General features: G+C 41.2%; 1 protein-coding gene across 1 annotated transcript; it reads left to right on the top strand.

The window, feature by feature from the left end:
- Nucleotides 1–53315: 53315 nt before the first annotated feature.
- Nucleotides 53316–119503, top strand: MAMDC2 (MAM domain containing 2; the record flags this gene model as incomplete). The annotated part of the gene is made up of 14 exons (XM_080637467.1): nt 53316–53346; nt 53460–53573; nt 86145–86410; nt 87140–87224; nt 88172–88309; nt 90504–90760; nt 93389–93482; nt 96013–96159; nt 97004–97269; nt 110042–110135; nt 111840–111992; nt 117673–117932; nt 119032–119116; nt 119442–119503. 14 exons carry the CDS (start codon nt 53316–53318, stop codon nt 119501–119503), a joined length of 2052 nt encoding a protein of 683 aa, XP_080493593.1.
- Nucleotides 119504–120280: the final 777 nt, after the last annotated feature.

The raw sequence follows: 120280 nt of genomic DNA, 5'->3' as shown, positions 1-120280 counted from the left end.
GCTATTTGTTACAATTGGAAGTAGATACCGATAGACCTGTAAATGCTTATATAAGTGTGTAGTGATAACTGTGCGATCAGCTTGGAAATGTGTGTGTGTGTGTGTGTGTTCTGAGTTAAGTGTAATCCACAGTAGCTCTGAAAGCATGTATGTTGAAGGAGTTTTAGACTGTTTCAGACAAATTGCATAAACTTACATACATTTACAAGTCATAAAAGTAAATGTAAAACCTTGTTAGCTAGTAGAAAAATGAAATAAATTTTCATTCAGTAAAGGCTGAACCTTATCTTAGTCTTGTGTAAAATATTTCCTAAGATACCTTTTCTGTCTTTTACATTAAACAAAGTGAATATGAAAGATGGGTTAGCCCTTCATATATTAACATGATTATGTTAATGTAGCATATTAACATATTAATGCAGTATTTAATTATAAATCGAGAAAAATAAAATAATGTAAGGAATCCTGTAATTGCTTGTACAGAGACTGCATGACTGCATGTCTCTTTTTGCTGCACTGAGAATGGCAAAAGTTAGTATCCTCACTCAGGTGACAGATTTTTCAGTTAGTTGCATTCAGTTTAAGTTCCATTTTAATAGAGTGAAAAATTAAATTATTTTGGGAAAAAAAGAAGCTGACATATTTTTCAATGGTATGTAGTCTGTTATTTTCTCAGTAAATATTAACTGTGTTTTTACTAAAGCCAGTTTGGCACTTGATGTAATTGTGAAGATGCATAATTGGGCAGCTGGATTCAGCAGTCTGTAAAGGCTGATGGATGTGCTGAAACAACACAACAGGCTAAACCTCTCCTCTTGGCAGCTGTAAGTGAGGCAAACTGTATATTGACATAGTTAAAATATGTCCCTGTGTTCTTAAAGCAGCATTCAATTCTGAAAAGTGAGCTTTCAATGACAAACGGTAGCATTCTCTCTAGAAATCTCATCATGGAGTGTATTTGTAGATTTAGCCCAGCAGTTTTAAAGGGAAAGTAAATTTTTGCTACTTTTAATGCAAATTATCACTGCAGTGGGTGGTGTATACTGTGCTGAGAGGTGTAGTCCAGGCAGGAGCTTCCTCCTTGTGATCCTCACTGCACTTTATTAGAGGGACTTGGTGCATCTGGGGACTTAAGTTGAATTGGTTAAATGTCACTGGTCTTGCCCAAGAACTTCCTTTCTATACAGGATACAGTGAGGTCCAGGTGTTTGCAGCTTTAGATCGATGTGATTTTTTTTTGTTTTTTTGGGGCTTGTGGTTTGTTTTTTTAATTTTTTCACTAGTCTCCCTGCTACTCTGCTGGGTTTTCTTTACGCTCTTTTTCTTTAGCTCTTTGCTTTGAACTGACTCCCAGACCAAACCCCATTTATGGGCCTTCCACTTAGCTCTGCTTTTGCAACAACCTGCCACACCACATTTAAGTTTAGCTTCATGCACTGTTTACAGAGGTACTTGCTACATGGCAATGCCTTCTGAATTCTTTTGCGTTATCCTTCACTCGTGTTGCAGCTGGAACTGAAAAAGCCTATTTCTCAGTCTTGTTTTAGATCAGCCGATAATTCAGATTGGAACTGATCTTTCTCTGAGCCAGTATGACTACCCCCTTCACATAAGCCAAAGAGTAGTTATAGTCTTAACCTGCAAATGTACTTCAACTAACTGCAAATGTACCTGCAAGTATCGGTTTACCTGACCAGCTTTTTACCATTATTTGTCTACTTGAGATGATTGCATCTTACATCTCTTAATTAACCATAAATTGTCATAGCCCAGTGAATGATGGTAACAGCTACAATTAATTTAACAGGTCCTCTTCTCATGAATTTATGTTAACTATTTCTAGTCTGAATCTTCGCTATACCCATCAAGCCTAATCCTAGCCTATCCCAGTGCTACTAAATGTGTTCTCTTAGTCCAAACTGGTACTGGCAGTCCACCTATTTACTTTCTCAATTTCTTCCTCACCCAAGTTTTTTTTTTTTGTTTTGTTTTTGTTTTTCGTTTTTTTTTTTTGTTTTGTTTTGGGTTTTTTTTGTTTTGTTTTTTTTTTTTTTTTCCAGTCTCTGTCCTGCTCAGTGGTAAACAGATGGGAGGAAGTAAGCATTCAGAGAAATAGATAGATGGGAGGGGTCTCATATTTCTAAAGAAACATCTTTTTATTCAATCTCCCAAATTCAGATATTTTGCCCTGCTTAATCTAACCCTTAAATCTCATATCTTAAAACTTTTCTTGGCTCATTCTAGTACTTGTGGTTTCTTACAGTTGTTGCGTTGAGAGAATTCAATGCTCAAAACTCTCTAGATAATGGGAGTCATATTGAGCATCCACCAAAATTACAAGTAACAATGCTATTTAGAGTATAAGCAATCTCATTTCAAATATTCCCGTGAAACACAGTTCACAATGAAAATCCAGGGTTGTGTGCTAGAAGAATGTAAGCTGTCGTTTTCTCTTCACTAAGAGAATAGCAGTGCTTGGAATGGTAGGCTCCAAAAAATGGAAAGATCTGAAATTGCTGGCAAACCTTCTGTAAATGTGTGCACAAATGAGCTGCCACTTCCAATATGAATCTCACAATTTGCTTTGTATGCATGTAAAACAAGGTAATTGAATGTGAGGAGCTACATACATAAAATGTACATTCTTTTGGTAGCTCTGTGTGTTTTTAAAGTTTTCAACCTGTAGTTACTTAGGCAATGAGTAAAATATTAAGAAAACAAACTTGTTTCCAGTTTGTTCACACCATATATAAACTAATTTTCAAGTTCTTGTTTAGCTATTAGAGTGGAGAACAACTAGCACATAAATTTTTTTGCAAAGTAAACCAACCTTATTAGTTCATCAATCTCTAAACAGGTAAGAAGTCCACCCTGCTGCCAAGTTAAATAAAGAGCACTAATTCTAAAAATAATGTTACTGGGGTTTGGTGGGATTTTGGGGGTTTGTTTTGTGGTTTTGGTTTTGGGTGGGGTCTTTTTTCAGAGAGAAAGCATCTTGCTTCAAAACATTGTACTTCTTTTACATAGTGTTTAAAATGGTCCTGTACTTTGAGTCCAAACTTCCATGACGCCACAGATATGTATGATTGGTTTCTTTAATACATGGTTAAAATGCTGCCAGAAGCAAACGTAGTTAAAAAACCCTGGCTGACTAAGGACACCTCTGTTCAGTTTTCATATATACAAAATCTGTACATCCTTGGGAAAGTGGCCTAGTGTATTATCCTGAAATGTTTCAGAGAAGAGTGATTAAGTATACAGCATAGCTTTCATCTTTCTGTTTCTTAATATTGGCTGTCATTATATTCTGGCCTTGAATCCTTGCTCAAACAACAGTATTTCATGTTATCCTGTACTCTGACTATATGTAAAATTCATTTGTTACTGCTTTTTAATAACAATTGGCCAAATAGAATGTAGGCAAGTTCTATTAAGTTAAAATGTCATGGTTTCACTACATGATAAAATTGCTTGTTACAACATTTGTCAAATCTTAGATATTACAAGTGAGAACTTTGTTACGTTTCTGAACATAAATGCCCTGCTTTATTTTTGTCCAACATTTTTTTTTTCATCCAATGATTTTCTTACCGTATCCTAATTTTAATGTTTAAATGCTCTTAGAGTTACTTAGGGAGGTCTGCTGCTAACAAGAAGGCAAACTCTGTGCTTCTTGATGAAAATAGCTCATGTAGATGAGTTCTGCTCAATTAATGTTGGCAGAGACCAGAATAGTTTTCCAGAAACCCTTGCCTATGCCCAAGGCTTGCATATGCTGAAAGCAATGATAAGCCTGTGTTTTCTGGCTTTAGTAAAATGAAAATTCTGTGAAGAGATTTGTAATAATTTCATTACAGATATAAAGACTCGAGATGTGGAAAGACTAAGTAGTATCACAAAACCTAATGCAGACTCATGCTTTAGAGATCCAGATTGTGATTAAAAACTAAAGCTGTTATACATTAGGACACTTGGAATATACCTGTCAGTTTCCTTTCTCTCTCTCTCTTCTTTTTTTTTTTTTTGTGTTGTGCTTAAAAAAAGAAAGAACACATGCTACAGCCCTATCCCTTAAACATGACAAGGTGATTGCACTGGTCTGTTGACGGAGGTCATGCTGCTGATTAAGCTGGGATTCTGCAGATGATTAATGTCTCTGGAGCATGTGCTGAGAAGCTGTGGTGCTATTTTTATCTTAGAAATACTGTTCATGATTCAGTACCCTCCTTCTGCGGTTAAAGTATAGCCATGATGAGACCAGCTCTTCTCTGAAATTGTTTACCAGCTCTACCTCTTCCATGGAGCTGGAGCTGTTGTTATGGGTAGTTGTTGTTATGGGTAGTTGTTATTATGGGTAGTAATCATGAAGCTGAGTTACTTATATCTCCCCAAAGATAAGACATTCAGGTTTTTGCCTACATAGCTAAAAATCAAGACATAGGACTAAACTACTGGTTCAGATCAAGTGACTATCTGGCTCCAAGAGTCTGTCATCTATCAGAGGCCAAAGATGAAGACACAGGGAAGACTTAAGCAGCTTGTGCATATGACACTCTCCTTTGCCTTCTTCCCCTGCTTAGCTTCTAACAACTAAGGCTATCCCATTGAGCTTAGATTGTGTCAGATACTGGATTCTGGCAGTGTTCAGCTGCACAAATATTCAGAAATGTGCAATTTTGCATCATACTCTATTCCTGGCTTTTTCACACTTTTTGCTAAATCAATGTGTGTACCTATGTGTATATATTTTGATTGACAAACAAACAGTCCTTCTTTGCCCCAGGGATTAAGAAAGTTGTCTTACATCTTTCGCACTGCGAACAGCTCTTGCAGTGTTTTGTGGTTTTTTATTAAAGCCTTTTAAAAAAGAAAAAAGCAAAAGCATAACTAGGCATGGATCATTAGTTAGCAGTTTGATAATTTTACCTGTTTACCTATCTAGGGATAGAAGGAGTGAAATTTAATTAATGTTATTAATATTTGCTAGATCAGTTGCCATGTCATAAAATGCACAGAATTAAAGATGGGGTTCCTCATGCAGCTGAGTTCCCCACTCCTACTTTTGTTAAATACACTTTTTGAAAATAAAACAGCTGTGCTTTTATTTTCATAAGAACGTTGTATAAGAGAAGTTCAGGTTCTCTTCTGTACAGAAGAGATATATGAATTAGCTAAAATGTGAAGAGTAAGTTGACTTTCGCTGTGATTTTTGATGCTAGTGTTCTGGAGTTTCTGAATTACAAATGTCATTACGCTAAAAGTAACTGATTCATTGTGACATATCAATCAGCAGGAGTTTTGATAGTCCTGGCGATCAGCCATACCTGCATACATCTCAAGTATTTATTTTTTGGTTTTTGGTGTTTAGTTTAGTCATCAGGAAACAGATTTAACCTTTTCTCTTCTTCATGCATGAAATCTTGTCAATAGATGTTTTGTTTATTCTGAAGGTTAGGCATAAATCTTGTTTGTCATCTCACAAGTGCAATGAGATGCAACTGCAAACATCATTTGACCTAAAGGTGGTAGCAGAGAAAGAGTAGAGCAGTAGCATTAAAAATAATAATAGTTTTTAGCCTTGATCCTGAAACTGGAAAATGTTTCATACTGGCTTCCAAAAATGTGAGTTGTACTTTTTTTTTTCCTTCTTGCCTTGCCTTGGCACCAAAGGCTGATTCCAGAGACTAGGACATAAATGAGATTTCTTTGGATTCAAGGAATTTATGCAGGTCTTAAGTGATAGAGAGGGGGTAAGTAATTGTGCCTTCTCCTTTGTTATAGTTTAGAAATTTAAGTGCACACAATCTTTGGGGCCTGCTTGTAACTTTGATTAATGAAACACGCATCTTCATGGCCTTTAAGTTTAGTCTATTCAGCAGACATAACATTTAAACATGCACTTTCCATTGAGAAGATAAAAGGTAAATTAAATTCTGTTAAAATAAATAGCTTTTGGGTTTTATATAAAAGACTAAAGATATATTAATTCTGTGAATAATCATGTGATGTGTTCATAAAACAAGCTGTTTCAAACACAGCAGACACAGATGTATATTTTCTAGGTCAGAACTGCTGGCATATAGGAAAGCAATAAAGGCGAAATAAGGAATAGGTCTACATCACTCTATGGGGGCTAAACAGACCTCTCTACTCATAGGATATAGTATGGAGAGAAACACAATGCAGTTATACTAAACAATCAGTTGAACAAAAGTATTTGTATTAGAAATCTTTCTCCAAGCACATTCGGCTGTGCTGCAGTTTCCAAGAAAACAACCCCCTGAGAGTATCTTCTGGGGTATTTTTTTTGTTCTGAGTTACTCTGTGGATCTCCTAAACTGAGTGAATTGAGGGTCAAAACTTGGTACAGTTCTATTAGACACCTTTTTAATAATGAAACCAGACTACTTCAGTAGACTAAGTCTAAAGTAAAACATTCTATATCAACTATGTTTTACACTTCTTGCTAAGCATCTTTAAATAAACTAGCTATCATTTTTATTCAGTTACCTGCAAAGGTATGTGATGATGTTTTTATTTTTTTCTTATATCTGAAACATGTTAACACAAGAATTGTCGGAGTTGGGCAATTTCTGAGGCTTTTTTGGCAACAACAGCAACAAAGAAGAAACTAAAAAGCACTTTTTAGAATAGAATCAAGAATAGATTGTAGTTTTATATCAGCTCTGCATGGGGTTTTATAACCCTTCCTCCAATTTGTCTTTAGAAACCCAGTTCCATTTACACTCCCATGGGTGTAAACTTAAATTCAGGTACATATGAGAATAGGGCCTGACGTGTCTCTTACTTTGTAGCAGTATGGCTTAATGTGTTTGGGGTTGATTATGTTACTCTAAATGTTATAGTTGTCACATAGATCAGTAATACTGTAGATAGGAAGAACATCAGTTAACCTGCAGTAGGTGCAAGAGCTTTTGGAAACATCAGATTCCATGTTGCACGAATCTGTGCCACATGAATGTAAAAAAACCTGTGTAACATGAATATAAACCACAAGACACTGCTATCCGATGTGAAAAGTTTTCACACGTAAAAAGGTGATGTAAATGACTGCTGGAGGTACTGGACAATAGGAGCTTAAACCCACTCTCTGCTGATGTAGCAGCCTATCATTCTTTACTGAAGACAAGTGTTTAAACCACATGATTATGGAATTATGTTATTCTTATTTAACCTTATTAATCTGAAATATTTACTATGACTTGATTAAATTCTTCATGTCATTGTTCTTCATGTTCTTCATGTCATTGTTCTTCATGACAAAATTTCTTACCAAACATCTTACTGCTCCTGGAAAATACCTTTTAATATATGAGTGGTGGTGAGGTGTAATGGAGGAGCTCTTTATTTTGTTTCATTGACAACTGAAATGCTGGCACATGTGTTTTGACTTTAGTTCTCAGGTAGGACTGACAAAGCCCCATTTCATACTGAATCATATGACTCATAAAAAGACCATTTAATACTTATTGCAGAAGGGAGAGATTAAGTTTCTCAAGTACAGGGCAAACAAAGATAGCACATTTGTCGTGGTTTAAGCTCAGCCAGTAACTCAGAATCATGCAGCCACTCACTGACTCACCGATTTCTTCCCTCCGAGACTGGGGGAGAATTGAAAGAATGTAGCTCCCACGGGTTGAGATAAGAACAGTCCAGTAACTAAGGTATAACACAAATCACTACTGCTGCCACCAATAATAATAATGATAAGGGAAATAACAAGGGAAGAGAATACAACCGCTCACCACCCACTGACCAATACCTAACCAGACCCGAGCAGCTATCTGCCCTTCCGGGTACTGCCCCCAGTTTATATACTGGGCATGACGTGCTGTGGTATGGAATACCCCTTTGGCTAGTTTGGGTCAGGTGTCCTGTCTCTGCTTCTCGGCTTCCCCTCCTCCCTGGCAGAGCATGAGACTCAGAAAGTCCTTGATCAGAGTAAACATTACTGAGCAGCAATTTAAAAACATTGGTTTATCAACGCTGTTCCCAGGCCGAAAGTCAAAACCACAGCGCTGCACCAGCTACTAAGAAGGAGAAAAACTGACTGCTGCTGCTGAACCCAGGACAGTATCCAGCCCTTATTCCATACCTTTCACATTCATGCTCACATCCCACATTTTTCAATATAGAGATATCATTCCTTAGTGCATGGACCAGTCCCTATAAAGCTGCTGAGTCCATCCGGTCCATAATGTCGGGCTCCATCTCTTGTAACAGTCTTTCAGAGGAGGAGAGACTGTGTGCAGTGCTGGATTGTTGCCTGCCGATGACACTGTGGAACTCATCTGGTCACTGCTGAGCTCATTTGGTTTCATCAAAGTTCATTCTCTGTTGGGATGATGGTTGGAGGGAAGTCAGGGCCAGTCACTGGTCACCTGAAGACATCTAGTTGGTGGGCTATAAAAGTGCTACATAGCAGGCAACAGCATATAATTGAGTTCATTGGCTGTTTTCCCCTAAAATCTATTCTCCTGGAGGTACACGTTGGACTTTCCCATCTTCCTGCATTACTCATCAAGTATATCCGGGTCTCTGAGCAAAAGCAATCCCACAAGTGGGTTTTCCTTTACCTGAAGCAGGAATAACCCAGACTGTCTTCCCCAGCAAATTCTTTATGTGCATCACAGGAACTTTATCCCCTTCTACACAATGTAAAAGTTCTGATTGGCCTGGGCCAGCCCTGTTGGCAGATTCTCTGGTGTTGACCAACCAGGTGGCTTTTGGTGAATGTGTATCCCAATGTTTGAAAGTCCCACCACCCATTGCTCTCAGTGTGGTTTTTAATAGCCCATTGTACCATTCAATTTTCCCAGACGCTGGTGCATAGTAGGGGATGTGATATACCCACTAAGCCACTCAATGCCATGCTCTTTGGCCCAAGTGTCTATAGGGTTGTTCTGCAATTGCATCCCATTGTCTGACTCAAAGCTTATTTTCAGAAGCAGCCACTCAAAGATCTGGTCTTGCAGTGAAAGTACTAAATCCTATTTTAATGCTGTCTGGAAAAAAAAAAAAAAAAAAAAAAAAAAAAGTGAAAAATGGAAAGGCTTTAATGGTAAAAAGCATTTTGCATTTAATATATTTTATTATAATGTCCTGAGTTTGGCTGTGGCTGCTAGAAAATAATTTGAAAGACAAGAACCATTATAAGATTATCATTTTTAAACATACAGAAGCCTGTCCTCAGGCACTAGGGGGTGCAATAAAACCTTGTTGATGCCTTTAGAGACTTGACCTACCTTGACTTGAAGCTGTGTCTGTAGGTAGACGGATTTCCTCTATGTGAGTGTGCTACGAAAATGCCATAGATGAAATATACTCCTTTTAATGAAAACGTTCTCTAGTATACTACCTGATGTTTTACAATATGGAATGATGTTTGAATCCTAGTCTTAAACAAAACAAAGAGACAATATAATATGCAGTACTTTGCACATTGCCATGGGCCTCTTCTGGATTCAAGTAATTTATTGCATATTTTTTCTGCACCAGTTTGATTGTAGGCTTATTTATTCATGGATTTAATGGTGATGAAGATACTTTCCCCATGTATTTAGCAACTGTATGTATGTTAGACTCACCAGTCTGTAACACGGAGTTTTTAGTTAATGGATCTCATACTGAGTAGAACTGAGCCTGTCACTGTTCCCTGGTGATTTACACTTGAAATAAAACTTAATTTGGTGTGTAATATTGAGCTGAGTCTTCCAGAAGGAGCAGCATCATGGATTAAAAGCCAAGCATTGATAGGGAGGAGTGGCCCAGAAACAGTGAGCTCAGTGCAGCCACACTAGTGTGAAAAGGTGAAAAGGGTGCAATGAATGACAAAGGGGTGGGCTATAGCATGCATTTTAGGGGCTGTTGTGGTACTGTTGCATGATTTACAACTCTCTGCTGGAAAACTGAGTTTAGACCATTGGATAAACAGCATTGTCACTATTGACCTATGGCTAAAATAAATTCCTCATGCTTATATTTGGAACTCATGGTCTGATCATCAGCTGCTCGCTGGTATTCAGAGTCACAGACTGGCTAATGTTGGAAGGGGCCTCTGGAGGTCACCTGTTCCAACACCCCTGCTTGATCAAGGACATCTACAGCCAGAACTGCGCTCAGATGGCTTTTGTATATCTCCAAGAATGGAGACCCCACACCTCCCTGGACAACCTGTGCCAGTGCTCAGTCACTCCCACAGTGAAAAAGTGTTTCCTGACCAACAGAGGGAACCTCCTGTGTCCTAATTTATGCTCATTGTCTGTGGTCCTGTCACTGGACACCACTGGAAAGAGCCTGTCTCCATCCTCTTGGTACCCTCCCTTCAGGTATTTGTACCCATGGATCAGATCCCCCATGAGCTTTTTGTCCTCTCCAGGCTGAGCAGTCCCAGCTCTTTCAGCCGTTCCTCACGGAAGAGGTGCCCCAGTCTCTTCATCATCTCTGTGGCCCTTCCCTAAGCTCTCTCCAGTGTGTCCGTGTCTCTCTGGTGCTGGAGAGCGCAGCACTGGTCCCAGCACTCCTGGTGTGGCCTCGCCAATGCTGAGGGCAGGGGAAGGATCACCTCCCTCAGCCTGCTGGCCACACTCCTGCTCATGCAGCCCAAGATGCTGTTGGCTGTTTGGGTTGGGTTTTTTTTCCCATCAGGGCACATTGCTTGCATATGTTCAACTTGGTGTCCACCAGGAGCCAAGGTCCTTTTCTGTCAAGCTGCTTTTGACCTGGGTGGCCCCCAGCATGTACTGATGCATGGGGTTGTGGGGTCTCAGGTATAGGACTGTGCACTTTTTGTTGAACTTCATGAGGTTCCTGCCTGCCCATTTCTCCAATATATTTTTGTAAAGAAGCATAGATCATCTTTTTCAGTAAAGGTGATAAAATTACAACATAGGCATAGAGATAAATAAACCAACATTTTCCATGAATACTCCACCAAATTTTGGATCACGTCACCAGAAGATTAAGTACATGAATTTTCTTGTGCTTTCTTGCAGACTGGGATCGCCATATATTGAACTCATCTTTCTCAGCCCTCTATCATTATGGAATATATGAAGTTATATTGAAGAGTTCCAGAAGCCCATGCTAAATGAAGAAAACTTCCACTGTGGTATTTTGGTAGCATAATGAGCAGTTATCTGTATGTGTGTTATAGAACTTTGAACTGCAATAGAACTCAGAAATTGCAATTTGAAGCATGGTGAACTGAAACAGACCCTTTGATTCAATATTTGAAGGACTTCATGTTTAGAATTTTCCCTTTATGATCCCGACCTTTAACCCCCGATCCAAAGCCATGCTGACAGAAGGGACCTCATGTAGATGAGAATGGTTATATGGCCTGGAAATATGCATTATATGACACAAATATGGTTAAAATTTAATCTGTGTGTTTGAAGGTAAAAGTTTTTTATATATTTGAATTGAGAAGATTGGTGAAAAACAAAGAAATAAATAATGAGATAATGCATGCTGAAGATGATACTTATTAATTAGTTTTGCTGATTTTTGTACCATATTTAGCTGCGGCAGAAGATAAATATTACTAAGTCTTCAGCAACAGCTGTCCCTGATCGCAGGAAATAATGTGCACCTCTAACAGATTCCTGTAAGTCTATTTCATTCAGATTAATTTTCTGTCATTAACTGTTTACTACTTAAATATTTCTTCATACCAGATGGAATGCAGTGGGTCTGGAAACTCAAACTAATAGTGATTGATTTTCAGGAAACTGACTGATTTTCAGGAATGTCTTTCAGGCTCTGGCGCATATTCTCAGAATGTCATCCAGATAATTTTAGAATATTAATGATTTTCATTTTTATTCTTTCATGTAAAGAACATTATAGATCTGTGTGGTGGAAGACTCCCAGCACAGAAATTTGGAAAGGTTGTAACAAAGTTTGGCACAGTGTAGTTCAGAACTGCTTTTTAATCTGCTCTTGGTTGTCAGTATGTGTAAGCTTCTTTTCCAAGATTGGAAAAAGTGGTAAAAGGATGTTTACTTCCAAACTGATTCCCTCTGATACTTACGCTAGAAAAGCATAAGTGAACTATAGAAAGTCAGTTTAAATGAAAAATTAGATGTTAGAGCACAGGATGTAACTTGCAGGGAGGAGGACGGTGTATACATTTTACTCCTTTGTTTTGTCCTTCTTTGGTGCAGATAGACACTTCATAACTGGGTGTCAGCAATCAGAAGTTCTGGTGCAAGTCTGACCAGAGATGACTTAGTAGCTTATACTGCATTTTACAAATAAAGGCAGTGTTTATTTTCCTTCTTTGCCTCAAAGAGCTGTCAGTGTGTTATTTGTTGATCTATTGGGTGCGCAATACAATACTTAAGTTTCCTCTGATAAAACAGATGGTGATAAATATGTGCTAGTGTCACCAGAAGCAGAGTCTGACAATAATTAGGAAGATCAGATATTGATCTTGTCCTCAGCAATATCCCAGAGGAACTTTTCATCTAACTACACTTTTTCTCTGGCCCATATGAGCATTAGGGTCATTCAGATTTCCTCATCCGGTGGTAAGCTACCTGTCAAAACTAAAAATGGAATAGCAATACTAAATCTAGTGCAGTTAAGCTGGGACAAAATCGAGTTTTCCATGACTCATGAGAGAACATGCAAGAGGAAAACTAATCCAACAAACAACTTTGAGAGCTTTGTCTGATTTTTTTTTTGGGGGGGGGAGGGGGGAGGAAGGTTTCCTCTGCACTGCACTGCATTCTGATTTAATACAAACGTCAACTACCCATATGATATGTTTTATGTCCAAATGACTGTACTCCAAATAGTGAGCTGAAGGCTACTAAATAACATTTTTGTATCTATTTGAAAGTCTAAGCAACAGACATTTTGGGTTATCTTGGCCTAGCTTTTCAGGCATATTAATATTTAGTTTAGGTGTCAAAGAGCAAGTATCCCTGTGCAGTCTTATGAAGCAAATGATGTAGAACCATAGAATCATAGAATCAGCTGGCTAGGGAAAGGCCTTTAAGATCATCAAGTCCAAGCATTATCCCAGGACTGCCAAGACCACCACTAAACCATGTCACTAAGGGCCTCATCTACATGGTTTTCAAACATTTCCGGGGATGGTGAAAACATGTACATATTTTCAAAAAGCAGTAACAGAAAACAGAAATCTCTTTCTGATTTGATTGATACAGGTGGCCTTTTATGAATTCATAGATGCAAAATAAAGCTTACTTACAGATTATTATGAACCATAGTACCTGTGCTGGCCTACGGAAGAGCTGAGAGCTGGGCTACTGACAGCTTTAGATAATTCTTCAGCTTTCTTTCTCAATTGTAACGACTGTTAAAATGACAGAAAGGGAGAGTCCCATGATCGCTGAGGGGCATTTGATCAACTCAACTTAAGGTATATTGTCTCTTATATTGTCTCTCCTCTAGAGTCTGTGAGACAACTGCATTCAGTTTTGAGCCCCCAGCATAACATAATGTCCTGGGCTCAGCTATAACAGTTATTTTTCTCCTTCCTAGCAGCTGGTGCAGTGCTGTGTTTCAGCTTTAATCTGAGAACAATGCTGAAAACTCACCAATGTTTCAGTTGTTGCTAAGTGATGTTTACTCCAATCAAGGACTTTTCAGTCTCTCATGCTCTGCCAGTAAAGCAGTAGTAAGGAAGCTGAGAGGGAGAAGAGACAGGACACCTGATCCAAACTAGCCAAAGGGATAGTCCGTACCACAGCACTTCATGCCTGGTATATAAACTGGGGGGAGTTACCCAGAAGGGACTGATCAATGCTCAGGTCGGGGTGGATATCAGTCGGCAGGTGGTGAGCAACTGTATTGTACATTACTTGTGTTTATTGGGTTTTTTTCCCTTCCCTTTTTAGTTTTCTATTTTCTCCCCTTGTTATTTCCTTTTTCATTTGTATTACTACTAGTAGTAGTTTTGTATTATATCTTAGTTACTGGACTGTTTCTATGTCAACCCATGGGGTTTACATTCTTTTGATTGTCCTCCCCGTCCCACCAGGAGCAGGTGGGAAAAAGCAGGGGAGTGAGTGAGTGGCTGTGTGGCTCTGAGTTGCCAGCTGGGCTTAAACCACGACACGTAACAAAGATGTTGATGAACTGAATACTTCAAGGGTCACCAAGATGGTCAGGGACTGGAGCACAGATTCTGGGAGGAGGGAATGAAGGAAATGGGTTTGTTCAGCTTGGAAAAGAGGTGGCTTTTGGGGACCAGATGGCAACTTTCCAATACTGAGGAAGAGGTTCCTGAGAAGACAGTGCCATACTCTTTGCTGAAATGCATGGCAGGAGACAGTGATTGTAAACAAATACAGGGAGCATTCTAACTGGACATAAGGAAAAAAGGTCACTGTGGGGGATAATGAAGTAGTAGAATAGGTTTCCTGGAAAGGTTGTGATATCTTCACCTCAGGAGGTCTTAAAAACCTAGCTCCACAAAGCCTGGAACAATCTGATCTGAATTCAGCATTGACTCTGCCTTGAGCAGGAGGCTGACATCCTTTCCAACCTGAAGGATTGTGTGTTCTCTGTGGTGAGAGAAGAAAGATTTACGAAGACAGAAATATTTCACCTTCTCATACTCTTCTCCCTGTAGGCAAAAACTGGAGTGGTTAAAGAAGGTGTTATGAAAGTTTTAAAAGGCTTTAAAAGTTTGATGCATAATTCTGTGTACTGGATTCCTCTGTATCTAACAAACTTTCAGTTTGACGTGAAAGCTGTATCTGATTTTTAAAGGAGCTGTCAGAAGGTTGAAGATCTGTCAGAAATTGGTTTGGGTGACTGGTATAACTGGCATAGCTTTACTTTTTGCTTTTGTTAGTACTCTGTGTTTGCTTCCTTTACTATTGCAGTAGAATTGAATTTTCAGCCTCTCTTGTAAATCTCCTTTCAAAATTTACAGGATAGGAGCTGAAATGAGGAGTTGAATCAGTTCATATCACATTTAAACACAAATCAGTTTAAGATTCCTTTGACAATTATATTTAGACAACCGTGGTAAATTTGAGGGAGGTATACCTGATGACAATATTGATGGCTATGTCGTGAAACTGTTATGACTTATCAATAGAGTGTTTTCAAATGCCATAGAAGCAATTTTACTGATGTCAACAGAGATACAATGATTTATTGTATCTGGAGATCTGCATACAAAAGTAAAATTTGTTCTCATTTATCTGCTGTCAAAATTTCGTGTTTGTGTTAATCAAAGAGGTAGTCAATCTTGAATGTCTTGGTCATTACAAAACTTCAGAGAACTGTAGAAAATATTACAAACCCCATGAATGGTTCTTGTGTTTACCTAAATGGATACCCTTGAGCCTCAACTCTGCATGGCCCCATCTGTCTGTAAAAGCCAGCAAGAACATGTCTCATTAGGTTTCTCCAGCTGCAGGCAGCCACAGTTCTTGGCTTATTAGGAAAGAATTTTCCCTCTTTGTTGTTGTTGTTGTTGTTGTTGTTGTTGTTGTTGTTGTTTTGTTTTTTTTTTTTTTTTTTTTTTTTTAGTGATGTAATCATTATAACATGAAGCCAGATTTGTAACAAAAACCAGCTAAGTTTGCTTTTCTTTCATTCTCTGTCTCATCTCAGAACCAAATGGAGATACCTAAGTGCTGAGTCAAGGTGACAAACAGTAAAATCTTTCTAGTCTTGCACCCAGCAGATGAAATCTTTTCAGGGCTTTATAGTTATGTTTGGGGTAGTTTTTCAGTCTTTCAGTGTTTTCAGTGTTCAGGTGGCTTAAGCTGAATTCTATATACACTGGCTGCTCTGAGTTACGAATTGTAGGCTTTATTTGAGGTTTTTCATATGAACATTTTATTGTGAAAAGGGGAGAACAGGAGAAAACAGAAGTGATGTGGGACCTGGAAACAAGATTTTAGATTTGTTAATGACTGTTTTGGGGTCTTATGTAATAGACTGTCTGATTTTACTAGATAGATCCTGTTGGGTTTCATTTGCATTAGACTGATATCATGGCAAAGACAGTATTTTCAGGGCTTTATCCTGTTTTTTGGATAATTTTGTTAAGTTCTAACCTGATTAAAATCTGCTTTGGGAACAGTATAGAAAAAGAGAAAGCATCACTTGAAGTATTGTGTACAGTTCTGGTGTCCTCAACATAAAAAGGACATGGAACTGTTGGAACAAGTCCAAAGGAGGGCCATGAGGATGATCAGGGGACTGGAACACCTCCTGTATGAAGACAGGCTGAGAAAGTTGGGGCTGTTCATCCTGGAGAAGAGAAGGCTGCGTGGAGACCTCCTAGCAGCCTTCCAGTATCTGAAGGGGGCCTACAAGGATGCTGGGGAGGGACTCTTCATCAGGAACTGTAGTGACAGGACAAGGGGTAACGGATTCAAACTTAAACAGGGCAAGTTTAGATTGGATCTAAGGAAGAAATTCTTTACTGTTAGGGTGGTGAGGCACTGGAATGGGTTGCCCAGGGAGGTCGTGAGTGCACCATCTTTGGCGGTGTTCAAGGCCAGGTTGGATGAGGCCTTGGGTGACATGGTTTAGTGTGAGGTGTCCCTGCCCATGGCAGGGGGTTGGAACTGGATGATCTCAAGGTCCTTTCCAACCCTAACTATTCTATGATTCTATGATTCTATGTAAGTATGAGTCTGCATAGTGCATATCATGTATGTCAGGTACCAGGAGTAGGGAAGTCAAGTACCAGAAAGAAGAGTACCAGTGTGCATTTCACATTTTCCTACTCTTCTTTCTCCTCCTTCACAAACACAGATGCAATGTCCTAATCTTGTTTGAGCATCCTAGTAGCAGAACTACCATTTTTAATTCATAGTGTCGAATTAAATAAACCAAGTGAGACAGCTGATATCTCTGTTCTTGTACTATATCCTTACAAAGAGAGATAAATGCCTGCTTGAGAGAGAGATCTGTCAGGGTCGGATTGGAGAAAACCCCAGTGCCAGACCCTGTTTCAGTTTGTGATCCCGAGGGTGAAATTACAATGCAAACTAGGACTAGTGCCATAATTGATTAGTTGGTTTATCACAAATTTCAAAAAGACAGTTTTTATTATAAAAAAGGGAAATTATTGTAATAAAGGTGATAATGATAGGGCAGATTGGAAAAAAGATAGAAAATGAAACAGGAATTCAGGGTGCAGGTGGAAAGAGAGAGAGAGAGTCACCACCGTGGATCCAGTGATGTCCCAGGGATCTGTCATCGTTGGTCGTGGGTGTTCTTCAGGGTTTGTAGTCAGTATCAGAGCAGAGCATCCCCCAAGAGTCCATCAGAAGTGGGTTTCCTTGTGGAGGCATCTTTCTGGAGTCATCCCCTTGAAGGTATCCTGTGGAGTGTGTCTTGTGGAGTTGACCTCATGGCGATGTCTTGTGGAGGGTGTCCCTCAGGGTCCGTAGCAGTCGTCGGTGTAGTGTCCTCACGGAGGTGTCCTTCTGGAGTCATCCTCATGGCAATGGCTCCCTGGCGATGTGCGTCTTGGTGATCACCTTTTCCCACTTTATAATGGAAGTTGGGGGAATGGACTATAATGGTAGCTGGGGGAAGGACCTCTATTCTTCATGTCACATATTACACGTTTCTGGTGGACCAGTTTCCCTGGTCTTGCAGCCAGCTCTTCAATTGCACATGTGTCTGCACACTCACAGGTGTCTGCAGCAACTCTTGGGATAATGGGTAGCTCTTCCTCACAACAGTTCTCGAGGTAATGGACAGAAGAGTCTTATCTCAGCTCTTTCCCACTCATCGTTCAGGTAATGGATGGTGGAAGAGTCTTATCTCAACTCCTCCCACCCGTCTCTGAGACAAAAGATAGGTGGAATCCCCTCTCAGCTTCACATACCAATCTTGAAGACAATGGACAACGGAGTCTGATTTCAAATCAGTCTCTCACAAAATCTTACATACCCTTTGTTCAGCAGTGACATAGAGCACCAGGCAGAAAGATCATAACTAATCAGGTAGCAGAAAGTTGCTATGTGCCTCTTACCTATGCATTTGGTTTCAAATAGTATATTTAAAAGAATTATTGCTCTTTTAATAATAACTGTGGTAATCTAAGGTAATCTAAGGACAGACAGGAGACAAAGTATATGTATATAACTCATATCTCTCATTATACCAGGTAATTTAGCAGGGGAAATACACAACTTTTAATCATGTAAGCACTTTCTTGAGATAATTTTAATAATAGAAGGTTAAGAAGAGTAGATATTAACTGTTAGAGGATTATATAATACATTCAGTTGTCTGACACATGAGGTCTGACAAAGAATTAGCAAATTCTTGGCTAAAATAACTTAGAAAAGCACATGGTATGCGTTTTCATCATCTGATTAATCCTACTGACAACTGTGCTACCTCTGGGGCAGGTATTCCTTTTTTGTGTGACTGTGATTTAGATAGTCTTTGTTTTATCATGAAGATCTTGAAATTATATTACTAATTGCATTAGTAAACTAGACAGATTTCAGTGAAAAAGTTACAAGAAAATAAAATTTCTGGAACATGGAGTGCCCTGAGGGAAGCTGTTATCCCTCTTGGAGCAAAAGAAATTTATAGTTAGCATCTGTGAAACAGGGAAGTCAGCAGGGCTTTGGGAAAGACTGCGAAAGATCATAAAATAAATGTGTCATGACTGAACTGGTGTGTTTGGTTTCAGCAGAACTGTGAATTTTGTTTAACAGGCTTATCTTTTTTGTATGTCTTCCTTGAAAAGCAGGTTGAGAGGTAAAAATAGAGCACTACTTTTGAGAGAATACTGCATAGGAATAGGATATAATTATCTGTGTCTTCCTCTAGATAACCAGTGAAGAGTCAGTTGCTAGAGGTACTGTAGTTGCAGATTTTCTGCCATGTCACATCAGAGGTTTAATTTCTTTTATGCATTTTGAACTTAATCATATTAGCATATTCTTGCCAGAAATCAATTTATTGATCTTTCAGTTACTGTTTCATTAATGACAGACAATGAAATAACATACGGTTCAAGCTGGTATGATAAATGAGCATATAATAGCTATAAAAATTAAGGTATGGTAAGGTCGATGAATTATAGTAGCTATTATTCAGATTTTTTCACTCTCATTTTGAATTTCCTGAAATATCTCATATTTTAGTCTAGTGCAAACAGTAAATTATTTAGTTTCATAATTCTGTTCTGGTCAACTATGCTGCTATAAGTGTGCTTACTATTGCCATGAGAATAAATTTATTTATTGTAGTCACAAACTCTGTGTGTTCCTTGTTGCCACACTCAATTTAGTAAATCAGGTATTTTCATTATACCAAAGAAGCTAGATAACCCCTGTCTCACAATTTCTTTAGTGTTTGATGGCTGCAGCCTAGCCTAAAAAGCACAGAGCTGGAGCAGGGGTGAAGAACAAAGTTCAAAGGATTACAATGAATGAGGCTGGATCTGGCTGGTGACTGGCCACCAGCAGTGTTCCTCAGGGATCAATTCTTGGCCAGTTCTGTTCAATATATTTATCAACAATCTGGATGCAGAAGTTGAATGCACTATTAGCAAGTTTGCTGATGATACCCAGTTTGGTATCGTCACTGACCTAGATAGATTGGAGCATTGGGCTATGACTAACAGTATGAAATTTAACAAATCCAAATGTCTAATTCTGCACCTAGGACAGAGTAATGCCAGGCACAAGTACAGACTGATAGAGGAGTGGCTGGAGAGCTGCCCTGCAGAAAAGGCTCTGGGTGTGCTAGTTGATACTGAGCTCAGTGTGAGTCAGTGGTGTGCCCTGGTAGGCAATAAGGCAACACACACCCTGGGGTGCATCAAACACAGCATCACCAGATGGTCAAAGTAGTGACTATCCTGCTGTATTCAGCCATGTTGCGGCCTCACCTTGAGCGCTGTGTCCACAAGGATGTGAAAATCCTTGAATGTGTCCAGAGGAAGGCAACAAAGCTGGTGACAGGGCTGGAATGCATGTCCTGTGATGAGTGGCTGAGGGCTCTGGAATTGTCTGGTTTGTAGGGAAGGAGGCTGAGGGGTGAGCTCAGTGCTCTCTGCAGCTTCCTGAGGAGGGGAAGTGGAGAGGGGTGTGTTGATCTCCCTGGGATTCAGCAACATGATGTGTGGGAATGGATCAAAACTGCACTAGAGGTGATTAGGACTGGAGATAAGGAAGCTTTTTTTCTATTCAGAAGGTGGTCAAACACTGGAAGAAGCTTCTTGGAGAGGCGGTTGATGCCCCAAGTCTGTCAACTTAAGAGGCATTTGGACAATGCCCTTAATAATATGCTTTAGCTTTCGGTCAGCCCTGAAGTGGTCAGACAGTTGGACTAGATGGTTGTTGTAAGTCCCTTCCAACTGAAATATCCTATCCTATCCTATCCTATCCTATCCTATCCTATCCTATCCTATCCTATCCTATCCTACCCTACCCTACCCCACCCCACCCCACTTTACCCTACCCTAGCCTATGCTATTCTGAAAGACTATTCAGCTGTCACTCACTTAGTTTAATAGTCACAAAATTATAAAAATTCTTAAGGAAATCAAGGCAATTAATTTAACGAATGCACTGTATTTTATGGTGCACTCTAGGACCTTGTTATCTGTCCAGGAAATCTGTGAGAGGGTCTTTAGCTCTCCAGCTACTTGAAATAAGGCTTATAGTATCTAAGGGTCTAATAAAATTGAGCAGGTAAGTAGAAAATGTTACCCTGCCCACTTCTTGTAGACTTGAAAGGTTTATTTTGCTGGTTAATGCAGGATCAGCCACTAGGCTGTGTCGTGTTTTGGGTTCTCACTGCCTAGCTGGGTTTTATTCTTCCATCTCACCTCCTCAGGACTTTGTATGTCCTAGCTTTTAGCCTGGGATCTCTCATTTCACCCTTTAGATGTTGCATTTCCTTCCTCAATGTAACTGTGATGTCAGGCTTTTCTCATTGTCCTTGCTTGTCTCTGAACACAAGGAACTCCAGTTGTCTGTGCCTCAGTTTCAGATCTGACATTTGAGGACTGCAGGGTGATGTTTTTCACAGAGATAGTCAATTCTGTCACTTCAACACATGTTTGAAACTGTCATGTCTAATTTTACAGCAATAAAAATAATTCTAAGCTGCAAAAAGAAGCCCCCAAAAATATTTTCCCGGTGAATTCCAAGGAATAGACCTTTGCCAAGACTACAGGAAAACAATATCAGAATAATATAAACTGTCCGTTCTGATCATGATTCATGTTATGCTGATATTGTTTTTACTCAAGTGCTCCTAATCTCATTGTAATTTCAGTGTTTTGACTGTATTCGTTGGCCAGCTGGCGAAATAGAGTCAGCCCATAATGGTAATGTCCTAACTCTCCACAGCAAATGCTAACACAGTTTTAATATGAGTATGTTTCTGTCAGTCCACCTTACTCTAAGTCTTGGTATATCTTTTTTCCCAATAAACAGCCTTGGAGAACATGAATTTCTCCTACTTTAGGTTTAAATTGAACTTAATCCCATTGCCACTTGACAGCCACATTAAAGTGGTAATCTAGCCTTCTATTAGTTATGTTTTGCAACTTCTCTGTTCATGAATGACCTAACAGGAGCACCGTCTCCACATCTACAGGGAGATGATTAAAGAAATGGAGACAGGCTCTTTATGGCTCTGCATAGTGGAAGGATGAGAGGAAGTGTGCAGAAATTGAAATAAAAAAGGCTCTTTCCACTTAACTTTCTTCCTGTGGGGACAGCACAGCAATGGATCCAGGACACAGAGAGGCTTTGCTATCTCCATCATTGAAGGCTTTCAAGCTCCAGCTGGATAAAGCCTTGAGCAAACTGATCTGTGCTAAGAAGTGGTGTTGCTCTGTGAAGGAGGTTGGTTGGGCTAGAGATCTCCTGTGACTCCTTCCAAACTGAATTTCCTATGATCTTGTAACTGCTATGAAATCTCTGTGGTAACAGAGCATTTCTCCTGTGATGCCTTAGGCTTCAGTCACTAGCAAAATCCTGGAGTGTCTGCGTAAGGACCTATCTGAATCTGTAGCTACCTTTGTACCTACTCTTAGGTAAGAAAATCTTACTTTTCATTTGGGAAAAGGGACAGAATAGGGTGGCATAGAGGACTGAAGACTTGCTAGGCTTCCCATAATTTCTCTCGCATTTCATTCTGATTAGTGGAATTCTAGCTGCAGTATTTTCTCTTAAAACTTTGGGGTGGTTGATTCACTTGTTGCTACATTGCCAGAAAGCCTTAAGCCAGTCTTTTTTCTCCTTCTTTCTTACAAACAAGAGCTGGCAAATAGGTTTTCACTCAGTCCTGTGAATTCATGGCTGGCTAGTGAGGAATCTTCTTGTCTACAGCAGTTTGTCTTGGGGCTCTTTGCGCCTTTCTTCTTCTCCTGTCCTGGGATGGGGATGAAGGCCCAACTTGATCTTTGAATCTTTCTGAAGCCAAAATGGAGTTTTGAGAATTTCTATGAGCTGTTTCCCCACTAACTGGGGAAATAATGTGGCTGTGGACTGGTACTGGGAAATAGAGAATTAGGGGTCTTTTTGCTCTTTCCTCTTTACCTAAGAAAATTTGTGGTCTTTGGCTCTTGCTCTCGAGCATTACCAAATCTGCTGTTATTTGCATCATCCACTAAGTTTTACAGTTAATGCTTTGCTACAGTCCCAGAGAGTAGTATGTGGCATTATAATTTATATTAAAGCTAGGCAAATGCTAAGTGAAAGGCTGGAAAAGCACAAGTAGCTTGACAATTTTGTCCAAACTGGAATATTACAATCGCATCAACATGTTGGAAAAATACTGCTGCATTTGAAATCCATTTAGGAGTGAAATAAGAGGGAGGACACAGGATAACCTGCTATATGGCAGTGACACTCAGTTCCTGCATCATAGTCACCTGAAGATAAATTCTGATATATATTCTCATCTGCAAGGAAACTGCCCAGTCTCCTTTCTTTGAGTTGTCTCTTAAAAAGGACAAATGATACCCATACATTTTGCTTCTGTGGGTTAGCTGTTATAAATACATCTTTATCTAAACTCTTTTTATCCAGTTGATTACAGAGTTTTTTAGAGTGTCTTGAGGCAAAGATTTTTTTTTTTCTGTAGTAGCAATTAACTTCTCAACGTCTCATCCAAAGGCATTAGGAGGTAGCCACATATTCTTAGCTCTGCAACTCTTGTGATCTCATGTTTTTGTGAACTATTTCAGTTCTCATAGGGCACATCTTTCTAAGGCTTAGTCATGTACTGTGCAGTCCTGTCCTCTGTAATTTGACCAACAAGGCACAAAATTATTATGATGAGTCAATGATTTTAAAGGCCTTTTCCAACCTAAATAATTCTATGATTTTAAAATGGCAACTGATAGCTGAAGTAACTTCCTTCTATCATATATGTTGGGATATGCTTAAGCTTAGCAACATGGTAGTGATGAATAGAGAATGAAAATCTGGTCATAGGATACTTACAAATGTGAAAGAAACCCCTACATATCTTGTTCAGATCTATGTCGTCTACTCTACCTGTCCAGAAGTTAAGATCTGTCACTGGCACTGATTAGTAGAAATAGAATTAGTAGAATTCTGTGTCAGCCAGCATATGCCATAAGAATGTGAGGGATAAAACCAGGGACACAGCAGCTCATTTTTAGATTATGCCTCTTGCTTCACTGGTGAGCATGCTGAAAGGTGTGTGTATACGTATATTCCTAAGGAATGAACAGTACAAGTTTTTGCAGTTGTTGCAAAACCAACTTATTTTTCAGTACAACCCTAAGTTAGGATTTCTTCAGTGTGTTATGGTACATCCTGTTCTGTTCTACCTTGTGCATGTACAAGCCCAAGCATCTGATGATAGCCATGTTGAGCCTCACACAGTCTAAAAAACCCCAAACCCATCTTTCACGTATGTATCCAGGTGATTTGCTGTACCAAATAAACCAGCGTTTGCAGGGGTGATTTCTCATATGCATTGGCACTGATGCGGTCCTCACAGACCTTGAGGCATTTCATAATAGGTACACAATGCTCTAACTATGCTTGCTTCTTTCTCCAATATGTTGCTTAACAGTACACCTCAGAAAACTGTGGTGGTGTTGATTTTTGCTTTTTCCATGAGATAATAATGATTGTGACTCGATCTTTTGTTTGGGTGATTGAGAGATTTAAAAAGAAAATTTAATTTCAACTATTATTTGGACACATAATTTTTTTTTAATTTTTAAATGTAAAATTTTACTTAATTAATAAAATTTACCATTCTCACTATTTTAAATTTTCAGTACTTTTGCTCACTTCACTGAACTCTTTTTACTTTTCTCCATTTTCCCTAAAAGAAAAATCTTGCAGAGGTTTAAAAGGAAAAACATAGGAGAAAGCTTACTGTTGTCTGCAAATTTTCATTGGTTGGAAGGGCTTAAAAGGAGAATTTTTAAACAGGACCACAAAAGTGCAAAAAGGAAGTTTATTGCTAAAATTATAAGCTTTCTTTAATTAAAATTAATCTCTGTGTCTTCTTATATGCGAGTGATGACACTTTTAAGAAATACTGGTTTTTATCCAAGCTATTTGTATATGGAGGACAAGGTTTACATTTGGATAAAGAAGCAGGGCCAAAGTCTCATTTTGGGTCTTTTTGTTACTTATTTTGTTATAGTATTTTTGAAGTTATAAGAGTGAAAAAAATGTTACAAGTAAATACTCATCCTAGCTGTAGTTTTCACTAAACACTGACAATAAGACAGGTTATTTATTTAAACTAGGAGCAAGTGCTCTTGTTTAACATTTATGTTATATTCTAAACATGAGCAGTTGGAACAACTATTAAACTGGGAAATACTAATGACAGTTTACCCATTCAAAACATAGCCAACAGGACACAAAACATGTTTCAAACTAGAACTGTTGCTGTGTCTCCTACTCTGTTATTTACTCTTTGTAACTGACAGGGAAGGACTTTTATCCCTAGACATCCCCAACTCCTGGTTACACTGACAGCCCATGCAGGAACAGCTCTTCCAGAAGACAGGTGGGTGGAGAGAAGGTCTCACAGATATCTTTGTCTCCATTCCTTCCACTCTGTTCTGTTCCACAGGGCCTGTTACATTTCATCAGCAATTGCATTGAAATGAAAAATCTGGGCATCTTGGGCACAGCAATTCCCAATCCTACTGTTAGTTACATTTTACTCTAGAAAGAATAGAGCTCTAAAAATGAAAGCTTTCCTCTCAAAAGGGTCTGCTAGAGTTATTAAGGCATATTTGTGTTGCCCTGTGTGAAAGGTGCTGACCTAGCCAAATCAATAGTGTCAATAGTGATTTACCCCTTCTTTGTTTTTCCCTGTTGCTTTGCCCCCTAATTTGAGAGAAGCTGAAGAAAAGTGGTTGTTACTTCAGTAACCTATTTTTAACTGAAGAATAGTTTTTAATTTGCTGGGAAAACTATAACAAAGAGGCATGCTTTAAAAATGTTTCTTCAGTTTGACCTGTGGTATATCATTGTTCTGATGGCTTACTGGGTCACGCCTGACCTTTTCAAGATCTTGTAAATACTTTTTCTGGAGCTCCAAGTACAATTAGAAACAAATAAACACTTACTAATGTACAAATTATCTGTTAATACGACTCATCTGAAGTCCCAGATCACAGGAATGTGAGCTGAGACTTTTTATGTGAGTCACCATAACCTCACTGCAGGCATCTCAGATACCACTAGCATCTAACGTTCATAATTACTTCAACATCTGACAATAGTGACAAATAAAACTTTCAAAATACTGATATCTGATATTCTTAACAGCTGCATCAATTAGTATGATAGGGCTGGAATATCTCTCCTTGTGATTCTGCGTCTGTTGGCTCCCCAGGGCCCTAGCGTTCTCTTGAGGTGCTGGCTGAGGAGACATCTTTTCTTGCTGCTCCACGCACAAAGAGCTTTGTGGGAGTGGAGGCCTGCACCACATCCTCTGCCTAGATGAGGCTGAAGTGCTGGCAGCTCCACACTCCCAGGTCCTCAGTGGATCACATGGGGGTGTTTGGTAGAGAAGACTACAACTGCAGCGAAGTAGTACTTTATTAAGCTGTGTCTTCTGGGATGCTTCGCTGATTTGGACTGTAGGAGCCTGGATCTCCATTTCCTGCCTAGACCAAAGTTCATGTATGAAAATGCTAGAATTTAATCCCTCTTTCTTCCTTGGTTCATCTGTGTACTTTTTTTGACTGATGCTTAAATGTTATATTCAGATGTTACAAAAGATTTTCATATAGATTGCCCTAAGATTTCAGAGGGTTTCTCATGACCTAGTAATAAGTTTATAATGACACATTTTTGTCACATTAGGGACTACTATATGTAGGAAGAATTATTTCCAAGAAATCCTATATGCTAAACCTTCTCCTATTTCTTTTGCAAGAATTTCTTTCCTGTTTGGGATGGACTAATCTGTATTGCCTCATGCACTGGCGCAAGAGGCAAAGTAAACCATGAGAAGTGGCTGGGTTTTGTAGGAAATAAATCCATAATTGATCCTGATTATAGTATTCAGCTGTGGAAGCTGAATACTACACATGGCTCCCATCCCTGGAGATAACAGCTTAGTGGCCACGAATTCTAGGTTTTGAGTGGAAACATGAGCATCAAGAAGGAGCGAAACCTCTTGGGGACCTAGTTACAAAGTGGACCTGCATAGAAAAAGCCAAGCACATAGATGAACTTCGACATAATTTCCTTTACCATTGGAGAGTGTATGGCAGCAAATATTCTGACAGTTTATCGTAATGTCTGCTTTGCTGAAAGCACCTTATCCTGTGGTTCATCATTTGGGATGTACATGTGCTAGTTTGCTCAGAGATGGGGCAAGGGAAATTTGGGTAAAGCTGACAGGGCATTTCAATCCCAAGATCTTCACAAACAGGCAGCACAAACACACATTGCACTGCGTGTGGCTCCTCTCCCACAAGGTCAGCTTATGCCTTTATGCCCCGTGCTACAGCAGGAAAAACACATAATTAGTATGATGTTTCAGTAATACTGCAATGGCAGGGTGTGCATTATGCCTTTCAGTTTTGTTCATAATTTGCCACTAAAAAATAGCAACTGTCATTGGGACCACAAGAACAGTGCAGAGCAGGCTCAGTCATGCCATTCCATAGGCTGCTGGCCCAGCACAGGCTGGAGAAAAGCCAGTCCTCACCAGGCTGACCTCCAGGCTGTTCTCTGTCCCTGAAGCAGGTGCTAGGGACTGCAGATGCAATCACTGCTGTGTCAGAGGTCTTACTAAGTTTAGGCGTAGGTCTTGTGTAGCTCAACCTTGGTGCAACCTTGAGTAAGTGTATGGGGTCACATCCTTGATCAGTCTCCAGCCTGCTGGAGAGAACAGCATTCCTATTTTTGTATCACAATTGCAGGAGACAGTCAGGTCTATAGCTGAATCCTCCTCTTTGTTCTCTTCACTTTTTGTTGGAGTACTAAAATAGGCCTTTTACTATTACCTCCCCAGAAATAGTCTGTGACAAAAGAGCCCACCAGTTCCTCTTAATACTACAACAGCTGTTATAGTTACTGCCTGGACCCCTTCATTCCTTTTGTTGTGCACCTCTATTGAAATTACACAGGAACAGATCATCCATACACTCTGATAAAAGGTTAATGCCTAAAAATACTCTGCATCCAAAAAATTATCAAAGATAGAAAACAAGAGTTACCTGTGTTGTTAGTGGATGAAAAGAAAGAGTACTTAGTTAAAAAGGAGTAGTCTCTGAAATAGTGTAGTATCTCCTCCTATCCCTACTTGTCCTGTCAGTATGGGAGGCAAAGCTGATGGTGCTGACAGGTCACCTGCGGAAAACAAGGAGACTAAGTGTTTGAACAGTTAATTGAAGAAATATTATGAGCTTTCTTCACTTGTTTGTTGATAACTGCTGTTAAGGAAAAAGAAAATCACAAATCTGGATGCCCTTTCGGTTAATATTAACCATCTGTCTGATTCGGTTTACTTCTTTTCTGGCAGGACTTTTCTGTGGTTCTTTTTCTTTTCTTTCTGATTATGAAGCAATCCCCAGTGGCATGTTAGAAATCACCACTATAAATGCTGACAATTGTTCTGGGCTAAGCTTCAAAGGCTTGTAAAACCCACAAAGTTAAATCTACATCTGAAGCCAGAGTAGTTGAAGGTTCCAAATGATGAGTTTGAGTGCAAGTTGCCCTTAGTTGTGAACACCCTGCACATTCTTTTAACATAGGAATGCTGTTAAACGCAACTCAAAACTCAGTCTTTGGGACACCCCTCCTAAGGGGAAGGGGAGTTTGCCAAGGGCCCATATGAATACGGTGAGATGGCTGGAGATCCACAATTGCAGCTGGTGAACATAGAGGAGAGCGGAGGTTCTTCATACTAATAAATGTTTGCCCTGAAGATAAGCAGTGGCAAAAGTGGTAAATGGTTGTCATAGCTGTACACCAACTGATTGGAACACAAAGAAAAAAACGTGCAAGTCTATTTTGCCAATGGATTAGTGCTCCTGCCTGAAAGACTTGGCTTCTTTTTCATGTTATTCTGCCTGCCTTGATTTTATGAGGGTTTTCTGTCTTTTATGTCTGAATTGATGAGACTAGGATTTGGCCCATTGCCTCTTCTGTGCACCTTTCAGTCACAAAGAAAACTTAAACAGTGTGTATAGGAACAAGAACTGGGTTTAATTTTGCATCCCAGTGAACTAGTGGCTGTTATGTCTACAGCTGAAATGATACTCTGAATGTGAATCTATATATTGTTGAAAGAGAAAGGAGGAGAATTTTTTAATTTAGTATTACAGGTCTCTTTAAGGTATACTAGAAAATTTTAATTTCAAACCTATTTAGGAAAAAATGCACACTGAGGTAAAGAAAATACCCTATTCACACAATAATAACCTTAAAAACACTGCTTTATTTCTGTTCTGAAACTAGAAATTTTTAGCCTTTGCTGTGATGTTGGGAATGAGCTAAGGTAAGATATGTTTCATAACCACTATGAATTTATTCTCTATTTTTCCTTTGCATCTTTCTTGGAGACAATTCCCATCCATGCTGCCCGGAAAATGCTTTTTAAGTGGAGGCTGTCTGTGTCAGGACTTCTGTTGGGTTTTGCTGCCTTTTCAGTCTCACCTCCACTGGATGCCAGAGAAAAAATTAATAAGCATCTTTATTGCTGTGTTTGGATGTTCTAGTGGATGACTGAATCCTGATGCTATTGAGACTACCTTTCTATTTCTAGTGTCAAATAGTAATGGACAAAGTAGAGTAAAACGTAACATTCTCTTAGTTTCCCACAGTGTTCAAGTATACACATTTCTTCAGGTTGCAGAATCTTTTGCTGACTGAAGCCGTTTGCCTGTTCCCATTAATATCAAGAGAAAGTCTGTTTCTTCCTTCAGTGCAAGCATAGCTGTCATTAAGGGCAGTTTTCCTAAACCAATGCATGATCGTATTTTGCTTTGTCTTTTACTTTCTCCTCTTTATATCTATTATAAAAATTAACTGGGTGATAATATTACATTATTCTCTGTGCTTTCATTTAGTTGATTTTCTATTTACAAAATTCAATGTGTTGTTTTGGCACACTGGAACCATCAGTGGAAAGACTTACTTAACAGTATTCAGAGAATATTGCGAGCAAAACCAGGGAAATACATCACTACGAAACAGCGTGAAATAGGCTGACTACTTAATTCTGCCTGTGCCAGCATTTTCAGAAGTGTGTTTGTTGCAGCACTGATGTTTTTCTCATCTATTTTCATCGGAAGTTTTTGAATCTTCAATGAACTCTATGTACATAGAAAGCCATGAAAGTCTAATATGTTTTTTGAAAACAGGAGACTGTGTAAAATGTTAGTACCGGACACAGTGTATCAGCATAGCAAAGTCAAAGATGACTGACTCTCTGGAGCTTGCCATGGTGTAATAGGGTTTCTGTTACTTAGGCATGTCAAACTTACGTTTCCAATTCTAACAAACTCATGCAGTTCTAGTCCTGCTTTGAGTTAGCAAAAATCAGAGCTTTCCATTCTACTCTCATTTGGTAATAGCACTAGCAATTAAGGAATAAGACATCAACCACATACAAAGAAGCAGTTCCAGCCTTAATGAGTTTGCGGTCTGAATTCAACAGGCCTGATGGTCACCAGCTGTTTTACAGCATTGTATTATTATTTTCTTCTTAAATAGAACTTCCTCATGAAATATAGTCCCACTGGCTTGGAGAGGCTTTTTCCTATTTTTTGTGAGTATACTGGAGATCAGAATTAGGATTTATATGTGATTTATATTAATTCAAATTTGTGAAGACTCATTTACTATATGGCTGTCTTTAAAACCAGATGCTTTCATTTCTGCCCACGAAAGTCTCCACTACTGGTTTGTTTGGAAATTCATCTATTTGAAGAAAACTAGTACAGGTAGTCCTTGAGCACAATTATTTCAATGAAGAATTTTGTTATGTCTTTCAAACAAAAATTATACCATTTTCTGATTGGTACCATGTTTCCCCACATATCTGAAGAAAGGAAGAACGGCTGCTTTCATACGCATGTTTTGAGTGAAACTGTCTGCAGCAATAATGAAAGGCTTCTGGCAGGACTAAATTGAAAGACTCCAAGCAGGACTTTGTTGACCGTGGCATACCTTTTAGGGGTAGATTTGCACATGTCCTTTCCATCAAATTTCTGGCTTCTTCAAAATGATACAGCTCGTGTCAGTAAAATTGCCCTCACTTTACATATGCACTGTAGCTTTTAATGACTCATTTTACTTCATTGTTGCCACATCCATGCCAAGTACTAAACTGGCCATGACCTTTTTAGTTCAGCTTACACTTGTCAGCAACTTTGCATGGTATTATACCTTTAAACATGGTTGTCATGGTTTAAGCCCAGGCCGTAAATTAGAACCACGTAGCTTACTCCCACCCCCCCCAACCCTTTCTTCCCATTGCTCCTGGAGGGACGGGGAGGAGAATCAACAGAATGCAACTGCCACAAGTTGAGGTAAGAACAGTTTAGTAACTAAGGTATAACACAAATCACTACTGCTACCACCAATAAGAATAATGATAAAGAAATAACAAGGGAAGAGAATACAACACCTCACCAACCGATACCTCGCCCCCACCCCGCAATGATCCAGCCCTTCCGGGAACTCTCAGTTCTACATCCTGGGCATGACGTGCTGTGGTATGGAATACCTCTTTGGCTAGTTTGGGTCAGGTGCCCTGTCTCTGCTTCCTCCTGGCTTCCCCTCCTTCCTGGCGGATCATGAGACTCACAAAGTCCTTGGTCAGAGTAAACATTCTGACCAGCAACTGAAAACATCGGTTTTATCAGTACTGTCCCTAGGCCGAAGGTCAAAAACACAGCTCTGCACCAGCTACTAAGAAGTAGAAAAACTGACTGCTACTGCTGAACCCAGGACAATGGTTCACTTTTATTTTTACTCACTCCTTACTTTGGGATACAGGACATTTTATCTCTGATTCAACAGACTCTGAACATCTTCTGACCAAAGCTTGCAAGTGTTTGCAGTCCCTATTACCACAGTGGTAGTATGGGATTTGAATATGGTGAATAACTACCATGGTGTCTCCATTAATATACTTACACATAACCTAATAGGAAATCACAACATGTAGTCCATCCATGAGTAGAAAATGTCCCATTTTAGGGAAGGAAAAGCCAGTGTCTTCAGAGCCTGATAAAAACTCAGGCCCTGAGTCACATTATCTACCCCTATATTTAAAGAAGGAGTGTGCTATATGTTTCCTGTTGAGTTGAGCAGATAGATAATCTTTAACAGGGATACAAGGGTACATGGAAGCACTCTGACATGTAGAAGCACAAGGAGTTAATCTATATACATATATCTATACATAAGCCTTATATTTTTAAAAGAAATCTGTTCCTTTGGGAATTGGGTCACACTGAAACCATTCTTTTGCTTTTTTTTGTGCTCTCACTTGCACTACTACTCTGCCATTTCTGGACTCTTCATATTGAACAGGAACCTATGAGGACTGCTCTTCAATGCCAGTACCCTGTACCTTTGAGCCCCATGCCACCCTGTGCCATCAGGGCCCCACAACTAGTGTAAGTGTTAAGCGTTTTCAGTTTCACAGATATACCTGCAATAACAATAATAATGCTGTGTCTGCCTCTGAAACTACTTTGAGATAACTGGTATCTTTTCCAGGTCACAAGAATTTAACAACTGTATTAAAGGTCCTAATGTATAAAGAACTTCCTATAAAAAATAGCCACAGTTTGCTCCTCTGATTATGAGTTCTGTTCACTAGTGAACAGAGTAAAATACTGTTTGCTGTGGGAGTTTTTACTAAAAATTGCAGTGTTAACGAGGTTTGAGGGATATTCTTTTCTAACCATCATATATGTGATCTGGAGGCAGTTCAGATCTTGAATCCCAGATGAAACTTGTCAATCCATTATAGTCAAAGCCAAAGACAATATCAGTAGGAATCTCTGAAATGTGAAAGTGCCAAATTTAGCTCTTGCACTAATGGCCGTTCCAAGGCTGTAGCCAAAAGATGATCTAGAGAAAAAGAAATGGTGCTGTAGCTATGGTGGTTTTTGGACGCAGGCTGGACAATTAAATTAATTGGGTTTTTTTTCAACTGTACCTGTTGGCTGTAGTAGAAAGAAGAATCTCTGCTTGCACATCTTGTACCCACAGAACTGCAGGCTACAAAGTCCTAAAAAATTATGAGATTCTTATGGTTTTAACTTCAGCCACAGAAACACCAGCTGCATTTAAAAATAGAGAGTCTTAGCTTAGAACTTGCTAGTTACTGTTAAATATATGGGAAGTTGAAAAATTAAAATACAATTGTTGCAAATAATAAACATGTTTATTTAAGCCCTCAGCTGTACAAGTGAAAAATAAAGCAGAAAAATTAATTCTTTAGAATCCTTCCTAGCTTCTGTATTGGGAGCTTCACTGAACAGGAATTAACAAAATATAGTTTGTTTCATGCTGTATTTTGTAGTGTTTAACCTCATGAAGTTCAACAAGGAGAAGTACAAGGTCTTGCACTGGGGGAGATACAACCCCATGCACCAGTACTCCTGGGAGGTGCTCAGCTGAAAAGGAGCGTGGCAGAAAAGGACCTGTAGCTCCTGGTGGACACCAAGTTGAACACAGGCAAGCAATGTGCCCTTATGGGAAAAAAGAAATCAAACCAAACCAAATCCAGTCAATAGCATCTTGGGCTGCATGAGCAGGAATGTGGCCAGCAGGCTGAGGGAGGTGATCCTTCCCCTGCCCTCAGCATTGGCGAGGCCACACCAGGAGTGCTGGGACCAGTGCTGGGCTCCCCAGCACAAGAGAGACACGGACATACTGGAGAGAGCTTAGGGAAGGGCCACAGAGATGATGAAGAGACTGGGGCACCTCTTCCGTGAGGAACGGCTGAAAGAGCTGGGACTGCTCAGCCTGGAGAGGACAAAGCTCATGGGGGATCTGATCCATGGGTACAAATACCTGAAGGGAGGGTACCAAGAGGATGGAGACAGGCTCTTTCCAGTGGTGTCCAGTGACAGGACCACAGACAATGAGCATAAATTAGGACACAGGAGGTTCCCTCTGTTGGTCAGGAAACACTTCTTCACCGTGGGAGTGACTGAGCACTGGCACAGGTTGTCCAGGGAGGTGTGGGGTCTCCATTCTTGGAGATATACAAAAGCCATCTGAGCGCAGTTCTGGCTGTAGATGTCCTTGATCAAGCAGGGGTGTTGGAACAGGTGACCTACAGAGATCCCTTCTAACATCAGCCAGTCTGTGGTTTTGTGATTCTGTGTATGCCTCTTTTCTGGGGTCTTCAATTAAATAAAGCCCAAATCAAACACATTTTGTTTTATAGACTGATTTTTATGTTATAGATATGTATGTAACCGCTATTTAGAAATTTGACATGGTATTGTAATAAATCATGAAATATATAAGGCAAGTTTTCAAGTGAAAAGCATAGAGATATGAAATTTGAAATTATCAGAGGAGCAATCAATTGGCAGGTGAGGTTGATTGCAAAATCTTGCATGGATTAAGTGTCTGTAAACATGAAGTTATTGAAGTACAGAAATAAAAGAAGTCTGATGATTTTTAAAACTTGGCCTCGTTAAATGCCCCCTGTGGTTGTCTAAGATAGTTTAATTTCTATCAGTTGTATGTAGGAAACATGCTGATCGGTATTATTCTCCATCTGCTTTTGTTCACAGTTGCTACTGTTGTGGCACAAGTTCCTTTTGCAATCTGCATCTTTTCCATCAGGGCAGAATTATCTTAATTTTCGTATTTGTTCAAAAGCTAGTCTGTTTCTTTGCAAATGTCACAGTGAGCCAATCAATATAACAAGGGAAAGTGAAACTGTGACATGTGATTCTACCTTATGAAAAATAGCTGCAGTACTTGCTTGGATTTCTTTGCTCCTGCACCCAGTCTCATCTTCCTTTTCTGTCCCTCATGCTGTCCTGCACAGGTTAGACCTCCCTGTCCATCCTTCTGCTTTATATTCCTACCTTTTCCTAACAGTTTTCCTTCAGTCTGGCTGTTCCTTACAATCTTATAACGTCGTAAATATGCCTGGTGAACACAGATGTTCTATTTCCTCCACCTCCCAAGAGCAATGCAGCGTATTCCTTTACCCAAAGTGACTAGCTCTTTTCTGCGTGGGAGAGGGTCTGGGAAGACTCATGCCTGCTTTCACTTTCTGAATTATGATGCTGTGCAATGTCTCTATGCATGACCCCTTTGGGGCACCTCAGCCCACAGCATTGGGGTAGGTTCTCGAGGCACTTCCTGGGCTTATGGCTGTCTCATAAGCAATGATGGAGTTTCCTTTCTCCCTAACTTTTTCTCACAGTCACCAAAACAAAAGTCAGGCATGATGTATTCTTTTCAGGTAACTTATAACTGACATGCAATGATTTTCCCGAAAGAGATTAGTAGACAGAATTAAGCAAATATTTGATTGCGGTGCTCTGTTATCCCCTTGCATTCTTTGCTGTTTCTATCCAGTGCCTAGTACTTTCACAGGTCTTTGGATTAAGCTGGAGGAAAAATCACAGCTGTTTGTTTATCAGTTATGGCACTTTTATTCCTAAAGGACTGTAAATAAGAAGGATGAAATAGAGGTTAAAATGAGATTTTTTCTTTTCACCCTGTCTTTCGGAATTCATAATACAAGGTGCAAGCACCCATTATAATTTAATTATCCACTACAGCATGGGGAGCAAACAGGAGGAATTAGGCGTCTGTGTGTAGTTGCAGGACTATGGTCTCACTGCCATTGCAGTGATGTACTGGGATAGCTCACATATTTGTGGGTTTCTTCGACCCAGTCTGGAGTACTGAGTCCCGCTCTGGAGCCCTCAATACAGGAAAGACATGGACCTGTTGGAAAAGGTCCAGAGGAAGGCACAAAAAGATGATCAGAGGGGTGGAGCACCTCTCCTGTAAGGAAAGGCTGAGAGAGTTGGGGTTGTTCAGCCTAAAGAAGAGAAGACTCCAGGGAGACCTTATTGTGGCATTTCAGCTCTTAAAAGGGGCCTACAGGAAAGATAAGGAGAGACTTTTTAGCAGAGCCTGCTGCAATAGGATGAGGGGTGATGGTTTTAAGCTAAAAGAAGGGAGATTCAGGCTGGATGTGAGGAAAAATTCTTTACGATGAGGGTGGTAAAACACTGGTGCGGGTTGCTTAGAAACGTGGCAGATGCCCCATCCCTGGAGACACTCAAAGCCAGGCTGGATATGGTTCTGGGCAACCTGATCTAGTGGAAGATGTCCCTGCTCTTTGCAGGTGATTGGTCTAGATGACCTTAGAAGGTCTCTTCCAATCCAAACTATTCTATGATTCTGTGACATGACTGGAGTACTGTGATGGGTGGATACAGGCTCATTAGGAAGGACAGTCTGGGAAAGTGAGGAGATGGAGTTGTCCTTTGCACAAAAGAGCAGCAGGAGTTCACAGAGCTCTGCCTCGGGATGGCAGAAGCACATGGGTGATGTGGCAGGTGTCTGCTACAGAGACATGCTCAGGAATAAGAAATAGATAAGGTTTCCTTCAGACAACTGGAAGAAGCTTCACTTTGACATGTCTTAGCCCTTATAGGGGACTTCGAACACCCTGATATCGGCTGGAGGGTTAATGCAGCAGAGCACAAGTAATTCAGGAATTTTCTGGACTGCAGTGGTAACAATTTCCTGACACAGCTGACTGAGGAGCCAGAGGCAAGGAGAACTGTCACTTCCACAGAAAAACTGGTTGTGAATGTGAATGCTGGGAGCAGTCATGGCTGCAGTTCAATGTGTACAAATGGGGCTAATAGCGAAAACAGTCAGACTCTTGCAGTGGTGCCCTGTGACAAGACAAGAGGCAGCAAGCACAAACTGAAACATGGGGATTTCCACTTAATTGAAGAAAAAAAGCTTCTTGTTGTTTGTTAGGACAAAATACTCAAACCCAACTGGACACCAGTCCTGGTAAACTTGCTAGAGCTGACTCTGCATAAGCAGGAGATCATTATCTCCAGAGGTGCCTGCCAACCTCTGCAATTCTGTGTGATCTGTTGTGAACTCGTGATTAAAAATTATTCCAGAACAGATTTCATTGTAAGCTTTAGAAAAGCTTACTCTTAGAGGAATTACAAGGAGGAACCCCAGCTGACAAACCAATTCTACAGGGTGCTTCATTTAAGATTATAGCAGCATCAGCTGCAAGACACCCTTGTTTCACACAGTTGCTCGAAGAATGGTTCTTTGTAATAATTTGATTAAAAGAAATTCCAGGAAATCCATGCTTTACTACATGATACTTCCTGATTATTTTGGCAGGAACTTTAGCACAGCATGATCCAATCAGTTCACTGATTAATGAAAGACACTAAGTTTCACAGTGTAAGTCCTCATTTTGAGCACTAAGCAGGTGCACTACAGGGTATGAGAGAAGAGCGGAAGCTGCTTCCAAGCATACACCAGGTGTAGTCCAGGCTGTCTCACAGATTGCTACCAAAGATGAAGAGGATGGAAGGAGGAACAGAGCTTGACAGGAATGGCATTTAGTTCCACTACTGTTACCTGGGAATCAGGAAGGGATTTTAGGGGTCTTGTGGAGCCTCACAGTCAATGCCTGCTACTTAGTAAAATCTCCAATCACGAAACTCTTTTCCACAGAGCTGGCAAACACAGATTCCCATGGGATGATTTTTAATGATTCCATTCCCCAAGCCCCAAAAGCACAGGAAAATTTGTGTTCTGTTTGATAAAGAACGTTTTTATTAATGTATTTATTTTAAGAAAATTGAATTAAATTACTGATTTGATCAAAATGTGCTATCTTTGTTTCAGAGTGGTTTTCTACAAGCACAGGAAAAGCAGAAGGCTTTTAGGTGAGAAGAACAGAGGAGGAGGAAGTGTCCACGTCCTTATTGTGTGCAGTAACCCAGTGGTGACAAGCTGAAGTTCAAATCCTCGCTTTTTGAACCCAGCCCATGATCTCGAATGGAGATCTTCCCTCAGATCAAACTTACTGGTCACTGAAAGTGTGAAGACACTGCACCTCACAGGGTATAATGCCCCTTTACTCAATGCTTGCTCAACCATATCCAGAGCACTGTGTTCATTTGCTGTCCCCCTCAGTACAGGGCAGACATCAGTAAACTGGAGTAACTTCAGCAGAGGTAGACAAAGATAGCTAGAGGCTGGAAGCTGGAGCTCTTGACACATGAGGAAAAGCTATGGGATTGGAGCTGGTTTAGCCAGGAGAAAGCATATCTTTGGGGGCTCCCAAGAGCAGCCCTTGCACCCAGAAGTGAGAGAAAATGGTCAGAAATTGAAATCGGTAGCATTCAGCTGGACATAACAACAACAAAGTAATCCAAGAGGACAGCCAAACAATGCAGATGGGCTGCAGAGAGGTTGCATCATCTTCATCCTTGGATGTTTTTATGCCTTGCTTATATGAAGCTCTGAGCAACCCAGTCAGAGTTCAGAGCTGTGCTTGCCTTTTCAGGGGTTTGGACCAGAGACCTCCTGCTGTCCCTGCCAGCCTAAGTGATTCTGTGATTCTATATGTATATGACTTGAATTTATCTGTGTGTCCCCCACACATTTCAAACTGCTGTGTTTTCTCTACATAAAGTGAAAACCCTCCACGACAGACTAAGAGTTGTGCAGGCCCAACATACCCTGCATCCCAGTGGCAAAGGCATTCTTCCATGAGGTGAAAGATCCCAGTCACATCAGACAGAAGGAGTGCTGAACTGAGATACTGCATTTCCCAGAACAACACTGTAAACCTAGTTTGTCAATCACCTGGCTAGGAAGATTAGTGTTGCCCATATTGCCTAGTTAATTTTGCAATGACACCATGTGCTTTATCTGCAAATTCATATTTATTCAAGGAAAGACTTTTCCAAAACAAAACAAAAAAAAAAGACTCACCTTCTCCTCATAACAACTATTTTCTGTGCAATGACTAACATACTGGGGTATGTTGTTTTTCTCGGGTGAGCTTTCCCAGCATGTGTTACTCCCATTCTGTTTGGTAAAGCATCTTAATCTCTGCTGGGACAGCCTGCGAATCCTGATCTGAAGTGCTCCAGGATGCACCATTTCTGCCTGTGACTGATCAGCCATAACAACAAAAGACTCTCTGAGGACATGAAGAAGAGGAAGCATTTTATGGGGTGAAAGGGGCTATATACTGATGATCAACAAGGTGGCTTTCCTTTCTTTTGTCTGACGTGCACAGTGCAATACAAATAGCAGTAGTACATGCCCCTATTTACTTTCCCCATCCAATGTGTCAAATCTAACCCACAGGGAGCATTTCTGTGGCTCTGTCAGCCGATGCCTTTGCTGCTCTGTAGAGGGTGAGTTGCATGACACAGTAAGGCATCATGTAACTTGGACTGATGGGCACCATCAATTCAGATTATTATGAACAACCAGTTACTCGTCAGCTGAGGTGATGATTTCTAGACCCTCAGCCAAGATCACATCAGCATAAAGGAGATCAATAGAAAGTTAATTAGTAAATGAAGGCTGCTGTACCGACAGACCCCAGCCCTCCTTTTTCATACCGCTAGGTCTGAGCAGAGAAGTAAATGCCCCAATGCCTGGGAAAGACAGAGTACTGATGAGCAGTAGATGGCTCAATGTCAGTCTGGAGCAGCTGATGAGATTGTTGCCATGTCACAGTGACAGCAGTCAAGTCTGAGTGGGAACCCTATTCTAGAGCTCTGCAGACCATCTCTTGTTGATCTACTCATAACTCAATACTTACCTCATCAGTTACTCTGGTTTGTTTCCTGGCTGGCTACAGAAATTGGCACATCATAACCACAAATCTGCTTGTGAGCTTGGGCTTTGGGAGTGATACTGGGCAAACAGAAAGGGGCTGTTAAGGTACTGCTGCACCTGCCAGATGAGGCACAAAGTTTAGTAAGACTCACAGCATGTGTCCGAAGAGATCAAGTTATAACTGATGAATAGAAACTGATGGAAATGGGAGATCTGGCTGCTTGATAGTTACTGAGCCCATCTTGTCATGATGCTAGAGCTAAAAATGAAATACTCCTAACCAGAGGAGAACACAGCTCAAATAGAAATACCCATATTTCGTAAAGCAGTCATAGGACTCAGTCCATGACAGCACATTGTTGTGGCAACCTCATAGCCAGTGCCATTAATTATTAGTCATTTTCCCCCTTGGGCCTTGCTGTCTACTGTAATTCTCACCTACTGCTTTTGTCTCCACATGGTTGCAAGGAAGCCACAGATCTGTCATTTTGTTGTCAACCTAGATTTGTTTACCATGAAATGCAATGGCAACATTTGGTACAAGCACCATTACTTGCACATCTGGTCATTTTGGCCTGGTGTGAGTTGCCCAGTGTGCATACGCAGATTGGTTGCAAACATTGATCAAACCAGCTGACAGTGCAAACCACAGCCACAAGAAAGGATGTAATTTTGGCTTTTCTTTTTTTATCTGAGTGAAAAACTTTAGAAGAAATAGCCTGATCTGTTTGCTAGCTTTAAAACCAGGAAAAAGAGGCTCTAAAGTTTGTAGATTAACATTTTCTTTGGCTATCTCTTTTTGTTTGGAGACGATTGGTGTGACTCAGTCATTCCTTCTGCCAAGCAGGGAGAATTCATAAGACCGACAGTTGCTGCTGGTAATTCCTGGGGAGCAAATATTTTAACCTGAGGAATAAGTTTTTTGTCCTTGCAGATTTTCAAATAGGCGAGGCTTTTTGGCTGGAAGGCGAATCAGGAATGACAAAGTGGTGCTGTCTCTTTCATGGAACTTGGCTTTTAAAGACCTAAACATAGAGGGATTTTTCTGTATCTCCAAAGTTTAAGACATTTATGTCCATTATTTTTATCCTCTACTGCCTTATCTTGAGCTACGTAACATTTCAGGTGGGGAAGCCTCAATCTCCTCAAACCAGACATAGGGTAAATCAGGAAGAACTAGACTGAAGCATTAAATTGGGATATGAAACCCCAATCAGGTGTTAAATGTTTGAACAACTTTGAAAATAAAAACATCTGTGTTTATTAGTATACTTTCTTCTTGCTGAAGAGCAAAAGGGATGATTCCAAACAATAAAAAATCACCTCTTTCTTCCCCTCTCCTTTCTCCTTCCATAATTTCCTTTCTCATACCATTGCAATAACTGCCATCTTAAAGATTTTCAGCACTGCTTGAATGCAACAAAATTCACAGGTCAAAAGAAATCAGTGCAACAGGAAAACAAAAGGCCAGTTATCCCTGTGAAACAAGGCATATGTCAGGATAAATTGGATATGCAGGAACACTGTGCAGCTGCCATCCAGGTCTTTCATCAGATAGGTAACAAGTTATGACCTGTAATCAAAGCAAGTAATACATTACAGAGATCTTTCTTTGTTCTATACAGTCTGTTGAAATGCTGGCATTTGACATGAACAGGCTGGGGGGGAACCCTGTGGCAATACCTGCCTGTACAGCTTTACACATACATTTATCTTGTGGCCTGTACATTTCTGGTATGTGTCAAACTGAAAAACAAGGATCAGCTGAAGCTGCTTCATTTGGAGGGTTGTAAAAGTGAAGCTCTATTTTTTGTGGTAATCGGCAATCTCCAGTGTCAGTGAGTATCTTGATTTCCTTTGCAGTTACAGTCAGACAGAGTATTCTTCACTTTGATACGAATTTGTAAAACTTCAGCCATAGCCCCTTCAGGCAAAACTGCTATATATATGTCAGCTCTCTTGTTTTTGTGGTGATGCTTTTCTTTTTTAATCTCATACACTTACTATTTGATGTTGCAACTTGAACTGCTGCTGGTGTGAGCATGTCTTTCCTTTTTGTATATGTATCACTGCTGTATTCAGCATGTTTCAAAAGAAGAGTTGGTGCCAACGCTGGCAAAGAGAAAGCTCTGACAAAGGTGGGAGGAGATACCCAGCTAAGAGGTGGATTACTACATGACTTCAAGCCACACAGAACCCTAGCCTGGCAGCCAGGTGAGTGCAGTAACCTGCAGCTGTAGGACTCCAAAGCCTAAGGATACAATACTGACATGGGGCCTGCCAATTCTTTGCTGACTCAGGAGACAGGAGAGTTATCTGACACAGCTGAACTAGTCCTGGAGGCCTCTCTTAAACAGGGCAACCCTCCTTCGCAGAATTTCTGCACTGTTTTGGGCAGTTATTTTGCCCATGCCAGGGAGGTTCGTTACTCTAGCATCAGAGTAATGAAGAAGTCCCTGCAAAGGTACATTATAGCAAGATCCACTTCACGCAGTCCTAAAAGTTAGGGGCTAATGGTTTTAAACAGAACTGAACAAATCTTCCTTCTCTTCTGTCTCACTTCCTTTTCTTTATTTTTTTTTTTTTTCATTTTCTATCTCTGCACATCTCCTCATACTTGGCTTTATCCCATGTTTTCTTCCGAGTTCTGCAAAAGTACTGTCAACTGAGGGAGAAACTGACCGCAGGGCACTTGTTTGTACACAAATAATATTTTACCATGGCAACCCTAGTTTTTTTCGTTATGCAGTCCTCTGGATGAAGAAGTTGCTTTTGAACATCTGGGCATTCCCCTGCTTCTTCTGCAGCTGGTATCTCAAAGAAATGTTGAAAACAGATTGTTACAGGCACAGAACCAACAAGGAAAAGTAACATCATCCATAGAAAAGGTTTTCTGCAGTTGTCAATGGTTTTTTTATTTGTTCATGCCTACAAGTGAAAGTTACATATTTCTAAATGATCAATGATGTTATTTTGCTGTTAATAGACTTAATTATGTGTGCTTCTACACCTGTAGCATAGCATCTGGTACCAATTAGAAGAGATTACTGTCCACAGTGTTTTGTTTCTCCTGGATTGTTACAAGTTTACAAGATTTTCTCATACTTGATTAATTCTGTAATGTCCAAAGATGATAATGGTGTTTGAGCATTGTTTAAATAAAATAATACTTTGTTTTCAGAGCTAAAATGTATAGCAGAATATATGTAGCCTATATGAGAGAGAAAAGTTTACTTTTGTCAATCATACATTGCTACAAGAATCATACAGTGGCACTTGGCTAACTAACCTATCTCATACCTTTACAACTCAGCTTTTGTTATAGGAGATAAGACCAGTTCCTGATACCAGATGTGCACTGAGCTACAGCCCTCTCCTGAGCTACTATACCACATTTCTGGGCTGAGCAGGATGTTGCTGCATTTCAAGTCTGAGGTCTAAATTTCCCAACCCCTAAACCCAACACTAACCTTACCCTTCTGCAAAGTAGATGATAAACGTCCCCACTTCAAAATGTACGGTTACCTACCACTCCATTCTGAGCCTGCCTTCATCCAGCTGTCTAGGTAGAGCAGGCTTTCTATGTTACTCCAACTCTGAGGATCCTTGCTTCCCAAACTCTTAACTCCACTGTCATGCTTTGTTAGTGTAGACACCAAACCTATGCAGCTGGAAATGGACAAGGAAACCATTATTATCCCAATCCTAAGCCAAATTGTCGTCCTAGCTTTGGACTGAGCAAGACTTCAGTAGAATTTTGTATTAATGGGAAAAATTTGCTATTTTAGAGTTGCGCTGCCAATCATTATATAAATGCCTGCTCCAGCAAGTCTTGTTTCAGTGTACTTTAGATCACACTTTGAATAAAAAATGTACTTGTGTATGAATTAATATGTAAACTATATTTTTGCAAGTAGACCATATTCTAAATCTGTATACTTTTAAACTCATATCTTCAAGCAGAAAGCATTGTTTTTCTTCAACTAGGTACAACTAACCTTCAGCAATTGAACACTTACAGTTTAATTGAAGTATTTATTATTGTTCCCACCCAAGTCACTGGAATATCCAGTAGAATACTCTGCACCTTAATGAAATTCTGTGCTTTTGTCAGGAATCAAATCCTCTTTGAATACTGAGCCCAAAAGTCTGAAATATGGAATATTAATATTTCCTTCTCTCCAACTTCATTCGTAACTACTTATCTTCAGCAGATCATGTGGAGAGTTCCACCACAGAAGGCCTCTGTTTTGGCTTGTGAAGCCAGGTCTTCTCTTGTGATGGCTTCTGTTTCTTGCTGGTGAACTACAGGTGGTGCAGCCCTGATTTATGTGAGGAAATTCCTTTACATGCATGCATGTGGAAAGGGTACTTTTATAGCAGGATTATCTGCAGTCACCATGACTCTGAGGTTGCCCATCTTTGAGCTCTGTCTCTCCTGTTTTGCAAGGGATGGTGCTGCTGTGGCTGCTACATCCTGGGTTCCTTTTCTTCTCCACCATCCCGTAGTGTGAGGACAGACTCCAGTAGAGCTGTAATTTCTAGCATGGATCAAGCATAGGTATGCTTTTCAGACCCCTTCAACTGATCATTTATACCAACCATGAAATCACAGTGGCAGGCCCTCTCCCTGCTGACTGAAAGGGACAGAATCAGGAGCTAAAAGCAACATCCAATGGCCTTCACAGGCCACTAGCTGGACAGCAGGCCATTAACCAGACTTGTAGCCACTGTTTAGATACCTTACAGTCAAACCATTTGCTGACTGCCTGGTTTTAAAAATAACAAACATGGAAGTCAGGCCTGATAGCTGTTACAAAAACACTGATTAGCTGCAAACCTGAACTTTTTATGGTAGCTATTTCCCTGGCACCTGTGTGCTTTTTTCCGAAGAGGAAGTTGCAATTTGCTGGTGCCAGTAGAGTTTTTATAAACAAAGAGACAAACCACTGGGACATAACTTGTTTTGTAACTTCACACACAGGTGTCATTCTTGACTGATTCTTTTGCTAGTGTAGATACCAAATCTACCCAGCTGGAAATGGGCGAGGAAACCATTATTATCCCAATCCCGAATCCTAAGCCAAATTGTCGTCCTAGCTTTGGGCTGAGCAAGACTTCAGTAGAGAGAAAGACTCCACTCTTCATGAAAGCATGGTGATATGCAGCAAGAGCCCACTTCTTTCAGGCAGCTGACTTTCATTTACAGGGAATTGAATAAGGTCTGAATAACTTACTATGTAATAATAATAATAGGCTAGTACTTCTAATGTAAGAGAGAGATACTGAAGTCTTTTTGCTGTCACTCACAGAGTCAGCTTTGGTGAGCTGTTGTGTCTTCACACCCAGCTTTACCTTTTCTGAGATTGGCCTCCTGGTCTTGTCCCTACTGTGAGCAGCCTATATGTTGCAGAGTTGTTTTAAATAAATAGATTAATTAAAGATTGCTGAGTTCAGCCACTAACTAAATTTTTACCTGGAAGTACAACAATACTGACTTTACATATATACAGCAGATGCTGACTCCACATATAAAACAGATTACACCCCTCCTGCTTGTTGTTGTGGCTCTGTATTAGCACCCTCAGTACCAGCCAATCTCAGATCTCACCAAGCTCCGCCACAGCACTGTTCCCTCAGCTGAGTCCCAGAAGATGAATCAGTACCAGATATCCATTAATAAATTCAGGTGCTTCAGTACCAACCCTCAGCAAAACAGAAGTACTGGAGACCTCCACAGTCTTCACATGAGGTTTTTGGAGTATCAATCACCAGAAGCAACTTCAGCGCACTGAAGAGTAAATGTACTGAGTCAAGGCACAGTACGTGGGGACAACATGTCAAACACATGTACTTTGTTAGTACTAAACCATACCAGGCTGTTCAGAGCAGAGCCTTCCAAAAGGTTATACAGAACCTGTTTAACAGAATGTAAAAAAATTCCCTCTCTGAGCCATCCTAAACAGCACACAGATGTACATGCTATGCTGACATGCTCGTGCCATAGATGGCAGTGATCAGAGCTTTCTCCACTGCTTCAGCTGGCAGTTGCAGTTTGCTGCTAACAGTGCAATGTGATAGCAATCAGAAGAATCAAATAAAACTGCCAGGACCTTTTCCTGCTCATCTATGGGTGCATTTCTTCTGTTGCCCCCCCCTCCTCCCCCAATGGCACATAAGCCATGTGGTAGCTGAAATAGCCAGCACAGTGACTGGCTGCCTGTACCTTCTACCCTGCCTCTCTTTAGCTTTCTTTTAGTAATAAAATCCATCAGAATTTTTTGAAAAAAAAGACATGAGTATGTGCATTGCTTTTACTGCAGTAAAGCCAGATATCAAAACTGAACCAAATATGACTATATCATTCTGTTGTTGCTCTGTGATGTATGTAGTCGTATCCTCAAAAAGACAGATCTAAAGTGACTTGCACCTTACTCTGTGAGAAGCCCAGTGAAAGTCAGTGGAAGTATTCCTACAGCATGACAGAGAATGGAGAAGACTGCAGCTGCAGAATCTGGCTCATAAGCAAGATCAGTTGATATTGTGAAGCACTGGAGGCAATGGAAAAAGGACATAAGAACTAAAGATACACTAACACAAAGTTAAGCTGATTTGATTATATCAGATCAAATTACTGGTATTTTTTGTATTGAAGATAAATATGAAGTAAAACAGATGCCAGGATTTTTGTCTAATTTGACTTGTGAAGTGCCACACACAATCATAGTACCATTAAGGCATATATGTAAGGCATAAAATAATAACATTAACACATGTATATGAGGAGACTGAAATATGCACACTGAACTGTGCTACAAGACCTCATTTCCTTGTCCAGCCCTGATGTCCTTTTCCAGTACCGGTGTCCAATGTCTGAGAACAAGTGGAAAGTTTGGATGTGCCTGGGCATGCAATGAGATCTTTTTACTGAGTGTATTTTCCAGGATTTCAAAACAAACACTGGAGAGGAAGGTGTCTGTAGCTAGGAGTGCAGACAGCTTGCAAGAGCTCAGACTTTAATCATTGCTCTTGTGCTTCTCTGGTGCTGCAGTTCATCTGGAAATATAAAGGGAGTCAAATTAATGTAAGGCAAATTGCAGCCTGTCGATCACCTTTGTCCTTAAAGCAAGTCATTTAAGAAAAGGATTTAACAAGAGACATAATTGGCCTTCTGCTGCCTTCTGATCTCTGCACTCACTGTCTTAAATGGCAACAAGCAATGTGGCTTACCCATTTCCTGGGTAGTTAGGACCAGACTGGGTAGTGCTTATGAATTAAACTCTGCCATTTGTAGAAGGCTTTTGTACACCTCAGAAACTAATATATAATAATTAATGACATTTCTGGCATTTGTTTTCCTTTGTAGCCTGATTAACATATGCGTGATTATGTTACTCCCTGAGTTGAAGAGGATAACCTAATTAATTTAGCAGCAGGAAAGGACAGCGTAGGATTTCAGGAAATGTGAGTTAATGAGGTGCAAAGTGCTTTTAAAAATGTGCTATTAAGGAAAATGGCTTGTCCTCTTGTACAGGCTTCTTGGAAGGGAGTCTAGTGGGCCACTTTGAGGTTTTACTCTGAGGTTTTTGATTCAGTAAATCTTAATATTTACTGAATTGAGACCCTTGCCTGGATTTTCACTTATTTTGATTATCACAATTTGGCTTACCTGGGCTTTCAGAAATTCTGTATCATCCTTCTCCAGTTACTTTAAATTAATTTGCAAATCTGAATTACACTTCAAAATGCATCTGCTCTAATCATTGGTCTCATTATTTTAAGTATTTTCTCAAATCTCTTCACAAACTCTGCATCTACTGCATTTCCCTTTACCTTCCAAATATTAACTCCTATTTACATTTCTGCACACCTTTTCCCTTTAGAACATCTCATTCACACACATCTCTGCTACTGCACATGTCTCCTGTTAGTTCCCTGCGTCCTGAGAGTTTACAGAAGCCTGGAGTAGCCAGTTCATAGCCAGTCTAACACACGGAGCTGTAAACGTTGATGGCTGAGGAGCTGCTCCATGTGCAGCTAAGCCATTCCTGCTAAGAGCTGCAACACCTTGAACACCATTAAGGGAAACAACAAAGTATTGGCTACTTCACCTGTTCATAGTGAGAGTTCATATTGGTAAGTAACCAATATCAGCTCGCTATTTGAGTCACCAGCTCTTCAAAAGTGGTGTAGACTGTGTAATGCACTACTCAATTCCGTATGTATATGTTGTGTAAAAATTGAAATTTTTTAAAGCCGCAGGAGACATTTAGCTAATCAGCTGCCTTGGTATTGAAATTAATTCATGTCAGGTGTGTATATCTGGCTTCAGAAAGTTTGGCTGAAAGACCTGTCAAGAGTTTGTTTCTCTTTGAAACAGGAATAAATCCATTTATTCTAAAAGATTAAGTAGAGATACTAGTCAGCCAGCTGTCAAAAATACTTCACAGCAGATATGCCCTGAAATGAGATCGTTCACCTCTCTGAGGATTTCAGCTATGACAGCCTGGACCAGGGGAGAAAGCAAAATCATAAGTGTGTATGGCTTTGACTAGATAAATCATAGGCAAAATCTTCTTTAGCTATAGCAACAGAATGCTGTTAAAATGAAAATATGTATTTTAAACATTACTGTATGCCACAAGTCAGATCTGGCGAGTATTCTGTGTCTGCAGCCTGGATAAACAGCTGATGCAGGATTTCAGTATTTGAGCTTTAACAACTGAAATGATCCTGATTTCTTTGTTATTTCTTACTGTTTGTGTTACCATAGCAATTAGCAACCACAGTACCTCTATTAAACTGGACTCCGTACAAAAACATAAATAAAAGTAATCCTTGCCTCTCCCAAAAGTTTTCTGCCTATGAAAAGGGACAGGGGGTGAAAAGACCCAGCCAGTAAATGCAGGGAAACAATCCTGCATGACTTATGTTTGACACAGCATACTCTGTTGTCAATCATCTTTTACAGGTCTCATAGTAAAAAAACAAACAAAACCCCACAAAACAAACCACCTTTTAAGGAGGAACCTGAACTAGAACAAGAAATCATGTGGATGATTATGGAGAGCTTATATGTGAGAGAATCAAAGGGGGTACAAGTTCATGTCAGTGCTGAGGAAGAGCCAGCCAAGGAGATGGAAGTTCATGAAAGGCTTTGAAAGTGAAAGCAAGCAGCTTGTGTTTAACAGGGTGGGAGAGGAGAGCTAATTGAGGTACTGGAAGAGAGGTGTCTGATGATCAAATCTAGGGAACTGATTTCTCTGTAACAGTTGGAGTGGTTATTGCTGAGAGATGCATTAAGTCTTAACTAAGCAATCAAAGGAAACTTGAAGCAACAGTACTGGAACAAAGGAAGAAGAAATTAAAATAGTTTTAGGAGAAAGCAAAGTGTTTCTTTTGATTGTCCTACTTCAAGTCTGGAGTTACTGTATACATCATTCAAAGAGTTACTTTGAATCTGTCACTGCATTAGAACAAAACATTATGGCATGCAGTGTGTCAGATTTTGTTTATTTCTTCAACAGGAGTCTGCTTTCGCCATCTCAAAAGAAACATGATTATTACGCAACTGGCAGCCATAACAGAGAGTAAAAACCTAAAAAGACTAAAACAAAATGGTACTTCCATCAGAAAGGGGACAACATCTTTAGCTGTCTTTTTTCTCTTTGTGCCATATTTCTGAGCAAGCAGCCATTTTACTGTATTCCAACAGATTTGATTCCAAAGCAGATTCTGATGAGAACCCACCTAGTTTTGCTAGCCAGCCAGAAAAGGTCATCATGTGCTTCCTTTTATTTTCCTTTCTTTCTTCTTCTTTCATTTTTTTTTTTTTTTTTTTCCTAACCTCTAACTTCCTTGGCTTTAAGTTTGTGTATTTGTGTGGCCTTTGTTCACACTGCAACAGAGATGGGAAGGCAGGACAGACAAAGGCACAGATGCAAAAGTAAGGTGAAGATGCTACACAGGCAACATTTCAACTTTTTTGGAGGTAACTTACTGCAAAAGCTGGCAGCTTCAGGCATTTCTATATCTGGACTCCTTTTTCAGAGAAAGAATGTAATTCACAGAAGGCTGAAGGCATGCGACCATAAGGAGATTTTGCATCCTACCAGGATATTTCATCCAGAATATCAGGAATAAATTAAACTAAGAAGCAGTATCTGAAGGGGGCCTACAAGGATGCTGGGGAGGGACTCTTCATCAGGGACTGTAGTGACAGGACAAGGGGTAACAGGTTCAAACTTAAACAAGGGAAGTTTAGATTGGATCTAAGGAAGAAATTCTTTACTGTTAGGGTGGTGAGGCACTGGAATGGGTTGCCCAGGGAGATTGTGAATGCTCCATCCTTGGCAGTGTTCAAGGCCAGGTTGGATGAGGCCTTGGGTGACATGGTTTAGTGTGGGGTGTCCCTGCCCATGGCAGGGGGGTTGGAACTAGATGATCTCAAGGTCCTTTCCAACCCTAACTATTCTATGATTCTATGATTCTATGGGACCAGGTAGGAGCTGTAGGGAAGGAGGTCACTCACTGAAAACATAGACAAGTGTTGACTGTATACGCATGAGAAACAGAGCCCTGCAAAAAAAAAGGGAAGCTGACCTTATTTCTGAAGAAACTGGTTCTGAAGCAATTGATGTCTGTAAACAAGCTGTGATTTTGCATACCATGAAAGAATGAATTATGGGAATGCTATGTTTCTAAACAGAGAATGCAAAATAAGTTAAAAGGCTGTGGCTAAAGGGCCAATCTTGCCTTTTGGGCTTAGTCAAACCGATGAGAAGAGCACAGAACGTGACTGGAGTCTGATGCAGAACCCTCTACAGGAAAACTACTCAAGGAGTCTGTGATATACAAGAACAGTATAAACTGAGTTAAAAATTAACCAAGTCCTGGATCTCATCAGGGCAGCACATTCCTTGGAGGAGAGAGAATGGGGCATCCAAGCAGTAGGGGAAGATTTTGAGAGCTTTGTCAAGGTGATAATGCAGCTTCCGACAGAGTTCAGAGCAGAGCTGAGGGAGCCCTCTCTTCTGGGGTGATGATACTTTTCTTTCTCTGAAGCAGAAACTCAAAGAGTGGCTGGCAGGCTCCTTGTTCTGGAAACCACAGGTCAAACTGAAGGAAAACAAAACAAAATGAAGGTGCCTGTGCTGGTCAAGACCACCAGTTTCATTAAAGACCCATATAAACTGAATGAGTTTTTAAGGGGTGAAGTTTTGTCACTAGCTGAGAAGAAACATTCTGGCAGGAGCCAGAGGCAGATATTTCTGCCACTTAATTTCTTTGTCTGATATATCCAGACAGGCATGCCATGTGTCCTTTGGGAAGGCAGAGGGTACGTTTGTTAACATTCAGAAACTGTTTCTGGACACACCAGTTCCACAGGCTGCATGTGGGAAGTGATTCAGTGGAAAATATAACAACTTCCTGATTTTATTGCGGGTGCTAAGGTTTGCTTACATGCTGTTTTCATCCAGCTGGAATGCTGGAGGAGTACAACCAAAGGTTTAGAAAATATTCAACATTATCCTGCAAGTCATCCTTGTTTCTAAATTGGAGAGGCATGGATTTGATCGGTGGATAAGGAATTGGCTGGAAGGTCACACTCAAAGGGTTGCAGTCAACAGCTCAATGTCCAACTGGAGATCAGTGATGAGTGGTGTTCCTCAGGCATCAGTACTGCGACTGGCACTGTTCAACATCTTTGTCAGTGACATGGACAGTGGGATTGAGCGCACCCTCAGCAAGTTTGCTGACAACACCAAGCTGTGTGGTTCGGTTGATACGCTGGAGGGAAGGGATGCCATCCAGAGGGACCTCGACACGCTTGTGAGGTGGGCTGATGCCAACCTCATGAATTTCAACCATGCCAAGTGCAAGGTCTTGTATCAGGTTCAGGGCAAGAACAAACACAGCTACAGGCTGGGCAGAGAAGAGATTCAGAGCAGTCCTGTGGAGAAGGACTTGGGGGTGTTGGTCGATGAGAAAATGAACATGGCCCAGCAGTGTGCGCTCGCAGCCCAGAAAGCCAACCGTATCCTGGGCTGCATCAAGAGGAGCGTGACCAGGAGGTCGAAGGAGGTGATCCTGTCCCCTTACCCTGCTCTCAAGAGACCCCACCTGCAGTACTGTGTTCAGCTCTGGGGCCCCCAACACAAGAGAGGCATGGACCTGCTCAAGCAAATCCAGAGGAGGCCATGAAGGTGCTCAAAGGGCTGGAGCACCTCTGCTATGGAGATAGGCTGAGAGAGCTGGCCTTGCTCAGCCTGGAGAAGATTCAGGGGAGATCTTAGAGCAGCTTCCAGTACCCAAAGGGGGCCTAAAATGGATCTGGGATGAGGCATTTTATAAGGGCATGTAGTGACAGGACAAGGAGGAATAGATTTAAGCTGACAGAGGTGAGGCTGAGATCAGATATTAAGAAGAAGTTTTCATTGTGAGGATGCTGAGTCACTGGAGCAGGTTGCTCTGAGAAGTTGTGGATGTCCATCCCCAGAAATGTTTAAGGCCAGGTTGGACAGGGCTTTGAGCAACCTGGTCTAGTAGAAGGCGTCCCTGCCCATGGCAGGGGGGTTGGAACTGGATGATCTTTAAGGTGCCTTCCAGCTCAAACTGTCCTATGATTCTATGATTTTGGCTCTGAAACAAAAGCTAACCAAACAGTTGTAAACTTTGTAAAGAGTGCAGGCAAATGACAGAGCAGAGTTCAGGGCACTGCTGGTATAGTAGCCCCTGTGGGAAAGGGCACTAGGAGTTTTTGGAAGGTGAACTATGCAGCAAATATTGTGTAAACTACTATCAGAGCAAGAAACCTGAGAATGTTGCTCTGGAAACCCATGAATGAGGAATCTCAGTGTTAGCTGGGGAGTCAGTTGGGGAAAAACTGAAGGAATTGCAAAGCAAACCATAAATTGCCGGTGGGTATCTCTAAGGTAGGTGCTACTCTAACCATCCTAGAATGGACTGGCTGAAATTAAGGATCTGCTGTTTATGCACAAGGAACACTTGGGTAGGAGAGGGGGAAATGTAGTTAATAACTTTATGCAGGTTACAAGACTTTCCATAAACCTTTCACTGTTGTTCCCCAAAGCTAGTAAGCATGTCCTCCCCATAAGAATACAGAGTCTGTTCTTCTAGGTACAAAACTAATGTCTTCCAAATTAAACACATCTGGGAGTCATGTATTAAACAGGCAGATTATGTACACTGATCATCTTCCCTCCAAAGCACAATAAAGACTGTTGGCCAAAAATCTTTATGGGCAAAACCTGAACTAGGCAAGGGCTGGAGTGATCATGCAAGGTATTACCAGGGCCGTTAGCAGAGCTGACTAGAAGCAGTATCTAAGTCCATTTAAGTGGAAAAGCCCTAGGTGATTCAGAAAGAGTGATGTGAAGTAATTACATCAAAGTTACTCAGGATTTTAAAAACTCTGTGAGTGCACAGTGAAGCCACCTGTCTTCTGCAGGTGGGCATGAGTGGCCATCTTACTGAGGTGTGTGCAAACACCTGACAGTGGATCACATCAGACGGCGCCAGGCTTTCTTCGTGGCGCTCAGCGGTGGCAGCCAGGCTGTGGGCACAAACTGAAACACAGGAAAGCCCACTGAAACCTAGGAAAGCCCACTGAAACCTAAGAAAGCACACTGCTGTGTGGTGTGACGCACTGCAGCAGGTTGCCCTGGGAGGCGGCGGTCCCCCGTCCTCGATGGCGCTCCAGCTCCGGCCCCCCGACCCTGCTCCGCGCCGGGCGTGGGAGGAGCGGCCCACCCGGGGTGCCCGCGGGTCCTCCCCGCCCCTGCCCTCCCCTCCCGTGGCCGCGGCTCGGCTCCTTGCGCCCCGACGGGGTGCCGAGGGGCCGCGCTCATACCAGCTATCGCCGCCGCCGGCTGTCCGGGTTAGGCACGGCCGCGCCCCGCGCTCCCGGCCGCCGTGCCCGCCCGCCACACTGCGCCAGCCCCGGCTCCCCCGGCGCGGAAGATGCTACGGCTCTGCCTCCTCGCCGCGCACGGTAAACGGTGGCGTGGGGCACGGGGTGGGCGCTGCTCCGGGCTCGGCGGTGGCTCCCGACCCATGGCCCCTGGGACGGCCGGGCTGTGACCGGGACTCGCTTTGTCGTTGCAGCTGTGCAGCTCGCCGGGGCGGCGTTGCTCTCTCCCGGGTCGTGCAACTTCGAGGACAGTGCCTGCGGCTACGAGTGGGACTACGCGCATCTGCCCTGGGCACTGCATGGGGAAGGTAAGAGCGCTGCAGACCCCCGAGCGCACATCTGCCCCAGGAGTACAGCCCACCTCACGCGTACAGCTCCCCCTGGTCGCTAGTGTCGCCCCCTGGGGCGGTGCGGTCTCTCTGCCTTACACTGCTGGAGCACGGTGCCGCGCTACTCAGCTATCGCGGGGAAACTGGCGCCGTCTGATCCGTCCCGTCTGCAGTTTCTTTTATCTGGGTGACAGTCCCCTGACAACTGATATGCCGGCGCTGCGGGGAGGCGACTGTCCGTCCCTGCATCCGTCTGTCCATGCCCTAGAACAGGTCTATACTCAGGCTTCTACAGGATGCCTCCAAAACTTACTTCCTATTTCTTTAATGTTGGGAAAAGGTTTCTCATCGTAATCGGCTGTAGGTAATTTACTCTCTTCCTGTCAAATTCCTATTAAGCTGCATTATTGTTTTTCTAAACATACTTTGAGTTCTACAGAACAAGTGCCTCTGTTCTCAGAGCAGGAGACAGTCTTTGTGATGAGTATCTTTACAACACATTCAAGTAAGACTTTTCTCCATTTTATGGTAGCTACAGTTCAATAGGAAAAAGATAAGCATTAGTGTCTCAGTAATTTTTCTTAGACTTTACAAAGACTGTTGAAAGAGAGAACAAAACCCAGTCACTGTACAGAGCTTTCATGCAACTGTAACTCTCACTTTGTAAGTTCTTCATGTAGGCTTTTGGTTTTGACAGAATCAATGGGAGCAAACCAAAGACTGAACAAAAATAAATACAACATGGTTATAACTTGGTTAAAAAAAACCAGTCTTGCTTACAGTGTGTTGGTGACAATGTGATTCATAAAAAAGAAAGCTGTGCTCACACACTAAAAGGGACTATGTGTTTTCAAAGTCTTTAAGCTCTAGAGCAGGTGGCAAGAATAATGACAAGGTGAGTACAGATACAAAGAAATGGACTGCCCTTATTCACCCTCATCTGTTCTCTATTCGAAACTGACTGGTCCAGTTTTGTCATTCCACTTGTTACTCAGTTGATAATGAAGCTTTTTAAAATTCTTTTGTTCTAATTTGTACTCAGATTTGTACCAAAGTAATTCACCTTAATTCTTAATTCTTAGGTTAATCATTAGGGTTTGAGAATGACTGAGAACGCTAACTTAGAAGAGGCTTTGAGGATATAATGAATAAAATAATTGCTTTTTCTCTTTATTTTTGTTATTTAAGTGTACATAGATTTTCCTGTATTTTTTTAAGTTACTAGTGGAAATTCAGTAAAATTTAGTAGATTTAGAAGTCTCAGCTTTCATAGCTGTGCCTGTTAACATCATGCCCTCTTAAGCCACCTGACTTGGAAGCCACGCTTCCTCCTTGCGGTTAACAGAGAGCCAGGTGATAGTGGTATTGATTCAGCTCCAAGGGACTGTGAGATGCTAGGAGGAGTACCTGCAGAAATGGATGTGCCTCATGTTGTGCACATCCATGCTGCCGTGCTTCAAGAATCAGGGGAATTTGATCAGAGATTTGGATCAGCACTAGCTGGCCTACTTTTATTTGGCTCACAGAGCCCTATTTTGGTTGTTGTTGCTTGATTTTTCTATGTGACCATAAGCATACCAGTGGCTAGACAGCTTCTGTCATCTTGTTTTTCGGAGATATATAACTGAGCTGTTATACTCGGGAAGCATATGTGGTATACGAGCTCTCTTAATAGCATAGTTCTGTCAGCATTTCCATTATAAACCTTTTTTCAGCAGTCTGTAATTTAATAATAGTAAGTTGTTCTGTGCAAACATTTGGCACACAAGGGATTAGCCTCTTCAAAAATATATTCACGAAATCATAACTAAATCTAGTTGAAAATAGTTAATCCAAGTCTATGTAGCAGGTGTGCAAAACTAGTCTTCCTTCAATGCTCTTTTACTCTTTTATCTTGTAAAACATCCTTTTTCTTGTAAAACAGTCCTCCATTTATACTAGGCAGCACTGAGGCTTGGTATTTGCAGGTCAGTGTACATACATGTGGTAATGTACTGGGACAACACAGGAAGTTGAGGATGGGAGTGGCAGCTTAGCTATGAATTGTTGCACTTCTCCTTGTGTTGCTTCAAAATTGTTTTATTATTTTAAGATAGTACTTGTAATATACAGTTATATACAGCAAATCTCTTGTAGGGATTATCTGACTTGCAGTGCAAGTTCTTTCCTCTTTCAAATCTCTCAATAGTGTGGTCTTGTGCCAAACTGTCAAGATGATGTAAATATAACTAAAATCCTGCCCAGAAATTTCCACTCCATACTTGAAAGTTTTTTGCTCAGTTGCCAAAGAAGCCAGTGTCTTCTGAAGGGACAGAAACAGAAAGGAAGTGTGAAGCTAAATTCTGCTTTTGTTTACAGCTATGCATTCACACTTAAACAAGTAGGTTTCTAAGGTTCAACTGCTTTTTTAAATGTCTCCGGCTTCTCTTGAATACGCTGGTATTTCTGGAATAAGAGGTTTTTTTGGCATTTACTTTTGGAACTTTTACAATAATAATAATAAAAATAAAATTTGGTTTATTTGATTTATTATTATTTTTTTTTTTAGCTAAAGTTTTTATACCTATAATTGGCTGGCATTTTAAGGCCCATTTGAGTCAAGTGCAAAAGGAAAGTGAAATCAAAATAGTCAATGCTAAAATGGATAGCTATTTCACTCTTTACTGCTTCACTCAAGACTGGCAGATCAGGCCCTAACAAAGTGGGTGTTTGTAGAATAGCAGCTACACTAGAAACAAATCAGGCCTTTTACTGTGATACCTACTTAGTGGACCTGTGCTGCCGTAAAATTCTGCTTCGCTCAAACCCTCTGTAAGCCTCAAGCTCTTACATGGCTCTGAATTCAGGAATAGGACCTTCAAGTGTTAACATCAAGGTGCTCCTTTTAACTGTCAGCTTTTTGAGTCAGTCATTTGCTAACTCAGTGCTTGCATTTTAGAATTATAAAGATTTTTAGCAGACAATCACTGTACAAAGAAAAATGTAAAATATAGAAACAGCTGAGGATACATATTTCTTGCAAGATTACCTATGGCTGAGAAGCACACCCAGCTGAGGTCATGGTCCAGGTTGGGTAAATACAGCATGGTGCTGGAGGCAGCATGTTTCCTAATGTGCCAGTTCTGTTTTGGTGTAATCTGGGAAATCCCATGCAAACATAATGTGCTTCATGAAGTGGGTGATTGTAGGGTACCAGCTACACAAGAAACACAGTAATGTCATTGCTCAGGAAAAGGGCATCATCACGTAATCCTGGTTCTGAAATCTGATGAGCAACAGATGAATTTGTGTGTGATCAGCGGACCAGCAATAAGATCTGCAAGCTTGAAGTGATTAGCTTGTACACATAAACCAAGGTGTCAGTGGTCCATTTTAAACTTCAGAGGTGTAGCCATGCTCCCATAAATATTCTTGCATTCATTATACCTCTGAACAGATGATTTATTTTTACAAATCCAGATACAGAATATAAGACAAAGATCAGACTCCCTGGACTCAACTAATAGATGAGAAATTTAGAAACCAAATCCATATCCATCATTACTTTGTTATTTAGAGATAGCTGAGAAGCTCGAATACCATGTTGCTTACCACTAACACCTACAGGTATATTTTGCATGAGTTCATGTCCAGTTGTGTTGGAGCATAAAGCTTTGTAGGTGGTGCATAGTGGGTGGTTTCCACAGGAATTTACTTCTGTGTCAGCAGTATATGTTTTGCAAGCGGAAGACCTGGTTCATTCTAATACGTACTGTCAAGCTTTGTATGATAGTATTTCATCAAATACTCTTGAGATTTTGTTTAACCAAATTGTGCATTTATTTCAGAGGACGCATGTGCTTTGTAAGTGTAAAACAAACAAAGATGCTGTACCTCATAGGAAGCAATCCTGAGTAGAGTAAAAAGTGAAGCTGTGTAGACTCACTTGAAGTGGCAGTAGGAAACACAGCCTTATGCCTGCTGCAGCCATTCTGCAGGGTTGGATTTGGCATTTTTTGCTTTTCTCCCAGCCCTCTCCAGCACAGACCCCACTATAACTTGAATGTAAGAACATCCAGCTCCTAGCATTATTACAGACAAGTTTCATTAGACACAATAACTATGGCATGTCTTTTCTGTGACTCTGGACAATGTTTTTTTGCCAAGAATATCTGTACAGCATTTGATGTGCCTATGTCTATGGGCATGTTTTGTTCTCAATCTTCCCTGATCTTAACAGAAACAGGTTTAACAGAGCTACAAATAATGTGCATTTGGGCTTTCATCTCAAACTTGCATTAATGGATTTTGCTGTGTCGCATCTGCTTGCCTGGATTTAAGCATAAGACAATAAATTTGTCTCCAACCACTGCAAGCCATAAGGAAGGTAAGGTTTTTATATTAGCAGTGAGCTTCAAAATGCAAGTGATCATTAAATGTTCCCATGCATTGCCAGTTGCCCTGGGCTTGGAGCTATTTTAGTAGTAGGAGCAACAGATTTTGTACACTTGTCTTCTTATCACCTCGGCTCTTCTGTGGAGTGCTGTCAAATGACTTTTGATATTGATGTTCTGTAATGAGCTATGTGGCACTCAACTGCTAAAGCTGTAACTGGTAGTGGATACTGCCTTGTGCGTCTGGCTCTCCTATGATCATTGAGAGCTCTAAATGTATAGTTTTGTGTCTGTTCCTTTACTTCTAATATTTTGGGAGTGTGTATTACCTCAAATGTCATGTATCCAAGGATATATTTTAATAGAGTGCATTTCAGAGTTGTTTATAATGTTTTCTCTTTCTGCAGTATTCCAAAGGGGAATCATCCTTAAAAAGAGATAGATTGTGTTCAGAACAGTGGTGTAATAAATTATGATATATGTATAAAAAATAGCCTGATTTTTTTTCTCCCTAAAACATATCTACTTTTTGCTGCATTAGTCCAAGTCTGTTTCTGTGATACACTCAAAATGGGCATCCACCAGGGAATAGTTTATGGTAAACAGGTAAGCAAGCATCATCACTAACAACAGCATCAGGAAACTGAACTTGTCCTTCGGGACATACTTATCGTATAACTACATTTCAACTACACTTTAAGATGGAAAATAATTTCAAGAGGCAAGGACAGCTATCCCAGAGTGTCAGATAAGTCAAGCATGAGAGCAGCAGCATAAGGAATCTCAAATCTAAACACTCCCTGCATAGCATTTAAATAGCTTGTATTTACAGCTGTGCTATATGACTTAAAACTGACCTCCTTTTACCTAATCGCTCTCGTTTGGAATGCAACATCATTCGCTTGTAATATGCAAAGCAATGAAACAGGTAACCACTGGTGATGCTAGCTTTTGTTGCACAGCAAGCACGATTTATATCCAATGTGTTCTGCATTGTGCTCAATTACCAGCAGATAGACTGGGATGTCTGTAGTCTTATGGTTTTTTCCAGCTCTCTGCAGTACTTTCCTGTACATAGGCAACGAAGCAATTTGAAAATATTAAAAAGGTGTAACACTGCTGGCTTTGTACAACCATAAGATTAGACAAGTGGTCTCACATGTTCGTGACAACTGTAATAGGGAGCAAAGTAGAGGGTAATTGAGGGAGACTTGCACCAGCTTGTACCTAGCTGCAGCAGAACCAGGCTGGCATTCCACAATGCTTGCTTGCTGGCAAGGTTTTCAGCTAATAAATCCACCCTGCTATGGGAGCTTATTGGTTTGGGTCTTCCAAACCTGTAACCTGGGTATCTCTGCACTAAATGCCGTGTGGTAGAGTGGAGAAGCTATTAGAACAGGAACAGTCTGTTTTGCTTTGAGTGATACTTAAAATGTTTGTCTTCCTGGCCAAAATAATTGCAGTTAGAGTGAGAACTCTTCTTCCTAGTCATTCCCAAGGAGGAAAAAAAAACCTGACTCTCACATGCTTATGGTACAGTTAGATTCTCATGCTTTTATTTCTCTTCCACCTCTTTAGTGACATTCCTCGTGTACACTCCATTTTGACTACTCAGCCACTACTCTTGTTTTAGCAACTCATTTCTTCTTGCTATTTTCTTGTTCAGCTTGTCACCAGCAGCTTAACAGGCCTTGCCACAGCTAACATATTCCTTGTCTTGCTGACACCAGTAGGAAATCAGACATTTTGCTTGCCCAAGTATTATCTTCTCTCCTAGGCTTCTGGACAACTGTTTTTATGGAACTATGCCCAAATTACAGTTATTAGCATACTTTTTGATCATTGTTAGAGGCATGTCTTGTGCAAAAAACGATGGCCAAGAGCAATTTATGTTCAGGGAGGACTTCAGCAGCACCTGCCTGTGCGTGAAACTTTCGATGAGTCTTGGCTTTCCATTTGCAGTAGGAGAACAAACTAACCCTGAATTGTTATCAGTGACTCACTGCGTGAGAGATGAGTTTCAAAGCATTCCTCTCTTCCACAGGATAGTAATGTTTTCAGAAGTGTATTTTCACATACAGCTGTTAATGATTCAGTGCTTAGAGAGTCAACAAGCTGTTTTAGTGCATTTTACACTGAGCCATGGTGGCTGGCCATGAGGAAGGATAAACATAAAATTAGTGTTTACTGAATATACCTGCAACTCCCAACAACAGGCTGGGCTTTGTTTTGCATGAAAACAACTGCAAATAAGTAATTTACCAGTAGAATCTGGGGAAAAAAACCCAACCTGTAGGATAGCAAAACAGTTTTTAGAAGTTGTGATGGAGGCCAAACAACCTCAGTCAAACAACTTGCATGTAACCCCAGAGAAAAACTGATCCCCTCCACGTAACAAGGTTTCTAACGCATGAGTAGGGTGGAGCAACTTGTACAATTCTGTACCACTGACACAGCACTGTAAACCACACTTACTAAAAATTATACTGCAGCTTCATGTTTCAAAATGCTGCATGTTTACAGGAAAAACATCTGTGCACCTGTGTAGCAGCTACTCAGTATGAGCCCTCAACTAGCCCTGGGCTAGCTGTAATTTGTAATGCAACAGCGCATATTGGTTGCACAGCCCATCTAGAGAGACTGCAGTCGCACCACTGCAGCTTGCACGTGTGCAAGGTGGCTCTACCGTCAGTTTGCTTGAAAGGCTGTGGGGATCTGAGCACATCTCAGACAAATGCTGGAGGGTGAGATACGGCTTCCTGGCTGAAATCACAGCTGTCACATTTGGGTCTGATGGAGATGGATAGAGCCCAGGATTAGGAAATCAATCTAGATTTGTACGGTTATCTTCTCCATTAATAGGTAGTTAAATAGTATGTTTTCAGCTTCTGTTATAAACAGATTGGATACTGACTATGCAAATACGGTTGAAATTTGATGAAAACAAGTACAAACATGCAAAATCATTTGCTGAAAACAGCTAGAAATGTTTTCAGTTTTCTTAAAAAATTAAAAATTTCAATGAATTGACCTAAAGTTTCTTTTTAGGAATTTCAGGGTGCCTGCATGGAGGGAGTTTTTGTATCAGTAAAACTGGTAACAGGCAGTTCTTTGTGGTCATTGCAGGGGTCATGTGTTACACTACGTAGTTATTTTCAGCACTGTCAATTTTCAGTATAAATTTTGGTCAGTTTCTAATGTGAGTCAGGATCTGTAGTGAGGAAAGATGAGCTTGTGCTTGTGCTGAAGGAAACATTTCTACTAGTAAAAAAGACCTTGCATATGGTACAGACTGTTCAGAGTTGTAATACTATCATCCTGAAAATACACTAATAGTCTGATTATATAGGGTGCTATCAAGTGGAAATCTTTGAGAGCTTATTGAAAAAAAGAAGCTAAAACCAGTTGAAACTAGTTGGGTGTGTTCCCTTTTGTTCTGTAGTTTTCCCATTATATTAGCTTCTGAGATTTTTTTTATCTGCAGCCGCCATGTGCAATAGTGTTAGTCAATGCTACAATTCGCTGACTAACTAAACTCATCAAAGGAAGTAATTCTCCAGATTTCAGTGGAAATGCTGAAAAGCATACTTTAAAAATATTTTCAGATGGAAAAAAACCCAATTTGTCTCTTTGTTGTATAAAGGCACCTTAGCTGAGATCAGTTTAGAAATAGGAAGTCTATGCTTCTCTTCCTGGAGAAGTAACTGGAAACAGCTGCTGAGGCTGTAGCATTATAAGAAATGAGAAGAAGCTGAAGAACAAGGAAAGTCTTAACTTGAAACTTTTTCAATACTTTTTGCACCTATTTACATTTCACATACCTGGAAGTTCTGTTTGGGTTTTTTTGTTTGTTTGACTTTTTATACCTGTAAAAACCTCATAGAGAAGCTGATGAAGATTGAAAACTGGTTGAATGGTTGGGCCCAGCCCAGAGGGTGGTGATTACTGGATCGAAGCCTGATTGGAGGCCAGTCACTAGTGGTTTATTCCAGGGGTCAATACTGGGTTCTATCCTGTTCAGCATCCTTATCAATGATCTGGATGATAGGGTAGGGTATACTGTCATGAAATGTGATGATGACACAAAACTGAGAGGAGAGACTGGTGCATGGGGGGTTGGCATACTTGCCTCCGGTGGTACTTGAACAGGCTGGAGAAATGGGCTGTCAGAAACCTCATGAAGTTCAACAAGGAAAAGTGCACCTGGGGAGGAGCAACACTGTGACAGAACATATGCTGGGGGTTGCCTAGTTAGAAAGCAGCTTGGCAGAAAAGGACCTGCAGGTCCTGGTGAATACAAAGTTGAACATGGCCCAGAAATGTGCGTTTGCAGCAAAGGCGACTAATGGTGTCCTGGGCTGCATTAGGAGGAGTGTTGCCAGCAGGTCAAGTGAGGTGATCCTTCCCATCTGTTCAGCACTGCAGAAACCCTGTCTGGAATATTGTGTCAAGTTCTGACCTCCCCAAGAGAAAAAAGGTACAGACATACTGGAGAGAGCTCAATGAAGGGTCATGAAGATGGCAAAGAAACTGGAGCATCTCTCCTATGAGGAAAGTCATAGAGCTGGAACTGTTCAGTTTGGAGAAAAGAAGGCTCAAAGGTGATCTTATATAAATAAATATAAATACGTGAAGGTTCCTGACCAATTTGGTGGCCTTCTATGATGGGGCTATGAAATTGATGGACAGGGGCAGAGCAGTTGATGTCATCTACCTGGATTTGTGCAAAGCCTTTGACACTGTTCCACACGACATCCTTGTCTCTAAACTGGAGAGACATCAATTTGATGGGTGGACCACTCGGTGGATAAAGAACTGGCTGGATGGCCGCACGCAAAGAGTTGTGGTCAATGGCTCGATGTCCGGCTGGAGACCAGTAACAAGTGGTGTCCCTCAGGGATCGGTGTTGGGACCGGTCTTGTTCAACATCTTTGTTGGTGACATGGACAGTGGGATTGAGTGCGCCCTCAGCAAGTCTGCTGATGACACCAAGCTGTGTGGTTCGGTTGATAAGCTGGAGGGAAGGGATGCCATCCAGAGGGACCTTGACACGCTTGTGAGGTGGGCTGATGCCAACCTTATGAAGTTTAACCATGCCAAGTGCAAGGTCCTACACCTGGGTCAGAGCAATCCCAGCCACAGCTACAGGTTGGGCAGAGAAGAGATTCAGAGCAGCCCTGCAGAGAAGGACTTGGGGGTGTTGGTCAATGAGAAAATGAACATGAGCTGGCTTCAGTGTGCGCTCACAGCCCAGAAAGCCAACTGTATCCTGGGCTGCATCAAAGGGAGCGTGACCAGCAGGTCGAAGGAGGTGATCCTGCCCCTCTACTCTGCTCTCGTGAGACCTCACTTGGAGTATTGTGTGCAGTTCTGGTGTCCTCAACATAAAAAGGACATGGAATTGTTGGAACAAGTCCACAGGAGGGCCACGAGGATGATCAAGGGACTGGAACACCTCACATATGAAGATAGGCTGAGAAAGTTGGGTCTGTTCAGCCTGGAGAAGAGAAGGCTGCGTGGAGACCTCAGAGCAGCCTTCCGGTATCTGAAGGGGGCCTACAAGGATGCTAGGGATGGACTCTTCATCAGGGACTGTAGTGACAGAACAAGGGGTAATGGGTTCAAACTTAAACAGGGCAAGTTTAGATTGGATCTAAGGACGAAATTCTTTAGTGTGAGGGTGGTGAGGCACTGGAATGGGTTGCCCAGGGAGTTTGTGAGTGCTCCATCCTTGGCGGTGTTCAAGGCCAGGTTGGATGAGGCCTTGGGTGGCATGGTTCAGTGTTATGTGCCCCTGCCCATGGCAGGGGGGTTGGAACTAGATGATCTTAATGTCCTTTCCAACCCTAACTATTCTATGATTCTATGATTCTTTGAAGGTTCAAAGAGGACACAGGCAGGCTGTTTTCAGTGGTGCCCCATAACAAAACCAGAGACAACAGGCATGGACTGAAGTATAGGAGGCTCCCTCTGAACATCAGGAAACACTTTTTTCACTGTGAAGGTGGCTGGAAGGTAGTGCAGTCTCCATCCTTGGAGATACTCAAAAGCCATTTGGACATGGTCCTGGGCAATTTGCTCTACATGGCTCTGCTCTAGGTGGCTCTTGAACCAGATGACCCCCAGAGTTCCCTTTCAAACTCAACCAGTCTGTGATTCTGTGGTAACTTCATATTTTTGACTGAAAGCTAACAAAAGCCCCACTGCAGTGGCCTTTCAGACAGACCTCCACCCACAATGGAGAACATAAGAATTTCTGGTACTTTGTAACGTAAGAATTAAAGAGAATATTGACATATATGTGTATGTCTGAATCCATTTATGTGTATGTGTATATTGAAATCTCTGCCCACTGGTTCAAGAGAAGACTTGATAGTTTGCTGTAGGTCCTGTTAGGTGAAGGATCTCTTAATTGTTGTTAACAGCATATGAAGAAGTTGTTCCTTACTGGTATTTTGGGGGCTTCTTTATCATGTAGCTGAATTGTTCTAATGCTCATGGCTGCAAGGTTTCATAGGAAACAGGTAAGTTAAGGTGCAGCGCACTAATGCATTTTGCAAAGAGGTCTGTTCATCATTTCCTACCTTTTTTAGTAATTCACATTTAAAGACTTACTGTCTTTGGCGTGTGCTGTTTTACACATAGTTGTTATCCTGAAGAAGCTTTAGCAAGGCAGTTCTGCTCCATCTAATCACTCTTGGCAGACCATTCTGCAAATGAACGTTCTTGACTGGAAGTACCATCTCGCAGCTGTTTAGCCAAAGTGACGAGTTCATTTAAGGCCATAAGACAGAGTTGGCAGTAATTGGCATTACTGTTTAGTGGAGTCAGCAGGGAGGCAGATGAATGAATGGATGTAGACTCTTGAGTTGCTCTCAGCTCATCAGAATAGGTTCAGGCAAGTGATGAAACAGACGTAGATGTCTACGTTGTCTGCTTTGCATCTGTTTGGGAAATAAAAGCCTTAATTCTCCCAAGCCGTATGTCCCCAAGATGACCTAGAGTTCATTATCAGTATTTATTACTGTTGTCAACTTTTTGCGAATCCCTTCTTCTCTCCTTCCCCATGTGCCAGGTCCCAGAGAAGTGTATTCTTTAAATGTGTAAACACTTGTGGCAAGCAGTCACAAAAATTTATAAGCTCTAAGTTGGGGCTGGAACTACAAGACAAGATACTTGAAGACACATTTCTGTGTGTCACACCATGCTTCACAGTATTACTGAGACCTTTTTTATCCCAGGAAAATCATATCTGAGTACCCAAGTGTAAGGTGATAGCCAGTTTTGTCACGTATGTTTATGACAGAGCAACAGTGAGAAACTGTAGCAGAGCTTGTATAATGCCATTGTTTTTATATCTTGCTTCTACTCTACAGTGAGTAATTTTACATTACAGAGCCCTACAGTTTGGTGCCTTCCTTAAGTGTTTGGTAGAAAATTGACTCAATACAGGCAGCAAGAAAATGAGCTTTTAGTACTGCTCATGCTTTGCGCCGTTACTTAAGCAGAAATATACTCCCATGGCTGCAAACAAATTCGGAGCCTTCCCAGTAATCAGGAGATAAATGATTATGGTTTTTCTGAATGTAAACTAATTTATGCTAGTTTAAATTTCTAAGTTCTTGTAAAGGGAAGGAAAGGCTACCTTGAGTGCTAGAAATGTAATGAAAACTGTAAATACAAGCATCCTGGTACCCGGATTTTTAAAGTGTACCCAATATAGCAAAAATAAATATGTTTAAGAAAAAGAGATTTATCTGATTTTTTTTTTTTTGTCCCTTGGAGATATGCCTTGGAGATATGATAAGGTCCAGGGCACAAATAATGATAAAATCTGTCAGTATGCAGAACAAAGTCTGTCTACAAGTCTGTGTCAGCATACTGGTTTGCTTAGCATCTGTCTCTGCAGTTGCAGATTCAGCTTCAAAGTACTTACTGTCAGCAAACCAGTAATAAACAGCTTCATGTATATCCTAGAAAAGTTACATGTAGCTATATGAATGCTTATTTTTAAGCTGTTGCTTACAGCATTTCAAGCAGGGTGAGCTGCAGAATTTTGAATATGTATACATACAGCTAGGCAACGCTATTCTAAGATGTTGCTTTGTATAAGATTAGTTGAAGTTTAGTTATTACAAGCAGGAGGAGTTCAAATGCATGAATCTTTACTAGTTCCTATATAGCCATTGCTTTGCAGCTTAATTCTTGCATGGCCTTCTGCAGAGGGATTTCTTTCCTGGCCAAGAATATTCTTGTGTGCTTAAGTGGAAACATGAGAAGATTTATACCAAGATTGCTCTCTAAATATAGCCTCTTCCAGTGTCTATTTTAAACTGAAAGTGTCAAACTGGAGAGTTATTAGGGCATTAACTGTAGTTTGTTTGAAAAAAATGAGAGAACTTTGCACAGTAAAGTTGTCATATATGGAAATAAGATGAGTGGTATGTGGAGTTTGATCACCACATGTAGGTAGAAACCAAAGAGCTGTAATCGGTGTTTGTTCTTATATAAAAAAGCACTCATGAATTTGGAGTAGACTTTACAGCTGATGGGTGTTCAGGCCAAAAATAGAGTTATATGATCAATCATGCCTTACTAGCTGAGGACTCCAATCTCTTCATGTGCTGGGTCATCTAGATCTTTTTCCGTTAGTTAGCCTTTCCATTGTCACTTAGCTTTTGTGCTGTTTCTTTTTGATATGCCATTTTGTGTTTTTTGTTAATTCTGCACTTAGAAGGGGACTTCACTGCTATGCCTCTACTCAGCCTGCAAGTTAGTCCACTATTTTTAAAAGAAATTACCTAGCTACTTACTGCAAGATTGCACGTGGCACCCACTTGTCAGCTAAGGTATCTCTGTTTGCTACTGAAAGAAAGTGAGAAGAAAGGAAGAGCTCTAGGTGAAACCCTGCGCAGTAGAAGTTTCAGAATAAGTCCATGGTTTGAAAATGTTCAAACGATTCTGTAGAAAGAGAGAGAAAAAAAAACAAACTTAATTTTGAAACTTGCTGGAAAATTAAATTGTTGCCTGCTGGACATCTGTACTGGCTGAACCTCCCTCTTTGAGGCCTTTTCTATTTTGGTTTCTAATTTCTAGTTTATTTAGCATGTGTATGACAGGTATCATACTGCAGTAAACTACCTGGGAGGGAAGGGTGGCAGTCTGAAGGGTCTTCATAGTAATGCATTGCTCTGACCTGTTAGAAGAAGGCAACCTCTAAGATGTTTTGGAGAGAGATGTTTGCACTGTGCCTGCACAGTGGGTCTGTACATTTCACTGGTTACTCTTCTGTCATGTTGCTGAGGAGGTTGCATGATGTGCACAGGAAATCTGCTGCAGGGTTTCCATTAGTACTGCTATTACCCATTGAGCTACAGACCTGCATGGGCATGGGTGAGTCTAGGGTGACAGAGATTGTCTCAAGTCATGAAGGCATTAGACAGATCACAGTGAATTTCTTGAGAGAGAGGTGCTGAAGGAGTCTAGGTCAAGAAGGAATTGATATGCACCATGGAATTTTTATACTTAACCTGGAGTTATGACTCTGCTTTTTAACCACTTCAGCTTTTCCAACATTTTATGGAGGTGAATTGTCAAACAACAAATCTTAAAATTTTCCCAGAAAACCATGAGAATTATAAAAATTATTAAATATTGAGGCCTCTATCCCAACTGTTTCTGCTGCCCATCACCTGCAGCTGATAGTAACAGCCTTGTGTCAGCAACATGTCTGCAAGCACCCATAATCAAAGAGCAATAACCTGTGAGGGAGGATGAATTCTTTTATATGTTGAAAAGCTGCGGTAACATTGCCCTGGGACCTTCTCTTCTTCAGGCTGAACAAGCCCAGCTCTCTCAGCCTGTCTTCATAGGAGAGGTGCTCCAGCCCTCTGATCATCTTTGTGGTCCTCCTCGGGACCCACTCCAACATGTCCATGTCTTCCATGTTCTGGGAACCTCAGCTTTCTGGGCTGTCTGGGCTGCGAGCGCACATTGTGGGCTCATGTGTGACTTTTCATCCACCAGTACCTTCCCAAGTCCTTCTTTGCAGGGCTGCTCTCAATCAATCATCCGGCAACCCCCCAGTCTGCACTGATACTGGGGATTGCCGCAGCTCGGGTGCAAGACGTCGCACTTGGCCTTGTTGAACTTCATGAGGTTCACACGGGTGCAGTCCCCGAGTGTGTCAAAGTCCGTCTGGATGGCATCCTTTCCCTCAAGCAAATTAATGCCACCACTCAGCTTGGTGTCATCCGCAGACTTGCTGAAGGTGCACTCAATCCCTCTGCCTATGTAACTGATGAAGATATTAACCAGTATTGATCCCAGTATGGACCCTTGAGGGACACCACTCTACTGGTTTCCATTAGGACATTGAGCTTTCGATTATAACTCTTTGCATGTGGCAATCCAGCCATTTTTTTATCCATCAAGTAGTCCACCTATTAAATCCATATTTCTCTCATCAAAGATTGTTCCCCATATCTGAGAATTTCCTGAGGTTAACAAATGGCTGCTATTTTTTAATGTAATAATTACTATCTGACTCATTTTGTGCAGGCCCTGAAATTTATTGAACCTCATTTTTATGTTCAGCTATGCTACCAAGTTTCTTTCATAGCTGGCACAGAAATTACTGCAACAGGTCTATCTGATGAGTACAGACCTGTTGTAGTATATTTGTAGTATATGTAATTTAGTTGCAGTGGAATTTTCTTTCTGTTTGTTTATACACTGCATTATTACGATTATGTCTGTTTGCATGATCTGTTGCCCAGGTTTACGTATGTTGTGATTCTATGGCAACACTTGTACTATACACAGTATGACTGTATAGGCAAACTAAAAGGAAAGTTTCAGCTCTCCTGAAGTAGAAAGTATGCTTCTCCTTTACAATTAATGTTTATTAAAAGGCCTCCCTGAGGCTAAATTCTAGCACTTAACTCTGAGCTGTTGTGGAAGGGCATTCAAAAAGGTGAGGTGTGATTTTACTGGAAAATTCAGGCCATGATGCTGCAATGGGAATCTCCTTCATCACTAGTCCTGCAGAAGAAGTAAATGATAATGTTAACCACCACTCTCAAAGCATGACTAGTTTGGTTTAACTCAAGTTTGGTTTGATACTACCAGGAACTCCCACTAGAAGGGTAAATATCTTTAAAAAGTGGCCCACAGTTGCTTTTCAATAAGAAGGACTTGCTATACAATTTCATTGTCCTGTCAAATGTCCATGTACACTTTTTCCCTGAAAGGAAAGGATATAAAATGTTCCCAGAAGGAAATGTTGATGTTAGGGATTTTGGATGTCCTGGAAATTCAGCAGAGGAGTAAAGAAGGTAATAAGCCTGACAGAAGACACTGCATTTACGCATTGTGCAGGTCACACCAGCTATAGCAAGCCTGCACACTGTGTTCTGTAGGTGAGTGCCTGGTGGGGAATGTCTTCATCAGTTTTAACCATGAAAATTACTCAGTAGGGAATGGCAATGTCTGCCTCACATCCTGCAACAGAGGACTCCTTTCCTGTCTAAATGAAGTTGCTTAATGCTTCTTGTGACACATTTCCTCCATGCCAAAGGGCAAATGTTAAATGCCAAGAGGTCTACATGAAGGTGCAGTGGGTTTTGGCAGCTGCCAGCCTTCTGCCTGTCGCTGATGTGCCTATCTGCAGGCTTCTTTGCCATATAGTTATTTTGCATTATCTGGTGGCAGCCACAGGGTTTGCTTAATATAAAAGATAGCTTGTGCTTAGAGTTTCTTTCCAGTGATCCACTGGCAATTCCTCGGGCCATGATTAAATGAAGTTTTCAGTTGATACCGTTTGTTTTCCACTTTTGTAGCTGATGCAGAAGTTAAGTCTTTTCATAATACTAAATGACTTATGGAGGGAGACACAAAAGTAACTGCAGGTTTATTCTCCCATTAAACAGCTAACCAGAGGTTGAGCCACCCAGTTAGATCAGTTTTCAGTAAGGGTCTGCGGGTTTAGTTTTCTCCTAACTGGTCTTCATGTGGCACAGAGATGTAGAGGAAGAAAGCAGGTGTAACATTTGTCGTATGCTTCCTCTCCTTGACCAGTGTATATTCTCCTGAAACAGCCTGGCTCACGAGTCTGAGAACAGCAGGGAAGCAGAGCCATGTTCCTCCCCAGAGGGTTGCAAGGACAACCACGGGCATTTCTTGAGGCCAGTTTCCTGACTTTAATACTCTATACTTTGCCTTGAGAGTCAGAAGCATAACAAAGGAACAATTCCTTTATGTGTAAATATAAAAGATATTGCAGACTTTGATTTTTTGTTTTAAAAAGGATTTCTAAAAAGCCAGGATGGGGGGGGAAAAAATAAATTCCTGTGGAAAAGGAAACAAAACAGAGCACTTTTAAAAGAAAGGAACAACCATGTATATGAATATCTCATTGGCCGCTTTCCTTGTGTTATGTGCTTGTATCCCTTGCTCAAAAAAGCATTGATTTTTTTGATTCTTAAAAATTTGCAGAAAATGTAGTTACCTGTCTGCACGGTGTACTACATTGACACACACCCGTCATTATAATTTTTCTTTTTCAAATGAAAAAAACCCCAAACCAAATAGCAAAGTTCTGGTTGCAGTGATCTTGTGAATTTACTTTTTTGCTAAATTATGAATGTGAATATTTTTATCCTTAGATGATTACTGTATACTACATCAGCTCGAATCAGCTTCTTGGTAGTGTCAGAGATCAGCCTTTTGACGACTGGTGTGTGAGACCTTGTGTTTTCCTCCCTCAGAGCACCCGCGGTTACAGGAATACTGGCTCAGTATTTTGGGTTATTTCAGTATCACACATTGAAAAGTTGTCTTCTTCTTTTTTTTTTTTTTTTTTTTTGTTTCCCCCAAGTTCCCAAGGGTCATAGATATTTCACTTGTTTTCCAAGATGAAACTTGGCAAGCATCTATTCTTCTGGCCTAGTTTACTGTCAGCTTTTGAGGTGGGGAGGAGGAACAGCAGCTCTGGGATTTTCAACCTCTCTGTGCTGTGGAAAGGGGTCTTTCTCCACATTAAAGGGAGAGGCTGAAGACCATGTCAGAAAGCTGCACTGATAACATATTCCATGGCAAATGTGTCTTGTGTATGACTTGCACTGCAGCTGTCAATGTTGTTTGGTTTATAGCTTGAAGTAGAGGCTGCAAAATATAATCCTACACTTTCACTTTTAAGAGAATGGCAGCTTTTGTGTGATATTTGAACCTAAAATAAAGGTTGTGGAGCCAGTCTAATCGCTTGTTAACATGTAATAAGGAGTTAATTGCCTCTGTAATCCCAGAGATCTCCATTGATACATTTTGGGCGAGTACAACTGCAAATTTCTTCTGTAAACAGTGAGCTTTCTCTGTGGGCAGGCAGCACAAGTTCCTGTCTCTGCAGAGTAACAGGCGAAACTGGTGGGATCAGCTGCTGGGACAAGTTTCTTGACACCAGAAACAAAGCAGTGAGTCACTGCCAGTGACCAGCCAGGCATGCAAGGGCTTCAGCCAGCGCTGTCAAGTGCGGAAAGCAGTGTATGGGAGCACTTGCATGTGTGCAGCATGAGCTCCTGACTCCAATTCCCCCCTAAAGGCTGTGTGTTTGCAGAAAATACTCCAGCAGAGAATTCACTGTTCCTAGGGAAACCGTAAACATGCAGAAAATGTGTCGGGACCAGTACTGAATGTGTTCATTGACTCTGTGTGAACCTTGGTTACACCTTCAACTGTTCCAGCATTTGCTTTGTCTCAGATAACTTCTGAACTATACTTTATGGCACACATGACACTAAAAGGCTTTCTCAGAAAAACTGGACTGTTTTTAGAAAGACCACACAAAGCCTGGTAGATGATAGAGCAAAGTTGCTTCTGCAGGCTTTATTTTCTGCATGGTTTCTTTTTATTCAGGATACATACATGCTGTTCATCCATTGCTACAGTGGATACCACAACCACCTCAGGCAGTCCTGCACACTGAAAAATGGCAGCAGGGGCTGGCTGGGAGGGCACGGGCGAGGATCTTCATGTGCTCACTTTGCACTTAATTCTTCCCTGCGCATCCGTCTGGGTTCACTGTTGGGTACTAACAGATAGGTGGGAGGATGCAGGGTTGGATCTGCTGGGCCTTTCGAGGTCCTTTGATTACATCACAGTATCACAGTATCACAGTATGTTAGAGATTGGAAGGGACCTCAAAAAATCATCTAGTCCAATCCCCCTGCCAGAGCAGGAACACCTAGATAAGGTTACATAGGAATGTGTCCAGGCGGGTTTTGAATGTCTCCAGAGAAGGAGACTCCACAACCCCCCTGGGCAGCCTGTTCCAGTGTTCTGTCACCCTCACTGAGAAGAAGTTTCTTCTCAAGTTTAAGTGGAACCTCTTGTGTTCCAGTTTGTACCCATTACCCCTTGTCCTATCATTGTTTGCCACTGAGAAGGGCCTGGCTCCATCCTCGTGACACTCCCCCTTTATATATTTATATACGCTAATAAGGTCACCCCTCAGTCTCCTCTTCTCCAAACTATAGAGACCCAGCTCCCTCAGCCTTTCCTCATAAGGGAGATGCTCCACTCCCTTAATCATCTTAGTTGCCCTGCGCTGGACTCTCTCCAGCACGTCCCTGTCCTTCTTGAACTGAGGGGCCCAGAACTGGACACAATATTCCAGATGCGGTCTCACCAGGGCAGAGTAGAGGGGAAGGAGGACCTCTCTCGACCTACTGACCACCCCCCTTCTAATACACCCCAGGATGCCATTGGCCTTCTTGGCCACAAGGGCACAGTGTTGGCTCATGGTCATCCTGCCATCCACTAGGACCCCCTGGTCCCTCTCCCCTACACTACTCTCTAACAGGTCGTTCCCCAACCTGTACTGGAACCTGGGGTTGTTCCTGCCCAGATGCAGGACTCTACACTTTCCCTTGTTATATTTCATCAAGTTACTCCCTGCCCAACTCTCCAGCCTGTCCAGGTCTTGCTGGATGGCAGCACAGCCTTCTGGCGTGTCAGCCACTCCTCCCAGCTTAGTGTCATCAGCAAACTTGCTGACAGTACACTCAATTCCCTCATCTAAATCGTTGATGAATATATTAAATAATACTGGTCTCAATACTGACCCTTGAGGCACTCCACTAGATACAGGCCTCCAACTGGACTCCGCCCCACAGACTACAACTCTCTGGCTTCTCTCCTTCAGCCAGTTTGCAGTCCACCTCACTACCTGATCATCCAGACCACACTTCCTCAGTTTAGCTATGAGGATGCTGTGGGAGACTGTGTCAAATGCTTAGCTGAAGTCAAGGTAGACCACATCCACCGCTCTGCCATCATCCATCCACAATGTTATTTCCTCATAAAAGGCTATGAGGTTGGTCAAGCATGACTTCCCCTTGGTAAAGCAATGTTGACTGCACCTCATAACCCTCTTATCCTTGATATGCCTTAAGATGGCACCAAGGATAAGGTGTTCCATCACTTTCCCAGGGATGGAGGTGAGGCTGACCGGTCTATAGTTACCCGGTTCCTCCTTCTTGCCCTTTTTGAAGACTGGAGTGACATTTGCTTTCCTCCAGTCCTCAGGCACCTCTCCAATGGTAAAGATGATGGAGAGTGGTCTAGCAATGACTTCCGCCAGTTCCCTCAGCACCCGCGGGTGCATCCCATCTGGACCCATGGGTTTATGGATGTCCAGATTGCTCAACTGGTCTCTAACCCATTCCTCGTCGACTAAGGCAAACTGCTCCAGTGATCTGACTTCATCTGAGGTCTCAGGAGTACAGGGCTCTTCAGGACTGCCTCCGGCAGAGTAGACTGAGACAAAGAAGGCATTCAATAACTCTGCCATCTCTGTATCTTCTGTCACCAGGGCACCCATCCCGTTCACCAGTGGGCCAACCTTGCCTCTGGTGTTAGTTTTATCAGCTATGTATTTGAAAAAGCTCTTTCTGTTGTCCTTGACCCCTCTCGCCAGATTTAATTCTAAGGAGGCCTTAGCCATCCTAGCTGCCTTCCTACATCCTCTAGCAGCAGCCTTATATTCCTCCCAAGTGGCCAGCCCCTCCTTCCATGACCTATAAACTCTCCTCTTCCACTTGAGCATACCCAGCAGTTCCTTATTTAGCCACGCAGGTCTCTTGGCCCTCTTCCTTGACTTCCTACGTGTCGGGATGCTCTGCTCTTGAGCTCGGAATAAGCAATTCTTGAATGTCAACCAACTATCTTGGGCCCCTTTACCTTCAAGCAGCCTTGCCCATGGGATTTCCCCTAGCAATTGCTTGAAAAGGCCAAAGTTTGCCCTGCTAAAGTCCAGGGTTGCAATTCTACTTGCTATTGTACTGGTCCTACCACACAAGATCCTGAATTCCACCATCTCGTGGTCGCTGCAGCCAAGGCAGCCCTCAACCTTTACTGCTTCAACCAGCCCCTCCTTGTTAGTGAGGATGAGATCCAGCAGCGCTCCTCTCCTGGTTGGCTCATCCACCATTTGGATGAGGAAGTTATCATCCATACACTGGAGGAACCTCCTGGACTGTGGCTGGGTTGCTGAGTAGTCCTTCCAGCAAACATCAGGGAAGTTAAAATCCCCCATTTATACATTTATACATTGTGAACAATAAATCAGGGTGCACATTTGCAAGGGAACTGTGCCATGTGGGTAGTGTTAAGTGCCCAGTGAGATTTGGCAGCCCAAGTGCGCAAAGGTAAATTAATCTAAATGGTCTTTTATGGATCTATCTAAAGTTCACTAACATCTGGGTGATCATCTTAGGCTATTTTTAGGATGTAAACTAAACTAACTAGAAAGAGGCCTAATAGACAATAATCCAGTCGGGGAAAACCAAAAAATAATAAAAAAAAATGAGGGCCTATAAACTCTAATACTTTGGAAAGTAATTAAGCTTTTACTTACTTTGGCAGCAAAATTGGAGTCAGAGGGGATATCCTCTAGGAAACAGTGTCATGAACTGGCAGGGTCAGATTGATAGATTTTTTCCCAATGACCAGTTTGTATCCCAAGTGCTATTTCTATCTTGATAAATTTGTCTCATATAGATCAAATATAATATTATAAATACCCTTGCAAGCAAATGCCTGAGGTTATTACTAAATATTCAATGGAATGTCATTACAGTAAGTGCTGAAATTTGCCAAAACTTTCACTTCTGAAGTCATCTTGGAAAAAAAACCCAAACAAACACAAATATTTGGGGCCTGTCTGATCATCTGTGATGACAAGTGCCCCTGGGCAGCTGGAGAGCGTGTGAAATGGCTGCCTGGAGGAATTTATTTGTTGACCATTGCCTAGTGAGAGGAAACAGAGAGGCCACCACAACGTGACAGACATGTTAAGAGTGGACTGGGCCAGAGAGATGGCAGAGCCCTCTGCATATTCAGGGTAACATCCAATGGCCTGAGAAGAATTCAGATGTATAGGGTGGTTCACTGACTTGGACTCACTCTCAAAGAAGAATTTGACTGGCTGTTTTAATTAAAACAAAGCCCAGCAAAGCTAAAATTATCAGAACTCTGTTGACTACAGTCAGCAGTTAGATACCTTGTGGAAAGCAAAATACTGGCTTCTAAATCTCCTAAATGCCTAAACATTCACAACATTCTTTGACATCTGTTTCTTACTGTTCCCTTAGACTGGAGTTTGCACAAGGAGGTGTTTTTTTGCTTTTGATACAAAGTCATCCTTACAAACATAATTCTGGGTTGTCCAAAGCTCCACAACTGAATCTCCTTCCAGTACTAGAGACTGCAGCTACTGAGGCAAAGGAGAGGGAGCCATAGGGCTCCTTCCCACAGAGGCCCACAGCATCCTGTAAAATGCTTTGTGAGCTTCTGAGTTTTGAGACCAGCACTGAATTTATCAATGCCCAGTTTTCTGCAATCCCTGTAAAAACTATAAAGTCTTTATGGGATCAATGAATACATGCAAGGGTTTTTTTGGGGAAAAAGATCCCAAACCAAACCAAACCAAACAACCAAAAACCAACCAAACAAAAAAAAAAAACCCAAACAACCCAGAGCAAACTTTCATTCCTGCCTTTTGATTTGTATCATTTCATATTTTTAAGATTATTCACTCAGCAAAGAGGGATAGAGAGTAATAATCGAAGAATTAAAAACAAAGCTCAGAATAGCTTTGATAGATTGAATTCTAGGCTTCCTGGGCTGCAAAATTAGCTTCTTACTTAATTTTGCCAATTTAAACAGTTTCTGTTTAAGGGTACTCAGCCAAATGTTATCATTCATGTTTTTTTGAATGGAGCGCCTTTAAAGGAGTAGGGTTATGACTACAGCCCCATGCTCAGCTACCAATGGATGTACTCTACCATCGAGTATGAATATGTATCGTTCAAAGTGTACTTTCTGCTTGAAGGGGAAGAGGCGGGAAGCTGGGTCTGTTATACTTGAATGCAAAATCTTTTGGCAGACACCTCTGGACATAAGGGATTTGATACCTAGTGAATGTGGTGGTACAACAGGCTATACTTAAAGTGCAAATGGCACATGCAGATTTCAGGATTAAATGTACAACTACTTTCCGTTCCCTTAAAATGTGCATGAGATGTTTTAGAGATTATAGTTATCTAACCTGGGGCTGTTTCGATAAACCCTTGGAAAAGCCCATTCTCCAGTTCTGTGGATTTTGGCATGCTCTGCGTTGTACACACTCACACACGTCTTCTGTTGCTACCACCTGCCTGCCAGGCAGGACTGATGTACAGGACTGCAAGCCTAGAAGCATCCCTGGTAGACTGAAGCTGGCAGTGTTGATCTTTGAAGCGGCTAACTGATGGGTGCAGTTTTGCAGAACTCCAGGAAATACTAGCCATGGTCCTGGTGGTTGCGATGTTCAACATCAATAGATGTATTGCTTGCTGCAGGTTTAGTGGTTGCAGATGCTGAATCTTCACCATTCTGTGTTTGTGGTCCAGGATGAAGCTTGCTGGGCAGATGGGTCACTGAGGCTGCTTTCTTGCTTAGAGTGGATTACTTGAGAGTGACCATTGAGTAAACACAGCAGCAGCTAAGGGGCTGCTACAGCAGCAGTGGTGATAAACTAGTTACAGGACAGAAACCTCCAGCAGGTTTTGGAAACTGATGGTGTGGTTAGGCTGGTTCCCTCAGGTGACCTGAGTAGCTCACCTGTAAGCACACTGTAGCCAGCTATTTCAGGACATGGATATAAATATGAACCTCATCTGTTAGCAGATCTATATTTTGTGACATGAGATGTCTGAAGAGCCCACCATGAGCCTGTTAGGCATGGTTTAGTGTAAGGTGTCCCTGCAGGGGGCCTGGAACTAGATGATCTTAAGGTCCTTTCCAACCCTAACTGTTCTATGATTCTATGATTCTATCCTAACGATTCTGGTGTAAAAAAGGAGTATAAAATGAAAATGTTTTATGGAAAGCAGGAAACTGAACTCACTCAGGACTTTTGAAACCAGTGAAACCAGATAACTATTTCAAGTATTTTTTCAGTCTGTGTAGGACCTAGGGCTCAGGTGAATACGAGAGCAAATATAATTTCTATAGGAAAGCACATTTGCAACTTTCCTTGGAGGAACAAGACTTGTGTGGAAAAGCTACATTTTATTACTTAATCTCTTGTAGCTGGGAAAGACAGACAAGTGTTTAGGTAGATGAGCTGTTCTTTAGGATAGTGCAGTAGGCCAAGTGATTTGAGAGACACAGAGTGAGCAGATCCGTACAGTAGAAAGTTTTGCTTTCATAGTGTTTCCCTGAATAGTTGCAGATGCACTCCAGAAGTTTACTGGTTGAGGGTTTTTCATTCTCCATGGGCAGTGTTGCAGCCTGGCTGAGGACCCTCCCTGCATGCTGAGATCTCATGCATGCTCTCTCATGCACCTAAGCCAAGTCATGCTGGGCAAACTTCTGTTCCTGTTCACCCTGGCTCCAAGGCTCTCTTGTCCTCTCCCTCCCAGGCTGCTGCTTGCTGTGACCAGAGTGTTCCTGCTTCCCTGACTGAGGGCAGTTTTTCTTCAGAGTTTTGCTTAGATGTGAGCACCATGGGCTTTTAGTTTAACCCCTTTGGAGCATACCAAGGAAGTTTATCAACCATGAATTCTTCGCTTTTGAAGCAGAAGAGCATGATCTTCCAGATTATTGTAAATCCTGACATGCAACGACCAAATCAGGGCTGATGGGGTTGGAGTATGTCTTTCTTACCTCTCTCAAACTCTTACTGCCGTGACTGTGCTCGTCACTCTGGTTCGAGGAGAAACAAAATGAGACGTCCCTTATCTCATGGTTTGACTCTCCAACTTCCTCATTTTGGTTCCCCTATGGGATGTGAGCCAGCAGTTTGGTCTGGGTTGCAAATCTGACAGGTTTCATTTCAGAAAAGTGCCATTGTTGTGTGGACTATGGCTGTGTAGGTTTGCCTTCTGCAGGCTGAGACATGTTCAGCACATAATACACAACAGAGCTCATACTACATACTCGTACTCATACTACATGACAACATAAAGCAAGGGAATACTATAGGAGTGAAATTACATACTCTTTGCTGAAGGATGGCAGCCCAGTGATGCACTCTGCCAGGACAAGCAGCTGTGCTGGAAAAGCTATCACAGTGCTTTCTCCTGTGTGCTTGATCCTGGTGGAAACATGATTTAGCAAAGGAATAGAGCTAGTAATAAAAGAGATGAGTACTGTGAAAATATAGATGCATGATGATTTCCACTTTATCTTGTTTCTGTCTTTAATATTCCTTGTTCACTGGGAACAACAGAAACTGATTTAGGATGCCAAAGAATAAAGAAAAAGCTTTTCTGAGTTGCTTCCAATTCAGAAATCCACAGCAGAGTCTTGTGTCTCCAAATCTCACCTACATCCTGCTCAAGTGTACCAGCTGAAAGAAATCACACAAAAGGCTTTTTGAAAAAGCTGATGCAAGGGAAACTGGAGATAGCAGAGAAGGACCTGGCAGCCTTTGTGTCAGCAGATAGAAAGTTGTCAAAATTATGTAATGAACAGCATGAAAAGGAGAACCAAGTGGTGTGAGCAATAGCTGATGTGTCATTTGGAACACAAAGAAAGAAGACTTGAAAAGCATATAAAAATCTGTGAGGTCATTGTGGACAAAAACAAACCCACATGGCTGTGTTCAGAACAAACAGGAGACCTGATATAATGTGTGCATGATGCCTCAAGAGGTAGGGCACAAAGAGGACCCAGCTGTTCCCAGCAAGCTCTCACAAGTTCAAGCATCCCAAGTGCAGTGGAGCAACTCCTCTAAATCAGCGACAGAAAGAGGCAATACAAGCTGGACTTGTGCCAGACATTCATAGGCAACCTGGCGGATGGAAGCTGGAAGGTTTTGCCAGTATGGTGGTAGCTGTGACCAGATGCCACAGTCACAGAGTGTTTCAGGGCTGATTGTATTACTTTTATGGTTTCTGGCAGGCTTGCTAACAGCTGTATTTCTGAACTTTCTGGGGAGCAAAGGACAGGGCAGGAGCTGGAGCTGGTAGTTAATCCAAGCCCTCCTCTGGGAAAGAATAGGAGCCTTTGAAGATTCATCCCCTCGTGGCTGGGAACCATGACCTCTCTTGCCTGGTCTGGTGGCAGTGGCACACAAAGTGTCAAATGATAAATCTCTGCGGGCAGTAAAGTAAGGTGAGCTTGTGAGAAAGCTTCTGGGGAGCTCCAGTTGCCAGGGCTGTCAGTCCTGCAGGAGGAAGGTGTGTGAGTGCTGCAGTGTTCATCACTGGAGGCCGTGCTTTTGTACAGAATGCCTTTGTTTTACATAAATACTGCTCAGCTCTGTGGAAGTTGTCTGGAATCACTGTTCTTGCCCCTGAAGAAGCTGAGCAGTGCAGGGGCAGATTTAGTGGGATTCACAGGTGCCCTCCCTGGCTGGGCAGAGATAAGGGTTCAGGCAGCTGGCAGCAGCCGGGCGGGAACATGGACTTTTGCTTCAGAAAGGTGACAGCTTTAGGCTTGGGGTACCCCTGTAGACACAGAAGAGAAGGAAGAGCTTCACAGTAGCAGTATATAGCAGTCACTGCAGACAACAAATACAGACCACCTCCTGCTTCTCCATGCCTCAGCTATTTTCACAGAGCTGATTTTGACAAACCACAAAAGAGACAAGGAGGTTTCCTATGATGACAACACTAATTGGTCCCAGCGTATACCATGCAGTACTTCTGGTGTGAATCTGTGGCTTGAAGGGAATGAGAATACCAGTTATGCCCTGCAGAGTCAAGTAGCTTTAATCATGGCACCACACTGGACTGAGCCTGTACCCTCATGGGCCAGACTTTGCTGCTCAGCCCTGTGTGCATTGCACCCCATATGCATCTATCTGTCCAGGGGAGGAACTGCTGCCACAAGTCGCCTGAGGGCCAGGGAGAAGTGGTTAAACACCGACTCACAAGAGTGGACCACTGCTGCAGCACTTCCCCGTCTGCCAGATCCAGCTGGGGAGATGCTATGGGAAGACCCCCTGGGGGCCTGAGTGGTTGACAGACCTCCTCCTACAGTCCAGCACCAGTGGTGAGAGGCGATGCTTTGTCCAGCTGCCTGGGATGCACTGCTGGTACTGTGACAAGAGGTCTTAGTGGTTTTTGATGCATCAGGTTTGGTGACACTGTAGGCAAGGCTGCCCAGTGGGGATGTGCCCCCCTCCACAACATCGTAGGCCTTGATTAAGTATTTGTGCAGGCTTTTGTGCGTTTGATCGGTTTCATGATTTCTTTTACTTTCTTCACGGAATTGTAGCACAAATCCTTTCCTTCCAACTGAATAGTCACTTGCTAATGAAATTCTTTGCTTCCCAAAGCACTGCCTAAAAAATACTGAAAAAAAATAATGCACCTCACCCCCCAACCATCCCTCTTTCCTCCAAAAAGCCTTAACAAAATGCATGGTGACTGTTCCTGATTAGAGGAAGGATTTTTTTCAGAAAATCTCAGCTTTTCATAGATGGACAAATTTAACATTGACCCACACAGTACTGTTTTTCAAGACAAATTATGAGCAAAAAATGTCCACTTTAGTTGAAAAGTTTGCATTCTACTGGAAAGAAATTGAATGAAAAGCAGAGTGTTGATTCTGAAGCTTTCCTAGGCAGTGCCACCAGCCTTCTCCTAGGTTCACCCACAATCTCATGAGAAGTAGCTGGTAAAATTTCTGTGTTCTTGTTCAAACTCTGAAGCTTCATCTAAACCTCACATATACCCAAGCATAGTGTCCACGTGCAAACTTCACTTGCAAAATTACGTGTGCCCAGCAATATCAGTAACAGTTTTAACTAACTTTTCCTGGAGATTTAAGAAGGTTTAATAGGTCCTAAAAAATTTACTGCTTTTTAGCTTGTGTAAAATAAAGCCATGGCCTAAAATCCAGGCACTGAGATTCCAGAGAAGGGGTTTGGATTAATTTGTGTCTTAAGAAACCCTGGAAAACTCTTCTTTCCTGTTTCTGTATGGGAAGTACAGAGAAAACCCAAACATGACTGGCAACTTTAAGTCACTTCCTGCAACTTTTCTGTATAAATGAGTGCCTAACCAAATGTAAATCCCAGGCTTTTCCTGATTTGCATTTCCCTAATACTGTTTCTCTTGTAGCTCACTGCTTATATGCAGTTTTTCTTACAAAGCTACACTGTTGCTGAACTAAGAAAACAGCTGTGTCAGATATAAACCCCATGAAGGGTCTAACATATCTGTGGTTACCCTCCCAAATTTTTACAGAGGAAATATATCATTTAAAAGCTAGCTGGTAATTTTAGTTATCCCAGCTGGTTTTTTTTTCATTTGTCAGTGGAATTTGGTTTAGTTCATTGGCCGTTGTCTGGCATTTTGTGTTTGTGTTATTTACAGAGAAAGCAATCAGTGTAGTTTCTGCACTGTTGTGAGGAAGAAGTAGTGTTGCTGGTCTCAGCCCCCCTTGACCTAAGCCATTGATGCAATCACTGTTGACTGATGTATTGATGCTTATTTAGTAAGTAAATTTATATATATATATATATGGAAAATATGGGTGGATGACTCATGATGTATCACCAGCTGTAACTGAAGGAGACTCTCTACGGAACCGCTTATTAGAGCAGTGAGATGAGATACATGCATACAGATGGATTTTAAAGGTTTCATTTTGTGAGTCTTACCGCTGCAGTGCAGTTCCATTGCGGAGGGGTAGGTTGGAAACACTGGGTCCTAATCCCCCCTGGGCTCAATATTTTGCTTAGACATGGAGAATGTAAATTGAACACATGCTTGGTCCTGTGCAGTTTGGTTCAACTGTCAAGGAGAAGAGAGTGAAGTTACACTGTAGGTAAAAAGCCATTGCAGAATGTGGGTAAAAAGTGCATTACACACCAAGCCTGAGTAGTGAGTGGTAAGGGAAATACATCTGAGAGTGCCTTTTCTCCTCTGTCTTCTGGTTGTGTTTGCATTCACCAAGGAACTGCTGCCTGTTAACCAAAGGTCCCTAGCTTTTCTCATCTGCAAAGGAGTTTGTATGGTATCTTCACCATAATGACAATGTCCCCATGCCATTCCCTAAAAATGGAAACAAAGTGCAGCTTTCCTGTATTTGCACAGCCCCTTATACTGCTTCAGGCTACATCTACCCACTAAGCAAGTAATTGCGAGAAATTGTATGCTTGTGTTTCTGTGTGTTTCATCAGGCTTTTCCTAGCATTTTGTGACTACCCTTCTTTGCTTTCCTGTGATTTTGAAGAGAAGCGCTCCTTTGCTAACTCCTGAATGATGGCTATACATTAAGTGCTATGGGCATTTGGAGGAGGAAGATTTTGAGGAAAAAAGATGGTATGGTATACTGCAAAATGAATCATAGAATCATAGAATGGTTTGGGTTGGAAAGGGCCTTAAGATCATCTAGTTCCAACCCCCCTGTCACAGGTAGGGACACCTTCCACTACACCACGTTGCTCCAAGCTTGGCCTTGAATACTCTCAGGGGTAAGGCATCCACAGCTTCTCTGGGCAACCTGTGCCAGTGCCTCACCACCCTCACAGTTAAGAATTTCTTCCTAACATCTAATCTAAATCTCTCCTGCTTAAATTTGAACCCGTTACCCTTCGTCCTATCACTACAGACCCTGATGAAGAGCCCCCCTCCAGTACCCTTGTAGCCCCCTTCAGATACTGGAAGGCTGCTGGAAATGAAGCTGCATGTTAACATTTTTAATGAGAGATTTCAGGCGGTAGCACTGTGCATTCATCAGTTTCTCCACAGACTGCTAAATATCCTTCTGTTACTCCCACAAACACATGTGGAAAGTTAACTACTTCTTTACTTCAAGGAGCCCTCTCTTTGCATTGATTTGCTCTCACAATTGCTCTGTGTCAGCCCTTGACGTCTGCATTGTGAGACCTTCCTTTCTGCAGCAATGGCACATGTCATTACTATTAGTGAAATGCAGTTTAGTATAAAGGTCATTCAGTCAATGCCAGCATTCATTTGGAAGAAGTTTAACCTTAGCATTTTCTATGCTTGATACTGTGGAGTGCCAGGCTTCCTGATCCTGATTAGCAAAGCATTTGAACTTGCACATGAAGATCTCTATCAGGGCTCCCTTTGACTTCAGATCAATCGCACATTTAAACTTCCAGAAGATGCTAAAATTATCAGCAGGTCAGGAATGAGACCACTTCATTTCTGGGCTTAATGAATGGGTCAAATTAATCTTTATTAAAAAAGCAGCCCTCACCCCCCTGATTAAAAAGAGAATTCACAATCTTTGCTCACATATCAGTGGGGAATCAGACCAAGTGAGAGCAAGTGTACAGCAGACAGAAAACAGAGGCAACCATCCCAACTGGAAATTCATAAAAGGTTTTCTTTTTCTTTTAAATCACTGTTTTTATAGAAGAACCTTAGCCTGCTTATAATCAAGTCTTAAAGCTAGGCAGCCATTTAAGCCATATAGCTGGTAATTTGAGGTCTTCATGTGAATGTGTTTTCTTGTGTTGACGCTAACTTATTTCTGAGGAGAAAAAAAAAAAGAAAGATGAGTATTATAAGAAGGCTGTTTCCTATGGGTTTTCTCATGAAGCGCAGACAAAAATAGGGCTGAAATCTAAACTGAAATTGCCAGGCATGGATTTTGAATTGTAGGTTTCTTTGTAAGCAAAATTATCCAAATTCAGACTAGCCTGAAAACACAGATTCTTTATCTGTACTGGATAGTGCCACTTATATCAATTAAAAACAAACGTGTGGAAATAATTTGACTTCTGATAGAGCCTTGGTGATTTCTCTTTATCCTCTGTGCATGTGAAAAAAAACATGCATATCTTCGGAGTAGCACATGCCAGCAAATAAATGCTCTCAGTGCCAACTCTTGCGAACTAACTGAGTGTCTGTGTGCAAGTGGATATTTTATGCACTCACATTTTGCATCGTGGCAGATTAAGTATTTGGCAGGCACATTAGGTGCTTATTTTAAAATATTTATTCCTGTGTTTATTTTTCTTTCATATGCTCCTGCAGTAACAAGTTACTTGTACTTAACCAGTGATTTGTGTATTTCTCCAAGAGACTGAAACCAGACACATTAGATGTAAAGAGAACGCAAAGAGGCAAAAAAGATTCCATTCCCTAAAAAGGGAAAGAAAATGCAGCTTTTCTGTATTTACACAATCCCTTATACTGCTTGGGGCTGCATCTGCCCCTTAAGTAAGTAGCAATCATTTATCTTACATCTGTTAAACAAAAATGTACGGTACAAATGGGATGCTCTGCAGGTGAGAAAGGGAGTGGATGCAGGGAGATGCAGTAACATGCACTATCCGAGGAATCAGATGTTGTTGATTCAGGAATCAGATCTGGCGCCTGCTGCTGGCATCTTCCCGGAGGTGCATGAGAGAGGACTTATCTGTACCTGCTCTTTGCCCTGGGGGGTGGTGACTGTCCACGCAGATGTTTTTTTCACATTGGAGAGAATACTTATGAAAAGGCAATAGGGGAGCTCCTAGGAAGCAACCCCAGGGTGGCTTGGTAGAGTTGGAGGGTTCAGGCAGGATTTGGGATAGGAGGGTGTGCCTCAAGGGCAAGCAATATATTTAACATCAGTTGGACTGCTGATGTGTCCAAGTTACGCAAGCGTTTACATATGTATGGAAACAGACAAGCTCTGTGGTCAAGTGAAATGAGATTAAAGAAGAAGAATTACATGGTCTATGGGAGTCCAGCGAAGATAAGTGTGATGTTCTGCTGCATGAAGGACTGACTCAACACAGTCCTGACGGCTCTTATAATAAATATCAGGGATAAATATCAGGAATGGGATTTGTCTGATATGCATTGCATTCCAGGTTTCTGTGACTCCTGCATCACGTTTTACCCTCCTGATCTTGGTTTTGATATGTTAGTAAAATCACCAGGGCCAGGCTTATGTTTCTCTGTGATTTATTTACTTTTGCCTCCTTTTTCTACATGTTTGGCATTTTTTGGCTGCCTCGTGCATTTTTAGCTTGTCATCACATCCTTTTTTTTTTGTTTGTTTTTATAAAGAAGGCTATGTTTTATCCCCTGCTCCTAAAATATCCCCACAGAGAGTAATTTTAGAATAATCCCATTGAGACTGTGATATGTTTAAATGTAGTTTTACATTTAGCATTTTACAAATCAACAGGCATGTTAATTTTAGTACTTAAGAGTATCCTTCTAGTTTTGTTCTTTGAAAACAGAAATGGTTTAGGGGTGCAGTTTGCAGGCTGCAATGTGTTTTTTATGTGCTGGTTTAACATGTAAGTTATAAAAATGGAATTTAAAAGTTTTGATCTGTAAAACAACTAAATATTCCTGCAGCATATTTCTGCTTGTGTAAATTATCTTGTCAACCAAATCGTCTGTCTAAAGATATCAGGTCTGAAGAGCAATGCTTACTTAATAATCTACTTTAGACTGATATAGCATCTTTCTGTGAAGATTTCTAGTAATTTTTGGATTGCAATTAAAAATGCTTCATGCACAGGAAGTGATGTTTATGGGACTACAGTGGGATAGCAAAAGGTTAAATGACTTGTTTAACAAATGAGTAGCAGTCTCAATCTCCTGATCTAGCCCCAGAACAACAATTCCTTTATAAATAAGTACTTCTGTCCAGGGATGCAAAAGCAAAGCCGCTGACATTTATTATTCTGATGTGTGTCTGTTTCCAGGACATTACATTTCTGTGGATACATCTTACGAGGGTGAGAAAGCAGTGCTGTCCAGCCCTGAGCTGTACTCTGAGGAATGGAGCTGTGTCAGACTGATTTATCAGATAGCAATGACTTCAGAGGCTTCACCTGATCCTGCCAGGCTCAACCTGTACCTGCGGCAGGAAGGAGAGAGCTTTGACCGTTTGCTGTGGTCAGCCAATGAGCCTTCAGATAGCTGGCTCATAGCTAGCTTGGATTTAATGAACAGCACAAAGAAGTACAAGGTAAGCCTGGTTTTAGAAAATACCACAGGCTGTCTGGTGCACGTGTTGGGGTGTACAAACTGCTTCTCGAACATTTCCACCCTGGGCCCTGTTCTGGGCTTTCACTTCTACTGTTGGCGGCATGTGAGCCAGTTGACCCCTCTGTCCCTAAAATCAGCGAGCAGAGCTGGCGTGAGTGAGGCAGTGGATGCCATTCCAGTGAGTGTGTGGCGCATCTCATGGGAAATCACAGCCAGCTGAGCCATGGAGTGAGGATGCCTCACCTCACAGCAGCCCTGTGAACCTCCTGGCATCCTGTAGCACATAAAGGATCTCCCACATCTTGATCTGCAGCTGCACTTACTCCTGTCCTCTGTGTGCTTGTGGGGGGATTCAAAAGCTGAGAGGACAGTATTTCAACCCCAAACCCATCATTATCGCATCCCTCACAATAATGTCCTGTATAGCCACACCTGAGGAATCTGGAGTCCTATACTCATATGTGAAGCGTGGGACATTTTGGCCTTGTCTTCTTGTCCTTCACTGGGCCTTCTGTCCTTGAGGAAGGGCACTGACTCCATCTTTAATGCTTTCTGCCAAGCTCTTCCAGCAAAGGCACCTTTTCTGACTTCAGAGATGGTGAGCCTCCCACTACATTTAATTTGTTCTCCTGTTTATCCCATTTAAATGCCCAGGGTGGTAATAGAAATACCAAATCCCTAAATTTACAGTTTGGTTTGTATTGTGCAGATTGTACTCGAAGGTGAAATGGGACAAGATAAATCTGCCAGCATAGCAGTTTTTGAAATTAAAATAACTCCTGGATATTGTATTGGTAAGTACTGACTGTTCAGCTACCACAGTTTTTGCATAGAAAAAATAAAATAAAAAAAAAAAAAAAAAGCCTTGTTAGCAGTTTTAAAACTGAATTAAAGGCCAAAGTTTAGGAAAAAGGCAATGGCTTTTTCCTTACTGAAAAGCAGGCTGCCTTATATAGAGACATTTTTTAAGCTAACGTTGAACACACTAATACGGGGTTTTCTTCACCCATCTCTGTGATATATATAGACATTTCACGTACAGGAATTGATTCTAAAGCTATTTATTGCTCAAGCAGAAACAAGTAGTACATTTTCACAAAACTAGACTGCTGCAAATATTAGGCATAACAGCTGTGACATTACTTTTGCTGTCTGCCTGCTTGTGCTTCCTTACAGTGGCATCCTGAAGGCTGCAGAGTGAAAACTCTGTTGACACTTACACTTACTGCTATTTCCTCATGACATCTGCCGAAAACACTAAAGAAGTTCAGTATCTAGGAGGCTGGGAGACCTTTGCATTTCTGGGGAGCTCTGGTGGACTCCAACCAAATTGTCACAATTCTTCTGGTTGTGAAGGAAACAAAACAGTCCCATTACCGCTATGAGTCCTGCTTTGTTTCTAGCCATCCTTGATTTACAAGTGGAAGTTCTGCTCACACCATTTAATACTATGAAGTGGTGTATTTGGTTCTAAATTACAGCAGTCCTATATTGCCAGATAATGAAAAGTTAGATCAGACTGAAAAGGATGGAAATGAGAATTTTGTCTAATACTGATCAAAATATATTGGCAAAGCTTTTTTCCTTTTTCATAAGCTGCTCAGTGCTGTGTCTAGTTCTGTAAATACAGGTGTTATTTGCCCTGCCATATGTAAAGTGAGGCTAGCACATAGCAATAGTCTCTCTTCCAATTTCTGTGATGAAAATGTGTGCACTTAGCTGGTGATGTCTGTAACTGCAGAATGCGACTTTGAAGAAAATCATCTTTGTGGCTTTGTGAATCGCTGGAACCCCAATGTCAACTGGTTTGTTGGTGGAGGGAACATTCGTAATTCTCAGTCCATCCTGCCCAAAGACCACACACTTAACAGTGAACTGGGTAAGCAACAAATGTAGAACAGAGTATAGTGGGAAATTTGAGTCTGAGATCCATGTTTGACTCTTATACTTCAAATTATTATGTGAAGTCTTTCTTTTCTCCTGGCATGGGGGGTGCAGGGTAAGAATGACTTATGTAAAAAAGGGGATTAGAAGAAGATGGGTGGAATTTGCAGAAGTTTACACAAACTTTCCTGTAAGCTTTATGATAAGGTTGCTACGTCCTTTGCTAGGCTTCAGAATTACTTAAATAAGGATAAAATTTTGGATGGAGTGGCGGGAAATTCTCTTTCTGTGGATTCTAAGTACAGGCCACAGTAAATTTTAAGATCTTGTAACACTGATCTGTACATCTGGAAGGGCTTTTCTTTCCAGTGACTTTGAGAAAGTTGACTAGCACAGCTAAAGTATTAAAACATGTTTGAAGAATCTAGGGTTAAATTGCACGGTTTATGGGGTTTGTTTCTTTCATTTAAATGTAGTGCTGTTAATACAGCCCATTGGAGGCAGAATGTTGTAAAGACTTGAAGGATTTTCGCCACTTGCCCTGTATGAAGTACTTGTCCCAGGCATCTTTTTGAGAGGAAAAAATTTTACATAGTCAGAGAAAAGAGTTGAGGGTTATCTTAGTGTTTGACGTAGTGCATGAAGAATCACAGCAGGTGACAATCAGGAGATCTGGCTGCTGCAAGACACTGTGCATCCCGGACAATGTGACATCCTTGTTCAAGGAATCGCATCATGAAGAGCAGGGCTGATTCTCTTTCCTTAACTCATGCCGCTGTGCCTCTTTATTTATTTCACAATTGTGTGAGTTGAGTACAGAGTGTCAGCCTGGCCCAGTATCACCACGAAGCACCTAAATGCTGGTAAAATTTTGATGGAAGCTTAATTCACCGCAACTTCAGCAGCAGACGGTGGCTCTACCTATTAAATAAAGTACTTCATGTGATAGGAAACACTGCCAAATGGGAAGGATCTGTTTTCTTGTAGCCACAGTGTTTGTTTTTCACACCAAACCTCCACTGCTGACTACAGACTGAGAAGAGCCCAAGAAGCCAATAGTCACAGAAGAGCCTTGTTTTTGCAAGGCTTGTACTATGAAGGTACATCAGTGAGGGAGATCATAATTAAGCTACGAAACGTGGTAAAGCTGCAGAGCAAAAGTGAAGTGCAGAACTTCTCAGGCAAGTCCCACTGAAGTGTCACCAGTCCCACAGCCAAGCAAGCCCTTTCCCCTCCTTCCACTGGAATGAAGCAAGAAGTGACACCTCCAGGTTTGAGAACACTATTAGCTGATTAACATAGAGGTGTAGATACAAACCTAATGGCACAGTTTGCAGTGTCCATGTTGAAGCACCCTGTCAGTTTGACATTTGTGAAGAACCATTTTTCCATTCATCAACTGGTACTGTTTGATGCTGTGCTTCTGGGTGTGTAGAAGTAGATAAACTACAGATGCACGGTATATCCATGCACATGGATATGTCTTATTTAAATTGAGATAGCTCTCCCAAAATCAAAGTCTGAGAAGCTGTACCCTTCGAAAATCCTGCAAGTCATATTGGCTGTTGAGGAGGAAGCAGTCTACTCACCTATAATGCATTTTTCTGTTTATTAACATCTCCCAAAAGATAAAACAATTCGAAACTAAATCTTAGATAGACCAAGCAGAATTATACAAGCAGTGAATTGTGTAGAATAAAGGTTATTTGCCAAATTCTTTGACATATATTAAATGAACTGTTGAGTAAAACATGAGGAAACACATGGCTTGTGGTCTTATTCATTCACCTGGGTTGCCTCAGTTAAAGCTGCACTTGGAAAAAGACTAAATACTATATTGAGCTGTTGGGAGGCAGGGAATTTACTCTGTTGGGTTTTTTCCCTTTATGAATGGCTCCCAAAATTCAGAGAGTTTATTACTTTCTTTAATATAAATGTCTCAAATAAAGACTTAAGAAAGAGCTGAGACTGACTTTTGTCAGTGGTATCTTGCCAAACAACTTTGGGTTGTACATAGGAGGAAAGTAGAAAAAAATAATCTCCTGAGAACTACTAAAATTTCCTAGGAATCACCCATTACTGTCCAGGTTGTAGAAATACATGTCTAGTTTCTGCTTATCTCCTGATACTTCTTGTTAGTTGTATCCTCTAAAGAGTGTCCTCATAGCAAGTTTCTTTTGTACTTCTAGGTCACTACATGTATGTGGACTCTGTTTACGTGAAACATTTTCAGGAAGTGGCACAGCTAATCTCACCAAAGACCATGGCCCCAATGTCTGGCTGCTTATCTTTCTATTATCAACTTAAGCAGGAGAGTAGCATTGTTTTTACTGTTTACTTGAGAGACACAACTGGCTTTTATGAAGAGATCTGGAAAACAGACAGTGCACTGAGTGCGGACTGGGCATTAGCTGAAGTTGACTTCAATGCACCATACCCCATGGAGGTAAAGCAGTCATGCCTGTACAGTCCAGCTACAACTTCCAGGTTGCATCAGACAACAGTGCTGACTCAGGCCAAATCGTGGACATGGCAGTGGTTGCCCAGTATCTGAGAGATGGTTATAAAGATGCTGGTGATCTGTTGTTTTTCTTTGTCCACTGCATAAGGGTCAAGGAGGAATCACTTTCCATATGAGTGCTTGATTTTCAGTGTAGATGAGGTCAAGTGGTAAAGTGCTTGAAAAGAATAGCTCGATAGGTTGTAGAGTCCTACAAATATGAGGTCTTTCAATTCCTACTACATAATGTCACATAAGCAGGCCCCTAATAGTAGAGTAGTCATTAGATGTGAAAGCCAGCTCTCTGAGGTTACTTTAATTAATTTCAAGAGTATCAGAAAGAAATTGAATTTTTTTCTTCCCTCTGTTTACTAAAACCCCCCAAACCTTAGAAGATTTGGACAAACATTTACATATATATATATAAATATATATATACATACACATATATATGTGCATAAAAATCTATGGGTACTATATATATAGACTGTATCTTTTTATATGTAAAATATAAATTCTTATATCTAACACATATGTAAATATCTTAGAAGACTGCAATAACAGTGTATATGTATTATCTATACACATATATACTTACACATTTATAAACATATATACAATATATATTTGTAATTTATATGTATATACTCTCTTCCAATAAATATACTTCTAAAACTAGAATTACAGCTAAATTGGCTTACATTATACTTGCTTTAACTCCACATAAGTATTTTATTAATTGATGGTAAGCCTGCAGATTTTCAGAAATCATTAGGGGTAAAGCTAATTTTCACTAGATGTTAAATAGTCCTTTTATTCTCTGTAAAGTCAGTGACTCCAAATGGAGATTAGATCTGATAAGGTCTCATAATACTGAATGGTACGTGAATTATGAATTCAGTAAATATAAAGTAGGAAAAGGAGAAAAACATTCCTAGCACTATAGATGGAAATTAATTAGTGATTGCTTAGAGCTTGACATTACTGTGGTTAGCTCTGTGAAAATATCCTCTCAGTTCTTAGTGCCATTCATAAAACCATCTGGAATGTTGGAAACTATCTATACAGAAATAAAGAGCAACAGAGGATATCATACCACTGACTGAATGCAAAGAGTTCAGCAGAGGTGTAACTCCAACTCTCTCAATTAAAAAAGAATATCCTAGAACTGCAAGAGTAATATAGAGACAATCAAAAGTATGGAGAATTTGCATTAATAAAATAAGAGTTTTCAGCCTGTAAAAATTACTTCAGTAGAATATGGTAGAGGTTCATAAAAATAATAACACAGAAAAGATTAACTGTTCCCTTTTTCTCATAATTTATGTTGCTGTTCCAAATTCTTAATCACCAGGTAAGAGTTTTAAAATAAACCAAAGTGAGGATTTTTTCCTACATTCTATAACTGTAGAACTCATTTTCATAGCATACTACGGATACCATTAATCTGATCCATTTGAATACTGATTAGACAAATTAATGGGAAAGAAAGAGTCAATGCGGAATGCAATGTGAGGGAAGAACTGAAAACTTGTCATTATCTTCAGTTCTTTATGTATGTGACCTCTGCTGGAAACAAGACTAGATGGGCCTTTATTCTGCTCAAGGAATTTTTATGTAATCCAACACAGTCAATATTTTAGAGATCACTTTAGAAGTAAGATTATAGAAGTAAGATTAAACCTTGCATATAATTTCTTCAGTTGCTTCGAGAAGGTCTTCCTCTTTTTCGCGTGAGGCTAAAGGATATCATCAAGGATTCTTTCACAGCTACCTTTAGCTTCCATCCCTAGGCAAGACATCACAAGCATTTTTACTGAACAGGATCTCACTCTGGAAGCATTTATTATTATAACCCTATTTTGTCTCTGGGGTTGCCATAAGATTCAGGCCTTTTCTACATGCTTTCCTGTAACTCAGAAATTTTAAGACAGTTCCTCAAGAGTCTTCCACTTACTTGAGGAAATGATGTCGCTTGGGAATGGCTAAGTACAAACATTGTTTGACTTGGTAGCAGTGATATGTTTTCTAGCTTTTCTGGTTCTTAACTAAGTTTTTTAAAGCAAATCTTCTCTGCCAGCTTATGCCAGGGCATGGGTTGCAGTGTCCAAGGATGTTTAGAGAAAACAATAAAACTTGATATTGTAATAGCAGAATAATACACACAGTTTTCTTTTAGCTCATGATCGAGATAGATTCTAAATATAGTAATAACTGGGCAGCTTTGGAGTACCAGTCATTACAGACTGGATGCCCCTGAGTACTAGCTTGGTACGGTATCATGACAGTAGCCTTATTGCATCTTTAAAACTCTTGCTTCATAAAGCAGCAGAAGAGCTATGTCGCCCTTGATCTTTCTTGACCTCGAGTGCATAAAGATCTGGTGCCAGGATCAGGCTCTGATTTATATACCTAATAAGTGATATGATTTTATTTGTGCTAATACGTTAGTGCTGTCTGAGATACCCTGAAGTCTGTCTGGGACATCTGATCAGAATTCTGTAATACAAAGATGTGTACCAAAATTATTGTTGTGTATATGGTAGATGAATAACAAAAGATTGTCATTTCCAGCTAATATTTGAAGTTGCTTTCAATAGCGCCAAGGGAGGTTACGTTGCCCTTGATGACATTTCTTTCTCTCCGGTTTACTGCAGCAATCAGACAGGTATGACTTCTTATTGCTATTTACCTTCTTTGTTTTCCCTTTTTGCTTTGCCCCTCTGAACTGCCTGTAAGTACTTGCAGTATTTGGTAGTCATGTGCAGATGATACCTTCTCAACTGACCAGCACCATTGGGCTACTCTTCCTCCTGGTGACAAAACAGCAGATAAACACTGATGCCATTCATTTGATCCAGAAACCAGACCTTATTTCAAACATCTGCAACTGAAGTGCTGGACTGAATGCTGTATTTGCATCACCCCAGCTTTTGAACAAATTACCTTTTGCAGGCATGTCACAAAAAGACAGGGGGATTTTCCTAGGTGTGATGGTACCAGGAAGAAAATGTCCTATGCTTTTCATTATTGCCAATGCAGGGAATATCTTCTATGCTGCATGCCCTGAGATGTTTTTCAGAGCCAAAACAGGAGCCTTGCCTTCCATCTTCACTTTTCCAGGAGGTATTATTTATCTCAGACAGTGGTGTATCTGTCAGGTTTTTATTAGGCTTTCACAGCAGCAGAAGTCAGCTGAATCCATGTGATCTCTGCTGTAGAGACACTTGGGAGAAGGACTTTGTCATTTCTGAATACAGCCTCTTAAGTTGCTATGTACTGGTTCCTTGCATACTACTGTAGCACTGAGCGGTAGTCAAAAGTAGATTAGTAGTTTCTCAGTAAGCACATCCATTCTTTTAGTAACAAGCTTGAATTTTGGGTTAATGCTTTGAAGTGATTAAGGAAAAAAAATATTTGTTGCCTGTTTTTAACTTCTTGAAGTCTCTGCTGCACTGTTGAAGTATCGATAGGGGGTAGATTCCAGTTATGTTATTAATCCACAACTCTTGGCTGAGTAAATCTAGTTGTTTCATTAACTCCTCAATGCATATTCTGTGTTTGCTTTGTTTTGCAACAAAAATAATGGTTTATATTTTTAGTATGCCAAGGATTGGAGCTGTTTGCTCATGGTGTTTTCCATTTTAATTTTCAGAAGGCTTATATGTTTTGAAGTATATGATAAATTTTATAGTCATTTCTGCCTCAATCCTGAGTTTTTTGGATTGGGTTTGTTTGGTTTGTTTGTTTGTTTGTTTTTTTCTATTTAAGAAATGAATGCAAATTATTTGCTTTATACTTTGTTGGAATACAACAAAGTTGGTTAATCTTGCAGGCTTATCTCCTATTTCCATCTTCAACTGTTTTAATTAGAGATGTTAAAAACAAGAGGTCTTCATTCTTCTTATCATAGCAGTTTATATAAAAACATTAAGTTTTTTCTGTATTCTTCTGGAAGTTTTGGTCAATGAAAGTCTCAGTGTTAAATAAATGGAAAGAAAAGGCATAAGAGTATTAAACTTGCTCACCAAAGGATGAATTAAAACATGGGTTGAAAATGCTGGATGGACATGGCAGGGCTCCAACTGTGTTTTCTTTAGCTAGGAAAGCCATGGGGAAAGGCCAGGCTGCCTCCTTTTTCTCTTTAGCCAGAGAAAGACACAAGGGCAGTGCTTAAATTTGTCTTATTTGAGTCTGAAAAGACCACAGGCATCTCTCCAAAGCCAAAATCTTGCTTCTCCTGAAGCCGATCGCTCACCTGTGCCTCTGCCCTTGCCGGGAAGTCCCTCTTAGCCTCCATGCAGAAGGGTGGTATGTGTGCTGCCATAAATTGATGCTCACAGGGTCCTCACTCCAGATATAACCAAAATTGCATGACTGCTTTGGGTTGCACTCCTGCTTCCCCCAGCATCTGATGCAAGTGACTGATGAGGCTTTTAAAGAAGTACAAATGTTATACTTAAAAGCATCCATTCAGCAAGGGGATTTCTTCAGACTAAAGCACAACCTGACCCATGAATTCCACACTGCAGATCAAGGTGGAGCCATCGGCAGGGCTGAGGGGCTTCACTTAGCTTTTAATCGAATTTGCTACAAACGGTGCAACTTTCTTTGCTGCAGTGCTAAAACATGTGAGGCATAGTTCCAGATGTCAGTAGCTATGAGATGAAGCAAATACATGAAGCAAAATATTACATACTTATAGCATGCATATGCACACACATTATGCATTACTACAAAAGGTTTTTTAAAAGTGCTCTTTAAAAGACTATTGAATGTTTACGTAAGAAAGTGATCCCCTTGAAAACTGAAATACGTGACACCCATGAACGCACATGAGCACAGTCATGCTTATTTTGTCCAAATATCTTTTGGGTGAAGGAGCAGGACAGAGTCAAATGGTCTGAATACCTTTGTGCCTTACGTCCAGAAGGAAAAATGTTCTCTTAATATCTGTATTTTATTTATATTTTATAAAGGTGTTGAAGGAGGTTACACCCCATCTCCAGCATAAAATATAAGAAAATATCACCCCCTTGCAATGCAAAATTGATTGTCTGATATCACTGTGACTGTGCACTCTTTTTCCATAATACAAAAAAAGATGAAACAGTATACTTTGGCATCCTTGTGCTTCAAATACCTATGCTTATAATAATTTGTTCTTCCTAACAGGACATACGTGTCTTATCTTTTAGGAGCTCCTTTCAATCCTGCTGCAGCAGGCTGCAATTTTGAGGAAGGTCTGTGTAATTTTTACCAGGATCACAAAGATGGCCCAGGATGGAGCAGAGTGAAAGTGAAGCGTAATATGTATAGAGCAGGAGATCACACTACAGGGTTTGGTAAATCAAAACTCGTTTTCACTAGAAGAGTCAAACCGGATTTAAAGGTTAACCTGTTGTATCACTGTTCACTCTCTTAAATCATGTCATCTGGTTAGATTGCCTCACTGTGATTCCCTGCATTAAAAATCTATGTACACCCCTCTGTCCTAGCTGGGCCTCTGGCTGTGTCTCCCCACATGTATCACCCATTGAAGAGTCCCACAGGGCCATAAATCAGTATTTTCACTGTACTAATCTCTAGTCACTGAAGGGATGATTCCACAAACATATGCAAACAAATATAATACTAGCTTAATGCATTGCTTTTGATATAGAGGAATGGTGGGCTCTTAGCTCTTCCAGGCTTAGGGCTGTTGGCATTTTTAAGGGAAAACTGTGAAATGTTGTGTAGGGAAGCCATGTAGTGAAAGGCCTGCTAGCAAGTTCTGAAACTCACACATCTTTTTGTGTATTCATGTTTCTTAATCAAATGTGCTGAATCCTCACCTCTTTATATTTGCTGCAGGGAATACAAGGCCTTGTGCCCTATCCTTCATTCTTTGGTCTCAGAGTGGTATCCTTGAGACAGACAGGTTTCCAGAATGGCCAGAGAATTTTTCACTGTAAATTTGAGAAGTGCGTATTTCTGGTAACTTAGCCGTGTGCCAGTTTAGCTTGAAGTATCTGGGATGCTTTTAGAGAAATGCTTACTTCCTTTCAAGCAGAATGTGATAAACTGTTTCCTGCCAGTAGAAACTGTTTTTATAACCAAATTCTGATGCAATAATGGACGCTGCTTTAATACCAAATCAGCTCTGCTAATTGTGTATTAGAAATACTCAATAACTGAACTGTCTTGCAGGCTATTACTTGTTGGCGAACACAAAGTTTACATCACAGCCTGGGTACATTGGACGTCTGTATGGCCCAATCCTGCCAGGAAACTTACAGTTTTGTCTGCGTTTTTATTATGCCTTATATGGATTTTTCAAAATGAGTGGCACTCTTGCTGTTTATATCTTTGAGGAGAATCATGTCGTTCAAGAGAAAATCTGGTCCGTCTTGGACTCTCCGAAGGGAGTTTGGACTCAAGCTGAAATCTCCTTCAAAAAGCCTATGCCTTGCAAGGTAAGAGCCAACTCTTCAAATCTGCCAAATTCTGGATGGAGATTTTCCTTGCCTTCTCATCTGAGGGCTATTTGTTATCTAAGGATTAATCCTAAGTGAGCTATACCTGCAAAGTGAAATAGAGTTCCTAGGCAGTACAGCAGGGTGTAGAGTATTTCTTTGCAGCCTGGCTTCTGTGGGAACCCTTATACAGGATATCCTGATACCAGGAATAAAGCAATGTTGCCCTGCTGTCCTCAACTGTAATCACAGTATTTATGGTGATTTTACCAGAGGAGCTCTAATGAAAGCTAGTTGTGTCTTGGTTTCTCAATAGGCTCCAGGTTCACCCATTTTTGTTTGTTTGTTTCCTATGTGGCTCACATCAACGTACTTGATTATAGATTTTAGTCAATTTAAAAAGTCAGTACTGGTAAGTTCTGGTCAAAATGGGGAACTGATCCTGCTTTTCTAAACTCAAGCACTGGGTTAAAATATGGAATCAGAAGTCCGCGTAATTTAGAGCAATGGACTTGAAGGATTGAACATCTGGTTGGGGAAGTCACTTTGTTATCTCAGCAACTTAATAAAAATAACGCAATATTTCATATCACCTCCTGAATAAGTCCTCAAGCTGCTGCTACACATCTGCACTCTGTTAGTCAATCAAAAAATACTGACTTTTACACAAATTTGTGTAAGTGCTACTTCTGATTCCCCTTAATAGGTTTTCACTATCTGTGAGTCATAGAATCATAGAATCATAGAATAGTTAGGGTTGGAAGAGACATTAAGATCATCTAGCTCCAACCCCCCTGCCATGGGCAGGGGGACATAACACTAAACCATGTCACCCAAGGCCTCATCCAACCTGGCCTTGAACACCGCCAAGGATGGAGCACTCACAAACTCCCTGGGCAACCCATTCCAGTGCCTCACCACCCTCACACTAAAGAATTTCGTCCTTATATCCAATCTAAACTTGCCCTGTTTAAGTTTGAACCCATTACCCCTTGTTCTGTCACTACGGTCCCTGATGAAGAGTCCATCCCCAGCATCCTTGTAGGCCCCCTTCAGATACTGGAAGCTGCTCTGAGGTCTCCACGCAGCCTTCTCTTCTCCAGGCTGAACAGACCCAACTTTCTCAGCCTATCTCCATATGGAAGGTGCTCCAGTCCCCTGATCATCCTCGTGGCCCTCCTCTGGACTTGTTCCAACAGTTCCATGTCCTTTTTATGTTGAGGACACCAGAACTGCACACAATACTCCAAGTGAGGTCTCACGAGAGCAGAGTAGAGGGGCAGGATCACCTCCTTCGACCTGCTGGTCACGCTCCTTTTGATGCAGCCCAGGATACGGTTGGCTTTCTGGGCTGCAAGCACACACTGAAGCCAGCTCATGTTCATTTTCTCATCAACCAACACCCCCAAGTCCTTCTCCGCAGGGCTGCTCTGAATCTCTTCTCTGCCCAACCTGTAGCTGTGCCTGGGATTGCTCCGACCCAAGTGTAGGACCTTGCACTTGTCATGGTTAAACTTCATAAGGTTGGCATCAGCCCACCTCACAAGTGTGTCGAGGTCCCTCTGGATGGCATCCCTTCCCTCCAGCGTATCAACTGAACCACACAGCTTGGTGTCATCAGCAGACTTGCTGAGGACACACTCAATCCCACTGTCCATGTCATCAACAAAGATGTTGAACAAGACCGGTCCCAACACCGATCCCGGAAGGACACCACTCGTTACCGATCTCCAGCCGGACATCGAGCCATTGACCACAACTCTTTGCGTGCGGCCATCCAGCCAGTTCTTTATCCACTGAGTGGTCCACCCATCAAATTGATGTCTCTCCCAATTTAGAGACAAGGATGTCATGTGGGACAGTGTCGAACGCTTTGTACAAATCCAGGTAGATGACATCAACTGCTCTGCCCCTGTCCATCAGTTTCATAGCCCCATCATAGAAGGCCACTGTATTGGTCAGGCAGGATTTCCCCTTAGTGAAGCCATGCTGGCTGTCACCAACCACCTCCTTGTTTTTCATGTGCCTTAGCATGTCTTCCAGGAGAATCTGCTCCAAGAGTTTGCCAGGCACAGAGGTGAGACTGACTGGTCTGTAGTTCCCTAGGTCATCCATTTTCCCCTTCTTGAAAATGGGGGTTATATTTCCCTTTTTCCAGTCGTCGGGAACTTCACCTGACTGCCATGATTTTTCAAATACGATGGCCAGTGGCTTAGCAACTTCACTCGCCAGCTCCTTCAGGACCCGCAGACGGATTTTGTCAGGTCCCATGGACTTGTGTACGTTTAGGTTTTTAAGATGGTCTCGAACCAGATCCTCTCCTACAGTGTGCCCAAGGTCTTCATTCTCACAGTCCCTGCATCTGCCCTCCAAGACTTGGGTGGTGCAGTCAGAGCCTTTGCCAGTGAAGACCGAGGCAAAGAAGTCATTAAGAACCTCAGTCTTCTCCAAATCCAGGGTAGCCAGTTCTCCCGATATCTTCCAAAGGGGGCCTACGTTGTCCCTAGTCTGTCTTTTACTCGCTACGTACCTATAGAATCCCTTCCTGCTATCCTTAACATCCCTAGCCAAGTTCAATTCTAACTGGGCCTTAGCTTTCCTAACCTGGTCCCTAGCTTCCCGGCCAGCATCCCTGTATTTTTCCCAGGCCTCCTGTCCCTGCTTCCACCTTCTATAAGCCTCTTTTTTCCTTTGAATTTTCCTGAGCAGCTCCTTATCCAGCCAAGGAGGTCTCCTGGCCCTCCTGCTGCACTTCCTTCTAGTTGGGATGCAACACTCCTGAGCTTGCAGCAGGTGATCCTTGAATAACAACCAAGAGTCTTGGGCCCCCTGCCCTCTAGGGCTGTATCCCATGGAACCTTACTAAGCAGGCTCCTGAAGAGGCCAAAGTCTGCTCTCTTGAAGTCCAGGGCAGTGAGCTTGCTGCACTCTCTTGTCACTGTCCCGAGGATCTCGAATTCGACCATCTCGTGGTCACTGCATCCAAGGCTGCCCTGGAGCGTCACATTTCCAACCAGCCCTTCCCTGTTGGTGAGCACGAGGTCAAGCATGGCACCTCTCCTTGTCGGCTCCTCTATTACTTGCAGAAGGAAGTTGTCTTCCACACAATCGAGGAACCTCCTGGATTGCTTGTGCCGGGCCGTACCTTCACTCCAACAGATGTCAGGGTGGTTGAAGTCCCTCATGAGAACAAGGGCCTGTGAGCGTGAGGCTGTTCCTATCTGCCTATAGAGCACTTCATCCACAGATTCCTCTTGATCAGGCGGTCTGTAACAGATCCCCACAGTAATGTCCCCCATCGCTGTTCTCCCTTTAACCCTGACCCACAAACTCTCTGTCAACTGCTCACCCGTCCTCAGACAGAGTTCCATACTCTCCAGCCTATCCCTAACATAAACAGCAACTCCCCCTCCCCGCCTGCCAGGCCTGTCTTTTCTAAAGAGCCTGTAACCTTCCATTCCAACACTCCAGTCGTAGGAGCCATCCCACCATGTTTCTGTGATGCCTACTATATCATACTCCTGTAGTCGTGCACACATCTCTCATTCCTCTTGTTTGTTCCCCATGCTACCGGCGTTTGTATAGAGGCATCTGAGCCGAGCTCCATCCGAGTCATCTAAGGAGGACCAGATGGATAACTACATGGTAACACTGAGATAAATTCAGCCTTTTTTCCATTGTAATAGTACTGTGAATACATGACTGAAAGCCTGTCTGATAACTCAAGTATTTCTAAAATATAGGTAACGATCCTAGGCATTTTCCCCACTATAAAGCAATTTTTGACGTGGCAGTAGTTACTGACTTTAACTTTTCTTGGGAAAAAAAAAAAAAGAGAGTGTTTTTCTTCGAAGTAAATACACCATAAAAGAAAAAGTTCACAAAAAAAGATGCCTAACTGTATTAAAAAGGAAGTTTAAGCTGAAAATTCAAGTCCTAATTGCTGGCTAGTGTTTTCTCTCAGACATCTGATATCTTAAAAATTTGATGGGATTTTATGTACACTTTTAATGTATAAAACTTAATAGAATTTCTAATTTCATTCTAATTGATATAGGAAGAAAAAATCTGCCAAGCAAGCGCATGATAGAAAAGTTTCTCGTAGTATCACCCCAAAATATTAACCGGAAAGTATTTTTAAAATCATGAAAAGGTATTGGTTAAAAAGGCAAGCTTATAGCCTACTTTTGCCACCTCCTGTTTATGTATTTCTTTATTACTTCTAAAAAGGCTTGGTAGCTTGTGTAATGCAATACATTGTGTGAGTAGTGATGACAGCTGAGCATGACTGTTAAAAATGGTTTATAGCCTTGGAGGTGGCAGTGTTTTTACCATCTGACATTTACATGGAAAGACTTTTCCAATATGAATTTATGAAGAACTATTTTTAAGTTTTCCTAGAAATTGGTATATCTAAAACACTTGTGAAGAAGGATGGAAAGCATTTCCTAGGATGGAAAGCTTTTCATGAATTGCAGCTTTCATGGCTGTAGTTACCAGTCTGTCTGTAGGCAGTAATAGATAGGGAGCATCACAGAGGATGATAAAGAAGTCAGGCAAATACCCTCGCTGCTTCTGAGCTCCAGGGATGAAAAACTGGTGTAGTTACAGGTTGTCTGATTGAAATATTCACAAGCAGGCTTGAATGAAGTTGCACAATGGGCCAGATTCTGGCTTTTCCTTGCAATCTCATGCCCAAATCTTCAACCTTTTATACTTATTTTGTTTGTTTCTTCTTTTCCAAGCTAACAGAAAGAAATGAAGGAGCACTATATAGCATTGTATAAATACGTAGCTTAGTTCTCTGTAAAGCTGTGCCTGCCTAGCACCTAGTGAATAGCTGTTAAGGAACAGTCGTTTCAATGGCCATCTTCAATGCAGACCAGAAGTGGAGGTGCATCAGAGCAGTTTTGCTTGACGGCAGGGAGAGGTGGGAACCAGCAAGTCAGGGTTCAGGCTCTGGAGGGAGAAACTGTACAGAAACATGACAGAAACTAGCTCACCGAAGCTTGACTTCTCTTGTCCTTTTTCCTCCAACCTGTCCTTGTGTTTCTTGCCTCCTCACTGATGCGCCTTTGTCTTGTCTAGCCTGCCCCACAAGCAGCAACACTCCCCTGCTCCCATTCTCCATCTTATTCCTGGCTCCTCAGCTCCAGGTAGTCCAAGTTTTTCTCTCTAATCCTGCCCATGTTACAGTCTGTCTGCCCTGCTTAGCCCAGTGCTTACAAATTTTAGTTTCTCAAAAGCTAATGACTTGACAGAAAGCACAGTTCTGGCACAAAACCCAAATCCTGACACTTTTCATGCTGCTACTCCAAAACCTAGGAGTGCCCAAGCTTTTCAAAGAATTTTTTAAATAGGGGCAAAGTAAAGGCTTTTCCATTTCCGAGACTTGTTCTCGGAAATCATGGAACTGTTTTGGATTAAATCTTCCAAAACAAGCCTGAAGCAAGGACCCAGCATGGAAAGTCTGAGCTGAAATCATTGTGCCTTGGCAATGTTATAAACAAGTTTAAAACAGCCTTTTAACAGAGCGGGGGTGGTCTCAAAATAAGATAGAGCTACCACCTTTCATCTAATGCAGATGTGATGGCATGCCATCCCTGGTGGTGTTTAAGGCCAGGCTGGACAGAGCCTTGGGAGACATGGTTTAGTGTGAGGTGTCCCTGCCCATGGCAGGGGGGTTGGAACTACATGATCTTAAGGTCCTTTCCAACCCTAACTGTTTTATGATTCTATGGCTGATGCGCCTGTTGCATTGTTTTCTGAGATGCGTCATGACTAGACTTGGATGATAAGATGTTGTAGGCATGCACAGTAGTTTGGCTGATCAATTTGTTTGTTACTGGGTATGACTTGTAGATTGGGTCAGTGCCTGTGGAAACAGTAAACAGTCTCCTGGCAGTTCCTTAGTGGCCAGGGAAGTCAGAGAGGCAGCTGTTATGCTGCTTTGCCAGGAAGTCCTGAAGGTCGTTAATGATTTAGCAGCCAATTGATCTAAAATACTTTCTTACCTATGTCCTTTATCTTTCTTCCACTGCAAATACTGCTCCCAAGGCATTGAAAACAATATAAAATCCGTTCGATGTGTTTTAATTTTGTTAATAAATTTGTTTGCAGTCGGACAATAAAAAGGCTCAAATTTTCATCTCTTGGTTCCTGTAATGGTTTTTGAAAGTTCTTTTTGAATTAGCTAACTGCAGTCTGGCACAGATTGTTGGCTTGAGTTGTGTGAACAGGAAATGTGAAGCTGGCCAACAGGCTTTAATACAACACTTCGAAAATACCATGTTGAAAAAGGTTAGGTGGGTATGAGCCAGCTAAGCAAGTCATAAATGTTTATATACATATATATATGTATATATGTGCATATTTGTACATACTGCAAATATGTAGACTATATAATAGTAGTAAGAAGGCAGGAAATTTAAAATCCTGATGTCTCAATTTGTACTTGAGCGACTCTCTTTTTTAGTTAGTGCAAGTTCCTATGACCCTATACACATACAGTACTGTTTTCATACTCTGTAGTGCTCAAGGAATAAATGTGAGAAGGAAGAATTAAAAAAAAAAAAAAAAAAAAAAGAATAGAAAAGAAAAGAAAAAAATTCCTAACATATTTTTAAACAAATGAAACCCTTCATTCTTTGTTGTATAAGCCTCTTAAAGGGCAGCATAAAAATCTAAGTCTGAAATATGTAGATTCCTTTGATCTGATTGGAAATACTGAAACTGCTTTTCTAATACATGTCAGGAGAATGTCAGAGCCAACTGAAAACTCACTCAAGTTCACATATGGTATATGTGGTATATGTAACCTGGAGATGCTCACATGCACTGTGGAACAAAAATCTGTATTTTAATATTATGTGTGTGTGTATTTGTGTGTATATGTCACCATGAAAAGATAATTATTTTATGCAACTTCACATCAAAGTCTAAATACCTAGATTAAAATGACGCGGTTTGAGTGCAGCTGGGTCTGCTTATATCAGTTCTGTTCATTTCTGCTAGATTTGGCTCAGCATTCTGAAGCTCAGGTTTTCAAAAGCAAACATCTCATGTTGTTTATCCATCCATGCAAGTTGTTGCAATGTTACATAGTGCTGTAGTGATTGAATACCTTCCACAGAGTTCAAAAACATACCCTCACAAAGGTAGCTGGCATTGTAACAGTCCACCCTACATCGTCAGAGTGGTTGTGGCAGAATTTCCTGGGTTTTCATTCTTTCAGTCTGCTTTTTCTTCCTCTCTGATTTTTTTTCCCCTCTTCACTCTCCTTGAGTTCATCTGTTTGTTTTCACTTGTCCTCCGTAGCTAATTTTAGTTGCAGTTGTGAGAAAGCAAAATCAAGTGACTGAATGTTGCACTTCAATATTTACATGTTTTAAAACAAACAAAAGGGAGGACTTTTTCAGAAATGGCTAAGCACTGAAATCCTTTGCTTTGGGATGCTGTGGAGGCCAATAGCATTCACGCATTTAAAAAGGGATTAGGTAAATTCATGGAAAATGGACCTCACAGTGACTGTAAACACAGTGGTAATGAATGACCTCCAGTTCAAGTTCTTCAGCTCTCTGGAGGGGGGCTGAACGAACAAATGGCTTTATGATTGATTTGTTTCTTGTATTGCTTTTCCTAAATATCCATTATCACCCTCCACCTTCCTAGGGCTTGATATGAGGGTTTTCAGACCTTTGTTCTCATATCATCACTGTGATGATGCTCCATATTAAATCCTGTTATTATCTGAGCATTTCTCTTTTTCTATTGAGAAATTTGTGTCTCCTGCTTGTCCACCAAAGTCATAGGTAAGTAACTAAAGCAATCTTGAACATAGGATGAAGTCCTAGATCCCTGTAATCAAGTCACTAGTATAAAGGACACAGTTATCCAGTCTGGCACCAAGTAGAGAAGAGTTGACATCCTAGACTTCATCTCCTCCTCCTCTGGAAAACCCTCACTTATGTCAAATAAAGGAGCATTTTGGTACTGTTCTGATGCAACCCTTAATCAGTCATTCCACAATAAGGTATGCAACCTAAAGAGGCTGAAATGACCTGCAGTTTTATACTATGGCTCTTCTGCCCTTCCTTCTTTCACCTCTAAACCAAGAAACTTGTTAAAGAACAGTCACCAGAAATGCCTGTTTAAAATAAGAACATTAGGGTCTGTAATAGTAGGATTAGTGCTTGCAAAATATGAATCCCACTGTCTGTGGTGTTTGACATGGTTATGGAAACAACATACTAAAAACTGTAAAAATTATTCAGGCTAAAAAGTACTGCCTAAGTGGCTTGCATTTTCACAGTAGCTAAGCAAGGAGATATCTTGCATGAAATATTTATTACATACCTCCTTTTGGTATCTGTGATATGTAATTGACATTTCCTTTTTTTGCTCCATTCTGGGTACTTAATGTTGTGATATTACAATGCCACATCATCTGACAGGACTCCTCAGTCTAAAGGCAAGAATGTTCCCCTCTCATAAAAAGAGCCAAGGAAACTGTTTCACTGAAAAGAGGATAAAGCCCATGAGAGCAGATATCTGGAAATCCAGGAGAGGCCTGTGGGACAGCTGAGGATACCATTTCTGTGCAGGCAGTATTGTCTACTAGACAGTGCAATCCAGTGAACATAGATGTAGCATTAAGACCCTCTTGCCCTAGGTTGTTCTGTTAATGTTTTTCTTTCATTGTTTATTTCTGCAACTCATTTATTTGCCCTTGGACAGGAAAGATTTTTAAAAATATTTGTTTAAATGTCACAAGCTTATTACCAGTATTATCCAATTATTTATGTAGAAGCTTTCATAATCCATTATTTTCCTGCAGAAGCTTATTGTATTTACATGGCAAGAAATTGAACTTGCATGGTGAATGCCATCTTAAATCAATTCATTTTTAAATGACAGATGCTTGCAGACATTCTAATTTTAGCTTAATAGCTTACTTGCATTCTTGATAAATGAGATTCTGACTGTTTAAGACAAACAAGCCATTTATAATCTGTTTTAATTAAGCTTGCTAAAAGTAATTTGGATTACACTGATAACGTTTATATTGAACAGCCCTGGGACAATCAGAATGGTTCTCCCATTCTCCTTTGCTGGCTTACACCCTTATACAGCTGTGTACTAGTGTGACTGACTGGAAAGTCAGGCTCGCGGTTCTGTGAAAACATCTTGATTGCTTTTTTGTGTCATGTCACACTTTTGTTTCTGGTGCTTGAATTATTTTTAGATTTCATAATACTGAACTTTTTGTCGCTGTATGAAAGTTACAATAGTTGATTCTCACAAAAACCCACCTCAGACTCCACTGTAACTGCCTTTCTCCCTTAAGAAATTGACCATAAATATGTGTATAAGCGACAGACTGAGTTTTGGGTCTATGCTGATATAAAGTATGTAGCTTAGTAATATTCACTAGGATGGAACCTAGTGGAACTTTGCTGCAGGGGCAGAGCTTGCTCTTAAGTCACCAGATTTGGCTGCTGTCACAGTTTTTCTTTCGTTTGGCTGCTCTTGCTCTCTAATTGAGCAAGAGCTATACTCTCCAGGATAAACAAGTAGGAAAGAAAATACACAGAACCCATAGTGGTCTAGGGGCATCTTCTTTTATCCTGTTCTCAACCCAGCTCCTTTTACAAGCTTCCCCATTAGTCCTTCCTTATACTGGAGTTACCATACTGCATGTTCTACTCTTTCTTCTCTTCCAAAAGAAGGTAAAAGTTATATACATATGTTTTAACTCGCACCTTCTTGTTAAGGATAAGAAGTCTCTTCTACCTCACTCAGTGCCTGCAGTGCAACCCAGCAACATGCCATGGGAAAAGTGAAAATCTGCTTGCTCTACCAGCTGTTCTCATCTATCATTGCTCATTTCTGATATAATACAGAATAAACAATAAGAACTGATTATTGATACTTTGAGGCTACATGGCAGGAACATTAACTGAGTACTGGAAAATAAACAAACCAGCTTTCAGGAACCAGGGCAATGATTTGGAAGGAAACTAATGCCCTGGCTGTGTCCTGTTACTGGAACAAAAAGAGGCATGAGAAGAAAGTGTGTTTTATTTTTCAGTAACACAGGCAACAACTGACCTTTGATAATGTTTTTAATTTAGCCTCCAAGATAGCATGCAAGTCCAGGAGTTACCTAGTTTGAAACAATTAGTATGTTGTTCATCTGTCATGGTTTATGAACAAAGTGTGAGCTGAGCACAAAGATCCCCTTATTCTCTTCTCCAAGGCATGAGATAACTTCTTAAAAATTTACTTTGGAAGAACTGACCTAGGAAATATTTTAATTCAGACCAAGAACAAATGTAAAGCTTCATGAGATTAGCCCTATCAAGACTGTAGAAAGGATTCAGAGATCTGACGCAGGGTGAAAATGAGCAGCTGAGTAAATCCAAATAGACACAATTTTGGTAAGTAAAGTTCAAATAGCCAAAAATGCCTCTTTATGAAAAAAGAAAAAAAAAAGAAAAAAAAAAGGACAAAAGAAGAGTGACCTGTAAATAAAAATATATTCTACCTCATGACTTAAAACTAAATCAAGAATATGACAACAGAGTAAGCCAAGGAGACAATGAACAATTTCAGTCCATTTGCTGTAGCTAATACTGGAAACCACATTCCTAAGCAAAGCTCCCCCACCCCTTTGCAATTACAAAGTCTGCTCATGGCAGCATGCTCATGGCAGCATGTCACTCAACACCACAAAAAGCAAGTGGAGAATTAGTAACACGAAAGCTACAGATGACAAAGCTGTACAAGTTTACAAGTGTCACTGAAATGGATCAATCCTTTGATTGTACAAAAGCTACTGGGTTAATGGCCTTTGAGAGACCAACAGTTACTGTTGCAGTGCTTTTGAAATGGAGGGCTTTCTGCAGATCCAATGGGTAATTATGTACCTTGTATGGAACAAATTATTGCAATTTAAGAATAAAGAGCTTGATCCTGCTCCCAATGATGTCAATAGGAAAACATCACTTAAAACATGATTCCACAGTGTGGAAATGTTGTTTCGCAAACGAGGACTGACTGATCTCACCCTTTCGTGTGTGGTTTTCTGAAGATTCGTGGGTTTAGGACTATATTATGTCTTTAGTTTATTACAAATGTTCACCAGAATGCTTTCATTAAAAGCCTGGTGAATGACGTCTACCCAATGTCTGTATTTATTGTATGCTTAATTCCAAGAGATGGCACCATTTTTAATAGATCATTTCTGTTTCTTGAGAATGAACTTTGAAAGTAGGAAAGTTTTTGTCCTGTTAAACTTAAAGGTTAAGAGAGCAATTCTACAGAAAAAAAACAAAGAAGAAAACAAAAAAAAAAAAAAAAACAAAAAAAAAAAAAAAAAAAAAAAAAAAAAGGAAGGCAGAATTTAGGCCACTATACACTCAGCAGTTCTGGATGCCATGCAGGAGCACTCCTCAAAGTCCTGTAACACTTTACAAGACAGATAATCGCTATTACCAGGACTGGTAGCACAGAACGGAAAATGGTTTTAAAAATTGCTCCATCCTGGGCACCATAATCTGTACATGCCTCAAAGGTTTAAGTTTAGTTATGTCCTGGGCTGTTTCCTAAGCAGATGGGTAAATAAATGCTACACAGCAAAGCAGTCTTGCAAAATCAGGAATAATGACTATATTGAAGGTGTTACCAAGTCTGTTAAAAGAGGACATATTAGGAATATAACTTGACTTTATAATGACATGAATGACTTTATAACCTTTTTTTGTCCACATGAAACTGTATATTTGTCATCCAACAGCATTTAACCTCAAATATGTAACAGAGGTGTTTACGGTTATTCCAGAATACTAAAATGTTAGAAGTCTAACAGTCTCCAGTCACTAGCTCAGACCTCATCACAAAGGAATTGTTTTGGAAAGCTCCTCCCAAATTATGGTCATCACTTTAAGGGTCAGACAGATGGTCTGCAGTGGTTAGGCAAAAAAAACCTGCCAGCGGTGTTTTCACAAAACAAACCTTATTGTGTCTTCTGCAATTTGAACAGACTTGGGTCAACCTTGGGAGAAGGACAGCTGGGAATCTTACAGTCTCTTTACATTTTATTTTGTCATCTCATGGATGACGTATTTTTCCTGGCAGAATTAATGTGTAGACAAATAAAACATCTTGGACACTATTTTTAATCTTCACAAACCCAGATAAACACTGTGAATGATGCTTAGCATTTCCACCCTCCTGCTTTATGATATGGCCTTGTGTCATTTATGAATAATCCCAATTTATGCAGTAGTTTCATCTCTGTTGCTGTTTGTTTTTTTGTCCGTGGCCATTTCTTTTGGCCATTGCTCTGCATTACTCTTTCAGATGTATTTTTCCATGAATAAAACCTCCTAGTTGTAAGGATAAGATAGCCGAGGACATTTTAGCTGTTCATGTTGGTTGTGCGGGGGTCAAAACACCACAACAATCTCAGTGAATCATGTTTTGTCATACACTGAAAAACACACACCCTCCTAATAAAATGTTAACTACATATAGACATATATCATTTGCCTATAAAAGTGAAAAAACACTTTCTATTGAATGAAAACACACATCTAAACTGGATTTGAAATTTCAGTCATTGCCTGTATTAGTATGTGCCAAAAAAAGTGGGTTCAAAATTTGTGTTCTGTAGATGTCAAAATTATTAGCACATTTGCAAAAATCTAAAATTTCAGACTCTTAATGCCAGCTTTTGTTAGATACCTGAAACTTCCTTCATGTATTGCAGGTTGTCTTTGTCAGCTGGTGTAAAAGCTTCTGGGACTGTGGACTTGTGGCCCTGGATGATGTATCATTGAGCCTGGGAAGCTGCCAGGCTGCTGGTAAGAAGACGTATAAAGGCCATGTATATTTGTCATCCAACAGCTGCTATCCTTTTTACTTAGAGTTCATTGCATACCTTCATTTTCCAAGCCTATCCTACAGCTGCCTTCATCCCACTGTGGTTTCTTTTCCTTTTCCAAAAAGTATTGCATAAACCCTATTTTTGCAGTAGCAAAGACTAGTTTTTGTCCACAGGCATGCCACCTAAATCCTAATCAGCATCATATAACTGACTCTGGTGCAGAGTATATAGATGACCGTCCTTTGGGGCACTACAATATAAACCAAAACAAGCAAACAAACAAAAAAACCAACAAAAAACCAAAACCAATAGTCCAACTGAGGGGAAAGGAGTTTTCAGATGGCTTTTAGGAAACCAGGAATGAACTCAAAAGAAATATTTTCAAAACAGTGTCATTCTTTTTAGTCCAGAAGTACAGTTGTGCAAGGACAATACATAGTCCCTTATCTGAACTGCAGTTCTCTAATGAAGACAGATGAGTCTAAGTCTCCCTTTTGTAGTGGGAGGAACTGAATGTTTTTGAGCAAGACTTCACCCCCTGAGATGCACAGGCTAACCTCTCTGAACCCATCCAAACTCCCTCTTCTGGGGCTCTTTGAGTTTTGACAATGCAACGATTGAATTCTAATTTGGAAACCATTCTCATGAGACACGCATCAATCTATAATCCTATTCTTCTTCAGAATAAAGCCATGCCTTTGAAATGGTGATGAGGCCATGCCATTTATACTCCCATGTAATAATAACTTTTTAATGACCTCTTTTGACTGTATTTCATGCATTGAGGCATCTAACCATTACAGAACAGAGAGAAATCACGTGTATAAAACAAAGTGCTATTTTTCTAAAGTATTTCCAATAGCAGTCTGTTATCTTCCTGTAATTACTAAGTAATTTGAAATGGAACCAAAGGTGCAGAACTGATACTTGGATGTATAGTCATACTGGATCTTGTCACTGATGGCAGCAAAAAAATGTCCCAACAATGCTTTGTGAGGACATACATGAAGATATCAAGGCTTCCTTCTTTGCAAAAGATGAAAGCAGCTCAGAGTGTCTGCTCCTGAACTACAGATTGAGATCACAGTAGAAGAGCTGTCAGAAGCTTCCTGGCAAGCACCTGAATTGTCAAGTTACTCTCTTCTGCAAAATCTAATAGAATTGAAGTAATGAAAATAATCTAGTAATTGCAGCTCTGTGGTCTGTTGTATGTGATATTTGAATCTGGTGCCATGGCAACATAGGAGAGCTAAATGTGGTGTTTGATTTCAGATAGAAACTCCAGTCTTTGACAAGACTCATTTAAAATGCGTATTATACGCACTGGAGCTCATTAAACTGCTTGGGGTGCCACAATAGTGAAGAAAACTACACTGGTATAGCCCATTGCGGGGTAAGAGTTACAATGAGGTAATAAACTCTATGAGATGTTTTACAGAATACTAGTACATGTTAGTGAGCCAGACTCAGGTACAGATTTCCCCAAACCTGTGAAGAAGACGAAATTAAATTTCATAAATCAGTTTGAGGCTAGCTTTTTTAAGCTTGTGACTACTGGAAATATCGCTAGGTATATATGAGTGATTTCAGCAGGTGAGTAAAAGCAATACATTACTGGTATAATTTCTCCATATATCTGTCTGATACTTTCGCAGTTTTAAACAATATCTTCTCCTTATAGATCTACTGCTGCCCAGTCCTGGAGAGTGTAATTTTGAAAAAGATGAGTGTGTGTTTACCCAGAAGAAGAGAGGTCGTGGGAGCTGGCATAGGAGGAGGGGTCCAACTCCCACTTCTTACACTGGACCCAAAGGAGACCACACTACTGGGGTAGGTGAGTTAAGCCCCACACTGAACTTTCAGAACAGAGATTGATAGTTAAGCAAAAATTCCCTGAAATTATAACCTAGAACACAAATAAAGTTTTACTGTTCTGTTCTGAAGAGTTATTAATGAAATGAAGTAAACGCATTTCTTAGGGCCATGTGGACGATTTTGAGAATGTGACGTTTAATCTGAATTATCCGCAAGCCAACTGGATAATTCAGTCTTCATGTTTTAAAGTAGCCCTTTCCTTTGCAAGAAAAAAGGACAGGATGACTCTCTAGACCCTGCAGAAATGCCTGCTTCCGAATTCCTAGTTTATATGTGAATATTTAGTGAATATTCACTAAAACTAAAAGGCAAACAAGTGGTTGGGATCTCTTCTACCTGAACACCTTGCTGTTCAAACTTAGAAGAAAACATGAATAAGAAAAGAAGTCTCATAGACTCTTTGTCTTGAAAATCTGCTCCATAACCTCACATGTGTAATTTAAAGTATTTAGGCAAGTGGGGCCCCTATTAGCATGACAGAGCACACAGAAAACTACAACAGAATTGCCCACGTACTTGAGGCAGTACTGATGGCTTTTGGTAGTGATGAACTGCATGGGGTGATAGAGTTCCTCCAGAGCAGGACCTCAGTAACAACTCCACTTACTTCAGCATAATGGGGGAAATATAACCCCCATTTTCAAAAAGGGGAAAATGGGTGATCCAGGGAACTACAGACCAGTCAGTCTTACCTCAGTGCCTGGCAAAATCTTGGAGCAGATTCTCCTGGAAGGCATGCTAAGGCACATGAAAAACAAGGAGGTGGTTGGTGACAGCCAGCATGGCTTCACTAAGGGGAAATCCTGCCTGACCAATACGGTGGCCTTCTATGATGGGGCTACGAAACTGATGGACAGGGGCAGAGCAGCTGACGTCATCTATCTGGACTTGTGCAAAGCGTTTGACACTGTCCCACATGACATCCTTGTCTCTAAATTGGAGAGACATCAATTTGATGGGTGGACCACTCGGTGGATAAAGAACTGGCTGGATGGCCGCATGCAAAGAGTTGTGGTCAATGGCTCGATGTCCGGCTGGAGACCGGTAATGAGTGGTGTCCTTCAGGGATCGGTGTTGGGACTGGTCTTGTTCTACATCTTTGTTGATGACATGGACAGTGGGACTGAGTGCGCCCTCAGCAAGTTTGCCAATGACACCAAGCCGTTTAGTTTGGCTGTGTCCTGGGTTCAGCAGTAGCAGTCATTTTTTCTCCTTCTTAGTAGCTGGTGCAGCGCTGTGGTTTTGACTTTTGGCCTGGAAATAGTACTGATAAAACTGATGTTTTCAGTTGGTGCTCAGTAATGTTTACTCTGACCAAGGACTTTGTGAGTCTCATGCTCTGCCAGGGAGGATGCCGGGAGGAAGCAGGGACAGGACACCTGACCCAAACTAGCCAAAGAGGTATTCCATACCACAGCACGTCATGCCCAGGGATGTAACTGGGAGTTTCCTGGAAGGGCACGCTGTGCTTGGTCGGGCTCGTTTCAGCGGGTGATATCATATTCTCTTCCTTTGTTATTTCTCTTATCATTATTATTACTGGTGGTAGCAGCAGTGGTTTGTCTTTTACCTTAGTTACTGGACTGTTCTTGTCTCAGCCCTTGGGAGTTACATTCATTCGATTCTCCTCCCCATCCCTCTGGGAGAGGGGGCGGGGAGAGTACAAACTGCGTGGCTGACTTGCTGACTGGCTTAAACCATGACAGTTCTTTTTGCCACCAAATGTGGGGCACGAGGGGTTGAGATAACGACAGATCTGACCAGAGTGTGTCTAATCGTATTTGTGATAAGCATTCAGTGTTTTGGATTAATAGTCACTCGTCACAATGCTGATTTATTGGCTCTCAAAGTTGTTTTTGATCTCACAGTTTCAGTATGTCATAGCTTACTTAGAGCCAGTATTTGCTGTGTTAGTGTTCATCAGGTGGGGGCCTTGGGCTAAGGTTCTTGTCTCATTGTACTTTATGGTAATGACTTGTAATACAATAGAATCATTGATCATGAAACTGATCTGGCTTATGTTCCCAGTGTGGTCACCACCTTTATACTTTGGCAGGTATATAACAGAAGTGCTTAGCAATTACACATCTTTTTTCTCCTTCTTGGGTAGTCAACCTGTGAAGAAGACATTCTCTTACCCTCCTAGCCCCCCCAACCCCCCCCGACCATTTACAGCATTGTTTGAGAGTTTTGAAGTTTTTGAGTGGCCTTTTAATATTGTTGAGACCTGTTTGCTGATTGTGATGGGGATCACCATGCTGGCATGCATACAGAGTGTGTTTTGTCCACAACCATTACGTCTGATCTCAAGAGTTAAGCAGAGTCAGGTTCGGGTCTTGTCTGGGGTTAGACGACAAAATAGGGGGACCAAGAGATTTTCCCCGAGGCTGGACAGCCATGAGTGGCAGGGTGTGTGGGATAGTGTGGGCAAGTATCTAGGTCAGTGGGCCCCTCCAGTGCTTTGGAATTTCACCACCGAACAACTGCAAAATCCAGAAGAATTAGTAAAACATTTAAATGAGGTGTGTTGTCATCCTGGTCATACCAGGGAGGGACAAATCATGTCAACGCGCTGGCACTTGGCTTATGCTTATATGGCCTTGTTCAACATTATCCAGCACCTTCAAAGGGAAAAAATGTTCCTGGATCTGAGGGCAAAGCAACAGACAGCGCAGCTACTCCAGCTCCGAGCACAGCAGCTACACCACCCCCAGCGACAAGTACTGTTGCTACTCAAACCACAGTGATAATGACTGCAGCTAAACCAGAGGACCAATTCGTACCAATATCGGTTGCCCCTGTACGCAAGAGAAAAAGCAAAAAAGAGGCAAGAAGGGTGAAGCAAGATGAAGAAACAATGTATTCACCACCAGGGCCACCATCTGATCAGGAGTCATCATCACATGACGAAGAAGAAGAAGAGGTGACTTGTCGACCTCGGACCTCAACCGAGCTACAGAATATGCGAAAAGATTTTACCCGTCAACCAGAGGAGCACATCATCACCTGGTTGCTCCGATGTTGGGACAATGGGGCCGACGGTCACGAACTAGAAGGTACAGAAGCCAAGCAGCTGGGATCACTTGCTAGAGAAGGGGGAATTGACAAAGCAATTGCAAGAGAGAAAAAGTCCCTCAGTCTTTGGAGGCGGCTCTTGGCAGCTGTGAAAGAAAGATTTCCATACAAGGACGATGTTACGAGTCGTTCGGCCAAGTGGACTACTTTAGACAAAGGCATCCAGTCTCTGAGGGAATCAGCCATCGTAGAGATGATCTATCACATCAAACCGAGTAACGGAGATATACCCATAGACCCAGATGAAGTCGAATGTACCCCACCCATGTGGCGAAAACTTACACGGTATGCCCCCTCATCATATGCCCATTCATTGGCAACAGTAACCTGGAATGACATAGTACCACTAACAGTGGATGAAATGATTCATAAACTCCGAGAGTTCGAAGACAATCTCACCCCTTCCATCATCTCAGCTGTGGAAAAACTGCCCCAGGATGTCAAACAATTGAGGGACGATCTATCTGATTTATCCAGCTCCTCACATGTACCAACACACGTCTCAGCTGTTAACAAAAGACGTCCTATTGTTCGAGAGAGAAGATACAGAAGGCATACTCCACGGGCCACCCTATGGTTTTACCTGCAGGATCATGGAGAAGACATGACGAAGTGGGATGGAAAACCTACTTCAGCTTTGGAGGAATGAGTGCGTGAATTGAAAATAGGAACAAGGGTCAAGGCTGATCATCCCATGAGAGCTGCGGCTTCAGTCTCTGGTGAGCAGGTTCCCAGATGGAGCGGAAGAGCTGATTTTACTCCAGCTACTGTGATAACGAAGAACAAACCCTTTCAACAAGACTTAAGTGTCCAACGTGGACAGGGGCAGAGCAATTGACGTCATCTACCTGGACTTCTGCAAAGCCTTCGACACTGTCCCACACGACATCCTTGTCTCTAAATTGGAGAGACATCAATTCGATGGGAGGACCACTGGGTGCATAAAGAACTGGTTGGATGGCCGCATGGCTTGATGTTTGGCTGAAGACCGGTAACGAGTGGTGTCCTTCAGGAATCCGTGTTGGGACCGGTCTTGTTCGACATCTTTGTCGGTGACATGGACAGTGGGATTGAGTGCGCCCTCAGCAAGTTTGCCGATGACACCAAGCTGTGTGGTTCGGTTGATACGCTGGAGGGAAGGAATGCCATCCAGAGGGACCTCGACACGCTTGTGAGGTGGGCTGATGCCAACCTTATGAAGTTTAACCATGACAAGTGCAAGGTTCTACACTTGGGTCGGAGCAATCCCAGGCACAGCTACAGGTTGGGCAGAGAAGAGATTCAGAGCAGCCCTGCAGAGAAGGACTTGGGGGTGCTGGTTGATGAGAAAATGAACATGAGCCGGCTTCAGTGTGTGCTTGCAGCCCAGAAAGCCAACCGTATCCTGGGCTGCATCAAGAGAAGCGTGACCAGCAGGTCGAAGGAGGTGATCCCGCCCCTCTACTCCGCTCTCGTGAGACCTCACTTGGAGTATTGTGTGCAGTTCTGGTGTCCTCAACATAAAAAGGACATGGAACTGTTGGAACAAGTCCAGAGGAGGGCCACGAGGTTGATCAGGGAACTGGAGCACCTCCCGTATGAAGATAGGCTGAGAAAGTTGGGGCTGTTCATGCTGGAGAAGAGAAGGCTGCGTGGAGACCTCAGAGCAGCCTTCCAGTATCTGAAGGGGGCCTATAATGATGCTGGGGAGGGACTATTCATCAGGGACTGTAGTGATCGGAGAAGGGGTAATGGGTTAAAACTTAAACAGGGCAAGTTTAGATTGGATCTAAGGAAGAAATTCTTTACTGAGAGGGTGGTGAGGCACTGGAATGGGTTGCCCAGGGAGGTTGTGAGTGCTCCATCCTTGGCGGTGTTCAAGGCCAGGTTGGATGAGGCCTTGGGTGACATGGTTTAGTGTTATGTGTCCCTGCCCATGGCAGGGGGATTGGAGCTAGATGATCTTAATGTCCTTTCCAACCCTAACTATTCTGTCATTCTATGATTCTGTGATAATGGATGCAACTGCCCTAAGTCTTGTGAACTTTAAATGCTTACATAAGTTTAAAAAGGCTTTGGGGGCCTTTGGATTTGCTCTCTTTCACAGTGGTTAGCATTCATTCACTCTATGAAAGCTCAATTCAAGTTACTCTGGAAAACTAGTTTGGTTTTAGCTAACAAAATAACAAAGGCTCCTAGTTAACAATGTAACAAATGTTTTATCTTGTTTCTGATATTTTTATCTGAAAAGATGTGACATTCATTTGTGCACATTCAGCAAAATCTCCATTTCCCATCTCCTGGTAAAATTTCTGTAACAGCTGCATCCTGCAGATTGTATGGCCAAAATTCTACATGTGGAATTGAGAATGCATATAGGAATGTTTCTCTTTGGCTTGAAATATCAGATCACCAAGAAACTATGTTTTCCACTGTTAATTCTAAATAGTACTGACTCTGGCATAAAAATCTTTATCAAAATAGTTTCAATAATAGCTTTTTATATACCGAGCATGTTGAGCATAGTGAACATGCTGATAGAATGTATTCTACTTTGCTAATATTTGCTTGTGTATCTTTTTAAGGATATTACATGTACATAGAGGCATCTGACATGGTCTATGGACAGAGAGCATACCTAATTTCAAAATCACTAAGAGGAGTCTCTGGAAAACAGTGCTTGACATTTTTCTATAGTATGTATGGAGCTGGGACTGGATTATTAAGTGTTTATCTAAAAAAGGAAGGTGATGAAGATGAGATTCCTTTGTGGAGGAGGACAGGGGAACAAAGCATCTCATGGCTAAGGGGACTGATAGAATATGAAAGTGATAGAAATTACCAGGTAAGAAAAAAAACCCAACCTCACCCAATGCAACACACAAAAGAAAACCAACCAAACAAAAAGCAGTCAAAACAGAATATTGAACTGAACTATGTGCTAAAATCCAAGTTTTAGATTGTATTAAAAAAAAAAAAAAAGTTAAATGTAGATAGCATTGAATGGACACCTGAACAACCTGAAGTAACATGTAATTTCTTACAAATGAAGGTAGGGAAGGAATTATTGAAGACATTAATAGGCTTCAAGTATGAAAATAGTTCATTAATTTAAAAAAAATTAAGTATTTAAATGCTGTTTTCTCATTATTTCTTTATTTTTATCACTTGCAAAATTTCTTTTCCTTCAGCTGTCTAAAACCCTGTCTAGATCTGACATAACCACTGCGCTGTGATAAAATGCCTGCTTCTCGCAGGATGGTCTTTCTGAGGTGGCACCAAAGGCAAGGGATGTTACCAAGCCAGAGCTCTGCCTTTGGTTTCGACAGTGCTATCATTTCAGTATCACCAGAGACAAAGCTTGCTTCAGTTTCTCTGTCAAAGAGGAAGCTGAAATTACTGCCCTGATCATTAACCAAAGATGTTGTCTGTGGTTTTTTAATCACTTTGCCTTAAGAGTCTGGAAATTAATTAGGAAACAAACAATGAAATCAAAACAAACAAAACCAACAACAAACTCCACACAAATGACAAAAAGAAGCCTTTTACTGAAAAACAAGTTTAGCTTCATCAGTAAGACCACAACAACATTGTCATGCTTTTTCTCCCCTCCAAGTTTTGCTTACATACAGACCACACACAGCTATACATTTGGCCTGAAAAGCAAGACAGTAATGCCACATCACTAGAAAAAAATTATGAGTGGTGTATAACACACAGCCATTTCCTAACAAATTGTGCAAACAGATTTGCTTCCTTCAGCATAGCACACACCCAAATTCTCTGATCAGGGCAATCAGTCCACTGATGGAGCATAGAAGTTTCCTTCCAAGAAGCAGGCTTTCCAGACACACAAGATAATTGAACAGACTGCTTAAGTACTATTTTTTTTTCATTCTTCCTCTCCTGTGGAATTCATGAAAAGCTGTGTTTTACCTTTACAGATTATTTTTGAGGCGATCCGGGGTGTGTCGATAAGAAGTGACACTGCTATTGATGATATTCTGTTCCAGGCAGGACCCTGTTTAGGTAAGTTTAAACAGTTTGTTTATCTTAGGAGACACCCAGCCATTCACAGGGCATCTTGTAATTAGAGAAGTGATACTTCTTCTGTTGAACCCCTGTGAATGGATCTGAATTTAGTATTGTGCTGCTGGATTAGTGCAGAATTTTTATTTTCTATTAAGATGCGAGACAATCCTCAGAATCTGCACTAGTAGAGATGCTGTAGACCTCAAAAAACGTATGGCAGTCTCACTTAACTACAGCATAGAAATTACATTCTGTCTTATGCATTCTTATGTATGATAAAAATACAAATACTTACAGTATTTTCCCCTTCTTTGTATTCTAGAAGTGGAAGAAGTTCAATTCTCATCAGGCTATCCTGACAGCTTAAATGAAATTGAGTATTAAATACAGTCTGCTGAAAGGAATGAGGTGCACAGAAGATCTGTATGTGAGAAACTGCACAGATTGCTTATTTTAAAACATGTTTTAAGTAAATACTGGACTGGTTTGAGTATGCACCAGTGTATAAGAAGAACACAGCACTTATGTTCCTCGCCTTTGAAATGAAATTACTGACTCAGGGCTTCTTAGACTGTTGGGGGATTTTTTTTATATTTTTTCTCTTTTGCATGAGTTTTGCATCAGTTATTACATAAACGCTTCCAATTTTGCACAGATTATTCATTTTAATGCACCTTTTAAAAAAAAAAAAAAAAAATCTTTCTGGTATATAGGTAAAAAGAGAAAAGAAAAGGTGCACAACTAAAATCCAATATTGTGTCATCTTAAATCTGCATTCAGTGAATGTTTTGTGTTGGGTACAGAATGGATCTTTGTTAAGGAAATTATAAATATTTTGAAATAATAAAGAAAATAGTATTACCTACTAGCAATAGCCTACAGGTTAAGTGCAATTACTCATGATGACAAATCTCTCTGGGAAACTCTTAACACTCTGCTAGCAATTTTTTGTGGTTTTGTATTCTTTAACAAATATATTTGTCTTCCTTACCAATAACAAACTCACTTTTAGTGTTCCAGTATAATTCAGTGTAAGCTGCTGACATTTTGAACTATATGAAACGAAACCCTTTGAAGCCATGCTTTCTGGCATACAAGTCTTGTTGTTTGGTGGTTCTTTTAATTGTACACTCTCAGCGAATGCACTTATTTTACCCAACC

The sequence above is a fragment of the Psittacula echo genome, assembly GCF_963264785.1.
Source record: "Psittacula echo genome assembly, chromosome: Z".
NCBI lineage: Eukaryota > Metazoa > Chordata > Aves > Psittaciformes > Psittacidae > Psittacula > Psittacula echo.
Note: the sequence above shows the minus strand (reverse complement) of the source record. Positions and strands in the feature narration are given on the sequence as shown.